General features: G+C 36.8%; 7 protein-coding genes across 13 annotated transcripts in view; 5 read left to right on the forward strand and 2 right to left on the reverse strand.

Annotated features, from left to right (window-relative positions):
• Window positions 1-4,751, forward strand: part of elp5 (elongator acetyltransferase complex subunit 5) — a 5,849-nt gene extending 1,098 nt beyond the window's left edge. The window contains exons 3-8 of one of the 3 annotated variants that reach the window (XM_053498855.1): window positions 2,488-2,533; window positions 2,705-2,916; window positions 3,156-3,334; window positions 3,454-3,552; window positions 4,286-4,386; window positions 4,591-4,751. In XM_053498855.1, coding sequence (XP_053354830.1) covers window positions 2,502-2,533; window positions 2,705-2,916; window positions 3,156-3,334; window positions 3,454-3,552; window positions 4,286-4,386; window positions 4,591-4,699 — 732 coding nt within the window. In that variant the 5' untranslated portion in view covers window positions 2,488-2,501 and the 3' untranslated portion in view covers window positions 4,700-4,751. Of the gene's footprint in view, window positions 1-2,487; window positions 2,569-2,704; window positions 2,917-3,155; window positions 3,335-3,453; window positions 3,553-4,285; window positions 4,387-4,590 lie in introns of all 3 variants that reach the window. The other 2 variants (XM_053498843.1, XM_053498849.1) reach the window with 2 other exon arrangements.
• Window positions 4,752-11,326: 6,575 nt separating this feature from the next.
• Window positions 11,327-21,432, forward strand: ctdnep1b (CTD nuclear envelope phosphatase 1b). The gene is made up of 7 exons (XM_053487308.1): window positions 11,327-11,837; window positions 15,693-15,759; window positions 16,870-16,988; window positions 17,680-17,868; window positions 18,332-18,443; window positions 20,109-20,193; window positions 20,275-21,432. The coding sequence occupies exons 1-7, from the start codon at window positions 11,667-11,669 to the stop codon at window positions 20,333-20,335; spliced, it is 804 nt and encodes a 267-aa protein (XP_053343283.1). The 5' UTR covers window positions 11,327-11,666; the 3' UTR covers window positions 20,336-21,432.
• Window positions 21,433-23,852: 2,420 nt separating this feature from the next.
• On the forward strand, window positions 23,853-28,633 carry gabarapb (GABA(A) receptor-associated protein b). The gene is made up of 4 exons (XM_053498979.1): window positions 23,853-24,080; window positions 27,126-27,204; window positions 27,589-27,707; window positions 27,857-28,633. The coding sequence occupies exons 1-4, from the start codon at window positions 23,991-23,993 to the stop codon at window positions 27,920-27,922; spliced, it is 354 nt and encodes a 117-aa protein (XP_053354954.1). The 5' UTR covers window positions 23,853-23,990; the 3' UTR covers window positions 27,923-28,633.
• A 2,259-nt stretch (window positions 28,634-30,892) lies between these two features.
• Window positions 30,893-37,362, forward strand: spata6l (spermatogenesis associated 6-like). Of its 2 annotated transcripts, none has more exons than XM_053503902.1 (11): window positions 30,893-30,982; window positions 31,470-31,607; window positions 31,696-31,744; window positions 32,240-32,281; window positions 32,431-32,555; window positions 32,905-32,988; window positions 33,089-33,247; window positions 34,195-34,340; window positions 35,872-35,968; window positions 36,048-36,124; window positions 37,144-37,362. In XM_053503902.1, the coding sequence occupies exons 1-10, from the start codon at window positions 30,935-30,937 to the stop codon at window positions 36,114-36,116; spliced, it is 957 nt and encodes a 318-aa protein (XP_053359877.1). In that variant the 5' UTR covers window positions 30,893-30,934; the 3' UTR covers window positions 36,117-36,124; window positions 37,144-37,362. The 2 variants fall into 2 exon arrangements, with proteins under 2 accessions (XP_053359877.1, XP_053359886.1); XM_053503911.1 differs by having other exon boundaries at window positions 35,875-35,968.
• A 697-nt stretch (window positions 37,363-38,059) lies between these two features.
• Window positions 38,060-51,442, reverse strand: slc1a1 (solute carrier family 1 member 1). The gene is made up of 12 exons (XM_053502444.1): window positions 51,121-51,442; window positions 46,857-46,997; window positions 44,216-44,308; window positions 44,000-44,114; window positions 43,413-43,455; window positions 43,229-43,333; window positions 42,893-43,077; window positions 42,646-42,753; window positions 41,384-41,506; window positions 40,784-40,978; window positions 40,473-40,607; window positions 38,060-39,603 (listed from the first exon to the last, which is right to left on the reverse strand). The coding sequence occupies exons 1-12, from the start codon at window positions 51,224-51,226 to the stop codon at window positions 39,363-39,365; spliced, it is 1,590 nt and encodes a 529-aa protein (XP_053358419.1). The 5' UTR covers window positions 51,227-51,442; the 3' UTR covers window positions 38,060-39,362.
• A 13,789-nt stretch (window positions 51,443-65,231) lies between these two features.
• Window positions 65,232-106,006, forward strand: rap1gds1 (RAP1, GTP-GDP dissociation stimulator 1). Of its 4 annotated transcripts, none has more exons than XM_053498502.1 (15): window positions 65,232-65,613; window positions 72,229-72,339; window positions 74,696-74,818; window positions 78,895-79,020; window positions 86,162-86,308; window positions 93,123-93,251; window positions 94,600-94,725; window positions 96,391-96,534; window positions 97,933-98,064; window positions 99,283-99,417; window positions 99,528-99,653; window positions 100,493-100,632; window positions 100,722-100,848; window positions 102,584-102,712; window positions 104,300-106,006. In XM_053498502.1, the coding sequence occupies exons 1-15, from the start codon at window positions 65,610-65,612 to the stop codon at window positions 104,425-104,427; spliced, it is 1,827 nt and encodes a 608-aa protein (XP_053354477.1). In that variant the 5' UTR covers window positions 65,232-65,609; the 3' UTR covers window positions 104,428-106,006. The 4 variants fall into 4 exon arrangements, with proteins under 4 accessions (XP_053354477.1, XP_053354487.1, XP_053354496.1 ...); XM_053498512.1 differs by having other exon boundaries at window positions 100,496-100,632; XM_053498521.1 differs by having other exon boundaries at window positions 72,232-72,339.
• Window positions 106,007-107,772: 1,766 nt separating this feature from the next.
• On the reverse strand, window positions 107,773-129,154 carry tspan5a (tetraspanin 5a). The gene is made up of 10 exons (XM_053504689.1): window positions 128,772-129,154; window positions 120,436-120,486; window positions 117,772-117,918; window positions 116,309-116,479; window positions 113,647-113,772; window positions 113,160-113,207; window positions 112,278-112,394; window positions 111,486-111,547; window positions 107,946-107,973; window positions 107,773-107,857 (listed from the first exon to the last, which is right to left on the reverse strand). Exons 1-9 carry the CDS (start codon window positions 128,853-128,855, stop codon window positions 107,961-107,963), a joined length of 819 nt encoding a protein of 272 aa, XP_053360664.1. The 5' UTR covers window positions 128,856-129,154; the 3' UTR covers window positions 107,773-107,857; window positions 107,946-107,960.
• Between the last annotated feature and the right edge of the window lie 595 nt (window positions 129,155-129,749).

Genomic DNA, 129,749 nt, shown 5'->3' on the forward strand with positions numbered 1-129,749 from the left:
CCCCAACTGCTGTTATACCTCTATCTCACCTATGCGGCTTGACTCGCGGTGAGAAGTGGTGTTAGGCACCGTGAGCCGCCGCCAGTGACCGCCCAAAGTTCTGCAAGGTTCGCAAGCTTTCGCGAGGACAGACGCATGGAGAGATGAAAACGTAAACACAGCACCAAAACTCGTGTTAACAGATTATGGGCCAAGATGATAGTAGAATAATTATAATGGTCTTGACTAAAACAACATGCATGAGGAATCACAAAGGAGTTTTCGTTTTATGAAATGGAAAAGTACTCGAACTAGTTACTTTTATCAAAAAGTAATACTGATTACTTTTTAATGACAGGAATGTAATTAGTTATTTTAAAAAGTAACATCCTCCAAGACTGCACATTAATGGTACGAAGGAAAACAACTGGGCTTGACTTCTTTTTATTTCAGATTGTAATTGCATGCATGCAATATGACTGCACTGAGTAAACACACCCCTTCTTTTAGATATGATCACTATTTGATCTGATTCTTTTCAGTCTTTATCGACGAAACATATCCATGTAATGTTAAAAGTAACGTGAAGAGACATGGTATACAGTAAAAGGTGTAATGAACGAGATTGGAGAAAATAACACAGGTTTATAAAACTTTTTTGTGTCTCTGTTAACCTTTTCTTAAATAGTTTTTCTGCTATTTATTTCACTATAGTGTATCTCTAAAATATTGTGTAGCAAATTAACAACATACTGCACTTTTGCAGCATATAAACGCTGTTCGGCCAAAAAAAACAATAAAAGTACACTCCAAGATTCATCACCTTTAGCTTTGTTTACAGTACACACTGTACTCTGGCTACCAGTTCATGTGTGAAAATTATTCCTTATGCTCCCTGAATTACTCTTATACCTTAAATCCTGGAATATGCCTGTGCCATCAGTAAGGAAAGACTCCATTAATGTGATGACTTGTTCATCTAATACAGTCAGGTCATCAGCTGACTTCATTTTATTTTAACATAATGTTGCTGAGACTAGACCTGACCAATTGAAGCAACCCCAGATCATAACACTGCCTCCAGAGGATAGTACAGTGGGCCCTCTGCATCATGTGTTCATCATTTCATGCACATACAGTAACTGTGGTTTCTGTTGTCAGTTTTCACCATGCACCTTCACTGTGTTTAAGTGATCTGTATTCATGATTGTTTTTGACCACAAAGTTGACGGTTCACATTCAAGATTCAAAGAACTTTATTAATCCCAGGGGGAAATTGCTTATAGTTGGTTACAGTTGCTTACAGTGATTTATGGGAGAAAATAAAAAGAGTAATAAATAAATAAAAAAGAATGCACACTAAACATAATTCTATATACAGATATTGCACATGTGAGGGATAAAAGGTAAGATATTGCACCAGTTATATGTGCAATAGCAATATGTGCAGTTATATGAGTAATTCAGGGTTTGCTATGGTAATTGCAGAGTGGTGTGCGCAAGAGCATTGTTAAGTAAATCAGCACTATCCTTCCAGGTTTTGATAATGTGTTGAAGGGTTCTTAACCCAGCTTTAGTAATTCATATCTCCCTAGTTGTTTATTTTTTTGTTCAATGCCGGCCAATAATATGACCCTTTTAAAGGCTATGTTTGGCCAGGTAGTGTACGTATTGAGTAAGAAATGTAATAGGAGCACTTCTTGCTTTCACTTTGGCTGGAATGTCAGCATATAGCATCCAGAAGTGAGCTACCAACTATACTTTTACTCCAAAATCCCTAATAACGGCTTTCCATGAGCTGAATATCATAGTTAAACAATAGCTGACTCTGCCTTTAGTTTGTGGATTGTTTCGAAATACGAGGGGCATTCATGTCAAACTGGGACTTGTGATGATATTTCTTGTGAATGAAAACATAAAACTGATTTTTACAGAGAATTTAAACCGCAGTAAAACATTTCAGTGGTGCAAACATTTTAGGCCTTATATCAATCCTTGCCAAGGTGGCTCAGAGCCCACTGCAGTGAAGATTTGGCAAGTGGAACGCCTGATCTTTGAAACTTGACAGATAACTTGTCACCAGCTTGCAGAAGAGACACATTCTGTCAGTGAGTAGTGTACACACTATTATTCACGACGCCACTTGCACATGGAGTTATTGGTACATCCCCCATACATTCTTTACCACACTCCAAGCCATTTCCACATGTTTGGGCCATTGAAGGTGTTCATGCGAGGCCAGCGTTTCAGATGTGAAACAGGCAGTCTGCTCGTGCCTCCGGGTGTACTGAGAAAAGTTTATACCTTGATGATGTCCAAGCACTAGTGAAATGCTGGGATAAGTGCATTAGTGTAACGAGATTATATAGAAGTATGAAGGCATTTTTTACTCTCATAAATGTGCAATCAAAAGTTCCGTCTACAAAGTTTGTCACATATAGTTCAGTCTGTTAATGTTTAAATGCAATTGTAACTGTAATTAACTTCATGTTCCTTTTTATTTTTAAGGGGTGACGCTATCCATGTGTTGGGGTTTGAAGTTCCCGAAAACAAGGTGTGTGCCAAACTGGACAGCAATTACCTGCATTTGTGAGTCTATTATTTTGACGATCTTAAGGTTTACATTGCTTTTGCAGTTATTGTGAAATTTGTTTAGTATACAGGAATTTTTTAGCACCAAAGAATGAGAAGTCATGAGTCATAAGATAACTTTTTCTGTCGATAGGTTTCGCTTCCACAATGCATACACAGACCCTCTGGGCTGGACCGAGCAGTCCTTGTTCACAGTAAAAAATTTCACAGCAACAGAAATCACACAGCTTCTTCAGGAGACACAACACACTGAAGCCCCACTACTTTTTATTGACTCTTTGTCTTGGGTTGTAAGACATCATGACACTGTTGCCGTCTGTCAAGAACTTCAGAAGCTTAAGAAAGGTTTGTCATCTCAGCAGAACACAAAAACTTGTATCCTAATTCCTCTTCTTTAACTGCTTTACACTTTCTGTAATGCAACATGTAAATGAAAAAAAGATTACTTCATAAATTGTAAGGTCTTCTGGACACAGGTGAAATGTAGTAAGTGATGTTTGTACATTATCCCTGACAATCCATGATAATGTACTAATTAGCAGTTGAATAGGTTGGCTGACACAATTGTTTCTGTCCTTGACAAGCAGGAGGCTCTGTAAAGATGATTTTCGGACTCTTACATGCAGATCTCCATCAGCAAGCTGTTGTGTCAACAATAAGCCATTTAGCAAGCACTGTTATTTCTGTTAAACCTGTACACAATGCATGTCATGCTGTGGCCGAGACATCACAGCGTAGGAAATCTGGAAAGGTTGTGCAAAAGGTAATTGAGTAGCTTTTTTATGAAATGGACTTTACTGTACTTATACAAAGTTAAATTCTTCCATATTCTTCTATGTTTCATAGTTTTTGTAGTTTTTTTTCATAGTTTGTCTTTTTTAGGAGGAGATTTTCAGTTTAACAGAGGACCTGACGCTGTCAATAGAGACTAAACCCAGCCAATCTGGAAATGTTCAAACAGACCTACACACTAAGCCTGAGGTGAATTCACCTGTGTTTATTTCTTAAGCATATTTTTGAATAGACGCTATATAGCTAGATGTTTGAGGATACCTGACCATGACACCAATATACGCTTGGTGCACATTTCAGATTTAGCCTGCATTCCATTCCACAGTGTACTTTAACGTGTGGTCCGTACTCCCGGATCCCTGTGCAGGAAATGTTAGTAAGGGACCTTCCCTCGACAAAATTTCAACATTGGGAACACCCTGCAATGTCACCCACATGTATGTTACTTTCTCTGGGTAACTAAAAAAAACCCCAAAACCTTATATGATTATAAAACGTATATCATTCAAATACATATAAATTACAGAGTACAATTGTGTATTTTTTTTTTTTTTTTACAGATTATTGTAAATCATATTACTGTTCACTTGTTCCCTACACTGTTCATGATTTCCTTTAAACTAAGCAGTTTTGCTCCCTGTGGTTTTGAATCGTACCTAACATGGCTAAATACCCTGTGCAGTCCACTTCGAAGGGAACTACTAACCCTGCTTTGAGCACAGTGTTAGTGTCATGCTGGAACAGCTTTATAGTTCCAGTTAGTGATATACAATTGTTTTGTTTCAACTTTCTGGCACCAGTTTGGGGAAGACCGATATATGGGTACGATGGTCAGGTCATTTGGCCATATAGATTATGTCCACCACAGCCCAGGATATGAACGTTTAACGATGTGTGTCATTTATTCTCATTTATTTTTCAGGTGGATCCAACATCAAATTTGACCTTTAATCTACGTTTGTCTGAGGTTGAAAGAGAAGCGAAGGAAAAAGTTGCTCTACCCTTTGTCTTCAGCGATGAAAAGTAAGATTAATTAGTTATAGAGATTCAAACTCTTTTGCTATTCTAAGATTTTTACTTCTAAATTTGTGCCTGTTACTGCAATACCTTTTTTATGGTGTAGAAATGCCATATTGTGCCATATTGTCAAAAATTATTCAGGTAATATACAGTATGTGTATAAAATGTAACTTGGTGAAACCTTGTGTTTTTTTCATCTGTAAACAGAAAGTCTGCTCTCCTAAGGCCAGGCCGGGGTTCTGGGCGCATTATGTATGAACCTGATGCTAATGATGACTTTGATGAAGAAGACCCAGATGATGACCTTAATGTCTAAATGGTCCCTTTAATTCCAGTATTTTGAATAAAAATCTGTATTTATGCAAATTCAGACACATGGTCTAACCTCATGATATGATAAGGATGCTTGTGGAAGTACATGTAGGCACCTGTGCATCAGGAGAAAAAAAAAATTTAGCTCATGTACCTCTGTAAGGGAGGCACTAAAACACTTAACCACATGAGTGGTTAGCGTTATTTTGGATTAAGCAGAGGTAATTTGGCAGGCAGCCCTCATCCAGTGTGGTGGGAGCAAATTACTTGCTAAGTTTGTTTAGAATTGTGTAAAAAATAAATCTCAATACAAATCGAATCACGACCTAGTTATCGTGATATCATAGTGGGTGATACCTGCTGATTTATAAACAAAAAAATTAACATATAAATAAAATTCTTAAATGTATTATTTAAATCATAACTGTTAAACTAAAACTGCAAACATGAAATTTTGTAAATGAAAAAGCTATCTGAAGCCACACAGCCTATTTTGCTTTTGATTGCTGATTTACAATTATGTTTCTTATTCTGCTTTGTTTTTATTTTATGAATTTTGCGTTTACAGTCCAGTCTTTTTAAGGTAGCTAAGCTTGTTTTTACTGTATGTGGGGGCGAGGCTTAGTGCTCATTGACCAATAAGCATCACTTCTAACCAAAAACAGACTTGTAACAAAAAATTAGCTTTTCTCTGGATTTGGTGAACAAGCAAGCCAGATCTATAGAGGTGAACACATTATGTAAACATATAGCATTACTTCCTGAAATAAAACCTTAACAGAAATCATGCTTGAATATAATGAGATGATGTTTTTAATTTCCTTGAGGTTAAGGACAGAAGTTACATTTACTAACTATAGTCTCTGCTACTGTCCCCGTCAGCCCTTTCTTCCCTCTTCTGTCCTTTTACTACATAAAGAATGAGATTAGAGGAAAAGATACATAAGTTGAGGTAGGAGGGTGTTAGCCTATTTTTGGAGTTGTAGATAAGCATCACTGTTTAAAATCTGATGCAGCTACAGGAAGCCAGTGAAGGGAGCATGACAACGAAGTGATGTGGGAGAATTTAGGAAAGTTGAAAACAAGTTGTGCAGCTGCATGCTGGATCAGTTGCTGGTTGAACGGTGCTTAGAGGTCAGAGCCTGTGGAAATAGAAATGGGTGAATCCTTCACCCTAAAAAATGCTGGGTTAAGAACAACCCAATCTGGGTTGTTTTTAACCCAGCTGCTGGGTAACTATTGGACTAACTAAATGCTGGGTTAATTTAACCCAGCAAAATGGGTTAAATATTCAACCCAAATGCTGGGTTATATTTAACTATAATGCTGGGTTAATTCTACCACATAAATTGGTTAAATGTTCTACCCAGATGTTGGTTCATTTTAACTGGAATGTTGAGTTAATTGTACCAAATAGGTTATTATTATTTTCATGTTTTACAGTGAATCTGTTAAAAAAAAAAAAAAAAACTACCCACGTCTATTAAACAGTTAAATTACTTTGATATACTGGTTTATTACAAAAAAAAATTAAAAGTTTTGCAAACCATACATATATGCAATAAACAACATCCTATTAAATGTTCATAGAAAAAACGTTTATTTTTCAAAAGCACAAGAACAGATAATCAACAGCGACATCATTACTACATTACAACATTACAAAAAGTTCTATACAGGAGCACACTACTTTAAATAGTTAATGTCAAAAATATTAAATGCCTTGAAGCACACATCAACCGCCCCAAGTAGTGTGCATTGCTCCAGAGCCTGTCCCAACAGAATGACGAATGCCTGAGAGCAGCGCTGGTCATTATCTCCCAATGTCAGGATGTACAGTAGAGGTACGGCCTTGACACTTCAACCTGCTAGAGGTATTCCACCATGTTGGTGCCAACCTTAGAAAGAAATGAAAAAGTTAAAAATTGGTTGAATAACAAAGATTAAACTGAATAAGACTATCAATTTAATGTGTAATAGGATTTATACTAAATAAAAAAATGACAAAGCTAGGGTATAGGTAACATGAAACAAAAACATGGAGACAGCTACTACCAAAAATAAGCATGGCTTTTGGGATAAAGCTCATATATATATATATATATATATATATATATATATAAAGTTGCATTGTCATAGCTGGTGTCATACTGGCACATTACAATCACCCAAATGTTAATACTTCCATCTAGTAGTTATCTGTACAGCTGACTGATAGTTAATTTAGTCTGAGTCACAAGCAACTTTGGTTAAAGAGGGCTACCTCGTTAGCTTACATGCAGCAGTCATATTTGCATACTACTTGTCAAAGGGGGAAAGGTGTAAAATATTGTTATAACTCGGGAGAAACGCGGGCGACTTTTGACCGCGGAGTAAATTACTAACTAGTGAAAAACAGGAGGGTTAGCAGGTGTGTATATTTGTGAGAGGGTCAGTGTTTTGTAACACCCCAGCATTTTATTGTCTTGAACAGTGAGATTAATAAAGTTCTAATGTTAATGTGGTTGCTAACGCTAGCAACCTAACTAAATGCTAGCGTCATGCTAATACTACAGTTACAGTTTCGTCACCCTGCAAACATTCTACAGAGAAAGATAAAAAGCTCTGACATCTTATCCGTTTCCTTTACACACAGGTGGGGTTCTTTGGCTAACTGTAGCAGCTATTGTCAGCTAAATTATCTTACCTCAGACCAGCCTGAAAGTTTAAGTGTAACCTTAACACGGTAACAGTAATAAATCTCACATATAGCAATATTTTTTTAGTCATATGTGACTTAGGTGAGTGAACATGTGTATACAGACCTTGTATTTAACGTCATTTTCCCTTAAATGAACCGTCATCAGCGGTGTGGGAGCTGAAGAGAGACACGAAGCTCTGACTGACAGCCGCTGAATCCACCGGTGAACTTTGGGGAAGAGGCCAATCAAACTTCAACCCAGCAGCTGGGTTACACAAAAACTACCCAACTTTCTGTAAATAACCCAGAAAAATGACCCAACAGAGGCAACCCAGCGCTTGGGTAGAAAAAACAACCCAGCGTTTTTTAGAGTGTTCTTATGTGGTAAAGGAGAAATCAACATGTACATTTTAGATTAGCAATATGACAGGAACAGGACAACTTATTGTTAATGGTTACCCCAAGGCTGCTTTTAGTGACTGAAGATGAAATGTGAGGTTTTTTTCTACGGAGGACAAGATCCTGACCAGAGGATAAATCTCTGGCGATGAACAGCAATTTAATTTTGCTGCGAATAAATTTCAGGGTCTGTCCATAAGCTGTCTCCAAGACACGCATAGATCTAAGTGAAATTAGTTGAATGTCATCCGCATAGCAGTGGTACGGGAACCGCTGTGGTGATATGTTGCAATCAACATTGGGTCCTACAGTAAAAATTTACCCAGTGACATCCAGGGTTGTCCTGTTTCCCAGCTAATGAAAAAGCTTGCCTATAACATTGTCACCACCACCATGCTTTACAGAGGGATGTTATTCTAATAACATATTTAGTGTAGCTTTATTTGAAATGCTTTATATATTTTAATCTTTTTTTTTTCATCTTCATGATGCTGTTTGTTCCCAAACTCAGTTATTTTAGGAATGTTTATTTAACCTACTAGTCAAAACTTTTAATTTCATGATCTTTCCTGATTTAAATTTATTTCTACATTGTAAAACAGGGCTGAAGTAATCCAAAATATGCAAAATTGCATCTATTTATGCTTTGTAAAGCCTTCATATTGCCGCTAAACTGAGGTCCTGTTTGTTAATTGGTGATTTTTGAGGCTGATAACTCTAAATTAACTTCTTATCTGCAGCAGAGGTAAGTTTCAGTCTTGCTTTCCTGGGATGGTCTTCATAAGAGCCAGTTTCATCATGGTGCTTGATGGGTTTTGCAAATGCACTTGACAATATTGTTCTTACAAGAACTATAAAATAACAACTGACTGTTGTTGTTTTTTATAACAGGAAACCGATGGATTGTCTCCTTCAGGTAGGGAGCGAGTCGTTACCCCAAGTGAAGGAGTTTAAGTATGTCGGGGTCTTGAGTGATGGAACATTGGAACATGAGGTTGGTCGGAGAATCAGAGCAGCGGGGGCGGTATTACAGGCGCTTTACCGCTCTGTTGTGAAGAAAAGAGAGTTGAGCCAAAAGGCAAAGATTTTTGTTCCAACCCATAGCTATGGTCGTGAGCGTTGGGTCATAACCGAAAGGACAAGATCGCGAATACAAGCGGTCGAAATGGGTTTTCTCAGATGGTTAGGTGGCTTTTCGCTTAGAGATAAGATGAGAAGCTCACTCATCCATGAGAAACTCAGAGTAGAGCTGCTACTCTTTTGCATGGAAAGGAGTCAGTTGAGGTGGTTCAGGCATCTAGTAAGGATGTCACCAGGATGCCTCCCTTGGGAAGTGTACTTGGCACGTCCAGCTGGAAGTAGACCAGGGGGCAGACCAAGGACTAGATGGAGGGATTATATCTCCACACTGGCCTGGGAACGCCTTGTGATTCCCCAGTCGGAGTTAAGTAAGGTGGCTGGGGAAAGGGAAGTTTGGGGTTACATGCTGGAACTGCTATCCCCGTGACCCGCCCTTATATAAGCGGTTGAAGATGGATAGATTGATGTTGTTGTTCCTTAATTAACTAATTTGATGTTTTATTTTATTGCTTTGAAATCCTCAAACAAAAGATATTGGTATTGACTGGTACTGTGTAAAGATTATTGGACATTTTAATCATATACAGTATAGCTCAATTCCATTTAACTATTTATCAATCAGTTTCCCTATCTGAAAATAGATTTTAAAGTCAGACACTTGTTTCATTTAATATAAAGGTTTCTTCTGATTCAGTTCATGATACCATGGACACACTAAAATACCTACTTCAGAACGCTTTGAAGTTTATCTTATTATAGTGGTAAATATAGTGTAACTAATTATACTATATATTATAGTGATGTGAGTTGACTGTAAGTGATATTATTATTATGGTAAAGTTTAGATGAAATATTGAGTAACAGACTTTAAAAAAAATATTTTAATCAGTTATAGAAAATAAAAAACAATCCTTTAATCACCTACAGATCCTCACACTGTTTGATATAGTGTCAAAGAACATTTACGCATTTGGCCGACACTCTTATCCAGAACGACTTACAAAAAATGATTTGAAGTTTCTGTCATTGGATAGATACTAGGTTACCAGGTTACTAACTAAGCATTAGTCAAACTCAGTTAGGAAGAGTTTTTTTTCTTTAGTTTAAGTATTTAAGAAATAGATATGTCTTGAGTCATTGTTTAAAGTTTAAAGATGCCAAAGACTCTGTACAGACATCTAGAGGAAGTTGCCAGAACAGAAAAGAGTCTGGATCTATGTCTTCCTTGCTCCCTCAGAGACGGTGGGACCAGGCAAGCAATGCTGGAGGATCGGAGGGAACAGGGTGCGGTGAGTGGTGTGATTAGAGCTGAGAGATAAGTGGACAAGGATCAGGGTTTTGAATTTTTTGCAGGTAGCTACAGGAAGTCAGTCCAGAGAGCGGGAAAGTGGGGTGGTGTGGGAGAACTTGAGAGGGTTGAAAATGAGATGTGCAGCTGCATTCTGGACCAGCTGCAGACAGAGTCAGACCTGCCAGGAGTAAGTTGCAATAGTCCAGTCTTGAAATAACAAGGGACGGAACAAGTCCTTGAGTAGCCTGTGAAGAAAGAAATGGGCAGATGTTGTAAAGAAAAAATCATCAAGAGCGAGTAAGTTTAGCAATGTGTGGGGAAAATGACAGATGATTGTCCAGAATTAACTCAAGATTGCGATCAATCAAGACAAAGACATTTTTATGTTCTTTTATTACCTTACAGTGGCTATTAATAATGTGTAACATTGTTAATACTGTATAAAATTATTGTGGTGTAGTGGTTAGTACTGTCGCCTTGCACATCCAGGATCCAGGTTAAATTCCAGCCTCAGGTCTTTGTGCATGGAGGTTGCATGTTCCAAATTGGCTGTAGTGTGTAAATGAACATGTGACTGTGTATGTTGGCACCTCGTTCAGGGTGTATCCCACATCCTGCTTTAAGTTCACACACTCATTCACACACAACAGGCAATTTGGGAACGCCAATTAGCCTAATCTGTATGTCTTTGGACTGTGGGAGGAAACTCAACCAAGCACAGGGAGAACATGCAACTCCATGGACACAGACCCAGAGGTGGAAAGGAAATCGAACCCGGACCCTGGAGGTGTGAGACCACCATGCCATCTTTCTTATTTATATTGTCCTCCAATCTCTTGTATCCTTGGATTTGACACACTGACATGTGATATATTTTCTTTTTTCGTCTTTCTTCCTTTATCCCTCCCTCCAGCAAGACCCTTCACACTAAACTGTACTTTAGTGATAATACAATCTCATATGTGGGCTAAAACTGATACCACATCCGTATTTTGGACGTTAGACTAGACTACACGTGAGGGGAAAAAATCCAACTCTGGCACTTTGTCATTTTAACTGTCTAATTTTTGCCTTTTTTAAATCGTTTGTTTTCTTCGTAACCTACAAGGTGGAAAAAAACGAACAGATGTGAACGATTTGATTCTTGACGGAAGTGACGTTGGTCTTGTACGTGCGCTGTTCCGGGTTTGGATTGAACCGTCTCTCAGCACCGAGTGCTTATTAACCGAGCTGCACCCTTCAGCGGTGAGGAGGGAGAAACACGGGGTTTACTGCCACGGTGTTTGGCTCGTTTGTGCTTCTGCTTGCGAGCTGGACCTTCAGCGAGTCTCACTCAGCCGGGTCAGGCAGACACACCGCTAGCGGGTTATGTGTGTGTGTGTTTGGAACAGGGCTGGATACAATTTAAACCTGCTTCGTTCACTAAAGAGAAACCTAACTGGTGCACTTTTAGTTCCTGCCTTTTTACCCAGAGCATTATGAAAGAAGACTGATGTTAACAGACTCGTCTGCAGGCTGTAAATGATATCGCGGATCTCGGAACGGTTTCAGCTCCTGGTTTATTTTGGACTTTTCGGTGTTATGGTGGACATGCTGAAGACTCAGAGTCTGCTGTGTGTCCGCACTTTCTTCGGCGTGACGTCCAAGTTATGGAGTTTATTTTTGTACATCCTCAGGAAACCGCTAAGAACAGTGAGTATCCTATATATTTTTAAAAACAGTGCATATAGCCACGCTGTTCAGGTTTCAGACTACTGGCAGTCGTACTCCGGTTTAAGACTTAAAGTTTAAACACTGATACAGGTGCAAAAAGCGCCTCAACACTTACACCTGAGAAACGAGGGGGGTGATTCTACGGAAACTTCGCCAATACGCGGGGCAGGTTTTGTAATTCTAACTTTCAGTTTGCCATTAAATGTGTTAAAGTGCATCTCTCTCTTCTGATTGGCTGAAACCACATGTCCCGCCCACTTAAAAGCAGTCCTGCGCAATTACCAACTCTGTTCCTTAGAGCTGACACACAATTCACAAAGTTTGATTTAAGTCTTGAGTTATTTACAGCTAAAAAACAAACCCTGAATAAATCTTTGTTATATAAAAGTACAATTTAGACCAGGGCTCAACTTGTTTTAAAATAGGGATCACTTTAAATTTTAAACTAAAGTCCATGACCCCCTTAATTGTTGCTTGAGTTTCTTGTGTTGTATTATTATGATATTGTTAAGCCTTTTATTATCTGGTCGTTATTGAGTTTATGAAGTAAACCCAATTGATTCAAGAGATCAGATTAATAATAAGAAAAATATGAGAAACATTATGACTTTCATGGCCTTACACCTGCATGGTTCGGGTTTGATTCCCGCCTCAGGTCTGTGTGAGTGGAGTTTGCATGTTCTCCCAGTGCTTGATGTGTTTCCTCCTGGTATTTGAGTTTCCTCCCACATGCATATTAATTAATTGACAGTCCCAAATTGCTTATAGTTTGTAAATGAATGTGTGGATGTGTGTGCTCTGTGATGGATTGGCACCCTGTCCAGGGTGTACCTCACCTTGTGCGCAAAGTTTCCTGGGACCAAAAGCCTGTACAGGATAAGCGGTATATAAGATGAATGAATGAAAAATGAATGAATAATAATTTTTTTATAGTCAAGGCTTATAATTTATATAATTAACAGTGTAGCCATTAAAAAAACAAACAAAGAAACAGGACTGCTTGGTATGCTACTGTACATGGACTCAATTTTAAAAACATGAGAAGTGCATGAAGCGCTGCACTCCTCATGCAGAATGGCCACTCGAAAGCTTCTTTAGGCCATATTTTGCTATGCTGTTACTACAATTTGGTCAGGTCCAGGCTTAGCAATGTTGTGTGGCAATAAAATGCAGTCAACTGATATCAGTGGAGTTTTTCTTCCCTGATGGCACAAGAATATTCCAGGACTCAAACAGTGAAAGAGTGGTTCTGGAAGCAAGAGGAATCATTTTCACATGTGATCTGGCCACCACATTTTTGCTGTAATCAAAGCTAAATGTGACTAAATGAAATCTAAGTAAATGCAATGTTTCTCTGGCCGGGCAGTGTACATTATACACCATTATCATTTAATATTTTACTTCTGTTTATAAATAATGAAAAAAGACAAATTATGAAATAACAATCATTCATGGTTCTCGAATGGCATGTAGTGTTATCACAAATAAAAAAAAAACTTAGTGTTAGATAGTTCTGCATCTCCTTTAGGATCCTAGACAGTAGGTTCATACAGGTTTTATCTGCCTGAATATATTGGCTTCTGTAGCAACAGGAAACACGTAAAACACAGCAATAGTGTTTTTTCATATACATACATTTTTAGAGTGAATTAATTTCTCCTATTTTAAGACTGGTTAACAGGTTTGTTGAAATGTCACAGCATTATCACAGCAGCGGTTACCCATATAAAGGTGAGCTTAAACCCTCGGTGTATCTTGGTCTGTGGTAAAGAACACATTATGTTTGTCAGAAGCTGCAGAAAAGATGTGATGAAATATGTATGAGTGAAGGGACATGTTATTTAAACATACCAACTACACCAGATTAATCCTGTATTAAACAGAAATTATGAATTAAAGGTGGAATTATATGCCGTTTTACAAAAGTATTGTAATCTGTAATAATTTGTCTAAATGTTTTAGTCTTTCCATAAAGTTCTCATTACTGTTAGATATTCAGAGTTATAACCCTCTGTCTGAATTAATACAAAGAAGTCAGTAGTACAAGTTTTTAAGATGACCACTATGAAGCACAAGTGTCTCTCATGTATATAAAATCTAGTTTTCTGCTTATAGCTACAGAAAGGTTTTAAAATTTGGCCCTCTTTACTATATTGTTCGATTTAAAAGCAAAAATGCACACTCTGTATAAGACATCAGCTGAGACATTCTTTACAGTAATCTGAATAATTATAAAACGGCCCAATTAAAAAGAACTGGATGACCATTCAATAGCTTCCCACCAAATCACATATAAAATAACTGTCTTACCTGTTCAACAAGACAACAACGGAAAATTCAATCAGTCTTAATCCTTTCCTTCTTTAGGTATATTACACACCTTCATTCTTTTACTCCCCTTTTTTTTTCACTTTGTCATGCTGGTTCACTCCCTCTTTGTTCCGATTGGTTGAGACTCCTGTCGGTCACTCTATACCTGGACTTCTTTCAAGAGAACTGTGATGACATTTAACATATCTGCATCATATGAAGAAACAAATTTCCTGCCAATTCTGACCCTGCACAGTTTACACTACAACAGTTTAGATACAAAGTATTCTTTCATCCGATTTATCAGTATATATATCTTTATATATTCAATTTTAAGGAATTATCAGTGGACGTTTAATATATACAAAAATGTTGGCCACTATCAAAGAGGTTGCAGTCAGGTTACGGTCAACATCTGAAGGGGGTCATCTAGGGCTCGCAGACTCTGTAAGTGCATTCATTATGTGTCCAGCCACCAAAGACTAGAACAAAACCTCCCTTTTAAAATGCCATTCACCCTGGCTACCCTTTCTGTTTGCCTTTGCATTCCCACCAACTCCTGCCCTTTAAGCTAAATTTAGCTTGAGAGTGAAGCGTTAAGGGGGAAGGAACGGGAGACAGAAGTATATGTGATTCAGAAATGAAGGATGAACATATGACAAGTAAGAAATGTCTTTTTTTTTTATTTTTTTTTTATTATTATTATTTATTTTTTTACGTTGAAATCCGAGCTCATGGCCCTTACTTTTGAGTATTTCATCATTTTTGTTATGGTCAGAGTACTATATGGCTGTTTAAATTTTTATAACGTGTCCAGAAGTGAAAACATAGGTAAATTCATAAGCAAATTTTTTTTGTGTGTGTAAATTTTAGCAGCACAGTTTAGGATAAATTTTTTTTTTCTTAATTTTGAATCTTTTTAAATTGTTACATTTTTAGATTTAAGGACTGAGAATTTAATTGTTTATGTTCTCTGAATTCTCTAGCTTTTAAGGTCTTTAAAATAAACGAGCAATTCGTCAATAGCCTTGATTTAATGCCTTTAAAATGGTTGTTGAATCTATGTAGTTTTACTTTTGACCAGTATTCTATTATTAATGCACTTTTAGAAAAAAAAAGGGTTAAACCTAGAGGTCTTAAGGATTTCTAGATGCAGAAAAATGATTTGCTTTGTTTGACAGTATCACAACTGTCGCATCTTAGGAGACTTTTAGCTAGGAATTTGTATGCGTGCACACACACACACACACAGTCAAAACATTGGTCTAATTCTTGTAATTTTATGGTCTTTTCTGATATTTCTTTCCACATTGCAAAACAATGCTCATCCAAAGTCATCCAAAATGCAGGATTTTTCTAAAATATAGAAGATTTATTTTAAACTTGGATCAAAACTTTTGCCTGGTACTGTAAAAACATATATATATATATATATATATACATGCATACATGTGCAGTATATAAAGTCTGTCATAACATAATTTTTTAATTTTTTTATATTGTAATTTCCTCTTTTTATTCTAGGTAATCCAATATCAGACGGTTCGATATGACATTTTACCCTTGTCACCCTTGTCTAGAACCAGGCTCAGTAAGTATCTTTTTTTTATTTATTTATTTTTTCCATAATAAAAATTGCTAAAAGTCACCTCTAAACCAAGGATGATCTCTGTTCAGGTCAGTTTTATTTGTATAGCAGTGGTAAAAATAGACATTGTCACAAAGCAGTTTAACAGATATTCAGGTCTAGCTCTAGATGCCGAATGGTGAATGAAAACCTTTTTCAATTCGTTTTTATTTATATAGCGCTTTTAACAATGGCCATTGTCTCAAAGCAGCTTCACAAAAATTAAAAAGAAAATTTGAAAAGAAAATTTATGGAAATGAAAACTGTGTATAGATAATGATGAGATGAATGAATGAATGAATAAATGAATGATGAATAAAATGTCTCTGATGAGCAAGCCAAGGGGGAAGGCGACAGAAGAACTCCCTTGGATGGCAATAGGAAGAAAGGAACCAACCCGAGAGGGAAACCCAGCCACAGTATCACTGTTGAATTGTGTGGCGTTCTTGCTGAAGAAGGCAGGGCATTTAGTGTTAGTGGCTGGTTTGTTTGTTTGTTTAAGTGATTATGGGTTGAAAAGTTTACATCACAACAAAGTTTGCAACAAGTTTGCAATAATAACAATAATTATTTATAAATTGTAAATTAATAATTTCTAATTTGACACAAATTAGAATAAAAAAGATTATTGGACACACAGAAGATGTAATGTAACCCAGATATGAATGTTAGTTTTTGGTTAATGCTGCTATTACCTGGAAATCTTTTATTCCAGGTTTCAGCAAATTATTGTTTTCAATCACTTATTGTCTGTAATGTTCTCCGGCTATAAAGCAACAAGGCCATTTTAAGCTATTTAAAAAAAAAAAAATCAGTAAAGATACTAGAAGATGATGAAATACATAACCATCAGACGAGTAAGTTGACAGTAGCAGATGTACTCTGTCTCACAGTAAATACAGCCGTCTGTAGAGAACTAAATGGGCAGTGGTTGATTAGGACATAAAGTGAGGTTTTGTTTTGCTGTTCTGCTTTCAGCAGACTTAAAGGGGTTGCATGCGGTGATGGAGGATTTTATACTAATGCTTTAGGTTTTGGTTAAAGTTTTTTTTTTTTTTTTGCATGTTTTGCCAGATGCAGTGAAACGGAAGATTCTAGTTTTAGACCTCGATGAGACGTTGATTCACTCTCATCATGATGGGGTTCTGAGACCAACAGTACGGCCTGGCACTCCACCAGACTTTATCCTTAAAGTAAGAAATGCATTATTTAAAGGTTACATGCTGTTTAATGTTGAGACATAAACGACTAAGGCACAACTACAGTGCAAAGACCCCTGTTCAAGAAGCAATGATTGAGTTCTGTGATGGGTCTTGGTGAATAAAAACAGTTGAACTAGAGTTGATATCTGTCTGATTGAGTAAAATCATATATAATTTCTGTGGGATTTTTTGGGTGCCTTTGATCCCATCACCAGTGTATAGTTAGTAATAAAGTTTATTTAATTCACCCATCAGTGGTCATATTATGGCCGATTACTGTATTTGGCTGTACTTACTGGGCCATCCTTAAGCAAAAGTTCAGCAATAAAAATAAATAAGTAAGAAAAATAAATAAATAAAATCTCTAATTTGCATGAGGGAATGATGATTACGTGTCCACATACTTTTGGCTGTGTACATGCTTAAGCCACCCCCTTTTTTTTGTTTTTTACATTGTCTAGTTTTTGTTGTTGTCATAAAAATAAGGCTTTATAATGGCTCTTTAAAAAAAAAAAAAGAGTTTTTGATTAAATTATGCTTTGTACAGATTTTAATAATTTTGCCATGTAGCCAATTTTTAATACCTACTATCATCAGTCAGGAATCTCAAAACAGCCTGATCTACTTAACACCAATAAAGTTCTCATATTGCCTTTCTCTCTTCCTCTTGTTTTGTCTTAAGGTTGTTATAGACAAGCACCCAGTTAGGTTTTTTGTGCATAAAAGGCCCCATGTGGACTTTTTCTTGGAGGTGGTCAGTCAGTGGTTCGAGCTCGTGGTGTTCACCGCCAGCATGGAAATCTACGGCTCTGCAGTAGCGGACAAACTGGACAACAACAAGGGCATACTAAATCGCAGATACTACAGACAGGTGACTGTCTGAAATGGCTACCTCACTCACATGCTCACGGTGCATTATACAGAGCTCTATATAAAGCACTATAAGGGACAGTCACGAAGACACTGGGCCAAAGGCCAAATTTAGACCACAGCAAACTCATCTTTGCATATATGATGGAAGATCTGAATGACACAGCAAATTCCAACAGATATTCTGTACTACTTTTTTAAAAACAACCCTCATACTCTAATGCTGTCCTACTTTGTGTTTATTCTAGTAGTTACATTTCAAACTGAAAGAGATCTCTATTGATTGTTGAACTATTGCTCTAAAATTGGTAAAACCCCAAATAATGCACTGTAACAGTGATGTTAGGAAATGAATTTGGAACCGGAGTATCACTCGTGCTATGCTGCTCATATCGCTTAATTTGCATTTATATAAAGATTAAATTACTGCATCTATTCATGTCATTATTCTGTGTCTTTTTCAGCATTGCACGCTGGATCTGGGTAGTTATGTAAAAGACTTGTCCATCATACATAGTGATCTTTCCAGTATAGCAATACTTGACAACTCGCCTGCGGCGTATCGCAGTCATCCAGGTAAAATACCAACCTTTTAGCTTATATTGTGTGTCATGAATATCTGACTTGGTTCTATTTATTTTTTAAATATAAAGAGATGCATTGAGAGGGGGGGGGGGGGGCGTGTAAAAGCAGAGACTGCATGGGTCTGTACATAGTTCTGTTGGTTACAGCATATAGGTTACATAGTTACAGCAACAACATACTTTTTCCTTTTGTACCATTTGTCTATCCATGTGTACACAGCATTTTGGTCAGCATGTGATCATGTTAACCTCACATGTGTTTTGAAAACAGTTAATGATTTTGTTGTGCTCAACAGTACTGAAGTCTAAAGTGTGACATTGGTGGTATAAAAGAAGTAGGAAGACGAATACCATGTCAAAGTTAGACCATAATACAACTTATAGATGGTTATAAAATGATTTATTTGGTTTCAACAAAACAAGTTCTATCTTGCTCTATCTTGCACTCCCTGCTGCCTTAAAATATTCCACAGAACTGTCACTTATTTACTGGCTGAGAAGTCATATAAGGACACGGCTACAAAAAAAAATAGCTGGCTTTTCCATTAGTGATGAAGTCTGATCAATCCCTTTTTTAAAATTGATTTCCTTTTAACGACTGGTACTAATGCTAGATAAAAAAATTAAGAGTTTATAGAACTCTCTAAAATGTTATAGCTAAAAAAAAAAAGCTGATCAGCTCTAATGTAGTCCGTGATCTCACTATTTTAGGTTTAAGCCTACGTACACAGACTGCTAAAAAGAAGATTGGATAAAAATTAAGTTTGTCTTAAAGCGGCTCCAGCACATTAAAGTTCACTTGTACCAATTTAGCGTTGTTATTTTAGCTGTAAAAATATTAGGTAAAAATAGTATGTTTAAATTCTTTTTTCTTAAATAATATCGATTGGTGCAGGTGTTGTTTATATTGAGCAAGTAGCTTATTAGAAGCGCTTTTTTTTTTTTTTTTTTTTTTTTTCAACAATAGATTTAACATTTGGATTTCATTTATGGTGCAGGTTAAACTTCAGGCAGATACAGTGACAAGAAAAAGTATGTGAACCTCCTGAAATTTCAACTGCATTCATTTGTCAAAAAATGTGATCTGATCTTAATTTAAGTTAATATATTGTGACTAAAAGAATACCAAATATTCTGATCTATTATGTCTTTATAAAGAACAACAAAAAAATCTGTGCTAAAGGGGGAAAAAAATAAAACTTGCTGGAGTCAGGTGTTGCCTGTCTTTAATTTTCAATAAAGTCTGTCCAGTGGTCAATTTTGTGCCCAGTTTGACACGCGCAATATGCTGTTAACTTTCTAATCTGGAAAAGCGGTTTCTAATCTCTCACATAACTGATCATAACTGCTTCTTTTATTTTCAGTAAAAGTTTTTTTTTCTGTAATTTTATATAGAGGCTGGAATTATGCCTAAAGAGTATGATTGCAGCCAAACAGCAAACTAAAACAAACACGCACCCTTTATTACTCTACAGGCTGTTCAGTCCATTATTTATTTTAAGATTAACTTGAATAGATTAAACACTGGTTAGAATTCCCATTTACTGCAGCTTTCGTAGTAACACAGCGTTTTTTTTGTTTTTTTTTTCTTAATTCGTTTTTTTGAGCAGCACCAAAATTGATTTCTTTCTTTCTTTCTTTATTTTTATTCTTACAGATAACGCAATACCTATAAAATCATGGTTCAGTGATCCCAGCGACACAGCTCTTCTTAACCTTCTGCCAATGTTGGATGCACTAAGGTAAGGATTTGACCTGAAATAGCAAACTATCATTTTTCTGACCAATCATCATTCTTTGTTTAAAGTTAATTCTTTTTATAGATTCACAGCTGATGTTCGGTCCGTCCTTAGCCGCAACCTGCACCAGCATCAACTCTGGTGATCATCCCACCGAGAGTTGCATTTTTAACTTTGCATCCAGACTCTGTCCCTCAGTTTCGATGGCTCTTTTGTACAACACCAGCATAAGCATGATGAGGTGAAGGTCCAAAGTGAACTTGACTGAAGGAAGTTAAGAAGTCTGGGATCATGTTTTCCATTTGTGTCCTTTCCATTTTTAAACTGGAGTTTCTGCCCTTAATTTCTTCTGGAATATTGTGTGAGGACTGCACACAAAGCCATGAGCATCAAGGCAGAACCCAGAAGGAACACTTTTATTCATACAGTGCCATAGTTTTAATACGACAGACTTTAATGAATCTGTATTTCTCAGGTTATTGATGATGGACAATGTTCTTTCGTCACTGTGATTATGTGGCAAAACAATGAGCAATAATTTGGAATAATTTTATTATTTTTTTTTTTTCTCCTCGGCTTTCCTTCTCTAAGTAAAGTTGTTGTAGCCATCAGTTTGGGAGAAGTTTGTGGGAAAGTCAGTGTCCCTGAGTTTATTTAATTTAAATGTAATTTTTTTAAATATATAAACTCTTTGGCAATACTTGATGGATGAGCATTGAGACAAGAGTATAACGATTTTAATGTGATGTATAATTTAGACTTGGAGTCTCAAGTACATATCTGGGTGTCCTTTGTACACAGTCTTTGTAACAACACTTTATATTTTGTGATGTGTAATGTAAGGATTGTTACAGTGTCATCTTTAAAGACGGGAGTATGTAATGGTTTATGTATTCACGGGCAGTTGGCAATTTTATATGACGGATATGTTGAATGTTTTCCCCAACCTATTTTTAATCAAGGTCTCTGAATACATCCTGAATTGTTTCTATTCTTTTGAAAGGCATAATAATAATTTGTGGGAAGTTTTCATAGAACTAAGTGTTTTGTTGCAGACTTCAAAAGGGGGAAAAAAAAGTTTTATTTTCTTCACACATTTGTACTGAACAGTCTGCAAAACAGTCGCTGTTTCAATGTTGTTTTATGTTTACCCTGGTTGATTCCAAATCTAATATTCTGCTCAAGTCTCAGGGCAGCTCGTTGAACTCCAGTCCTGAGAGTAATAAAACACAAAAGTGTGAAGTTTGGCTGTGTTTTTTGTAATTTATTTTTTTTTATTGGCTGCAAGTTAACAATTATTTGAGCTGACGTTTGTTAAAATGCAATATTTAACTTTTATCAATGTAGATGTAGCATGTATAACACTCTGCAATAACCAAAAAAATATATATTTTTAGATGTTTATTTTAATGACCATTCCCAAAAAATGTTTTAAGATGAAGAGTTAATAAAGACCAGTTCTGACAAAAAAAAAACTATTAATTGCTGTAAGGCATTGCCTAAAATAAAACGAAAGCAAATGTCTTACTTCAGAAGAATTGCAGCAGGTTCTACAAGATACTCAGAAAAACGTACCAGACAGTTTCTTCATAAAACTGCACTGTGGGATTAGACAGGACGAGTTGGCCTTTGGTCCCCACAGGCATGGGTGAGCCTTGGGTGCTCATGATCCTGTTACCAGTTTACTGGTGTATTGTTGATCAATGTTAGCAATTGATCAACCATACAGTTTAGTTTACATGGTGGTGGTGGTGGTGTTCATGTCGGAGTATGTTTAAAATTAGTGCGAATTGCATATTTTGATCACTGCTGGTACTGATGGGTATGGCCATGAAAGGGAACACACAGGTGTGACCCATATGAATTATGTGGCACACTACAGAATGTATTTAGATATTTTGGGCTGACAGTTGGCAAACCACATAGACGGAAGCTGATTGTGGTAATCATATAGGAAGCTATACCCCAGTCCATAGTTATTTTATGAGTAATATTTATAATAAATCACTAATTTAATTACTAAAATCTGTAATTACTAAAAGTTTGTCAGGGTTAACAAACTGGGCTAAGAATTAGCTGTTATTTAATATCTTTTTAAATATAATATTTGTGTTTTCTGTACATTCTCTGTAAATGTCTAAATTTGTACTGTCATTAACAGTCAGGTGTTTGCTACCAGTGTTGTGATTTTAGTTTTCTTTTTTTTTGGATTTTTTCCCGATTTTCTCCCTAATTAAGTTGTGTCCAATTAACAATTTTTTTTAGACAACAGAAAAAGTTAGAGAATCCAGATGAACCTGATCTGGTTGTGCAGATTTAAACCATACACCGTTTGGCTATTACAGCACAGTTTAACCGTTTAGGTATTGGGTGGATTTGACCTGTCATTCACTCCGATAGGTATGAATACATCTAATTCAAAGGGAAGCATTGACCGAATTGGTACTTGCTTTCTTGTTTTGCTTACCCAGTTGCCAATTGTGCATGATGAACGCAGTCACAGCCCGATGCCATTCCAAAGTTATAGATATTAAGGTACCATGGCAATAAGATAAATTTGAATAGTAATTTGATTACTACCCTGATTCTACTGTACAATTATATTTAGGCCTTTATTTGTTACATATATGTATGTTAGTGCACAGTGAAATTCTTTTCTTCACATATCCCAACTTGAGTTGTGGTCGGAGTGGAGGATCAGCCAACAGACAGTGTGCCAGGAGCAGCCATGTTTCCATGGTACAAATAAAGTCTTGGAGATGTTGCGGCTGACAAAAAGACAGGAGGCAGAGCTGAAGGTGGCAGAGCTGAAGATGTTGTGATTTGCTTTGGGATTGACGAAAAATTATTATTATATTAAGTGGAGAGTGCAGGTAGGATGGTTAGAGGTTAAGATGGTTTGGACATGTTTAGAGGACGGACGAGGGGTCTAAAGAGGAAGGCCCAAGAGGAGGTTTATGGATGTGGTGAAGGAGGACATGCAGGAGGTTGGAGTGACAAAGGAAGATGTGGTAGACAGAGTTAGATGGAAACAAATGGTCCATTGTGGCGACCCCTAAAGGAAAGAAGAGGAAAAAGAAAAATCATGGAAATGGTAAAAATACTGAAGTGGTACTGGAAATGGTAAAAAGATATATATAATATGGTACAGTCTGTGGTAGAAATAATGTACCACCAGAGTACCTGGAGTTTTCATGTTATTTATATATCATAAATACATTGTGCTGGAAATGAAACTGAAAGGCACCATTTTACAGTGGTATTTAAATTTTTTTAAAGATGCTGCCTAAAACCCTGCTTGTGTGATTGTCCTTAGTGTTCTCCAGTTTGCTGAAATATGAAATGTTCCACAAAGGGGGAAAAAATAGAAACTGGCAACCCTGCGTTGCCACCCCACCCACTGATCATGAGGGCAGCATAAACACCGACCGAATAACTGCTCCGTAACCCTCCGCGCCCTGGGGGTGTACACTGTGGGCCATGTGAAATAGTGCCTAAAACACCAACATAATGTATACCATAAATATATATTATAATTTCTAGCCGTTTTTGCGTAATTTAGCCGTTTTGTTTTTCAAATCTTAGATTTAAAAAAAAAAAACGCTAAGTCACAGAAAGCTTCGTTAAAACTGAAGAGAAAAACATTGCTTGTCGCATGCGCTGTTATGTATTCATGCGCCGTAGAGGACCGTCACATAAACATCGCAACAGCTAGTAAAACTGTCCAGCTTCGTCTTTATTAAGGATCTCCTTTTCTAAGTGACGTCTCCGTACACTACAGTGTTTGACACCGAGCCGCGATGAAGTTCCAGTATAAAGAAGAGCATCCGTTTGAGAAGAGGCGATCAGAGGGAGAGAAAATCAGGAAGAAATACCCAGACAGGGTTCCTGTGAGTATAGCTCCAACAACAAACAGCTGCTCTGTCCTAGCCGAGGGAAAGTATGAGTGTGTAACCTTTGTCTTAAAAAGACGTTAAACCCCCTCTGTGTTTCAGTTGCGTAAGGGTAAATTGATACGTGTGAAATATGTGTATGTTTATCAAACCTGGGATTACGTCAGTCTTTGCTGAAGGACACGAGCAGTTAGCATCCAGTTAGCATCGTAATATTAGAGTGTAATGTCCGAAATCAGACAGGAGTTGTTGTGGCAGTCAGTGCTAACACTGTGTGGGAGAAAATCCAGTCTGATTGTTGGCCAAATATATTATAAAATAGGTGGGATATATAAAAAAAATTAAGTGTGTTCTCTGAGGGTAGATACGTATGTGTTATCAGTAGGTATAGGCTAGCTAAGTGGTGACTAAGTGAAGTGCTAATGCTTTTGTCTTTGTTGTTGACATACAAAGCTAAGCACACTTGTGTACTTTTTGCTATTTTTACACCATAAATAAATAAATAAATAAATAGGTTTATGTGTGTGTTTATGTGTGTGTATGAGTGGCCCAAAAATGTAAGCATGAAAAATGAAAACAATTTTCAATATAAAAAATTATAAACAATCTTGGTCACATGATAGCATCATAGCATGATGTGACTACTGACGTATAATAGAGAAAACATGATACTACATATTTCTGCCTACATATTCGAGTTTTAAAGTGGAGCATGGGTAACTGTTAAAGTGTTTACATTTTTTTTGGCCTCTCTGTAAATAAGGTAACTGCCAGCACCTGTGTGTGGGTTTGTATATGAAAAAATAATCACAATTCTTTTGTGTAGCAATTCATGTATCGCCACACTGACTTAATTTTTTAAAAATCATAATTTATCTTTAATGTATATATGTTTGCATTTGAGTTCCTCTATAATTCTACAGATGATGCTCTCTAAAGTGTTCACACATTGGCAGGCAGCGCAGTATCCTGTGTGGTAAGAGCAAATTATTTGCAGAGTCTGTTTAGAAATGGTATAGAATCCGAAAAGAAAAACCAAACACACGCTCACGTTATCTCTCCCACTGATTTTTCTTCTTCCTCCCCCACCAGAGTGAGAGTATTGTCCTTTTTCTAGTTCCCACAGCACAGGAAAGCTTTAAATGCTAGGTTTATTTACACATGGAAAGCACACACAAATTCAGTCTCTGTCCAGCGTCAAGGATATAAAGATGTTACTAAAGGATGTGTTGAAAAGGAAAAAGAAAAAAATTCCAGTAAAGAAATAGTCGGTGTTGTCAGGCGAATTAAAAAGTATTAAGAATTGCAGTTTTCAGTTTATGTAATAAGTTACTCCAGATGGAAATGAGCAATTCATGTTTGTTTGTTTATGTAATATAAAAACAAAAATAACCATCTCTGAATCTTTGTGCTTCCTAAAACCATTTTTGATAACAATGTCCTGTAAATCCCGTTACATCGCAGGATTGCCACCTGTGTCATTATAAGCTAAAAGAAAAGAGGTTGTGCAGCACTATAAGAAAGAGAGGACTGTTTTGTTCCAGTATGGTCAGCAGTGCTGTTCTCCTCAGTGATTGACCATGTTTATGATATTATTGCAAATTTAGCAAATCAATAATAAGAGGACATTTTGTTTCCATTGACGTTTTGTTTAAACAATTCTAGCGGTACAGCCAAAACAAATTAATTATGTGAGACACATTACCGAAGCCCAAACAATTTAACCATTTAAACAAATACATAAATAGGCTTTTGCGATTCTATAAGTATGACCGGTTTATAGATTTTTTTGATTAAAGATTATTTTTAAAGATTATGTGCATAGTTTGGAGTGTAGCACCTGTAAGATTATAGAGGTAATGCAAGAATTTACCACCCCAGATGCAAACATTAACCTCTTAACAGTCACCCTATTTTCCCTGAAATGACATACCCAGATTCAAATGGTCACTGTTCCCACATACTTTGGTCCTTATGAACATGGCTTATCTAAAGCTACAATTTTGAAGTTTTGTATAAAAATTATCGTGAATTACTGAGTTATAGAGGCTAAAATGAATTTTTTTTATACACCTCTAAATGTGACCTTAGAAAGTCTACTAGACCACAGCCAAAAAATTGGGGTTTATTAAGGGCCTATATATTATCATATTTCTGTTATTATATAGATTACATGTCGGCATTAGGTCATTCAGTCACAATAACATAAAATGGATCAAATCCTGAGATTCTAAGCTTTCAAATAGTAGATGGTGTTACCATATTGATCAACAATTTAATGCTTAAAAATTTCGTAAAATATATTGAAAATTATGTGACAAAAAGGGGCCCATATAAAAGCCAGTGACGGTTATTAAAAATAATAGTAATTAAAAAAAGGTTGAAGTATTCAGTGTAGCGATATATGTATTTCCACACTATTTGATTGCGATACGTAAAGAAACGGTAGATAGTAATAAGGAATGACTGGATAGAGTCATTAGTGACTAGTGAAGTGATCATTCAATCATATAAATTTACTAATTGTAAAATTGTGGCATTCTTACAACCCTAGATGTAATGCAGGTTAATCTCTCAGATTTAATCAGTGCCATTCTTTATTAAAATAACATTATAACATTATTTAGTCCTCGTTCCTGCTACAGTTTGGGAGAACAACATTGTTAAACTATGTTTTGTTACCTAAAATATTGTTTACTGCTGAAAATTCGGTGTATATTACTTAATTAAAAGAAGTTTGTGATATTAAGGAATGTATGTTTTAGAACAACAAACAGAAAGGTTCAGGTTCAAAGGGGAAAAGTCAGCTGCTGTTTCCCTTTCTTTTTGTCATGCCTATGATTGCTGCACGTATTCCCAGGAATGAATAAGGACCTGAAAAAAAATATGCAAGGGTGTAGGCTAAAATCAGGCACATTGAAATATATATATATAATTTGTAGTAAAAAAATGAACATCTTTAACTAAAGTACTGTGACTTGTACTATGTCTATATGTGACTGTGTAATCTTTGAGTAAGGGGTGCTTTTGTTTTTGCTCTAGGTAATTGTTGAAAAAGCTCCCAAAGCCAGAATAGGAGACCTGGATAAGAAGAAATATCTGGTCCCCTCAGATCTCACAGGTGAGTGATGCAATGTAGCAATACAGTGAATGAGGAAAATGCAATTCTGAATATAGCCTATAACATATTTCCTGTTAAATAGATCATAATTGTCTAGTTAGTAGACGTCTTTAACATGCATGTAAAATATACACCAGGAGAATTCTTTTAGTGTTGGATAAATGGAAATCCGGCACCTTCTTGGCTGTTATTCTTGCAGAATGATGCAATAAGTAAAAACATTATTCACTTTCTGACATTGCTCCAAAATAATGACTCCCTCGTTAGCCAGGATGAATCGATAGTACAATTAGGCTCTGTAGGGAAACAAGTGAATATATTTGTATTTTGTTTACATCCTTTGTGTGGTGTCACATTATCTATCATTTCTGTGTTTCACTGCAGTTGGCCAGTTCTATTTTCTCATCCGAAAACGAATTCACCTAAGGGCTGAAGATGCTCTATTCTTCTTTGTAAACAATGTCATTCCTCCTACCTCTGCAACTATGGGCCTGTTATACCAGGTACACAACAGCTCAGTTGTTGCTTTTCATTCTTGCATGTCTTTTGATTTTAAATGCAGTTTCTCAATCTCTCCGTTCCTGCCCACAGTCTCTTCATATGTTGCTGTAGTGAAGTATTAATAATATATATATATTTTTTATTTTTTTAGGAGCATCATGAAGAGGATTTTTTCCTCTACATTGCCTACAGTGATGAAAGTGTTTATGGAGAATAGAACCAAATGGAAAAATCACTTCCCACCTCCTTTTCCTTCCTTTTACAAGAGTATATAAACCCATATCAGCAGCCTAGAGTTCAGAGCTTCTGACATCAAATGCACTTTTACTCTTATGTTTCTTTTTATTTCCACTAATGTTTTTCCTTCATTCTAGGGTTTGCAGTAGTTTTGGTGTTTGGCAAATGAAGTTTTTTTCTTTCTTTCTTTATACAATCTTTATTTTTTAATATTTGTTTTATAACTGGCCCCAAGCTGATGCTGATGTTTTGTTTCACCACTTAGCAGCAGTAGACTATCGAATGGAGCTTACGTGAAAAAGAAAAGAGTTTGTTTAGATTCTGAAATTGATCTTCGTTTCACCAAAACTAGTGAATCGTTCTCCCATAGCTTTACATATATGTTTTGGGGCATTGCGCATTTAAGTGCTGCTGACGAGCCGGTTGTTAAAACCAAATTAAGAGTGAACACTTTCTTTCTCCAATTATGTTGGTCAATCAATTCTTTCCATACAATATGAATATTTAATGAGAGTTATTGTACCTGGTTCATTCTATGTCATTTGATTTAAGATTGTATATCTTAGTTGATTTATTTAGGAAGGTTTCTTCTTTATTTTTTTCCTTTTTGTTTTTGAACTCGGTATTCAGCTGCATTTCTGATACCCTTAAATTGAGGTGACAAAATAAAATAAACATAGATGAACTATTACTGTATGTTTGTCCTGTTTTTTTTTTTTTTTCTAGTAGTCTTGAATAGTCTTAGTTAATTCTCAGATAATAAAAATAAAAGCAGGAGATCTGCTTCACATTAGTCACACTATTCCATATGTCATGACTGTGTCAAGAGCGTTATATAATGTATGTTTATTTATTTAGTAATTACTTAAACTTGCTCAGGGTTGTGGTGGGTCTGGAGCCTATACTGGGAGGATTGGGAGACAGGAATACATGCCATTTCCTCATTAAGTTAAATTGATCTATACACTGCCTGGCCCAAAAAAGCCATATTTTACTGCATCAAGCAAAGAAAACAACTAAGGTGGTTTGAAATTACTACAAGTTGGATAGAACCATTCAACACATTATTAAAACTGGAACGATAGTGCTGAACCATGAACAACCGAAACATCGTGAATGAATGGAGATCACTTAAACACTTGTTTGTTTAAAAAACAAACAAACAATAAAATATGTTTAATAATGAAAGTAAGAGCGTTTCTGTATGCTTCAGTTTCAGTTTGTTGGTTTCAAAGGACCATAAAGATTGGACTTTGGAGCAAAAGGTGTGTACATGTGGTTTGATTTCAGGTTCCAAAATGATTGGGTCGTCAGGGTAAGAAGGGGAACACTTGAAGCAGTGAACCCATCATGCATAGTGCCCACTGTACAAGCTTATGTTATGATCTGTGGTGGCTTCAGTTGTTTAGGTCTACCCTCAACAACATTAAGTTGCAATAAAAGGAAGTCAGCTAATGACCTGAATATGGAACGATCAGGTTCAATGGAGTTTTTCCTCTCTGAAATTATTTTCACACATGAACTGCCAACCACTTTGTGTGCTGTAATCAAAGCTAAAGGTGATTAAATGGAGGTTTAATGTGTCTGACTTTTTTTTTGTCAGGCAGTGTATTTGCCCACTTTGGGATGAAGGTAGGTGGATGTGTTTGGGAGGTAGGAGGAAACTCACATGGACAATGTAAAGAAAATGTTAAGCTTCACACAAATAGGATTAAATCGTGGGACTCGTACTTGTTTCACCACCATGCCAGTTTATACTAAATACTCAATGCTAAAAGAAGTGCTTATGGTTGTGTAAAAGAGTGATAGAAAGATTACAATTCCAGGACTGCCAGGTAGCCACTGATAGGGTTTTAAACAAAGCTAGCAACCCTCAACATGAATAAAGATTTGGAGGAATGTATCTGTGAATGAGCAGGATCGATGGTATGTGGCAATATTGAAGAACATATTTACCACTTTTATGGAGAAACCACAAATATTAAACTTGGACGCAGTTACTTTTAATAGTTTGCCTATGGAAATACAGTATAAAGGCTCCAGACTGCTTTTTGAAATCTTTCCTTTACAGCACTTGACTAAACAGTTCTGATTCTCTAATTCTCTAAAATGTTCTAAGAAATGGTCAACCATGACTTCATACCAGTAGCTATTGCTTTAGAGAGGTGTTATATTGCTGAGAGCCTCAAACTCTGGTAAACTACAGACACGCACCCACTTACTAATTGTACAGTCCAGGCAATTTGTAAATGCAGTCGACAATGCATGTCTTTAGACTAAACTGGAGGACACACATTTACATTTAGGCCTTTGGCAGACGCCCTTATCCAGAGTGATTAAATTTTTTCTCATTATACATTCGAGCATTTTTTTTAGACTCAAGGGCCCAAAAGGGACAACTTTTAAACCTGGGATCTTCCAAACCATAGTCCAATGCCTCTGAGCTACCCCATACCCCATGAAAACCATGCACACTGCGGCGACGGTCAATAACTCAAAACTTTATAAAATCCTTTAACATGTAATTATTTAACATAATAATTTTTTTATTTTGATAATGAAATAAAGTCATTTAGTCACAATATTGCACTGTATTTCTTAATATCATTTATTAACAATAAAATAAATTTAAACTGTATTATGTTCATTTGTGTTCATGTATGTGTTTATGCCTGAGCATTTCAGCTTTAATATTTCAGGTAGTTTATGATGCCTTTGAACTGTTTTTGGTTAGTTTGCGATCATTAAAATCCAACATAAGAATTGTGGACATTTTGTATGAAGGCTATTAACCCGGGCCACACAATAAGGACTACAAATCCCGACAGCGAAATTCTAACTTCCGGGTTGTAGTTCCTTGTTAAAGGCACAATAAAAGTCCCCGACATAAACACTATGAAATACCATGGAAACGCGACGCTTTCTCGTGTTACATTGCGTTGTGGTAGTTTTGTCACAGCTATTGGATATAAATAGTGGATGTATTTGAGCGATGTATCAGAAAGGAGTAAAAGTGGTGGTTGAAATTTATGTTAGAGCGGTAAGTGAGATTTAAACTTATGTGGTTGTTTGTATTACTATATATTTATGTCATATTTATTTATATGGTGAATCAATGAAGGGGTTCATGTGTAAATGTGTGCGGCTTTTTCTTTAAGAAACAACCAAACAAGAATACTAATAATGCTGTTACATAGTAAAATTCTGTAGGTATGGCTTCATATTCATATTACTTCCTGCGCCCTAAGTTAGTGCACTAGCCCCCATGAAGCATGAGACCATGGCCCACGCGCCCCTGCTAGTGTGCTACATTTCCACAGTTCACTATTTGGATCTCAGCCTGTATATAAATTCCTAACCATGGTTCCCTATATTCCCATTTGTCCACATGTTTATGATTTCCCTGATCTAACAGGTGTGTTTTAGTGGTCTTAAAGCAGAGACAGCATTGAAATGTACAGTACTCCAGGAGCAGGGTTGTGTAAAGGTGTTTTAGACCTCTACATACTCTTTACTTGTGATTGTAGGTGACCTGTCCTGGAGTGCACCTACCAGCGAAGGATGACATGTACCTCAGCATGTGCCTGATGAACCAGTACCGAATGTCACAATGTCTCCCAGCTGTATTCCCCTTAATGTTCAGGACAAAGATGACATTTGAGAAGGTTTTTATTAAAGCTTGCAGTCACTAAGGCTTCCTTTAATTTTTATTTATTGTGCCTATACCTTTGATCTGATTCAATTTCTTTGCAGATATTCAAGTACGCCAGAGATCCTGCGGATGTTGCTGAAATGTTGCAATGTACACAAGGAGCGCATTTATTTTTACTTAGTTTTCCCCCTATTGATTCACACAATGATATATGTTCTGTCTATTTTTTATATGTTGTGGCACGGTGGCTTAGTGGTTAGCAATGTCACCTTGCACCTCCAGGGTCTGGGTCGATTTCTGCATCTGGTCTTGGTGCATGGAGTTTGCATGTTCTTCCCATGCTTGGTGCGTTTCCTCCAAGTTTCCTCCCACAGTCAAAAGACATGCAGATTTGTTAAATGTTGATTGGAGATCCTACCATGTTCGTAAAATGGGAATAAATACAATGGTAATCACCATCGGCCTCCAATGGTCACCATTGGCCTTCACAGTCCCTAGATGGACTACAGACGCTCCTTGACTGATGGATGGATGGATGGATGAATGGATTGTTCATATGTATTACACAAACAAGCAGCAGCAATGCTTAAGTAAAAATAAGTACATGTACCCCTAATGCATCAGGTGATGTTTTCTTTACTGCAGGTGAAACTGTTAAGGTTGAGCTCATACAACTGATCCCGCCAGGTAAATGTTTTTTTCTTTATGCCACTTGATACTGAATGTTACTTTTAGGAACAAAAAATTTACTTTCATAGCTCTCAAAAATGGTAATTGCGATCAGTGAATGTATACTGTAGCCAGTTACAATGTGGGTCATTTCTCCTTGCCTGCAGTTGGGGAAGTGTTGGCCACATATGAGGACGATGCTAGAAGTTTTCTTTTTCCAGAGCCTAAGCTGGTGCCTTCTTTTTCTGGAGAAGATCGTGAAGTGCTAATGACAAGAGACCCCAGTTTTCCTGTAGGCTACACAATAGCTAGAATTTTTCTCTTAAAATTTAAAAACTAAAACAAAACCATAAAGTTCATGAAATAACACTTAGGATTAGTTGGTTTGCTTTAATTACTAGTTAATTACTAGTGACATGCTCTGATGTTCATCCAAGTAAGACACCATCACACATGCTTATCTTACTAACTTATCTTATATTCCATTGACTTAATTATTAATGCTGCTAAATAATGTTATAAATCAAACCATAAGCTTGATATTAGTTTACATAGAATTCATTTGTTATTTTAAGTAAGATGAAAATGAAAATTAAAATGTATTTTGTATAATAACAGCATTTCTGGCTCTTTCCTCATAGGGTATTTCCCCAAGGTTAGAGTTCTCCACCAGGACGAAAATCAGCGAGTGCACTGAGAGGGATCTTTTCCAGAGTGTCCCTGTGGTATAGTTATGCCCTTGTCCAATGTGCATTGTCTCTAATAACATCAACTTTGATGTTACATTTTTTTCCTTTATGTCACTGTCTCCTTATTAATTTCTAGAGAGTCCTAACAAGAAAAAGACCAAAGTCTACCAGACGTCAGATTCACTTCTCTGAACCAAGAGGCCTTAGGAATTCAGCGATCTTGAGGTCCCGGTCCCTCTCCCCATTCAGGAGCTTTGGTTCTAGCAGGGACAACTCTGAAACTGTAAATAGACATGTAAGTCTTGCAAGCTTTTACCACATGAACATTTTCCTATTACTACTTAAGTATTAAAATAATTTAATTTTATTGTTATGCATATCCTTTTTTTTTTACTTGTTGTATAGAGTAGCATCCAGCAGGGGGCACAACGTTCTTTACAGCTGATGTTAGGGAACTAATGACCATTTCGAAGATAAACAGGGTAATAGATGAATTTACGTGGGTGGGTGGTGATTATTATATATTGTTATATTCAATAGTACAGAGTGAAATAGCACTTGCTTTTGCACAATATGTTATAGAACAGTGACAGTGTGACATTGAGATAATCACCGGCCAGATTAGGAAACGTTACAGTACATTTTGACAACAAGATACAAGACAGGAAATACACGATAGTGGACCCAGTACAACACAATACATACAAAAGACATAAATAATATCTACAGGTTTGACAGTATGAAACATTCTGTTAAACAGTAAAATCAAGTAACCGTGACTGGAATAGTGTGTAAGGAGTGATCTTACCATCACAACTGGTGACTAGGCATAATTGTCCACATTTAACATTTCCTAAGTGTTAGGAGTAAAGTGTCTTTTGTGCTGATCTAATCGCAAAAGTTCTTAACCAGCAAAGAAAAATTTTGAGTTCAAAGTAAGGGCTATGAGTCTGTGCTTGTGAAATACAGTAGGAAGTGAAGCGACATTCCTCTCTGCTTTTTTGTAAAACGTTTATAGAAAATCGAAAGACTAAATGTTTAGACTTAACATGGAGTTTTATCAGTTTGCTTCAAGGGACACATGACAGAACAGTATGTTTTCTGTGGTTAAAATGAAACAATTAAGTAATGGCTTGTCGTCATTGTCGGTTTTACAATTAAATTTAACACTCTGCAAAATAGAATCTCTTTGTGCGCAAGTCCTGACACATCAATGAACCTTCTGTTTGTTCATTAATTTAGCTCCCTGATGATAACCCCTCAGACACACATGATCTCCATGGCAACACAGAGGATCCATCCCAGGATAATCATCCTTCGGGATATAAGGGATTTCCCGGCTCAGTTGCACTAAGCCACTCCAGAATGACATACCCAAAGCTGAACAGGTTTGCATGTTTGTGTGTTTTTAATGTGCTTACATATCATCATACCTTAGTACCTAGTATAGCTACTTCTCGTTTAGCAATATTTTTTACAATATCAGGCTGTACTCCTTTTGTCCGTTTAGATTTTCCACTCCTGGAGTTAAACATTTGGGTTTGAGATCAGAATTTCAGCTTTAATATCCTGATTTTTATATCCAGATATGTTAAACAACTTGAACGTGACACATTTTATGTTCTAAGGAAGGTTGAGCTCACGTAATCAAAAACAGTAGATCATGCAGTTGGCATTCTGTTTATTATAGCCCAGGTGTATCTGTTATTTAAACAATAAATAATTCTGAAGTTCTATAGAAATTGGACTAGCATTGGATTTAGGCAGTGCAACAATTTGAAATTTCCTGGAAGGGAAAAAATGAAGCAATAGTGTACTAAGAAACAGACATCAAATAAGTTGGCTAAGGAAAACAACATGATCTCATGACACAAACATTGTGAGAACTGTAAAGGAGAACCTAAAAATGGCATTCAGTGACAATTAATAATTTCCAAAGGGCATGTGTAAAGTATGTTATGTGATATTATCATAATCCACCATTCAAAACAAGACTTATTGAGGGCATATCACAAGATGCAAACCACAAATAAGCATTAAGAATCAGAAGGGCAGACTTGGAAATAGAAATGATAATAATGAGCCACAAGCATTCTTAAACCAAGAACAGTCTGAGCCAAAGAGATGGGAAGGCCCAAGTGTGGAGAAATAAAGGATTTGCTCATGTGCCATGACAGGTAAGCTCATTGGTCAAGCATGGAAGAGGTAGTGTCATGGCTATAACTTTGTGGCTGATTCTAGACTCAATAATCTTCAGCAGAATGAATTCATACATCTATTTAAACAGTCTGTTTGCCAATTTACAGAGAATTGCATCTAATCTATTGCATGGCTTGGGCTTTCATGGCTACGTCTGGAACAGCATCGCTAATTTTTATTGGAATATAACTCAGTCGTTTACAGAAACATTATGGTTGCAGATTTACAGAGAAGTATGACCAATCTAACTGAGAGAAAGTTCATCATGCTGAAAGACATTGGCATAACCCACAACAAAGTCATAAGACAGAAAAAGTGGAACGTTTTAGATTTGCTAAATCAATCATCAGGTCTTAGTCCAAATGAGCATTCACTTCATGAAAAGGATACATAAGAGAGAAATCAAGCAACAAGCTGTAAAAAGAAGATTGTCAATGGCCACCGGCTTGATGCAGGCATTAATTATTATTAATTAATTAAAAGTTATCAATTAATGGCTATTTCAGGCAAAGAATACGTGACCAAATATGAAGTTGAATATGTTGTTTAATTTACTTAAGACTGACACTTTTTATCTGTTTAATATTAGGCTTAGAATATGTGGAGCCTCTGCCATGAAGTCCTATGAAAATAATATGAAAATAATATCGTATTAGAACAAGTATGTAAAAAAGTTGCCTTGCAGTCATGAATTTGTTAAATATTGCATGTTTATTTTAGCAGTTCTTTCCTGCACACCCCGAATTCATGGGAAGTGGTTCAGGAGCGAGTGCGCCATCTCCTCACCTCTCCCCAAGCTGTTCGCAGACTTGCCTATGTGAGTAACACACATTAACACGTTCAGATGCCACATCTGTGCTATGTTACAGTACATGTTCTTTTCCCTCTGATGGCAGGGTGCTACAAAGTCTGAAAGAGATGAAGTGTTAGAACGCAGGTCCATATCACAACCCCAAACTTTCTAAAAACGAAGGTACTGTAAATGGTTGTCTAATACTTAAATATGTACACTGATCAGCGATAACATTAAAACCACTTACATCTGAAAGATATTGATTATATATACTGGGGCAAGTAAGCGTTTAGTAGCATGATGTTAATGTGTTAGAAGGGGGACAAATGGGCAAGTATAAAAATCTGAGTGAGTGACAGTGTTTAGTGTTTCAGTGTTGTGTTAGTTATTTATAAAAGTAATAATTTACAATTACTTGTTACTTTTCACTAAAAGTAATATATTACTATTACTCAGTAATGTGTTACTTTTGAATTTGCTATCTCTTTTGAGTATACACTTGGTGTAGTGGTTAGCACTGTTGCCTTGCACCTCCAGGGTCCGGGCTCGATTCCCGTCTCTGCATGTTCTCTCCGTGCTTGGTGGGTTTCCTTCGGGTACTCTGGTTTTCTTCCACAGTCCAAAGACATGCAGGTTAGGTTGATTGGCGTTCCACAATTGCCCGTAGTGTGTAAATAAGTGTGTAAGTGTGTGTATGTGTGTGCCCTGCGATGGATTGGCACCCTGTCCAGGGTGTACCCCGCCTCATGCCCTAAGCCTCCTGGGATAGGCTCCAGGTCCCAGCGACCCTGAATACAGGATAAAGCGGTATAGAAGATGAGTGAGTGAGTGAGAGTCAGGATATCGGCAATACAGTAGCACATGAGGGTGGATGTAGTGGTGATGCAGGAGCAGCTATAGAGTTCTACAGTACCAAAACATTTAACGAGAGCATGGTCATAGCCATGCTAATAATTTGGTCAGAGCTGGTTTAGTGGTACGAGGGGGACGGACTGAATATTTAAGCAGATGGTTTTAATGTATATTTATAAAGACCTTCACAAGAATGCATCAATATTACAACATTTTCCATTATAAAATATTATACAATTATATTAAATATACTTTATGTGATCATAATCAGTTTTGAAAGCTGTTTGATCATTATTAAATCAGTTCAGGAAGCTCTCTGTGAATGAAATGTTCTGCTGCTTTTTAAGGTGGATACCTGAAGACTGGTTTTTCTTTTCTTCTTCTTGAAGCAACCAAAGCGCTAAGGTTCAACGCTGATTAAGTGTGAATTCTTTAACAAATCTTCAGGGGATGTGCACTTGTGTGTAAATGTGTGTATATTCAACTATTCTTAGATGACATTTGAGAATAAATCATTATAACATGTTGTGTTCAACTTGTCTGTGATGGTCAATTGATTTATCAGTGTACACAGTGCTCAATTGCAAAAACTAAAAAAAAAATGTAAAGAAAAGAAATTGCAAGAAAAAACTTGACATAACGTGCTTAAAGTAATAATATTTTGTTATTTGTTATTGTGTTACACACGCAGTTGTTCATTAATTGAATTTAGTATAGAGAGAGAAAGTGAGAGGTGCCTGAATCAGAGCTTAACTCAGGTGTGTCACTCACAAAGCCATTAATAAGCAATGATGTGGACATCTCTATCTAATGTTGCTGCATAGAGTAATAACTCTATGTTTTGTATGTTATACACAGATTGTCTTATTGTCTTATTTTCTTAGCAAATATTCAACTATGTAAATGTTATTTTATAAATCAAAATAAAAACTGATTTTTCTCAGTTCATAATAAGTTATGCATTTTAAAGATGATTTTTTATAAAATCATAGGCCGGGGGGGGGGGGGGGGGGGGGTCAGTGGATAGCACTGTCACCTCTCACATCCAGAGTTAGGGGTTCAATTTATTATTATTTTTACCTCTGGTCTATGTGTCTGTGTGTGTGGTTTCTCCAGGTATTTTGTTTTCTCCTACAGTCCAAAGAGATGTTGTAGGTTGACTAGCATTTCCAAATTTTTTTTATATGTGTATATGTTTGTGTGTGTTTCTTAAATAATTAAATAATCATTAAATCAAGGAAGTAAAAAAAATAAATACACACACAGATTTAATGTATTTTATTCATTTATAGTTACATAACATGTTGAGATATACAAGTAAGCTAACGGACTGTAATTGATTGAGACGTTGACAAAAATGTGCTTTGAACAGCCTATACAGTGTAAATTCTGGATCACCATAGTTGACTATAAATCAGCCATTTCTCTGCTTGGCTCACAAATCCAAAGTTGTATGTGAAAATCATGTAATAAAATAATTTGATTGGCACTAATATAGTAAACCTATCAAATGTAGTCACATTGATGGGAATATTTAATAACACTTTGTATTCTCTCTGCACCTGTGTCTCACTTTACACACTTACTGTTTCTACCAATTAGGAAAATAAACTATTCGGAAAAAGGATAAGAATGGCTCCTCTCATTGAGATTCTTAGAAAGTCAGCGGTGCTCCTTGGTTATAGCATGCTTTGTATGCATGGGAGAAGGAGTCCATTTGCCTTCATCCTCCCAGATCGATGGCATTATCATGCGATAATGGCACTGTAAAATAGCTACTGAGAGGAAAATGAAATGATCCAGGATTCATTCATTCTTCGAAGGCCACATCTGAGGTGTTTATCATATTGCTTCATGCAATACTTCATTAAATATTTATAGCTTCCTTCATACGAAAACATTAAATTTGGCACAAGTTAGAGATCTAAGATGCTCGTAGCTTATGTTTCAATGACAGGTGTTCAGGTAAGATTAATGATTTGAGGGAGAGATGCTAAAAATTAACCCACTAAAAGCCAATTACAAGGCTGAGCAGTACCATATTGCTTTTTAACACTACAGGTCATATATAGAATAGTTTTGTTAAGGTCATGCTCTTTGTTGCAGTACATACACTATACACAAATCTGCTTTGTTGGCACAGTAAAAATCACGCATATTAACATACTTCTAAAGCAGAACAGGTTTCTGAGCATTTACATGAACAATTGTTAGTATTAAACCATTAAAAACCACAACGCAGGTAAGAAATTTTTTTTAAAAAGTGCCTTTGCATATCTCTTAGCAACTGGACAACACATTTTGGAAGCACTCACATCATTTCCCCCCCCTCCATTCCATGAATAACTTGGCACAAAGAAAGTAGTAGTAGATTCAGCACAGTAATAGGGCAAATTTGGGGAGAGAACAGTAATGACAGCTACTGACAATGTCTGCATTTGAACATGTTCTCTGGAATGAGTCTCCCCCCTTGTAATGGCACTGATTTATTCTTTTTTTTTTACCTCTGAACTCTTCCAGAGAATTCAAAAGTAATTCCATTCCATCAGCCATAACTGACCTGGGACTAAAACTGTGAGGTCTCTGTAAAGGAAATCGCATCACTTTTGTCCACAGTAAAGCCGCCATTGACGTAGGATTTCTTCTCGCACTCTTCATCATCCAGAGTTGTTTCGAGGGCAAACGGATTGGCTACATCTACATCAGAGGTAAGGTCCATCCTTTCCAACTCGTGCTTTGAGAGCTTCTGAACTATTCCAGCACCAAAGGCATCCCCCAGCACGTTGACCATAGTGCGGAACCGATCACTAAACAAAAAAGTTGAAGGGAACAATACAAGTTTTTTAATGACTACTATATTGTTGACAACAGACAAACTGAAAAACAATAAGGCAAATAACGTTTAATACACATAGATCTATCTGATTTGTGATAGTTTTAAACAGACTCTCCTTAATATTTATAGGCTTCGGTGGTGTCCTGTTTCCTTGCTGTTTCTTAAAAATGCTAACTTTTCAGTCCAAGCCACATGAGTATACCCTTCCTCTCAGAGCCTAGCGTATTAAGCTCTAATTTCCCCCTCAGATGGCAACATCGTCTGAGGATTAGGAAAGGTCGGCATTCATGTGGTCCATTAAACCACCTAATGCCAGCCTCTAAGCCCTAACCTGAATTAACACTCTACACACACTTCCTCTATACTAAAGGGCACGAGATGCAAAAATTCTATGAGAGACAAGAACGATAAAAAAAATCCACCAAGCCTGACTAGTTTTTCCTGACATCAAGTCTCCTTAAGTACTGATTTGTAGTCATCTGTGTTTGAGTAAAATAAAACTAAATTATTAGCATTGAATTACAAAATCCACATTTTCCACACTGACTGTGTGGCTGATTGGATAGTAGCAGGAATGTACAGGTGTGTGACAATGAGTGGACGCTGCCTAATAAATGCGAAATGTGACATTAAATATTATATAACACAAATCAATCTATTTTAATTTTTAATCACTTCAGTGACCTGGAAGACTGAACACATAATGTACCTAATGTGTTTTGTACAACTCCCTGCACATCATGTGTATCCACCCACTGTACTGATTTAATGCTGTTGTCTTTTGTGATGGCTGTTCAAATTAATCGCAATCTAATTCTGATTAGTAATTCAGATACGCACATGAGCCAATCAACAGCCACAATGAGGGTGACATCACTGGCAGGAAGGCCCACTGCTGTCAGCACGATCACCATGGTTACCAGTCCAGCATTAGGAACTCCAGCTGCTCCGATGCTGGCTACTGTCGCCGTAATACTGCAGAGGTAGCATTAATTAAATACTGCTGAGTCTACTGGTTTAGAAGAACATACATAAATGTTTAAAATAAATAGCGATTGCACTAAAATGCCCATTAACCAAGTTTAGTTAAGAGTGCAAAGCTACATGATGAAATTCTTTTCAGATGTGAATGGAATTTGCTCTATACTTACCTAATTGTCACTATTTGTCCCACATCAAGGTCAAGACCATTTAACTGGGCAATAAATATGGCCGCCACTGCCTCATAAAGTGCTGTACCGTCCATGTTAATGGTGGCCCCCACTGGAAGGACAAACCGTGTGATCCGCTTGTCAATCCTATTATTTTCCTCGGCACATCGGAAGGTGACTGGTAAGGTTGCAGAGCTAAAGGAAATCAAGTTTGATATTTAATTCAATAATTCTATGTCTTACTTACTACAGTTTAGAATATTTCTACTTATAGTAAATCTCTAACTTTAATATATCACAAATATAACTATAGTGATCAAAATAACTCTTTTTGTTCCCACAAAGTATTAAAAACAGACACATCCCTGCCATATTTAGGTTCATCTATATTATTACTTTAAACACTACACACTGTCCATATCCACCCACTTATTCTCGTCTGCAAATGTATACACTTAAATCCTAGTCACAGGAATATAATAACTTGGTAGCTGATTGTGTTAAACACCAGCCTTACCTTCTTGATAGTCTAACCTTTGATTAGCACTTACATTTCACACCGTTGAGACACAGTGGAACAAATTAGAAGCTGAGACTCACCTTGAGGAGATCATTAAAGCTGTTACCAAAGCTTGTGCCATTCCCAAAGCAAACGTGAAGGGATTCTTTCTTACAAAGACGAAGTAGATCAGGGGTAGAAAAATAATGGCATGGATGGCAAGTCTGTAAAATCAGAAATGGTATATATAATTATTGAGCATTTTTGTGTCAGTGTAGGAGAAATTATCTTTTGCATTAGATTTGAACGATGCATGGTAAGGAAGGTAACACATTTAAAAGTGTTTCACAAGTTCATCTCACCACTGGCAATTAATATTATACTGTACCAAGCACTGATATCTCGTGAGGAGTTCTGGGGCATGGTTGGCTTTCCAATTATTTTCAGAAGTACTCCAGTTCTTTCACAGCATACTTGGCAAACCATGTCTTCATGGAATATGCACAGAGGCTTTATCAAACTGAAAGTGGTTTAGGCTCCTTTGCTCCAATAAAGTAAAATCATAACGCTACAGGAATAAGAGACATTCTAGATGCAACTTTGTGGCAAAAGTATTTATATTATGTATACAAATAAAAAAAATAAAAAAATTCAGCTTGTGGTCTTGGTATTAAACATTGTAAGGTTTTTTGAAGTTCTGTGTAATTCTACCTCATGGTAAATATAAAAACCAAAAACTTGGTGTCAAATACATCAGTTTAAACATAGGCACTGATTATAATTCACATCTTGTCAAGGTTTTGGTATCTTTTGTGTGCCCAATCTCAGTTAGCATCTTCCCAACCACTTCCAAGTAGTCAAACAAAGACTATTTTGAATACAGTATATATATTCGTATATTATATATAAATATACGTATACGTCTATATATGTCTGTGTAGCTAGCTAACTAATAAGTCATGCTTCCAAAAAGTAACATCTCGGAAGCCCTACAATTTTAACAAGGTCATGATAACACCTTATTTATCTACCCAACCATGTGAGAGTCGAGATGTTCTTGGTATGACTCAGCTGCAGCAGTTCTCTAGCCTCTTCTTTTCCACTTGAGTTAGCTGCAGCTACAGAATCTCCTCACGGCTGTTGGGTCAGCAGCATTATTCATGTCATTGAAAATTTAGGGGAGCGTACACCCATCGAAAGGTCTTATTACTGTATCTGCAGGTTGAGCAATTTTAGAAGTCCTTGGTTCTTATCTGGTCAGGGACAGGGCCAGCCAATATAACACAATATTGTGGATGAAAAGGCTACCGTGACTGCAGTAGTAAATCCACTTCACTGACAATCAATAAAGGCAGATACTCACCCACTAAGCACAGTCACCATGTACAGGCCCATTTTCCTGAAGATATCCCAGTCCTCTACCTCAATTATCTTAGCAGCAATTAGAAATAAAATACCCACTGGCATGTAGCTACAAGGACGAAAAAACAATTTCATTAAAATGTTTGATAAAATTTATTTATATAAGATTTATTATTATTATTATTATCATTATTACTATTATTATTATATAACATAGAATAACGCATTAAAGAAAAAAGTGCACTAACCACATAATGATGTGTACCAATCTCATAGTGGCCTCATTTAGGGCATCGAAGAACTCCAGCAGGATACGCCCCCGTTCTCCCATTTTGCCAATTACCAGCCCAAATGCAACACAAAACACAATAAGGCCGAGAACATTGATGCCATCTGTGTACATGCCCACAATAGTGTAGTCTTTGGTCAGGTTCTGTTAAACATATGCAAAAAGACAGCTATATTATAAATGCTAATGCGAGAAACAATATTTCCCTGTTACTGACGTCTTCCAACTATGTTACTTTATTACAAAGATTTGTTAATAAAACTATGTTTGGGGGAAATGCTATTTTCTCCTTTACCTGTGCAACAGTTGCCAATATGTTGGTTAAAGGTGGGAATGTTGTTGTAACCAAATTGCTGTCGTTTGAAACAGGCAATTCTATCTCCTTGCGCTGGGTCTTGTACTGAAAGAGACATATACATGCTTACATAGTTCCATCCATCCATCCATCCATCCATCTAATCATTCATAAGACCATTTACCTGCTGAAAACATGCCTGCACAAGATTCTCTGGAAACATGTTCCTAGTAAAATAAAAAAGACCAGAGTTGAGTTTTCATATAACACTTTATTTCAGATTACTATTAAATAGAGATGGCAGCAATAAAAATACCCAGGATCCATATCCTGGCCAGCAACAGCAACATACATACATAATGTACATACATACATACATACATACATACCTACATCAATACATAGAAACAATTAAATAAAATACATATAAAATTGTGGATCTGATAGCAGAAAAAAGAAGGAGAAGATAATTTCTGGTTCTGTAATTAATATGAACTTATCAAATGATGAGAATATGAGAATGTAAGGCTGGCTTAATGTAATTATGTAACCTTATGTAATAACAACAGAAGCCACAGTGCTTATTTAGGCTTAGTAATTTTTAAATGAAAATTTGATATCAGGTGACACCCAAGGTTTCAGGATCAGTACCAGAAAAGAAAAAGAGATTCCATCTCAAATCAGACGAACAATTAAATAATGCAGTTTTCATTACATAAGAAACTTTCTGTCATAACATAAGAAATTCTCAAATAATGGGAAACTAGTTACCTGATAAGATCCAACAGAGTGTCAGCGGTGGTGACATTTGGAGTGGATCCAGCTCGGTCAATGTTGTCTGCTGTCTGAGAGACTCCAGGTTTAATAGTTGTTACCAAGATTATACCTGTCGCGAATATTAGAGTTTAAAGTGATGTGTTTTAATGTAGAAGAAATAATTATTTTCTACAGCATTATTATCGAGCGGGCTGTGTTCTTGTTTCTTACCAAGAATGACAGCTATGATGGTTGTGGAGAAATAGTAGACGACTGCACGGAGTCCGATGCGGCCTGACACTTCTGAATCAAGAGCTGCTACACCTGCAGAAAGGAAAGGGTTTATTGTCAGTTTTTTTTTTTTTAGTGGTATTACCATTAATTTGAATAATAACTCCTGATAATAAATAAATGAAAAAATGTGCAACACAGATTTATTTGCAAACTAAGAAGAAATATATTATGTTGCAATTGGTTTTTTGCATATTTTAACTATGATTATTTAAAGCAAGCCAACTGATGAACATTTTTGTAATTGGGCTGTATTCTTTTTGAACAATGCTGGACCAAATTATTAACAAGATTCATTAACACCTAATTTGCATTAGCATTTATGGAATTTATCAAACGTCTCTATCGTCCCGTTTAAATACATCCCGGTACTTGTTCCCTTGTTACTAAGAGTATCATCAAACAGAACCTGACCACAGTTGTTTTGGGGAGGTTAAAGGCCAAACGAATCCTATGAGATTGATTAAGATGCTCCAAGCACTATTTGTTTCAAAGATCCACACATCACATATTGGAAAATGGAAAACTAGGTTAATGATCAACAAACACTATATTACTAGCTTAACTTGTTCGTAATACACAGTTGAACTAGAATATGTAAATTTGCAGACACAACATGCTGATTGGGGTTTTTTTTTATTCAAAACTAATATGCTAAATATGGAACTACCATATGAAATACTACAGTATACTAATCCTTACTACATTAGAGAACACTACTGCAGAGACTAGTAACTTACTTAGCGGTGTATTTTAAAACGTACACCACCTCCATAAAAAGAGTAACTCCATCTAAACTGGAAGCTGTAATGACAATTTCACTGTGGTTAAAGCTACACAACAACCACAAATACCACTTGAACTGAAACAATTAATTAATATTAAAAGACTGAATTTCCATTTAGGTTTTAAATTCCAGATATTTACACAGGTTCCACAGTTTTTCGTTTTGAGATGAGATTTTAAAATGCATTTCTAGACCTATAATACTTATGTGATTTAAAGATTACTTAAGATATTTTCATGAAACAAACCTGCGTACTTAAGCAATATCACAAGAGAAGGTTTGCTTTTGTACTGAATTAGTGATGGGTCGTTCATGAACAATTTGTTCTTTTTGAACGAGTCTTTCATATAAAGACGTGACCTTGAAGAACAAGTAGTCTTAAAGAGTGATTCGTTCATTTTCTACTGGGCGCGCATGCGCAAAGCATCGCAAAACCTCCGTAGGTTATGTACAGGAAACAGAAATAAGTTGAGTCTTTTTGTCTGAATCGTAGGGTCTATTGTCACGTGACTCCCATAGACGCTTTGCAGTGCCGTACACAGAAAAACAGAATAGAACGGTTTTCAACGAATCTTCTAGTCCTACCCGGTCGTTCTTTTGTCACGTGACTCCCATAAGCAATATGCAGTGCAGTTGATTAAAAACAAAACAAAAAAAACAAAAACGAACGACTTGGACCAGAAGATATGATGGTGTGCGGCTCATTCTGTTTATCATAACATGTCTTTAGCTACATTGTAATATTTCCATTACTGAAACTTTACCAAAATTAGTGTAAATAGACGTGTTGGGGGTCTGTTTATTGAAAATGCAACATTTTTTTATTTCTGATCAAAAGAACGAAATGAACTAAACGACTCAAAAAAAGTTTTGTTCATTTTGAACACATTGACAATTGAAAGAACCGAGTCACTAAAATGATTCAAACTCCCTACCACTACTGAACATCAGTACAGTATTTATGTTATGAGGTTGTAGGCATGTTGGCGCAGGTTCTGGGGTTATATCCCAAATAACGTTAAATGGAAAGCTAGTGCATTAGGGTGTACAATCCCATGTTCCTCAGAACAAGTAGGGCTCTCGATCAAGAGTTTAAGATTTATTTGGGATTCAGCCTCGTGTTAGCAGCTAGTTAGCCTTGTAGCTCGTGTTTGCCAGAAATAAAACAACATGGACGGTTTAGAGGCAACTCGGAACAGCTTAGACACAATTACTAAGAAGACAAAATGTCGTTTAAGATTTACTCAACATTATTAGATGTTTTTTGTGCTTCCATGACTGATTTTGAATGTGGCTTTTGACAGGTAGCTGCTCTCCCCTCTTTCCTTCAGTATACTGCGGACCATATCAGCCATTTTTTCACACAGTTAGTGTAATTAATCATTGATTGAACACCTGTGACGTGGTATGATACATATAGTTAAACACCCAGTGTTGTTGTGCTCTATTATAACCACTCATAGAATACCTCTCCTCCAATTAGATCACTCAGTCAGAACTAACTGTTTTCTAACCCTAACCCTAACCTGGAAATAAGCTTCACACCAGCTGAAACATTTTGGACTTTTTTATTTTTATTTATTTTTTTATAAAAAGAAGATGTAGTTTACATAGTAGAGGAGATGGAATTGTTTTAGAAGACCTGTCCGATTTTTGCATTACAGTTGCAGATCACTTTGCAGACAGCCCAATTTTATGTGATACTTAATACATATATTTTCTTTTCAGTTTTTTCACTGCAAAAATGGTCTGATGCATTACCTGTAATAATTATAATAAACACTACATTGTTACCTGTTATCATGCTGGAGATGATGAGGGGTAAGATAACAAGCTTTAACATTCTCATCAGGAGCTCTCCAGGGAAGCCAAAGTATTTCTTATCAAGGTGTGAGAGTGCAGCATACTCCCTTACTAACACACCTAGACCTATTCCTGTAAGCAGAATGTAAGACACACACACACACACACACACAGAATTTCTTAATATATACGAGTAAAATTCCAAGCAAGCATTAACACATTCCAAGAACTTTATCTGGTCGATAAGTCAGAGAATGATCACTTCAGGAGACAACTGTTTTGCTTTTTTGTAAAGGCAGTTCAAATCCCAAACATACCGTTAATGAGAACATTTTTTACAATGTTCGTACAATTTATTGAGAGCAAAGTCATCAGATGTGCACACAACTCTTTATGCAGACAACACTGTTGCTACTTTATCAGTAAAATGAGCACAGAAATAATTACAAGTTCTGTTTAATGATTCATGCTGAAGCTTGGGATGATAAATGTTTATGTGAATGAGTTTCCTACCCTGAATTAAGGTCACACTGATGAAATACTGGGAAATTTCTGTCCTTGCATAAAAAATTTTGACAACACAAATAAGTAACTTTGGTAATGAAACACCACCAGGACTCCTCCAAATCTTAATGTAAATAGCATTATCGTGGTGGAGCTAGGCTAACTGCATAATCCCAGCATATTAAATTATGACACTTGATTTGCCTGCCATATATTGCTGATAATATTATGTGGTACATTATAGTTTTTCATTTTAGAACCATACATGACATTTGTACTTCTTGTAAACGGCACTTAATTGTTTTTGGTTATAAAGATCAATTGTAATCATGAGAAACACCCAAAGAAATAATAGAGTCATTATTATTAATGAAGTGCTAGAAATGTTAAAATGTTGCTTGATCTCAAGCTATGACACTAAACTCTTCAATCCAGTGATTTTTATTTTTATTACTGCACAGATGAACTATAAATCCTTTGCCGCCCATAAACAAGACTGAGTTGCTGCATGGTTTTACAACCTGAACTCAGCATACTGTACATTCTCATTTACAGTACAAGAAGTTTGCTTAATATGTTATGATATTTAAGGAAAACTATGACTTAGCAGGAAGCATCGATGCCTCACAGGGTTCCTAAATTGTTTCTGAACTCATTTGGAGAATGTGTCTGATTCCTTTAGGTTCACAAATTCAATTCCAAAAATATGCAAGTAGACTGGAAACCTACTCTATGTCCTGTCAATGATTGGCATCCCATTTATGGTGTATTCTAGCCCCCCAGGTGTTTCTGGGATTAGGCTTTAGAGCTACCATAACCCTGATCAGAATAAGGTGAAGGAGGTTAATGAGGTAGCAGAGCAAAGCATAACAATTTAAACAGTCTTTAATATAGCCTATACACACTTGTGTCTGAGACTGTATGACACAATGATGAATATGGAAAAAAAACACACAACACTAAAAATATTCGTGGCAGCCATATTGAAGCTAGACCTCACTTTGGGCACTTTGATCTCATTTTGTTTAGTGATGCAGAAAAGGTTGAAGTTGGAATTGTAATTTAGAAGTGGTTTGAATCTAAAAATTTTGCAAATTGATTTGTACGATTCGATTTTTTTAGATACGTTCAGCTATTTTATGAAGCAGTTTCTATTAAACAAAAGACTGTTGGCCAAATTTGAGGCAAATATTTGATTAATTGGATAAAGAATTTCTTGAACCTAATGAAACTTCATACTTGTTACCAATATTAGGCTCTATTGCAAAACAAAAGCAGATGTTTTAGGGCACCAAACATGTGTAGCTATATTCTGAAAAGCGGAAAGCTGTTTTTAATTCATTTGTTTTATAAACCAATTTGTATTGTTTAATGCATCCTTTATGACTGTTGAATTACCAGCATTTTGCTCTGTACAGTTTTTTATTCTTATACTAAGATTTTGGACATTGGGCATAGACTTTATTGCTTTAAAGCACTCAATAAGTGAATAGCTGCAATAAAGAAACGACTTAATTGTCAGCTGGGCAATCCGAAAAATGCAGAACTGTGCAATAGTATGTCTTTATAGAGCAATCAGCAATTTAGTGGATCTTGCAGTTCACACAGCATGAAATCAGTGTAGTATGAGTCCTGCATAAAAAAATTATAAAAAAACTTATCTAATTATGCTGTTTACATACAAAAACGTTTTTTCAAAATGTACAAGATGTATTTTCAGAAAGTATTTTTAATTTAATTAGACCATATTTAGAAATAACCGGAGAGTTATTGTCACTCAAGGAAACTGATGTGTTATGTGATATGTTTTTTTTTAAATAGTATTTTTGAATAGATGTGATCACATTTTAAAAACACATTAAGTGTCCTAAAACTGCACCTCATTCAAGTAAATCTAACTGAACATATTAATAACATGTGATCATATATTAAAAGCTATTTAATTTCTATGGCACTTTTAACAATGAACATTGTCCCACTAAAAAGCTTTATAGTAATATATCAATTCCAACTATAAAGCTCAGGCAAACACTCCCTGAGATGACATAAGAAGGAAAGCTTGAGAGGAACCCGACTCAAAAGTGAACCCACTCTGACACTGGATGGCACGATTATAAATAATACTTTTTTATATCCATGTGCTGTATAATCATAAAATGTAACTGTGTAACCAGGAAATCAACAGTTTTTAACTGTTAATGAATGGAAAAAAAAAACACATCATTACATGTGAAAACCTAATGTAAAAAATATTAATAACATGAAAGAAATATGAGCAAACTTTCTACCTTGATGTATCCAAGTAGAAATGAAACGCTGGGACAGGTGCATTAGCGTAACAGAGGATTATATAGAGAAATAAAGGTACCATAGTTTTCACTCTTGGAACTGTGTTCTGTTATTTTTTCCCAATTAGACTTGAACTCCAATTAACAATTAACTTTTATTTATATAGAAATTTTACTGAGAGACAAAATCAGATTCACAAATGTCTGGATATAATAGTAAATTCTGATAAACAAGCCAGATGCAACAGTAACAACAACAAAAAAATTCCTGAAACAACATGAGGAAGAAACTTAAGAGGACTCCAAATGGAATCCATCTATATTCTAGGTGGCAACTGATAGTCAGATTATTAATTATTATTCTTCCAAATATATACTAAAATCTATAGTGTCTTATCATTATATAATATAACTTATATGCTGAATAATAGTCTTTGTGATTAGAGCAGAAATTTTTAGGTATAACTCTAAAGTATCCAAGTGAAGTTTTCTGCTGAATCAAGGGTTAGTCTTGGGGGTGAACTCCATTGGAAGTGCAATCTTTAGATCATTCATATGGGACCTCTCCCATCAAGAGATAATGAGTCACAAGTGCAAATAATTGAATCATATGGGTGAAAAATTCAATTGTGAAGTGTCAACCATATGTGAAAAATTTATTTATGAATCATGTGTTGAATTTACCACAAGTGTTTTTATACAATAGCTGATATTCTAGTTCATAGTTCATAAGAATTTTTAAAGGCTGACCATTAACAGAATAATCAAGACCAGCGCTCTATGTTAATGTGTGATGAAAAAGACTGTTTACATTCTCACACCTTGAGTATAGTCACGCTTCTCTGTGGTGGCCGATAAATGTTTGAACAGCCAAGTGAGACTAGGACGTCCAGATCTCTCTCTCTCTCTCTCTCTCTCTCTCACTGTCTCTCTCTCTCTCTCTTTCTCTCTCTCTCACTGTCTCTCTTTCTCTCTCACACACGCCCACATACTGAGACCATGCAAAAGCTGACCAGTGATCAATCACCGATGAACACAACATTCCTGAAATATCTAAAACATCAGTGCTGTAAATAGCTCACTGATTATTGCAAAGACTGTGATATAAAGCTACAACAGAAAGACAAAGAAATCATGGTGGCGAATGCCTATAAATGTCCATTTTCTCAGCATTTTTCAATGACTGTCATCTGTTGAATGATTTCCACATTACAGATAATTAGTACTCTTTTGTAGAGAAATAAAAAAGGAGAGAGAAAAAGAGAAGGAAAGGGCTGCAGCTGCAGAAGAATGGAGGTGCTCTCTATCACTGCATGCTTGCATGCAGCAGACATAAAAAAACCCAAGGGAGACAAAGCAGCTGGAAGACATTGTCATTTCCCCGAAAACATGCATCTTATCTGTACAGAGGCACCTGTCCTGCCTTATATTCAGACAGATCTATCATGGTGTAGGAGCCTTACCCAGTAGCACAGAGATGATGGTTGCTATGAGAACCCAGTTCCTCTTCAGCATGCCTTTCACATCCCTGCCTCTCCGCTCCTTCTTGGCCAACATATCCATGCTCATAGTCCAAAAACAAGGCACAAAGGCAAATAATCAACTGCAACGTTACTTGCCACCTCTCTGTAGCTCCAACGTCTCTGTCAAAATAATGCACGGTGATGAGGAACGAGGGAGGTTTATACAAACGCAGCCGGAGCAGCTTTATAAAGGATGCTGCTGTCACTTCCAACAGGGTGGGGGTGGGAGGCAGGAGCAGCGAGCGTAAGTGAAGTGTGTGCAAAATGTGTGTGCGTGTGTGGAGCTGCTCGGGAGGATTTGGTGCTCATGATAACCTTTGACCAGAAATCCTGACTGTTTTGCTTGTTTTGTTGCAGGGTGGTTGCAGATTATGCCACCTTTTATGCTGTTACAAAAGGGTGTTCATTACTGCCTTGTCTACATACTGTATGTTTTTATTCTGTAGTTGTGAATGTAGTTTATAATAAAATGGTTTTGGGGTTTTCTTTCAGTACTAATTTCTAAAGGTTGAGTAATCTTTGTGACCTGCATCCAACATCATATGTATAATTTATGAATCATTTGAAATACTATGAATCTTATTGTGTAATTCTTGTTTATAAGAATATCTAAATTTATAACATGATATCATCAACGATAAAGATCTTCTTATGAACAAGAATTACACAATAACAATCATATGATTTCAAATGATTCAAATGATTCATAAATTCCACATGATAGATAGATAGATAGATAGATAGATAGATAGATAGATAGATAGATAGATAGATAGATTCAGGATATGTAAATTACATATGAAATAAAATTCAGCACTCTTATGAATTAAAGTTAGATGTAATCAGTAATTCAGTTTTTTAAATTAATTAAAAGTGTCATTTATAGTTTATCCAACCCAATATGGGCCAATTCTGAAGTAATAATTAATAAGGATTTAATTTTGGGATTTATTTATTTAATTTTTCTCACCTGACAACTCTTTTCCTGAAAACATTAAAACCAAACAAAGGCTACAAATTGACTGAAATTTTGTAATAATTGACACTGCGTTTTCCATAATGACACCACAGTACAAAATCTTTATGGCATGTCTGTTAAACATTAAATAATTTTGCAGTGATGGCTTTGTTTTGCTGGAGTAAGGTGTGTCAAGGGCTTTAGCAAAACTCCCTTCGTATTACTACAGCTCTGTGTGATAACTGATAACTGCCTGTAAGTGTCATTGTTTAGGTACATACTAATAAACATATAATAATTATAATGAATTTAATCACCTGATTTTTTAATTTTTTATAAATAAAATAAATCCAAAGCATGTGCTATGTTTGAATTTTGTGGGGCTCCATTTTATAATACAGTTTTCTAAGACTTTATTGTTTAAAACCAGTGGTGGTGATATACTGTATACTGTGCTGTATACTGCCCCCATGTGTCTTAAATGCTTTCTCACTCACTCATTCTCTATACTGCTTAGCCTCTACAGGGTTGTGGGAGGCCTGGGGCCCATCCCACGGACTCGGGACATGAGGCAGGGTACGCCTTGGACGTTAAACCAGTCTGTTGCAAGTCACACATACACACTCACCCATTGACTTACACACTGTGGGAAATTTGGAAACACGTTTAATCTGCAAACCCAATCTTTGGAGCAAACACACCAAACCCAGAAAGAAAATGCAAACTACAGACGCAGCACTCTGTGACAAGATACAAGTCCAAGTGTCTACAGCAAATAATTTGTAATTTCCTATACAATATATATCAAATAATCTTGCTATAATTTACCATGTAATACATAAGATATTTTATGCTGTAAGTAACATCAAATATATAAAAGTACCCAGACAGATATAGTTAAGATACACTGTATTCTTAATGCCTAAGTAAATACTTTATATCTTCTGATAATGAAGCTAAGTTTTCAATACTTCCTCATGCCCCAGTTTTCTTCTCTGCCGTTTCTTTTAATATTAACCAGTGGTTAGTCTCTTAACTTATGTACCGGTTGGCACAGGAATATGCACTTACTGGTCATTTTATCATGCACACCTATGACGTTGGTGAATTTTATATGTACGTAATTACTAGGCTGAGCCCATCTGTTGCTAAGTACAGTTTATTAGCCCCTTTATTCTCCTTTAGTAGAAATGGTACCTCATATAATGTGTTTACATATGGGCAATGGTTGCCTCTTGGAAAACCACATCTAGCCTGTAGGTGAGTGTAGGCCTTACTGCAGTTATATGGCAGGATTTCTTAGTCTGTTACTTTTCTGATCCAACCCCCAAACAAATAAACAGACAGGCATACAAAATAAATGAGAGAAAGGTTGGCCTTGAGGCAAGAAAAGGTGGAGAAGCAAACATATGAAAATTGAAGGGTTCATTTGCAAAAACAGACTTTTCTCCATTTTTATAGTCATAAATCATACGTTTTTTATTATGCACCCCAGGAAATATTAATCAAATTGATGTGGGGTTGTTTTCATTAAGTAAAATATAACTCAACTGATTTAGGATTCAGAATGTGGCATGTATGAAACATGGCAGTCAGTCCTTTTTAGTATTCAATTTGACATCCAGAGTGCTGCAGGTACAGTGGGGCAAAAAAGTATTTAGTCAGGCACCAATAGTGCAGGTTCTACTACTTAATAAGATGAGAGAGGCCCATAATTTTCATCATAGGTAACTCTTCACTATGAGAGACAAAATTAAAGAAATCCAGAAAATTACATTGTAGGATTCTTTAAGAATTTATTTGCAAATTATGGTGGAAAATAAGTATTTGGTTAATAACAAAATTTCATCTCAGTACTTTGTTATATACCCTTTGTTGGCAATGACAGAGGTCAAACAGTATTAAAGGTTTTCACACACACAGGTTTTTAGTGGTATTTTGGCCCATTCCTGTTGATCTTTTGGCGCTGTCTCTGGGCAACACGGACTTTCACTGCCCTCCAAAGATTTTCTATGAGGTTGAGATCTGGAGACTGGCTGGGCCACTCCAGGACCTTCAAATGCTTCTTACGAAGCCACTCCTTCGTTGCCCGGGCGGTGTGTTTGGGATCATTGTCATGCTGAAAGACCCAGGCACGTTTCATCTTCAGTGCCCTTGTTGATGGAAGGAGGTTTTCACTCAAAATCCCATGATACATGGCCCCATTCATTCTTTTCTTTACACAGATCAGTCGTCCTGGTCCCTTTGCAGAAAAACAGCCCCAAAGCATGATGTTTCCACCCTCATGCTTCACAGTAGGTATGGTGTTCTTTTGATGCAACTCAACATTCTTTCTCCTACAAACACGACAATTTGAGTTTTTACCAAAAAGTTCTATTTTAGTTTCATCTGACCATATGACATTCTCCCAATCCTCTTCTGAAACATCCAAATGCTCTCTAGCAAACTTCAGACGGGCCTGGACATGTACTGGCTTAAGCAGGGGGACACGTCTGGCTGCAGGATTTGAGTCCCTGGCACCGCAGTGAGTTACTGATGGTAGCCTTTGTTACGTTGGTCCCAGTTTTCTGCAGGTCATTCACTAGGTCCCCTCGTGTGGTTCTGGGATTTTTGCTGACAGTTCTTGTAATCATTTTGACTCCACAGGGTGAGATTTTGCGTGGAGTCCCAGATTGATTGAGATTATCAGTGGTCTTGTATGTCTTCCATTTTCTAATAATTGCTCTCACAGTTGATTTCTTTACACAATGCTGCTTACCTATTGCAGATTCAGTCTTCCCAGCCTGGTGCAGGTCTACAATTTTGTTTCTGGTGTCCTTTGAAAGCTCTTTGGTCTTGGCCATAGTGGAGTTTGGAGTGTGACTGTTTGAGGTTGTGGACAGGTGTCTTTTATACTCATAACAAGTTCAAACCGATGCCATTAATACAGGTAATCAGTGGAGGACAGAGGAGCCTCTTAAAGAAGTTGTTACAGGTCTGTGAGCGCCAGAAATCTTGCTTGTTTGTAGGTGACCAAATACTTATTTTACTGAGGAATTTATCAATTAATTCACTAAAAATATAATTTTCTCTCAAAGTTGAGGTATACCTATGATGAAAATCGCAGGCCTCTCTCATTGTTTTAAGTGGGAGAACCTGCACGATTGGTGGCTGACTAAATACTTTTTTGCCCCACTGCATTTTGTTACAGAACTTCGAATTCTTTGAAGTCCTCTTCTGAAGAGAGAGTGAGAAGAATACCTCCTTATAATTCTGATAAGCCTTCCAGTATAATATTCATGTGGCCAAAAATGAGATATTTCTAGGGAATGCAAGCTTTCTCACAACAAAAACAAGTCTAAAAATGGACTTACTGTAAACCAGTTTCCAGCCACAGTCAAGACTGAGTAAGGAGAATAAGGAACTGTGTCCTCACATGGAGAAACAAAACTTACAAGTTAAATCTTTTTCAACAGCTCAGGCCTCCGTAACACATTTAGCACCCAAGCATGGTAGACCAATTATAAATATTGCTGTTGGAGACCGATGCAATGATTGGTTAGTATCTGGTGCTTTTCAACAATTCTCCACTCAGAAAACCCCATTCAACACAAGAAAAATACAGCAACGAAAAGTTTGGATGGAACAATTTCTGTTGTGTCACAGACCTATGTCCTTTCAAATTGGCAAAGACAGATTCAAAGACAAGGCATGGCTCAGCAGAACTGGTGATGGTTGTAGTATTTTAGGTTCAGACATCATAACATTAAGACATGGAGATAATTGATAGACTACAGGGAGCATAACAAATGTACACAGATGTGGGCACCTGTAGTAGCCTCCACCCCCGATGTTATAGCATCTTTCTTACTAGAGGCCACTTAATAAGATGAAAGAGGCCCGTGTACTCGGCTCTTGATCTGTCTAATGGCTTTTGCTCCATTCAGAATATTAGTATAAGTTTGAAGTTAGGTTTAAAAACATCCAGTATACCTGGAATGTTCTTTTTTGCAAGGTTTTGTGAACTCACCTACTTTGTTTCATCAATGTTTAACAAAATATATAAGATGCAAATGAGAAAGGGGGAACACAGCAGCATTTTCTGAGTAATTGTTGGAGACATTCAAAACGTTCAGTAGCAATCTATATATTAATTACATTGATTGTTGGTTTAAGTGAGGTCAGAAAAAAGGTCCCTTTCTGCTGTGACAATGCTTGTGACACCTCGGTCTGAATATAGTGACATTATTGCCAAAATGACACAATTTTATAACAATAATTTTACCACAATAAAGAAACCCCATCCGGTGTCAGTAATCAATGTTAAAAACACATACCAGAACAGTGGTCGAAAGGTCTCTTGGAAAAAAGAAGACCATGTTTCTGAAGAGAAAGTGGAAAGACATCCTCATACTCTTATAGATCTTATACACCTTGCACTCCTAATAAGCCTGACAACCCTTTCAGTATGAAAAAGGACATATTTCTTTTCTGCACTCAGAAAACCACATACAACACAATCAAAAAAGGTTTTGATAAAAACTATTTCTGTTGCGTCAAACTTTTCTGCTTTAATGTGTTTTCCAGAATTACCTGACCAGAGAAAAAGATGTGGCGATGGCCCTGGCAGTGATTCTTCCAATAATGGTGATGATGCAAGAAAAGGACAGGACTGCTAATGGTGCCCTCTTCTGGTGTGATGACAAAGCCATATCAAGTGGTCATCCCAAAGATATCCCAAAGATCACCAGGAAAAAAATTCTTGACAGCTTGCTTGGGGCCACTGGGACAGGTCTAGGCATATCCAACTGGATAAGTGCATAGGACATAAAAATAATCATCTTAAACTCGAATAACAGCGCCTCTATTTTCACCTTGGTCCTGGAGGAATGTTGTTTCGTTTCACTTCGTACTGAACTGCATATGGTTGGAATGACAAAAGCCGACTTGACTTGACTTGACTCATTTTGTATTATCCCTGAATCAAGTTGGTCTATAGGAGATTATCATTTTCCATATATAAATGATACAGGTCAAAGAATATCAGTAAATCCAGAGGAGCAGTTAGGCTTACAAGAAGACCAGAATTTGATGCAAAAATGCAAAAAAAAAAAGAATAACCATGTTGTTAAAGCTCAACAAAGTATTAAAACGAATTCCCATTTATATGAGGAGCGGGAAGGTTTGTTTAAAATGGTATAAAGGTTCAGTCAGAAATAACTCAGTATTTAATTTGTCTTCGTTGAATCCAGAGTACTGCATGTATTTTGTTACCTTCAACCTGTTCTTTACAATACAAAGCATATTTAAAAAAAAAAGAAATATTATTGTGTTTGTGTTCATTTTTAATCACCCAGCTTATTGTCTTACATGTGTAACTTTTAGGTATGCATGGGTGATATTGGGCAGCATGGTACTGTAGCTTAATGGTTACCACTGTTGCCTTGCACCTCCAGGGTCCATGTCTGATTCGGGGCCACGTGTGATTCCTGTCTCTATATGCATGGAGTTTGCATGTTCTCCTTGTGCTTTGGTGGGTTTCCTCCCACAGTCCAAGGACATGCAGATTAGGCTAACTGGCATTCCCGTAGTGTGGAAATAAGTGTGTGAATGTGTTTATGTGCTTGTGCCCTCCAGTGAATTGGCACCCTGTCCAGTGTGTACTCCTCCTAATGTCCTAAGTCTCCTGGGATAGGCTACAGGCCTCCCGCAACCCTGTGTACAGGATAAAGGGGTATAGAAGATGAGTGAGATAGTTGTTATTGGTGCATTACAAATGAAATATGTCATTTTATCCTACATATGAAATATATAACTTTTAATAATTTTGAAACAATGAATGTTCCTTATAATTATTTTTTCCCCTTTGCTAAATAACTCTGCAAAAGTTATTTTTAAAAGTTAAAGTACCTAAATGTTCTTGCTGAAGTACAAGTGCACTATTAATAGAACAAATCGCAATTTAGGTTATTAAAGTCCTTTAGTGTACCATATTTGCTAGTTGCAAGGCTTGAAGTAAATGATGGTTTCACTGCTCAGTTTTTAAATTATATTACTAACAGAACTTTGTCCTGCACCTCAAAATTGATTTTTCCCAATGCTTAGTAACAGCATCAAATGATGTCATTTTGTTCTAGCACATACATTTTAATCACATTATGATCATCTACTCCCTGCTTCTCCAAATGTTTCTCCCTCCTTATGGGATCAGCACCCCGGTGAGCAGGGCCACCTTACACTCCTGTAAGTTTGGAATAACATAAAAAAAAATTCTTATCACAAAGCTTTTTTTTCCCTCTTAACAGGAAGTACCATTTCCTGAGAGAGGAAGTACCACTTTCAAACTTCTTCTTCTCTGACATTTGACTAAGCTAGCCAAAAATTCAGTTGTCAATCACATTTCACTATGTCACATGCCAAAACTATTCCTCTTGATTCTGATAGACTGCTGTGTGCCATGGTGCTTGAAAATTAATCAATCAGTGATCACAAACATGAATATCAAGGGTTGGACAAAACAATATATTTTTATTTTTATAATGATAAAGCCCTTGATCATTGTAGGCCCTGGGGCCTTGCCAAAAAGCCCTTTATATCCTCTTTTTATCTATGTAAAACTGATAACAATAATGATGTAGGGATGATAACTGATTATGTACAATCCTGTGTAACAGTTTCCAAGTTCCTTATTTTCTCATTTTTATGCACAGTTCAAAGTCATAATTGGAGAAATAGTTTAGAATTCATAAAGAATCTGTAAACCATAGTGCATGCAACATAGACCAGGACTGCTAATGGTGCCCTCTTCTGGTGTGATGACAAAACCATATTAGGGGATCATCCCAAAGATATCCCAAAGATCACCAGAAAAAAAGTTCTTGACAGCATGCTTGGGGCCACTGGAACAGGTCTAGGCATATCCAACTGATTTATTTAAAAAGGTATAAAGGTTCAGTCAGAAAAAACGAAGTATTCAATTTGTCTCCGTTGAATCCAGACTACTGCATGTATTTTGTTACCTTCAACCTGCTCTTCATTTTTTCTTACAACACGAAGCATATTTTAAACAAAAAGAAATATTATTGTGTTTGTATTCATTTTTAATCACCCAGCTAGTGTGTGAATAAGTGTGTGAATGTGTGTATGTGTAGGGATGATAACTGATAATGTACAATCCTGTGTAACATAGTTTCCAAGTTCCTTATTTTGAATACTTTTCATTTTTATGAACAGTTCAATGTCATAATTGGAGAAATATTTCAGACTTCATAAAGAATCTGTAAACCATAACAGTGCATGCAATGACATCAATGACAATGATATGTTATAGACAATATATATATATATATATATATATATATATATATATATATATATATATATATATATATATATATATCACTTTTATGGTACCGGACAGTGTTCTGTTAGTAACATGGTTGACAATAATAAATTTACATGTTTAAATTATATAAATGAGAAAATCAATTTTAAAATATAGTTCAAGCTATAATAAGCGGGCCCAAACACTCGAGCCATTGCCACCCGGGTGCACCGCACAACCTGTTTGCCTTTTGAGCACATCTAGACCTCTTTTAAGCATGCTAAGACTTGGACGTGATTGCTAAATATGGTTCTGGTGTGTTCGGACGGGAGTGGTGCAGGTGCTTGGGCCGATCATCGTGCAGCATTGTTTGTGTGGGATGTGCAGTGTGTGTAGGATGTGCAGTGTGTGTAGTGTGTGTGTGTGTGTGTGTGTGTGTGTGTGTTGAGTGTGACATGTTTATGTGCAAGTGTTTATGAGCTATGCAGCAAAATCTCCTGTGACGGCTCAGGCTCCACGCTCGGGGTCCAGACTCGCAGGTGTCCTAATGGCAGCAGATTGTGCTGATTTTTGTGAGTTTTTGAGCATGTTAAAATCCTCACTAGGGCCTGGATAATTGAAAAAAAAATCCTTAGAAGAACAAGAGGGCCCTCTCACATTTATGACATCAGCACTTTTAAAACATCATTATTAAAGCGATGGTAATGATGTCACAGTTATGTTGCCATCGTGCTGATGTCATATTGCTTGGGCCCTAAATATTTATTATTTTTCAGAATGTAGACAATGCCCAAATCCCAGCCACTGAATGCAATGCTGGTCCCAAGCCCTGCTAAAATGGGAGGGTTGTGTCAGGGAGGGCATCCGGCGTAAACATGTGCCAAGCTTGTATGTTCAGACCGGATGGTCCGCTGTGGTAACCCCTTGCTGGAAGCAGCCGAAAGACCAACAAAAACAGACTTTTGAACTAAGTTGAAAAGAATTGTTGTTGTTTTAATGTATTATTTAGAGCTCTAGAAACCCTCAACTTGAACATAGTAAAAATGGTCAATTGGCTAACTGAAGCATAGGATGGACATCATTTTTGTGTGATATTATGACATAAACTCCATTAATAGGTTAAATACTACATTTCTGAAGAAATTATTTAAAATAAATATACTTACCATTATTGGACATGGAATATACCCCAAATTATAGAATGACTTATATATACAGCACATGAAACATTTTGCTACTAGTCATTGCAGCAATTTCATGTATCTCATATTGTAACTGGGACAATTTTAATTTAAACTTTGTATTTTGTGTCTAGGATTCCAGTGGGCTTTGGTGTGTCTGCATAAGTGCCAAAACTCACCTAATCATTCACATAAAACCTGAATATAGGCCATACAAACATTTCTACCATGGCTCACTTCTTGTACAGATGTGGGAGTATTGAAACATCACTCTTGCTGTACTCATAATGTGAGCAACATTTCTGATTGGCTCACTCCTAGTAGATTTATGACCGTGAAATGGCATTCCTCATGTCAGTATAGAGACGAAATGCAACTTATTAATTAAAACATTAACATGTAAATCAACCACATCTCTACACTTAGGTTGTAGTAGTTCTTCAGTAATGGCAGAGCAAAGCAGATCTATTATGGGAAATATTCTGGTATAAATGATTGTGATAATTTATGGACTGAGAAGGGTCATATAACTGAGAAAAGTGCTACACTGTGTTTAAGGTATGAGGTAGATTTGTATTTATATTACTGGTCTAATGCACAAAATGGCCTTTGGGGGGAACTATTTCATACTGTAATCTCACAGGCTGCATCTTGTCAGGCCGGCAGTCCATGCTTTACTATTATGGCCTATGCAAAGTGGATTCCAGTTAGTTTACCTTTTACAGAGAAGCTATTTCATATGGATTGTTCCATACTAATATGAGTATAATTATCAATTACACATCAGTTAAAATGATAATTGATGTCTCAGCAATGGTTTGAAATATCAACAAACTTACTATGACTTAACAGATGTTTTGAGACTTTCAGTCCTCTCTCTCATCCTACTAAAATATATTATATTGACTAATTATAGAGGAAAAACAATAACACCTTCATTATATAGAAATTCATAGACCAGGCCATTTTCGTTGTTTGTGGAGACAGTTGCCATGCATGCCTCCTTTATTAGCCAGGGGCAATGTGCTGCCACAGAAGGAAGATCTCCAGAGTGAGAGTAGAATAGTCAGCTAAAAGTAATGCTAGTCTATGGAACCCTGAAAATCTTCATACAGGTTCTGAGACACTAATGGATGATGTTCAGTTGTATGGTAATGTACATCAATTAACAGGACAACAGGACGTCAGATTTCTCACTTTGCTTTTTCACAAAGCCTAAGTTGGGTTAGGCTCAGTGTGACCAACATGGTGTGACTACTGAGAAATGTATACACCTAGAAGACAGATGTCTCCATCAAGAATCCAAGATCTGTTTAAATAGTGTAGCAAGACACATGTGGGCCTTTTCTCCAATGCTAAATTAACTCACTTGTCAACTGTGGAGCTAGACCGTACACTAGCTCTGAATACACTAGCTCATGACTGGGCTCACTGTGTACTGTTCCAATTCTATGCACATTAAACAGGCTATAGCTGTCAATCCTGATTCCTGTTTGTTGCCCTAAAGTGACCCATGATCCCTTAGTTTCCAATGCTACTCTGAATAGTCAATTTACACCAGTTATTTATATGCTCTTCTTGTTTTATATTGGGATTGGACATGTTCTGTGGAAAAGTCTTGAGCCAGTACTCATTTTTGTATATTTTGCTTTTAAAGAGCTAGGAACTTTCCTATATTGTAATGTAATCTAGAGGAATAGTTCAACTTTCCTGAAGGACTTTTTGGTTCTCAATTTTTGCCAAATTTTTAGCTCTCATTTTCAGTCCAGACCCTGTACCCTACCAATTTCAAGGATTTATTATTTTTTTGTTAATCCACACAGTGACCTGTGAATCAGCATGGGCCAGTGAGAACAAGGTACAGATGATTACAGACGATCAGGCCAGTGATTAGCATACCGGTAATGCTGAATGCTGAGTGGTTGGAACGGACGAGAGGGGAAATGAGGCTGCTGCTAAGGGTTGTAACAGTAACAATTTTTTTTATTGTATATTTAGGCACTTTGCAGCCTGTCACATTTATTCCCATTTCTTGAAGTTAATTGACATACTTTAATTTAACTTAGTTTAACATAAAGAAATGAGGGGTGGCTAAAGACTTTTGCACATTACTGTATGCAGCACCACTTTATGTGCCAAGTTCCATCATCCTGTTCATCATAAATACGTCAACCAGTCTCTCGGAAGCCTAACGATTTTGCATTTGCCGATGCAGCCTATATGCCTGCTCTTTTAATCAAATCCTATCTTTAACACTCTTACAGGCTTATAAATAAAAAGGTTACTTTGTAAACTATCCACTCACATGGATGGATGCACCATAAAACTGATTAGACACTTATCCAGCTGTACTGCGCAGTGGATTCAACTTTCATTTTGCAGAGGCAGCCTGTAGTAAATCCAGTGCTGTTATGTTCCTGGTTCACACACCAATCTACAGTCAGTTTAATGTTGAACTAACAGAACTCTCTGCCAACCTGGGCGTCAGGTTTAGAGAATGAGACATAGCCACTGACGGAACATTATCAATTGGAGAGGTACTGGGGTCCCTCGAACTCTGTACTTAAATTAGCTGTTGGTTTTCTGCGCTTGCATTTAGTGCTAGTGCTAACAGATATAAGCTGTGTTGCAAAACAGTAAACCCCCTTTTTACTTACTATATTCATCCTAGCAGCTTGTTCAACAGTTAATGCTGTTTACTTTAGTCCTGCGCTGAAATACATAAAAATATTTTTTTTATTTTTTTTTAGATTTTAAAAATACAAACTGCACAAGAAAATGAAACAGATTAAAAGATTATGTTCATCATCTTGAATCAACTTATTGCTCTCTTATTCCTCTCTAATGCTAGAATAGGAAAGAGGATGGGAAGGACCTGTGAGGTTATAGTCACAAGATGATAACTTTGCTATTAGTACTAAGCAAAAGAACAAAGCGATGGAAAAATTCCACTGATATCGATGGAAACCACTTTGGATGTCAGGGGTGAAAGAAAGTAGAATTACATAAACCGATCAGCCATACCATTAAAATGCTCAGTATTGGGTACGTTTATAATTTTTTTTGGTCATAAGAGGTTAAGAGATTTTAATAAGTAATTAATTTCTACTAGCCAAATGGCACATTTAACAGGGGATTTATAAACTCTGATGTCAACCAATCAGAATGAACAAATAACACAGCAAACAGAATGTCACAGAGAGAAGGTGCCTTTTTCATTAAACAGGATTAAGAAGAGATAAATAACAATGAAAGTCTCAACAAACTCACTCATTCACGCATCGTCTATGCTGCTTAATCCTGTATACAGGGTCACGGGGGCCTGGAGCCTATCCCAGGAAACTTAGGGCACGAGGCGCAGTACACCTTGGAGAGTGTGCCAAGCCGCCGCAGGGCTAAAAATCATTCCAAAGGAACAAATCTGTCTTAATAGTTTTACAGAATGCACGCATGTCAGATACATTTATAAAGCTGAATAATAATAAGGTGGCATGGTGGCTTATTGGTTGGCCCTGTGGTCTCACATCTCCAGGGTCGAGGATTTGGTTCCTGCCTCCGATCTGTGTGCATAGAGTTTGCATATTCACCCTGTGCTTGGTGGGTTTCCTCCGGCTGCTTCGGTTTCCTCCCACAGTCCACAGAGATGGCTAATTTAGCTGTCACAAATTGCCTGCAGTGTGTGCGTATGTGATTGGTGTAATTGGCACCCTGTCCAGGGTGTACCCCGCCTCGTGCCCAGGGTGTACCCCGCCTCGTGTCCAGGGTGTTCCCCGCCTCGTGTCCAGGGTGTACCCCGCCTCGTGCCCAGGGTGTACCCCGCCTCGTGCCCAGGGTGTACCCCGCCTCGTGTCCAGGGTGTACCCCGCCTCGTGCCCAGGGTGTACCCCGCCTCGTGCCCAGGGTGTACCCCGCCTCGTGTCCAGGGTGTTCCCCGCCTCGTGTCCAGGGTGTACCCCGCCTCGTGCCCAGGGTGTACCTCGCCTCGTGTCCAGGGTGTACCCCGCCTCATGCAGTAAGTCTCCTGAGGTAGGCTCAAGGCTTCCTGCAACCCTGTACAGGATAAAGTAGTATAGAAGATGAATTAATGACTTAATAAATAAATAATAATAATTATTATTATTATAATAAGCTTACGCCCTAGATGTTCAATTACTCAGTCGGATCTTTCACAATACAATATCTATAATTCCAAATAAAATATGACTTTGGAGTATTTATCCATCTGCTGTATGTTAAAAAATAATCATCTTACTGCTATTTAATATGAATTAACACTGGAAACACACCTATTCTTTAATATTTTTTATCATTTCAGCATGGGCTATTTGAAAGAATTTTGTAAAGGGCGAAAAGGAAATCAAAGAAAGGGTTAAATCTTTGACAGATCTATCATATTTTCTGCTCAGGACCGCAGAACCGATGATTCCTGCTTGCACAGGGTTGCCGTCAAACTGAGGGCGGGATCCCGTTCGTTAAAAGGCGTGGCCTGAACGCGAGACTCCCATTTGTATCCAATCAGCGCCGAGCTTTGGACCTCGGCGGGGGCCAATTGGCCAATTAGCGGAGAGGAAGGCGGGGTCTCGTGTCTCTCTTGGTGTCGGTGCTTTGAAAGCGGACTGCTCCGGCAGGAGGAAGTGCTCAGTACGTACCGTTTGTTATTTTCATGTCCGCGTTGGTTAAATCTGTACGAATTACAACCGTCAGGGTTGCCGAGTGCTGGGTATTTTTTTCTCTCTTCTTAATTCCGCACTGTCCATAGAGGTTTGTAGGTTTAACTAAAGTGGAGTGGACAGCGAGTGTAGCTGGAGCAGCGTGGGTTAAGGTGGGCCTTGCCCGGATATCTGTCTGCCAAGCAAACTGAAAATTAATCAATAAAATACCAAAAAAATAAAAATAAATAAGAGCATTATCGAAGTTTGATTAATATTGACACGCGTTTGAATTGGAGCTTCATACCAGACAAGAGGACGGAACCACGCTGGTGCAAATGGGTAAGTGCTGCTTTATTACACTTCTGAGAATGGAGATGTGAAGGTGTGATTCAGGTTTAGATAACGATCTGTCCTTGCTTATGTTTAAGTCAGAAAGCTGTGTGAAATACCTGACTATTCCCATTTAGACATATTCGCTTGTTTGTTGCCGTTACTGTGGCTGTCAGAGCATCAAGGGAGGAGGAGGAGGAGGAGGAAGAGAAAACATGAAGCAGCAGTTTAACTGTACATGCTCAGTCAGACAGAGCAGATCACTGCAAAATAAGTCCTTACACGCATGTCTGCTGGGCTAATGATGATGTAACGTCTTGGATTAGATGAAAATTAACAAGGCTTAAATACAGGCTATTCTGGATTTTGTCAAAGCTTTACTGTAAATGTTGCTGCTGATGAGAGAGAGATCAGACATCAGTGATCAGCAGAATCTCCGCTGAATCACATACACCGAGTCACTCATTACTGTTAATCAGCCCTCACATCAATCTAGGTGGATCCCTCGGGTTATTTTAGACTGCGGATCCACCTAGATCAATCCATCAGAGATCGGACCCTTTCAGTGTCGCCCCCAGCTGATTCCCTTCCCTCAGCCTCGACTGCTAGTTCACACTGGTGAACTGTTACGCATCATGGGATGTCGTTGTGTACGTGGTGTCGAGCTCCGCCACGCAATCATAACAAGCCTGGAAAATGGAAAAAGCAAAAGCTCTTGGTGTGCCTGTTTAAAAGAGGTCACACTCATTAATGCCCTATACACATTCGTCTCTATTCTGACTGATTTGGAGAGGAGACGGGTGTAGGAAGAGTCAGGCCTCAGGATAATCACTTCGGTGTGTGTAGTACAATCATGGGGGGGGGGGAGACCATCCCTTGGATTTTAATTAGAGGCAACATATTGTGTATTTACCCTGAAGTAATAATAATAATTAATAACTTTTTGTAATGTTATATTGTAGAACCTATGTGTGCCAGTCAGGCTGGTTTAAGTATTTCTATAACTGGTGAGCTCCTGGGATGTTCACACACAACAGTCTTTGAGGTTTGCTCAGAATGGTGCAATAAAACAAACAAACAAACAAACAAACGAAAAGCTCAAGTGAATACCAGGTCTACTGATGGAACACCTCTCTTTGATGAGAGAGATCAGTAAGGAATAGCCAGACTGGTTAAAACGGATTGAAAGGGTAGGGTAACTCACTCATATTACCACTCTGTACAATTATGTTGAACATTGTGTTTATGCATTGAACCTTAAGGCAAAAGACCACATCAGAATCCACTTTTGTGAACAGAGGACAGAAACCTATGGCTGCAGTGGGCACAGGCTTAAACTAGACCTCCAAAGACTGATGTGATGATGGTAGGACAGATGGTAGGGTCAGAATTTAGCACCAACATCATGAATCCACAGGTTCCTCTTTCAGCATGATAATGCAGCATGTCACAAAGTAAAAGTCATCTCAAGCTGGTTTCATGAACACAGTAATGAGTTCAATTGTTCTTCAGTGGAGTTCCCAGTCAACAGATCTGAATCTATTAGAAAATCTTTTGGGTGTGGTAGAACAGAAGATTCGCTGCTTGAAGGTGCACCTGAAAAATCTTCAGGAATTGCGCCATGCAATCATGTCAACATGGAACATGATGTTAGAGAAATGTTACATATATCTTGGGGATTCATAGCATGAAGAATGGAGGCCGTTTATTAGAACAAATTTGAGGATCAGTATAGTGTTCCTAATAAATTGCCCAGTAAATGTATACTCCACTGTGTTCATTCATTCATTATCTACACTGCCTATTGCGGGGTGTCCTGGGAATTTGGGGCATAAAGAGAGTTTCACCCTGAATGGGGTGCCAAGCTATCGCAAGGCACAAGCACACACATGCTCACACATTCAGTCAAATGCAAATTCCACAAATGCACAGGCCTGGAGGTGAGATACAAACTCCCAACTCTGTAGGAGCAAAGTGACAGTGTGAGCTGCTTAGCCAAGTTGCCATTCATACCAGCTAATTAATACTGTGTCTATGCCTACATCTAACTCTACCCTTAATCACCATAACCAAAAGGATGCCTCTTTAGCGTTAATAAAAAAAAAGAAGAAAAAAATAGCCACCTGGTGTTACAGTGAGTAGTAGAGGTGAGGGAAATCGATTCAGTGATTTGATTGTTTTGTGTGACAAGTCATATATGACTCCAAAATTTGTAAAAAAATAATAATATTATATCCTTTATGTTTGGATTAGAGGTGGTAAACTTTTGCCATTCCTGTATAACCTTACAGATGGTGCTTTCTAAACTATTCATGCATCGTGTGTGGTAAGAGCAAATTATTTGCAAAATTTGCTTAGAATTGTAACAAAAGTAAAAAAAATAAATACCTTGAATCAGGATGTTTACAAAATTGTGTTACATATAGAATTGCAATACAGATCCAATTTTCACATAGATATAATGATAATATTGTATTGGGTGTATCTTATCCCTAGTGAGTAGAGTTGCTGCCTTGGTGCTCCAGGGTCTTAGGCTTAGTTTTGCATGTCGTTTGTTGTTGCTTGTAGTTAGACTAACTATGCTAAAGGTGTGAATAAGTGTATAATTATCAAATGTCTTTATGGCTAGTGTAAAAGTCTTATGGCTAGTGTCCTGTGATGGGTTGGCATCCCATTTTCAGTAAATTCTCCCTCCTCATGCCAAGCGTTACTAGGATAGGCACCAAATCAAATGTGACCCTGACCAGAATATACCATTTTAAAGAATCAATGAATTTTATTCATGGAGATCAGCCAAATGTCCTTACACTGTCAAACTGATGAGATATTTATATGCTTGTGTGGACATTTGGTCCCTACCAAGTTATAAAAACATACCCCGCATGACCATACACTCCGTTGCATCCACATGTATGCAGATCAGTCTTTTTATCCACGGCAGATCCTTTTAAGTTGATTTCTTTTAAGCTTGATGTTTTGTTGGCCTGAAATCACTATGATTATTATCTTTGGCAGTGGATTTCAGGTGTCCTGTCGCTGCCTGACAGTGTGCCACTTGCAGTTTGGGATCAAGCAAATAAGTCTGATGGTCTAGCAGTTCTCTTGTTTAATGGATCAGATAAAGCCAAATACTGTATGCACTTGACCCATGTGTGTGCCATGTCCTACACACTGCTCCTGTTGTTTTGATGCTTTAAATCAAAATAGGCCACAATGAAAAATTTGTCATGATGCAAAGCAAAGCTCGATGCTCAATACAAACCTCAAAACCTCAATTGCAACGTCTGCAAACCTGTCTCTAGTACCTCCGTCTGACAGACATTTAATTCAGCATGTTTTATATAGCTAAATTTGGTTTCTCCAGTCAGATATGTAGGGTATGGTGTCCTCCAAAATAATTGGTACCTTACATGTAAGTGAGTGAAAATGATTGTTGATAAAGTAGTGTTTATAAAACCCTTGCTGGCTTTATGGGAATGATGTTTGCATTGGAAATGTGAGTGTTGAAAATAAAAACCAACTTAAATTTGGTAATTATAACCACAGTGACCTTGATATAGAGTTTATAAATGTAATGCACCTTGGAAACTTTTTGAAGTTGTTGCTTTTTTATGTCTCAGACCAGTCACTCTGGAATTCTACCATTATTATTATTAGACAGTAGAAATAAATTTTTACCTGCATCATGCTGTGTGTGATATGGTTACGAAGCATTCTTACAAAATCTTGGCTAAAAATATGTTTTCCTTATAAAAGCTTACTTATTCATTACTTTACTCAGAAATGGATAAAACTGGCACAGCTGCTCACTGACATCCATTTTTCTTTATTAGACAATACTAGAAGCAATTGCTATACGTTTTTTGTCATCTCTTATCCATGAAGAGTCGCCTCCCCACCATATGGCAATCCTCAAATCCTTTATTTGCTCATCTATTTATTATTTACTAAAGATTGAGCTCTGTGTCTGCAATCTAGCAGGATTGTGGGTGTAAAATTGCTTCAGTATTAGTTATCCATTGTTTCAGAAATCTTTTTTTCATTGTAATAAAGAAGCCCAACAAGCAATTTGAAATATAACTCATTCTCTTCCCCTGCTGAGTGTTTCTGCTGACCTTAGCTCTGAGGTTACTGAAGTAGGTGCCTTAATAGCCTCCCTATTTATCTATCACTTTTAATACTGCCACTGTGACAAGTGGTCCCCAGCATTGCTTTTCACTTGATTTTAATTGGCCTCTCCTGTGTCCAAGTGACATTTTTAGAGCCATCATGCCTATGGACAATAACTCAGATTTATTACCTGCATGGAGTCTCTTAGATATAGTTATTTGTCCTGGGTTGTTAGACAGTGAATGGTATTACATGAGTTTTAATTTAATATTGAGTCTTGAACATATCTGAGAGGTCCTTATTTGTGAATTTTCTTAAAATAGAATTTTGCAATGTTCTCGAAATATCTTTATGGAATATTTATTTTCATGCATCATTGTGTTTTATGCCTGTAACTGTTTGCTAAATATATTTTCATCTCTGTGTGAAATCAGAGGACTTTCTTCTGTGAAAATGTGATGGTTTTTTTTCAGTCCTAGTTTCAGACCACTTTTTTTTCTTTACAATTTTTTTTTTATTGATTATGCAGTTTAATTAATCTTTTGAGGGGTAATTCAATTAATTGAGATTCAGTTTTTAATTGATTTACATTTAAATTATTTACATGACCAGTCTAAAAATGGTCGAAAATTGAATCCCTTAAAAATGTAGGACTGTAAGAATTTTACTACTTCTTTTGCCATTATGGCTGGTTGGTGCGTTACCGCCCCCTACTGGAATGGAGTGTGGAGCAGAAGATTGGTGGAAAAGAACCTTATTGCTTTGTATGCGATATAGCGTTTAAAGACCCAACAACACAAGTTGCAAAGCATTTCAATGTTTGTTAGGTTGTAGATTCAGTATTTTCAATACTTCAAAACCTAAAAGAAATATAGCTGCTTGAGACAAATTGGAAAAATAAACATTAGTACTACAGAATCTAATGGAATCGAAAAAGAAATGTGTTTTTTTTTTTTTTTACAGAAAAATATTTTAGCTGCAGCATGCTGTGTGTACTATGGTTACTATGCATTCCTAAAAAATCTTGGCTAATAATGTGTTTTCCGACAGTTTACCTCTAATTCACATCTCCAGACATCATCAGTCGGAAATTAATGGCAGGCCTACCCCTGATCAAAAAGTGATTAGAGGCTACTAAATCAAATTTGTATAACATTGTATTATGTCAATGGTATGGTTGTTATATATTGAATTGTTGCCTTAAGTATCAAAATTCTACCATGTAGCCCTCCTAAAGCTTCAGAATCCTGAACAGTGCATTCAGATCAACCCCGCTTTTGTACACTGGTTTCCAACAGGAAATCTTCTCCACCTTTTTCCTGACGTCTAAAACTGCCCACGCCTTCATTCCAGAAGCCAGTTTAATGTTTTTAGCAATGCCATTGTTTACATTTTTTTGTGATAATGGGCTTGTTGTAGTAATTTTTATTTAATTTTTACCTGCAACAAATGACATTAAACATTTAAGACATTTATTTTTTTTTAATAAAAATTTGTGATCAGTTGTACGCATACTTTTCAAGTAGATGTATAAAGCTGGAGGCTAGCTAATGCTTCAGCGCGGAACTCTGTAACTGGTAACAACATTTTTGACTTTGGTCGTAGAAACACCTGAATTCATCTAATATTTATCCCTATTAACCAAAATGCTTTTTAACTAGTAGAATTAGAAATTTGTAGAAGTTTAAAGAAAATGGAAAATGGATCATAAATATTCGGAGCACATATTTTTTGCCTTGAAGCATCAGTTCGCCGAGTAGCATTTGTCTGATAAACAGTAGGCTATACTATAACCTATAACATTGCATTTTCACTGTAAAATTATTCTATGTATTATAGCTTGAATATGTTCAATGCATCCATTATTATGTACACTTAACCTTTTGCACAATTTAAAATAGTAATGTAAATTGCACTTACTTGTTATTTATTAAATGCTACCTAATGTTATTGGTATTTCTTTCTCTATTAAACGTTTTTGAACTACACATTTATAGGTTTTTCTTAACCTTTCAGTAGGTACAAACAGAACCCCTACATGATAAGGGAATCAGGGATGTGTTACAGATGTTAATAACATGATGATTGAAGCAAAATGTTTACCCTTTAATTAGAGATAATTAGATTTTGCTTTTAATTAGATACTTACTTCAGCACGCATGTACTTCAAGTCCACATTTGCTTGTTAACTTCATGTCCTCATTGGAATTTTCATTGTATTTGGAGTGGAAGTGTAACAAAAAAGAAGGCGATATGGTACCACCCATTGATTTTAAGGGAAGAAAATGGGCTTTTTGGATACCAGAGGTTTGAGGAAAAGGATCAAGTCCTCACCATAAAGCATTAGAGAGTTTGTTTAAAACAGCAGGAAATAACTGCAATGTCAGTCAAGTGGCCTCTTCCTTTGTTTTTTTTTCTTGGCTGTTTTTAATTACAAGAGTGACTCATTAGGCTGGTATTTGGTACGTTTTGCATTTTGGTTCTTTTCAACTGATCTGTGTTGTGTTTTATCAGCAGACAACCTGAGTGAAGCCCTGAAGACGCTGAAGCTGTCATCAGCGGACAGTGCATCAGACAATGTGGAGAGCTGCCTGGACTGCCTTCTTAAAGCTTTGGCCCATAACAGTAAGCGTGCCAGCCCCTAATATTACAACAGCCTTTTATTACACATTCATTCATCTTCATTCAGGTGTTTAGCATGTTAGGATAGAAACTGACATAAAGAATGTACTGCTTGTACATTAAAAAAAAACTTGAGAGTTAGGATTATTGATCCATCCATCCATCCATCCATCCATCCATCCACAGTTGTGCTATAAAGTTTGCATACCTTGGGAAAATTTGCAAGATGTTCTTTTTTTTCTTTCCTTTTTTTTTTTTTTTTTAAAGAAAACATGAGTGAAATGCCAAAACAAATTAATTTTATTTCTTATAGGAACCATGTTTGTATGTAAGGCATAACAGAATGGCATACTCAACAAACAAAACATGACGATGTATAGGGCTGTAGCTATCAAATATTTTAGTACTTTAAGGACGAGTATTCTACAAAAAATTAATTGAGTAATCGGATAAAATGTACTTTTGCTTAATTAAACAGCAATGTAAAATATATAAAAGAAACATTATTATAAAGAGAGAATTTTTAAATGCATACAGCATTTTATCAAAAATAAATATTGTCATCATTCACAATACAAGGAATAGCAGTTCCTGTAAAGTTTTTTGGTTGTCTTGCATCTTCCCCCTAAATGGCTCAATGATGTTGAAGTCAGGAGACTGTAATGGCCACTCCAGAACCTTCACCATTTTCTGCTGTAGCCATTGGAGAGTCAACTTGGCCTTGTGCTTTGGATCATTGTCATATTGTGACATCTAAGAGCGTCCCATGCGCAGCTTTCATGCTGTAGAATGCAAATTGTCTGCTAGTAATTTCTGATAACATGCTGCATTCATCTTGCCATTAATTCACTGTCACTTGAGCTCACACAGCCCCAAAACACAAGAGATCCACCACCACGTTTTACATTGGGGGATATTTTTGTTGTACTTTTGGGTAAAAATGGTGTACTTTTGTTGATTCCTCAGAACATTTCTTCTGGCAGGTCTTTCTTGTTCTACCTGACCGTGGCTTTGTATCAACAGAACATCTTATTGTCCACCTCTTTATCAAAGCTTAAACAGTACTGAGTGGCATATTTAAGTGCTAAAAGATCTTTTTATATTCTTTTCCTACTTTATAAAATTCAACTACCTTGTTATACAGTTCCATTATCAGCTTTTTGTCTTCCCCATTGTGCAGTATTCAGCCAAGTCAGTGCATCACGTCATGAGCTGAGAAGACTATTTATGCAAGGACACTAATTACAATTACAATAAGTCACAGGTGTGGAAACCTTTATTTAATAGACATTTATATCTGTGTGTTTAGGGTTATTTGGGTGATTTTAGTTATCATTAGGTTTTTATCAAGGAGTCAGAATAATTTGTGATGACTTCACGTGACCACTCTCCACTCTCACATTATCAGTCATATTATATAATTTTCCAAATAAATGGCAATGTTCAACAATTTCTTTCAGGGTATGCAAACTTTAAGCATCCACCCATCCATCCATCCATCCATCTATTTTTCCTTCCATGCTGTTGAGTTGTGCTTTTACAGTGCCATGTGCCTTCTCCTTTCTCATCTGGGCTTTGCAACTGGCAGTGGCACAGTAAGTGTGTATGAGCATAGGGTTAGGAGCCCATTTTAAGAACCCAACAGTGGCAACCCAGCGGTGGCAGGGCTCCAAACCCAGTTCCTTATGATCAGCAACCCAGAGCCTCAAAAAAACATGAGATGGATATCCTTTGGTCTGGTGCTTTGATTTGTCAGAATTTTATTTTTTAAATGTTTCCTGGAAATGAGACAGATTTTTCTCTCGAATATCCTGTTCCTTATGCTATTCAGATGGGAACAGTGTTTTTGTCACAACATGTTCGGATGAAGGTAATGGCTGAATGCTGCAGGCTTCCTGTAGACTGAGAGGTGCTGCTGTACTCATCCTAAGGCCACTTGTACATAATGATGGTGCATGCCAAGAAAAAAAGAGTGAAAGAATGACTGCTCTCCATGTTAATCACTAATTAGTCACCGCATATGCACAGTATTATGGTCTGATTTTTAGATTTCTTGACTTTACAGTTGAAGTGAAGGAGGTCCTCATGAGATTTTTGTACTTTACATTTAGGCATTTGGCAGACTCCCTTATCCAGAGCCGTTATCCATCACATTTTTTTTCTGGTAGTAACTTAGTGGGATTTTAGCCTGGGACCATCCAAACCGTAGTCCAATGCCTTAACCACTTAACCAACGTTGTAATGTATTATTAGGGTAGTATAAATAGGATTTCAGATGTGATCAGGATGTAATTAAAAATATATATTTCATTGTCCTGAAATACATACTTACTAGTTCCTAATTAATATTCATTTCCAGATGTGGAAGCCAGTGGAAAAATCCAGGAGATGGGTGTTCTTCCCATAATGCCTTCTTTATTGGTCACACAGAACTCCTGCACACCCAAAGTAGCCAACATCATAGCAGAGGTGGCCAAAAACGGTAAGGACCTCTAATCATAAAGTGATGCTTTTTGGTTTGAAACATTTAACCCGTAACAGAGAAATATCTACTTCTGGTTAACTTTGATTTGTAATCTCTTTTCTACGCTTTTTTTTTTTTTTAACAATATCTCTGAATAAATGGTAAAAATGGTGTTGGTCTGGCTGGCAAAAAATCTTTTTCATTTTATGCTTATTTATTTGCTTTGTCATTGTGTAAAGATTTAAATCATGATATAAACCTGTGCACATATCTAATTGCAGAAACAATCATACTTAATATCTGACTAGATTTGTAGAGAATAAAACCCAACAGGCCATGCTGTTGTATAAAAATATGAGGTGGTAGGATGCAGAAGCGCTTTTCGTTTTATTTAGAGACTGAACTTGAGATGGTGGCAGTAAAGAGGCGACCTAAATTAAACATGGACAAATTTTGGTTATAAAGTAAGCAAAAAAGACAATCTCCTAAGCACAGCAGCACTACTGTGCGCATGAGGTAGAATTGGTTTTAAAATGGGATACATCATTTGAGATTCTCTTTTATTTCAGGAATAAATGCAAAAAAGGACAAAATGTATATATTTTTTGTACAACCGAATGTATTTTTACATTTTCTCCTGTTAAAACTCCCTGAATATAATCTCTCAGGAAGTATTGTCATCTGCATTTTATAGTAAAGTCAGTTAGGCATTGTATAAAAAAGTCCATGAGGGTATCTAACGTCTCACAGTGTTAAATATTGAGTGGTTATAGGATTATAGGGTTTAATATTTATAGCATAAGTATTTTATTAATGATTATTGATGATTTTTAAATAAGGAAATCCACACAAACACTTTGTGCCTCAGAAATTCCCAGGAGGAGTCCTGACAACTACAGCAAGCTACTGTAAAAAAAAAAGAAAAGAAAAGGTGTTTTAATTGCTATTTTTATTTCTGCAAACAAACAAAAATAAAACACTACTAGTTCTATTATTCTCACTATATTTGACTCTATTCAAATATAGACATTTGTATGTTGATTTTGAAAATAATCTGACAACATGACATAGAGATGATTATGATGTGTCTAATTAGTCTGGTCAAAATGTCAAAACTACAGTGTCTGACGAACTAAATATGCTTCTGCTATAGCATAATTTTGTTCAATCACAGACGTTTGGTGCTTCTGGCTTAGAAAGAAGAAAAGTGTCAGAGAATATCGAAATTTCTGACTGTATTAAAACAAGAACTTTGGTATAATGACACCACTACTTCAGACAGTAAACTTCACTATATGAATAATTGGGCATAAAGTCCTTGTGTAAAAAAATTATAACATGTTAGAAAGAGCATATTAATATAATTATTGCAATGGGTATTTTTGACGAATCAGAATTTTCACCCTTGTAAATTATAAATTCACAGAGCAGTGTTACAGTAATATACAATTGTAACATACAGTAGGAGGGATGTTGGTTATGATAATTAATTCCACACAGAATAACAGCTGATGTCATACTGCTCTACGAGAATAATCCGAAGGCTTGGAGGACTTGCACAGACTCTAAGTCCCCAAAGTGCAGGCACAGCCGTGCTGTTCCTGACAGCTTGGCAGCCTATCTCGACTGTGAGACTGTTCTTTTAGTGAACATCTACTGCAAGGTCTTGTTGTTAAATAAATTTGGATTGAAGCATGTTAAATGTACAGCTAAACTCAAATGCCTAGCTCTGCATAGCAAGTTTTAATCCAATTTAAAGCTCAAATCTCAGTTTTATTCAATGTTACCAGGAAAGGAATATGCTTATTTAAAAAAAAATTTCTATGTAAGAATCTACGACACTGATTTTCAGTTTAATACAATAATCATGCACAGTGAACAAACTTAATATTCACTGCAGCTTCTGCACAAGTATATACGTCCTGTTCTGCCAGTCTGCAAAAGCTATAAAACCTAAATTCTGCCGAGTCAGTGCTTAGCCTACTTCCTTGCTTTTAGGCTAATTATACAAGCGATTCTTGCTTCAGGAAGTATACAAGAAGACAGGCTGGCAATAAATTGAGTTTGTAAAAGATTAAAAAAAAAAAAGGTTTGATAATAATGAATGGGCTTTTAGTGGAATGTGTGGTGTCTAATGAGGCTAGCTAGGTAGGTTTAGCATTATTTTGGTAGCCTCCCTCTGGTAGGTTACTAGCAGCATTCTACCAGGAACATCTGTGCTCTGTTCATTTCAGGGAATGAGAAATTTTAAAGTTAATATAATTGATGAACATTTTTTTTTTCTTTCTTTCTTTTTTACTTTTCAGAACATATACACTTCAAATATGTAAGAGCAGTTAATTGGATAATTACTGCCGTAATTAAGATGTTTCAGCTGGCAACAATTCTCTTAACCAAACAGCTTTTCTTTTCTTATTCAACTATGTCTGAAGCTAAATCCCATGGTTGTGGATAGATTTTATCTTGTTTCACCGAATTCAAATGATTGGCCTGCATCAAACAAAGAAAAACAACTAAGGAGATTGTTAAAATTCCTGAAATTGGGAACTCTCCAACACATTATACAGAAGAAATATGGCCTGAAAACAACATGAATGACCCTGATTGGGGATCATGTAAACACTTGAATTTGCATTAAAAATACAGCACCATTTGTACGTGGAGTGGGACTAAACAGCTGTGTGGCCTTATCCAGAAAAAAGGCTTTAGTTTGCTAGGGAGCATAAAGATTGAACTTTGGAGAAATGGAAAACGGTCTTGTGGTCTGATGAGTCCTGATTGACTCTATTCCAGAGTGATTGGCATGTCAGGGTAAGACGAGAAGCGCATAAAGGTGATGCACCCATCATGCATAGTGCTTACTGTACAAACCTCTGTAGCCAGTGTTATGATCTAGGGTTGCTTCAGTTGGTCAGCACTATTATGTGGTAATAAAATGAAACCAGCTAATCACCTAAATGTACTAAATGACCAGGTTGTCACTTTCCTGATAGCACAGGCATAGTCCATGCCTCAAATTATAAAGTTTTCTTGGAGCGTAAGGTATCAGTTTCACACATAAATTCGGCATTATGTAACCATGACCTTAAGCCCATTGAAAGTCTTTGCGATTTGCTGGAGAAGAATTTACTTACTCTCCTGTTGTCAGCACAATATCTGTAAAAAAAAAAAAACAAAAAAAAAAACTCTGGATGGAAATAAATGTTATGACGCATAAACTTGTTTAAACAACGTCATGAAAAATGCATGCCGTAATGAAAGCTAAAAGTGGTCTAATAAATTGTTACAGTATGACATCTTTGGCCAGTGTACTTATACATTACAGTACTAATCAAATGTCATATTCTTGTGTAAAGAAATTCTATAAAGCAAAGATACCTTCAATAATAAATACACATTGTCTTGAAAAAAACAACAACTGTGTATCAAAACAGTTTCTTGTAACTTCAGATAAAATAGAATCAGACCACTCAACATTTGTTGACATGTATCGTATTCGGCCTAGAACAGTTATCCTACTAAAGGAGGTAATCATCTCTTCATGTATCATTAAATCTAATGCATTAACAAATATTCAACGTTCTTGTATTCAATGTATACACAAGTGCTGTAGAGTGAGAGAGGCAGAGATTATCAATTGGAGCGTTTGCTGTAATTTGTAGTTTAAATACATTTTTGCCCATGAATCCAGACTATTTGGGCCAGTCTGCATATTGTATATAACATGCCTATAAACACTTAAACACTGTCTGCACCGATTACGAAATGTGACAATGTTTTTGGTGGTCCTAAAAAAGTGGAGTTGCCTCTGTTTTGTTTGGTTTCGCTACATAGGCAAGACACTTTAATCACTTCAGATTATTCTGCATGAAAGCATGTTAGTTTACTGCATCATATTGACAGGACAGGCAGTTGCTTCATTGGATTAAACAGCAGCTGTGAATTTGACAGGAGTACCATAGGCAACTAACTGTAGTTAATTTAAAGAAAGTTTTTCCTCATCCTTTTTATGAAGGCCTGTTTTACCCAATTGAAATCAGGGACGGTTTTACAGTGAATAAAGATTGCTTGGTAATGTATTTTTCTCACGGCAGAGTTCATGAGGAGTCCCTGTGTGGAGGCTGGCCTCATCCCCCCACTGGTTCAGCTGCTTAACTGCAAGGACCAGGAGGTGCTGCTTCAGACGGGTCGAGCCCTGGGCAACATCTGCTATGACAGCCGTAAGTCTCCCTCCCCTGCTGCTATCATGTGTATGAGAAACCATTTTATGGTCTGCAGGAAGGTTTAGAAAATTATTCGAGAAATGAATATCTGTCAAGGTTGTGTTTATTTAATAATGTAGAGAATAAAGCTGGAACCATGATCTTTTTGTGCTTCATTCAGGTCTGACTGTTAGAGACACAGCAAACAGCTTACACCCACTCACCCACCTTCTCATAATTGCTTTGTTACTATGGAGTATCTAATGGATCTGATTTAATCTGTGAATTAAAAATGCAGAAATAATAACTGCCTGCTGTTTATTGCTTCATTAGATGTTTTGCTTACTTCCTCCTCTAATTATCGGAATTGTGCATGTTCTAATTAGACTGGCGCCTTGTTATCATTTTTTCCCATTTATACTAGGAAGAAAATCCAAGACTTTGCAAAGGATGAATGTAAAAGTATCTTTAAAACCACTTTACCTGGGATCAGAGAGTCTTTTGCAGGGTAGACCTGTGTGGGTGTGTGTATCTTTAGAGTAGGACTGCAGAAAGAAAACCTACACATCTGCGCAGCCGAACACACTGCTCTAGTTAAGTGTCTGACTGAGGAAAAAAAACAATGCTGCTAGGTCAAGTGTCTGGAAAAAACAGCAAGGCGTGAGGCATGTTTTTATTAGGACTTCAGTTCTAAATCAGGATGTTTGTGTGAGACATGTTGAACAGTGGGAGTTTTTAAAAATATCTTGTATTTGAAAGCATATTGTAAAAGTTTACTGTATAATTTTTTCCTCACCACTTTACATCTAACTCTAACTGTTTTTTTCCCCCACTATTTCTATGTAGTGTACAATGTAGCCTATACAAGGTTATTCTCTATGTAGCGTGCATAATTTGCTTAAAAAGGAAGCCATTTGGGATTCTGTCGTACACTTGGGCATAAATAATAATCGTGCAAGCTTAGTGTAAACAAGTGCTAAAATGCAATGTGGCTTTCATCAGAGTGGAGCCAAGACGGTTTTTGGCTACAAATAGGGAATGTTTACTCCTCCTAGAGTGTCTGTAAAGCAGTAGTGTAGCCCATCCAGGGAAGAAGAATTGAAATGTCGATTAGTGGCTGCCAAGTAAATAATATATAAAAAAATAATTATTTTGGTAACAAAAAGCATATAGGCTGTTAATAAATCTTCAGAATCCCAAATATATGTATAATCCCAGAGAAAGATAAAGCTGAAAATACTGCTCACGGTTTTATATGCACAGTCCAGATTCACAAGGGGCTGTTTAAACAGTAAAATAAAGCTGTAGATATCACTCTCCTTATGTGTTCTTCATATTTTCGGTCCACTGCACATGGGGAGAGCTTATGTCTCTTCACTGTTTTTTTTTCCTAGTAGCACTGTCATAAATTACTGCCTGCATCAGTCAGCCATGGTGCAAAAGGAAAAACTGGATAAAAGATGTGTATATAGAGCATTAGTCTGGTGAACCCCCAGCAGTGAAATTCATGAATCATAAATAATTTTTTTTTTTCTAAATCACTGGCAGTTGAATTGCTCATAATTGTCTAAATCATTAGGAAGTTCATGTGACTATGAGCAATAAAAAGTGTTTGTCAGTCACTCATGACCTGTTGCTCTTTGGGGAGATTGCTGATGGAGCAGCTGAACTGGTGTTCAGTTGCGAATGACCCTAAGTCTAAGCCAGCACATGTCATCACAGTGACAGCCACTCCACTGCAGACCTTTGTTCATTCTACAACCCAAGTATAAAGAATCCTGTTCAGTGTCTAAGCTTGGTGAACATCCTGATCCAGTAAATCGGCATGAATGTCCTTGGCTATTGGGTACAGGGTACTGTATTTAAAACATACAGTTTTGAAGTGTCAGTTAGGATAAACTGTAAAACAGACTCCTCCAAAGCCAAACACTAGCAGGACTGATGCTTGGAAACAAAAAGAGAGCCTGATGGTGAGTCTCTTTATCTTTCTTCATGATTCATGAGCTTTGTTTGTGTGGGGGTTGTGGGTAGTGGGCAGCTGTCCTAGACCCTGCGTGGGCATTGGTGAGTGAGACCTGGAGCATTTTTATGCCAAATGGAGTGACTCACAGCTCACACACATAGCTATAGCTATAAACCAGAGAGATTTGCTGAGTTATAAAACATACTGTGCATAAACACACATGCGTATAGATGGTACTGCTCTTTCTTTCTTTCTCTCTTTCGCTCTTCCTCCTTTTTCTGTTTTCTACAAATTAAGAATAAAAAATGTTAACATTAAGAAATTATACATATGGACACATCCAGTGATCAAGAAAAGTGCTTCACTTTAAACTATTAGCAACTATAGTAGTTTTCCTCATGAAGCTTTGTGTACTCTTGGCGAAATATTTTTGGATATTGGTGTTTTGGAAGCAGTAAAAAACATGATGTCCCTTCGACAGGTCCTGTCATGGTTGAAAAATAGTTCTAACCTGGAAGTTGAACAGATGTTTTTGACGTTATTTGACTCACAACAGCTGTCATCAATGGCCATCAAACGTCCAATTGTTTGCTGGGAGGGTATATATTGAACAACACTTAGCTCAAAGTCAAAGTAACAGCTATATATGCAACCCCAGACAACTGTAGACAGTATTTGTAGCCATCAGTCTAATGTTTGCTGCATCACAGCTTGCTGGCAAAGAGTTTAAGTTTGGTGATCTGGCCTCCGAATTCCCCAGATCTCCAAAATCCATTTAAGCATCCATGGAATGTGCCGGTCAAACAAGTCTAATCCATGGATGCCCCACTTCACAGTTTACAGCAATTAAATGATCAATGGCCAATGGCCTGGTGTCAATAACCTCTTTTATTTGAATCTTGCATTTGAACCATAAACCTTCATAAAGCCTTTAAAATAAAAAAAAGGACTTATTGTTGATTAGATTAGGAAGACTTGTACACCTGCATGTTCATGGAATTAACAGCCTGTCATATGACAGCAGTGCAATAAATAAAACCTCATAGCTATTTGTCACAAGCTTTAGTTATGCTTCCTATCAAACATCAGAAGGGGGAAATTTGTTTTTGTGATCATTTTTAAAAAGTAGCCCCAGATTGCCATTTTTGTCTGACAGGAGTGAATCCCAATGTGATCATCTCTTGAAGTTCAACCTTTTGTGTATTCTGAGATGCTTTTCTGCTCATGCTGCCTGTAGAAGGTGGTTATTTAAGTTGCAGACTACCTATAAGCTCTTACCAGATTGGCCATTCTCCGCTATCCTTTTCTATAGTGTTTCCTATTCAATTGGAATTTGGGTAGGTCCAATCTACTCATAGGCTCCTTACCCAATATTGTGCAATATTTACCAGCTGGAGACAAAAAGGCTAAAATGTGCTTCCTCTGTTTCGTCAGAAACAAGAGACCAACACATATTACCCAGGCTGTTGCTTGTGCAACATCATGGGGTTCAGTAACTGCCCTCTTCTGTATACAGGAGCTCAGAAGGAATGATGTGGATCAATAAAGCTCTTTTGCTAGATTGAGTGTTATTTCTGATTTTACTTGTAAACAGACGGTTATATGGAGGCTCTTGGTCTCTGTAATGGTAGTTTGCTTGGTGATTGTAAGGAAACTAAGGTTTATTTGATTAATATTGATAGTATATCAGCTTTCTACTTCCAATGTCTTTGATATTTTACAGTAACTTAATACACTACAATAACTGCACAAAAGTAAATCATGGTAAAATATCAGTTATATACAGTAAGTAATCTAGTTTTTGCTATTAGAAAATTACAAAAGGCCAAATATGATTTTTAATTTAGAATTTATAAGATGATTTCATGCTTGAAATAGTCTTTTTTTATGACAGAACATTTTGCTAATTTTAACTATTTATTTTTAGAAACAAGTTAAATTATCCGCCAATACTATAAGAAAATTTAAATATCACTATAAATAAGTCATATAATCTTACTTTCGGTTTACCTTATTAAAGGAAATGGATACATTCGGAAAAAAAATCCCACTGTTGCAGACACACTTCCTTGACTTTCGCTCTGTCTGCTTTTATAGTGGTTATTGTCTAAGAGTCAAATTGTTTAAGAGCAAAAGAACATCCACTGATAAGTTAGATATACTTTCATATACACTGTCCAGCAACTTTATTAGGTACATCTTGTTAGTACTGGGTTCGCCTTTAGAACCGCCTTAATTCTTCAAGATTTTGGTCCGTGTTGACATGATGGCATCATGCAGTTTCTAAAGATTTGGCATCTACACATCCATTATTTGAATCTCCCATTCCTCCACATCCCTGAGGTTGTTCTTAGCCATTCTCTGTTAATCTACAAGATTGTTGTGAGTGAAAATCCCAAGAGACCAGTTTGTCTGCCACCAACAACCATGCCATGTTCAAAGTCTCTTAAATCACGTTTCTTTCCGATTCTGTTGCTTGGTTTGGACTTCAGCAGATCGTCTTGACCATGTCTATATATCTAAATGTGTTGAGTTGCTGCCATGTGATTGGCTGATTGGACATTTGCGTTAACAAGTAGTTAAACAGGTGTACCTAATGAAGTGACCAGTGTGTGTGTGTTTAATGTTTAAGTATACTCTGGAACCAAAAATGTTTCAATTTCTAACCTAAACAGCTTAAAAAAATGCCTGTTCATGTTACTTTTAATGTCAATGGTGATTGGATAAATTAGGAAACTAAAACCCAAAGTCATGTGAATGTTATTCAGTGAATCTGGATATCAGAAATCCTCAGTTCTTTTAATGCCTTACTTTAGAATCATTCCCAATCTTTGTGACTTGCATTGCTGTCAGCTGTGCAGCTGCGGCTTTGAATGATTGCCTGTAATTTGCTCATGAGAAAAAAGATTTTTTTCTTCCTCTAGCGGAGTGGAGGAGATATGTAAAGGGAGGAGGGGAGATATTGAGTTGAATAGAAGGGTATGAATGAAGAGAGAAGTGAACAAAGTGTGGGTTGGAATAGTGACATTGTATCTAATATGATTTTTACTGGAAATATACAGTGCATCTTGACAAATTAGAATATCGTGAAAAAGTTAATTTCCTTTTGTAATTTAATTTTTTTAACTCATATTCTTCATTGCATGTAATGTAAAATAATTTCTGTTTAAATTACAATGATTATGGCTTATAGCTCATAAAAATACAGTGTCTCAAATATGATTTATTGTAAATAAATATGGATTTCCATCTATTCATCTAGCAAACTCTAGTCCAACCAGGGACTGTGGAGACGAAAGGTTATTACAATAGTATTTATTCCTACTTTATACGACCGTGGTAGGACGTCAGCATTTACGTGCGCATTCACACACTGTGGGGAATTTGGAAACGCCAGCTAGCCGAATCTGCACGTCTTTGGACTGTGGGAGGAAACCAGAGTACCTCGAAGGAAACCCACCAAGCACGGGGGAAACACACAAACTCCACGCACACAGATCAGACGCAGAAATTGAACTCAGGACCTGGAGGTGCAAGGCATTAGCGCTAACCACTAAGCCACCGTGCTGCCATAAAAATTGATTTACAATACAGGAGTTCTAAAACATTTTCTTAATTTATACATTAAGTACTTGGTTGGGGCTCCTCGAGCCTAAATTACTGCAGCATGGCATGGAGGTGATCAGTCTGTGGCACTGCTGAGGCATTGTTGAAGACCAGGTTGCTTTGATAGCTGCCTAAAGCTCATCTGTATTTTTAAGCCAGGTGTTTCACATCTTTCTCTTGACACTACCCCATATATTCTTTATGGGGTTCAGGTCAGGTAAATTGGCTGGCCAGTCAAGCACAGTAATATCATGGCCAGTGCCCATGAAGTGCTTTAAAATTTCCTGGTAGACAGCTGTAATGACTTTGAACTTTGACCAACTCCAGCAGAAGACATGGCATCCCAAAACATTACCAACTATAGAAATTTTACATCGAACCTCAAGCATTGTTTTTTTTTTTTTTTGCCTCTCCACTAGAGTCCTCTAGATCCTGGACCTTGATTTCCAATTGAAATGCAAAATATACTTTGATATAAAAAGATGACTTTAGACCACTGAGCAACTGGTCCAGCCCAGGTAAGGTGCATGTTGTCTCTGGTTCTGGATTGGCTTGATACTAGAAAGCAACAGTTGTAGCCCATTTTCTAAAGATGACTCTAGGTGCACTGACACCAGTCTTCTTAAGGCTGTGGTCATCCCTCCTGCTTTTTTACCTTTCTCCCCACAATTTTTCCTATCGAAGCAACATGGTCTTCAGGTCTTCATGGTTTTCAGTGATGACCTTCTGTGTCTTACCCTCCTTGTGGAGGGTGTTGGTGATCGTCTATTTATCAAAGAGTCAGCAGTGTTTTTTCAAGTCCTTCCCAGGATTCTGGCTGCATGTACTGAGATGCATGTGTATGTACACTGTATGAGTAGTAATTTACTCAAACTGGAAATTAAATTTTGTAATATAATGAGTAAGCCAATTTGTTTATTTTTATGAGCGGTAAGTGATATTCATCAAAATTAAAACAAAAAATGGCTCGAATCTTTTTATTTATTTATTTTTACATGTAATGAATTTAGGTTAAATCAGAGTTTCACTTGTTTTTAAATAAAAGAAAATTACCCTTTTCACATTATTCTAATAATTTAAGATGCACAGTGTACTCGAGGAGAGGAGATGGTCTGCTACTAGTCCATTATTATTTGTTGCGCGTTTTGTCTTGTTATAGAATTCATGTGGCAGATACGTGTTAGTCCAAAGCTGTTCTCTTGTCGAAAACAAGTTCTTGCTGCTTTCTCTCTTCATTAGGTCATAGCAACCTTAGCCTGAACATATCTAGAAACTGTGAGACGCCTCAAAGAAACACTATAAATGGAAAAAGAACTGGATGCTTGATGGCTAGTATTGCAATTTTGTGTTTGACTTTCTTTTGTATCTGTTTTAATCAAACCTTATCAACAACAATTCTCTTGTTCTAATCATTACATGCTATTTGTTTTAAATTTATATATATATATATTTTTTATTTCCCAGTTGCGTCATATGTAATTTGAGTTGAGTTAATGCCTCGTTTTGCTGTTATTTATGATTTGCAGGCTGTTGTCTTTTTGTATTATTTTGTTGTCCTATTTATTTTTACGTGACCTCTTTGTTTTGCAGATGAGGGCAGAAGTGCAGTTCATGAAGCGGGGGCTGCTCAGATAGTAGCAGAGCACATTAAGGCTTTGGCCCATAACACTGACCCGGCCACCGGGAAGCTCTTGACTGTCTTTTGTGGCATGCTGATGAACTATAGCAATGATAATGGTAATGCCTAAACCCCATCTAGGGGAAACTACATTTGGATGGTTCCCTATAGATGAATTCTGCGATGCTTGAGAAACTGTCAATGATGTATTAGGCTGGTTGGAACTATTTTCAATGAATTTTACTCATTCTGCATTGGTTTAGTACCTGATAACTATTTGGCTGTTGGTTTCAGTATGCTTTACATGCCGTAGTAAGTCGTTGACAGGTTGTTGAGTGTCAATGCTAAAATCTTTAGGGGACTATTCAAATAAGGATACATGTTAATCCGTTTGTTCTCAATAATGGCTCACTAATAAGAATGTATAGACTTGTCGGAAACATAAATTATTTGACTAATAATCCATAATTAAATATTTCCCAACTGTCCTGTGAAATGCCTTTAAAGGTGCATGTAGAATTTCAAAGCTGTGATTACGCCTTTGCACATAAATATTGTAAACTTAGGTATTTAGGCATAGGTACTGTGCAAAAAAAAATACTGTGACAAGTAAACTGTTCGACCAACTGCAAAAGGGTGTCCCAAATATCTCCATGGATAAGGTCAATGAACAATTTTTAGCAAACTTTAGCACAATTTACAAAATCTCCTCTGAATAAATGCAGTGTAAATATTCTCCAGCACATTCCAAAGATTCTCAGTGGGATTAAGGTCCGGATGCTCTGGTGGCCATTTCACATGTGAAAATTATGTCTCATGCATCTTTTACAACTTGAGCCCAATTAATCCCAGCATCATCATCTTGAAATATGTCCGTGCCATCAGGAAGGAAAAATCCATTAATGGAAGTACTTGGTCATTCAGTATATTCAAGTACAGTGGAACCTTGGATTACGAGCATAATTTGTATTCCAAAACACTCGAAACCAAATGAATTTTCCCATAAAAAATAATGGAAACTCAAATTATTCGTTTCAAGGCCCATAAAAATAAAAATAAGCTCTAACAATAAATGCATAAAAATAATTAACACAAAATATTAAGTAAAAATAAAACAAATTAACCTGCACTTTACCTTAAAAATAAATCCCTTTGTGCAGTGTTTCCTGCGTGCGTATGTGTGCAGCACGGTGTACAATAAGCCCTGAGCAGAGAGAGAAGTGTTGTAGTAAACAGTTCACACGTGCACGGATGTTGATTATACCAGTAGGAGAAGTGCAAGACCCAGCGGGGTAGACGATTACCCACAATTCCACAGCACGAGAGAGAGAAAACAAGAAGCGCATGCGTGATAGATGATATTCGGTAGTCATAAACTAAGTCTTGTTAGTTTTCTAAGTCAAATTTTTTTAAAAATCGGTGCTCGTCTTGCGGAACACTCTCAAACCGCGTTACTCGCAATCCGAGGTTTCACTGTAGTCTTTTTTTTGGGCACATAACGTTGATGAACCTGGACATGACCAGCAGAAGCATCCCTAGATAATAAGACTGCCTTTACAGGCTTTTATGGTAGGCATTAGGCATGATGGGGCATTACTTCTTCTGCCTTCTACCTCTTTTACCCCAATTACCCTGATGCTTCCATCACTCTGTAACAGGGTAAATTCGAACTCATCAGACAACATGCCCTTTTTCCAGTGCTCCACAGGTTTTTTTTTTTTGCTCTCTAGCAAATCGAAGACGTTTTTTAGTTAGCCTCACTTTTCTTAGGCTACACACAAGTTTAGTTCCAATCCCTTAAATTATCTTCGTGTGGTGTGGAAATACTCTCACTTTCATTATTTAAAATAGTTGTGAGTTCTATTGTTTTTTTTTTTAAAGATTTGAGTGTTTAAGTGATCTCCCATCACTCTCAAACAATAAATTTTTCCAAAACATTTCTTCCCCAAAGATGATGGTTCAATACTGTCCTTTCAGGTTTTAATAATTTTAATGTTCTTAATCGAATTTTTGGAGTTTTAAAAATCTCCTTAATTGTTTTTTTTTTTTTCGTGCAGCCCAATAATTTGAACTTCTGAAACACAATAACATCTTTGCTTAGTCCACAGGATATGTTTTCTAAAGTGGTTTAAGAAATGAGAAGCTATTCACTACATCAGTTAATAATAATAGGTTAAATAACTTTTTACTAGTAATCCAATGAACCATTATCCAATGAAAAGAATGTACCTTTTTGCTTAGTTAAGTCCAGGTGTTGCCTTTTTTTTTTTTTTTTTTTTTGGTTAAGTATAAACTAAAGTATGAAAATGTTTGAAAGATATTTTGCTAAAAGATGGTTTATCCCCTATGTATGGAGACTTCTGGGACTCCTTGCATTACGTATAAATATTATTATATTTAAATTTGTGCAAATAAATATGTGCTCAGGGAGTTTCACCTTTAAATCATTTACTTATGCAAAACATAACAACCCTTGTAGCAAGTGACAATATGGCAGTAATATCACTGGTCAGAAAACTCGGCTATTATTTAAAATACCAAAGGTTTGCTCTTAAATGATCACTATAACCACGGTGGCTTTGAGAAAAGTCATTAAATATGCATGCATATTCAATTTAAAATCTAAAATTTATTAAGGTAGTGTGTTATACACCAATCAGCCAAAACATTACGACTACTGACAGTTAATATGAATAACTTTGATCGCCAACTAAACACCAGCAAACTGGTAACAGTTTTATGGGCATCCAAGGCTCAACCATGCACTTTGGGACAAAAGACCAGCCCTTCTGGTCCGATCCCACAGAAAAGCTAATGCAGGAAAAAGTCAGATACACTGAGGGCCCACCCCATGGCCCACAGCATGAAAAGAATCTGCTGCCAACATTCTGGTGCCAGACACCACAGCACACCCCCTGAGGGGCCAGGGCTGCCCTGGTGACACAAGGGAATCCCAAAACCTAGGTGGTTTTAATATTAACAGATTTAATGTTATGGCTGATCAGTGTATCTTTTAAATACCAAGAGAAAGGCTTATTTTCTAATGAGTATGATTATGTGATAACACATGGTATGAACGATGAAAGGTAGTCTAGCTGGAATCTTACTTTGGCTAAGAATACATGCAGAGTATTTAACTCTGTTCTTGCGCTGAATAATGAGCAGACAGGCCAAGCTCCATTTTGTTCTCCGTCTTGCTGGCATCATGGCTGGGGATAAAATGGTAATTACTTTCCAGTGCCTTACCGTTCAGAGCTAACAAGCTAAATTGGTGTCAGAGTTTCTCATTTTGTCCTGCTGCTTGAAAAACGTGCATAGACATACTTGAGAAGCGTGATTCGATTTTAAAAGTACACAAACCACTTGATGCCTGCTGCCATCAACTCAGATGACCCGTGGATAGCTCAAGACTTGCACGTCTCACTCACACAATGAATAAGTCACAGCAGAATTTGGATCATATGTCATATCTGTTGAATAGCAGTTTACTAAACTGTGGTACCTAATGGTTTCTAATGGGTTTATATGCACGCATTCCTCCAAATTTCTGAATGTTTGTGTGCTTCTGTCTCCCTTTCCCTTTCTGCACTGTTCTCAGTCTTTAGTTTTGTCAGATGCGTTTGTGTGATAAGGATACAATAAGAAAATCCTAATTCAATGTAACTTATTCCCTACTAAGTGGACTTGGATAAAATCTTTCCATGAACAAGCATTTCTCATTGCCAGTGACTTAACATTCTACTTACTCAGAGCTAATTATTTATAGTCATTCTGTGCTGCAGTGATAGATTAGCTGTAATACTAAAGCAAACACCTTTTCTACAGTGCTTCGTACATTAAACGGAAAGCTCTTGCAATTTTAACATTGATGGATGTCAAACCTTTAATAACTATGCAAACAACAGGAACATCATTTTTATCTGCCGTTACAAGTGTTACAGTGTAAGCGCTATATTAGCATTCTGTTATTATTTGGTGTTGGGTGGCAAATAATTTAAGAAGTAGGTCAAGTAAGAACATCAGAATGACTGACATTTTTTTTTATCAGCGATAAGAGCAAATCGCATGTTTCCCAGCCACTCCATTAGAGCTCATGGTCAAGCCCATTACAGGGTGAAGTCTCTCTCCTGTTCTATATGAATCAAAATAAATAGAACATACAGTAGATTGTTATTGCTGATTTGTGCCTTTAAAAATGCAGATTTAGTTTTCGCAAGATGATAGCATTAATCATGGAAGTTTTCCTCCATCTGCGAAGCTTTAAGTAGTAAATGGGAGAAGAAACAAAACTGACCTTGGACTAAGTTAAAGTGGGACGGTTTGTTCAAGTGGTTTGTTCAATTATGTGGTCATGTTCAAAAAAGGTAGTGTTTAGTGTATAATATTAAGTACTGTATCTAAGTATCCCAGTAGGTAAATACAATATCAGACGAACAACAACAGTGCACCATTATTTATTTAACAAAAATGGATACAAAAATTTTTTTTGCTTCACATCAGTCCGGATGAAACGTTCTACAGTGAGAGATTATTCACAAGTGGAAAGCATTCACTTGTGCACAACATCTCAACATCTCAGCACATTCATCCAAGGTTCAGACTGTGCAATGCTCAGAGAGATAAAAAAAAAAAACAAGAGCTTAATGGATCTCAGACTCTACATACCTACATACCAGTGAGCATGTTTAATATTAAAGTTTATAACAGCACAATTATAAGAAAACGTATACAGTTCAGTTTGTTTGGAAGAATGCCAGGAGAAAGCCTCTTTTGACTTAAAGGAACATGGAAGCACAAATGAGGGTCGTACAACTGCATCTTAACAAACCACAAGACTTCTGGAACAATGTGCCATTTACAGATGAGACCAAAGTGAAGTAGTTTGCCCTTAATGCCCAGTGCCATTTTTGTCAAAAACCAGAAACGCCTCATACCCACTGTCAAAAACAACAGTTTTGGGAGTGATGATTTGGGCTTATTTTGTAGCCACAGGACCTGCACTTCTTGCAGGCAATAAGTCGACCATGAACTCCTCTGTATACCACAGTATTCTAGAGGCAAATCTGAGGCCATCTGTCCGACAGCTGAAACTTGGTCAAAATTGGGTCATGCAATTAGACAATGATCTAAAGCACACTAGTAAATCTACAGCAGAATGGATGAAAAAAGAAAGAATCAAGCTTTTGGAATGGCCTCGTCAAAGTCCAGACTTTAAAAACCCAACTGAAATGCTGTGGTATGCCACAACTTCAATGAACTGAAGCAATGAAGTAAAGAAGAATGGACATGAAATGATGCAGGAAATGATTCCTTCGAGTTGTTGCTATTAAAGGTGGATCTATAGGCTTTTAAATCACTTTGAATTGAACCCTTTTTTTTTCTTTTCTGATTGACCTTATTTTTGTTAAATAAATAATGGCACTGAAGAAAATATGTTGTTTGTCTAAGGTTGTATGCGATCAGATGATTGTTTTTAACACAGAAAAACATGGACACAGTGGTGTCTTAATAGAGTGGGTACTAACTTTTGAAAATGACTGTATTGTGTAAATATGTTTGTGCCCAAGCCAATGGCTGTGTGTTTGTACACTGTCACTGCGGCTAATGCAGCTCTCATTAATGTCTATGGAGGGTATTGTGCTGCAGAGTTTTTCCAGGAGCATCGAGACAAATGGAATGCAAAATGAGGCAAAACCTCTGATTCTTGTCAAAAACATCTGGAAAACTCCTACTCAGATGAGTGCTAGGGGTGCTTACTGAGGTGTGAGGCAGATGTAGTCATGGGATGAAATTCCTAAACATCTATGCATATCCTAGTATTTCATGTCTTTATGTCTGCATTTTATTATTGAGAAGAGCGAGGATAAATCTGTTGCCTCCTTTTGGTTCCTCGATCGAATACTGTCAACCATTATTGCTGTAATTTGTGCACTTTTACAGTAATAACCAGAAATAATGCAGGAGTATCTTATTGAATCACTGCACAGTGTAAATCGGTGATTCTGCATAACCAGTGTGTGTTGCTGGAAAAAATAGAGAAAATTTAATGAAGAGACATTAACTGCCAAAGCTAACACATTTTTGTTTCAAGCATTACTCGGAATGAAACCATTAAAATGAGAGAGTGCTTCTAATCTAACCCCGAAATTCATTTTCTTTTCATGGTATATTCAACATCTGGCCTTTATACTCTGTTCTCTCTCTCCTTGCTACCTTTTTCATTTAGTCTGCTAAATTCTTTAGTCTCTTCCTCTCATTCGTCTTGTTTTATTGCTGCCTCTTGACTTGCCGCCTTTTTTCTACTCCTGTACTTTCTCGCCTTTTCTGTCTGTCTCTATCAGGGTTGTTGACTACAGTTTTGCAGTCTTGACTGCAAGAGAAGGTTTTTTTACAGGATGTATCACTTCTTTGCTGCATCGAGAAGGGGGATGTGCTTGCCGATAATGTGATGATATCGAATGTGACAGGGCTACCAAGATTGCAATATTACAGGACAAAAACAATGCCATCTGATTCGTTTTATTACACAGTATCAAGATGCATGTGATACCATGCAGCTGGTGTAAGACATAGAGAGTATAATATCATTGTAGGCAAACATGTTTGTCCCTGTAAGATATTATTTTGCATAAGTTAGATTATTGGCTCAGGGCTTTGAGCACTGGTCTGTGCGTTAGCACTGTTTAAACATTATTCCTAAATGAGTGTGTTGATGAATTTTATTATTACCATTTGTGACTAGGCTTTTTTTAAATTTACGTTTAAGTATCTACAATATTGACTGATTTTAATTATTGTTTTGCAGAAATGTCTACAATTTTACAAAAGTGATTACAAAAACATTTATTTTCCAGCTAATCTCTCCATTTTGGTGCACTGATGCATGTAAGTGTTGGAGTTAATATGGTGTGTTTAATCTCTTTGCATTCTCAGACACATTGCAGGCCCAGCTGATTAGCATGGGAGTCATCCCCACCTTGGTGAAGCTTCTGGGAGTCCATGCGCACAACACAGCTCTTACAGAAATGTGCCTCATTGCCTTTGGAAATCTGGCAGAACTGGGTAAATAGCAGACAGATCTATTTATTCAAGCCTTCACCTACTTATGTGATCCCTGATATTTTATGTTTTCTCGGGAATGTTCCTCCTGCTTTCATTTACGGAGATAGTTTTAAATCCCTCGTCATGTTGCCTTTAACTCATAAGTAGCATACTCAGATCGTAACACCAGATTTAGTCCATGCAGGCCTAAATATTAGCTGATGAGGTGCCTTGTGTTGAAGATTGAATGCTAAACTCTGCAGTGCTGGGGATTTTCCAAGACCAGACTCTTACACTCCCTCCTTGATGCCACGATCTTACATTGATTCTAAACCTTTGCTTGGGGGGAAAAATACAAATGGGGTTACATTTTTGATTGAGAGCTCTGAGAAATGGATTAGTGTTAATGGACTTCTATAGAACATGAATCATCGGCATCTGTTGCTGGGTGAGGCTTTAAATTTCTGGAAATTAAAAAAGAACTACTTATGAGAAATCAGGGCTTGTTTCTCACTTTTTCCTGCTGTCCCTTTTGCACTAAAGTTCACTCTTTATGATTCCTAGAAAGTATAAGCCTTTTTTCCTAGTTAGTCTTATAAACTAGTTGTTTTCTTATGAGCACACAGCTGTTTAGTCCAAATACCGTGAGTTTTCATTCCATGTTTTAATAATGCATTAAATTGTTTTGAATTAAATCTAATTTTCATTTATTTATTTTTTTCCGTAATTTTAATGTTATCTTTGCTTGATGCAGAACACATATGACTTTTTTCACCTGGCAGTGTTTCTTCTCACAGAAAACATACCAACAATTAAAAAACATTTTAAAAATCCATTTATTTGGAGCATCTACCATAAAAATGTACAAGTGTAAAAACTGTAGAAACAATAATGCAGCTCATTAGTATAATAGTGTGATTTGTTTTAAAAGTCATGTATTTTAAAGAACATTAATTACTTTTGAGTCATTTTTTAAAATAAAAAGTCATTTCTGATAATATTCATGCAAGTAGTTGTAATTGTACAAATAGTTTGTGTCGTGATGAATATCATTCTACATCATTCTGCACTTTTCTGCTATCTGTGTCATTTAATCTGTGGTTTATGTCTCTTTTTCTCCTTTTTTTTAAGTGAAAAGGATTTCCTTTTGATTGATACATATTTTCTCACACATTTTATACTAATTTCCCCTTTTTAAAAAAAAAAAAAATTCCAGTCTGTAAAGCTGCTTTGCAACAATGATTATAAAAGCACTATACAAATAAAAATTTAATTGAATTGAATATCTAGGTGTCACATGTGGATTAGGTTTTAAATTATTTTAAAAATAATTCTGATGGGTATGTTTGTGGTCATTGTGTCTCTGTAGAATCAAGCAAGGAGCAATTTGCAGCTACAAATATCGCTGAGGAGCTAGTCAGACTTTTCCGGAAGCAAGCGGAACATGAAAAGAAGGAGATGATCTTTGAGGTGCTGGCTCCTCTGGCTGAGAATGGTAAGAGTCAGACACGGAATATTTCATGGTAAAGTATGATTGTAATAGTTCTAGGTGATCACTTGATATAAAAGTCGTTCATTTTGAGCTGAAGTGTACACAGAAGATCTGAATGTGCCTGACACACAGTCTAGGACTTGAATGATGTCTCGTCACAGCTAGACCTGTCAGTCACAAAAACATATGGACACAGTGTTCACCTGTTGCACGTGTATGTGAGGAATGTGGTGAGCAAGCAGTCATTTACTTGAGGGTTTCAATTAACTAAAAGCCTTCAGTAGCTATAAAGGGAAAAATATATATTGCACTACATTTTTTTTTTTCATCGTCTGGAATAACTTTAATCTGTTTGCTGGTTTAAACAAGAAGAAGCACCAGAATTATAGACCTATTGTGCTTTGGGTATTCTCCAGACATAGAACTATTGCAGACTGGTCTACAATTAGCCAGCTGCTGGAGTTGTTTGAGTGTAGTCTGTGTTTGGATAATGGGTGCTGTCACTTGCTTTCCCTTGCTTTCTGCCATCGCGCCCACAATAGGAATCAGGGAATTGTGAACAGCTGCAATCTGCACCACTTCTGTGACATGAAATCTGCCCTCAGCTGCTGCTCTCTGCGTTTTCCCCAGGAGACGGTCTGAATTCCTAAGAGAGGATATGCATGTAGAAGTAATGTGTGCTGGAGAGCGTGATCCATTGTCAGATATGAGTATCTTTTAAAGAGTGATCAAAAAAGGTATAGCAAATCAATTGGCATAAAAATAAAGAAGAAGCATGGATGTGGGTATGTGTGTGAGAAACATAGAAGTGTAAATAAGCCACAGGGGGAGAGCTTGTGATAAAGGATGCATGTGAGACGCTGACAAAGTGAGAAAGAGCTTTTGAGTGAGAGAGCAAGAGAGAAGCCGTAGAGACAGAGGAACGGTGTGGACTTGAACATATGAGGTCTAAAAAGAAAAGGAAAAAATTAGTATGATGGAGACTAAAAGTGTGTGAAAAGAACTGTAGGTTGACCGTCTGGCTGTTTCTTATCATTAGAGTAGTGCTCTTGGCCTGCCAGTCTCCAAGACAACGTCCTACTTAAAAGCTACTACATTGTACTGAGAGAGAGAGAAAGAGAGAGAGAGTGAGGGAGATGCTCAGATATTTCAGGGATTTCATAACCAAGCACCAAGGAGCAGTCACACACTTACAGTCAGGCTTGGATCCTGCATATTCAGATACAATTTTTTGTTTCATCTTTTTCTTAGATGGACATCTTAGTGATGTATGATGTCATACAGACTAATTTGTTTCTTAAAGGGTTTTTATGACCGTTCCATAAAATCGAATGTTAATTATTAATATTAATATTATTCATATTGTGCATTAATTGTAAGTCTGGAAAATCATAAAGCCATGCAAATACATAAAGCCTTAGTAGATATAACTGTTCAACAGGACTGTTTTTCATTTTGTGAATTTATAAAGTTTCTTTACAAAAAGTAAATACCTCTTACTTTTTGCTTCTCTCTCTCTCTCTCTCTCTCTCTGAATGACTGTCACTTTCTCTCTGTCTGTCTCTGTCTTTTTTATTCTGTCTGAATACATCTTTTTCTGGTGGTCTCTCTCTCTCTCTGTCTGTTCCTTCTCCTCTTTGTCTGTTTTTCTTTCTCTCTCTCTGTCAGATGCAATAAAGCTGCAGTTGGTCGAGGCTGGTCTGGTCGAGTGTCTGTTGGACGTTGTGGCACAGACGGTGGACAGTGACCGAGAGGAAGATCTGGCACAACTCAAAACAGCGTCTGATCTCATGGTGCTGCTGCTGCTTGGAGGTGCTGCTTAAGGCTTCAGCCATTAATGCTTAAAATTGTTTTTAACTAATGTAGATTTAAACAGGAAAACCTTCTAATGCAAAATGTCCGTTTTTTGAAATTCTGTTTATATCATATTAATGGAGGCTACACGTTAGGGTTGGGCAAATATCCAAGCTTGTCTTTGTTTTAAGTACTGACACCATTTTTTTCATGTATATGGTACTGATACTGAAATACTCACTGTAACTAACCTGATATCAACACTGATAATCCCTAGTCTGTTTAATCAGGTAATTTGAATATTGATTAATTGTAGTGGCTGAGTACGTGTTGTAGAGCCAGATAGAGTCAGGACACAAACAGCTATAGCAGACCTCACTATATTTAGCTGTAGCAGCTTCTTCTGTCCCTGTGGATAAGTCTTTCTGCATTAAACAAACCTCACACCTGAGCATATGGGGCCTGTTTATGTCATTAAACAAGTCAGCGCTAGAATAACAGGGCCCCATAGTGGAGTTTAGTGGTATGATGTATTATAGATACAAGACAGTTTGGGATTTAATCTACTTGTCGTGTGCATGGGATGTAGAAATATTCTGAAGTACTAGAGACAGCTTCGACATCCAGGTCATTTTGAATCCATGTTCAATAAATTAGTTGTGAAAATTATTATTATTATTATTATTTTTTTGGTAGTGTTCAAATAGTCAAGAGGTCTAAACATAGACATGACCAAAAGAGAATTAAATGATGTGTGGAAATGGATGGGTCCTCTCTTTCTTTCTCGCTACTTAGTAGGCAGCAGATTGTACAGGCAGCAGAGCGGGGTGTGTTTTTCATCTCACTCTGAATAATTGATGCAGGCTGAATGGGTCGTGGGGTGCTAACACAATTCCTCTTCCACTGTGTGGCATTTCATGGATGAAGCGAGCGCTTTTCTCTCTCTCCTTTTTTTTTTTTTTTTTTTTTTGGAGAACAGAGAGGGGCTTCTTTTATGCCTCCATGAATTTAGATGCTGTGTTTAACCAGGAGAAATGTACTTCAACCCTAATGGAGCACTGCTTGGTTTATGCAACAGTTTAGTTTGTGCTGATGTGACTGTCTGAGTCCCTGCTATCCTCTAAAGTTCAGTCATGGCTTTATGGATCCTGATAATTTGCTTAATTTCTTTCAATAAGGGGGGAAATCTGTGAGGAATCGTTGTGCTTTCTTTAAGTTCTTCAACTGTCTAATAAATTTAAAGTTACAGTACGTTAATTTTTGCAGTCATTGGAAAGCCATTGACTGTCCAGTGTAGTACTTTGCTATATACTACAGTTACTGGGCTACTGTATATACAGTACATAGTCAAGTAGTGGAAATTAGATTTTGACTATAATATTTTGTAAGGATGATGGGCATTTCTTTCTTTTCCAGATGAATCCATGCAAAAGTTGTTCGAGGGAGGTAAAGGTAGCGTGTTCCAGAGGGTTCTCTCTTGGGTTCCATCTAACAACCACCAGCTCCAGCTAGCTGGGGCACTGGCTATTGCTAACTTTGCCCGCAATGGTAAGAGCTCTGGTCTAATTTTTTAAGTAATTGTAGTTTATAATACACAATGTATAGTACACTGCCTGGCCCTAAAACACCCACATATATTTAGTTTTATCAGCTTTGGCTCTCATTATGAAGCGTAGCATGCTGGCAGATTCATGTGTGTAAGTGATTCCCTAAGCTTCTAGATCCACTTTTTCACAGTTTTAGTCCTAGAATATGCCCGTGCCACCAGGAAAGGAAAATCCATAGATGGAATTGTGTTGTCAAGAGGTCAGCTGACTTAGTTTTATTGCTTCATAATGTTGCTAAGCCTACTGTAGACCTGACCAACCCAAGATCATCACACTGCCTCCAGAGGCTTGTACAGCTAGTGTTCACCATGCATAATGGATGCACCGCTTCATGTACCTCCATTCTTAAAGTCCACTCTTTATATTCCCGAGCAAATTGAAGTCTTTTTTTCTGATTAGCTTCGCTAACCAGTGATATATTCTTATGGCCATACAACTGTTTAGTTCTCCACCATTCTCCACTGGTTTTAATAGTGCATTTAAAGGTTCTTAATCCAATTTCAGTGAGCTTACTGTTTTCTTTGTTGATGGTGTCCTTTTTATGTCCTGGGAGTGTTTGGACTGTACATGCAAAACATGGTTTCATAAAAGATCATTAATAGAAACATATTTCAGATATTCTTCCACTTTTGAATGTTAATGCTTATTTTCAGTCCTGTCTGCATTTGCTACCACCAGCTTTACAGAGATTAAGTCTTACATACCCCAGACACACGCAGTCATATCATGTAATGCATTGCTGTGCTGCTCTTTGACCAAATTAAGGCTTGGACACAGCAGAGAGGATTGCTGTGATATTTCTCAGTGTTTATAGAGAGCCGTTCTTCAGTGAGGTGTATCCTCATGTGACTGGATAATGCTCTGATGGATTCATTTATGTTATTTGAATATACTGCTAAGATAATACTATTACAGAACACTATTGTCCTGTAGTGGTGTGAACACGCACTGGTGAGACACACGGTATGAAACACACGGTATGAAACACACATGCTTTTACAACTATTTAGCAAAAGCTATTAGCATTCCTGCAAGGGAGGAATCCTATAGAATGCCTACGCTGCATGAGGAGAACATATAAAGCTCTGTTTGGCAGTAACACTAGACACTGTGCCACTGTGGGGTTATGTAAACGTTGTATAATGTTTCTTCACTTTAGATGGGAACTGCATCCACATGGTAGACACAGGAATTGTGCAGAAGCTTTTGGACCTGCTGGTCAGACATGTAGAGGAGGGGAACGTTACAGTGCAGCACGCAGCTCTCAGTGCCCTGAGGAACCTGGCCATCCCAGGTCAGTGTTAGGAGTCTTCTCTGCACATTGTCTGTATCTCAGCAGCCCTAATGAGGTGTCTGTTAATGCAAGCTTTTACTCACCATCACTTCTACCTCTTTATTTATCAGTGGTGAACAAGTCCAAGATGCTTTCAGCTGGAGTGTCTAACGTGGTGCTGAAGTTCCTCCAGTCCGAAATGCCACCAGTTCAGTTCAAGCTGCTGGGAACATTAAGGATGCTTATCGACACACAAGGTAGCTATATAACTTTGTAAAATTTAAAGCCTTTAATGCGCTTTATCCCTGCTTTTGGTTATTCCTTCCTTTCCTTTGACGACTCACATAATTGGATTTACTCTAATTGATTTTAAACACTTGTGAGTTTTGTTTCTCGACTATAATAGAAATTGTAAACAATTTAGCCCTAGCTGTAGATACTGTATGTGGAAGCATCAGAATTTTCTGCATAAGTTTTTTCTATTTATCCTGTTACAGAAGCTTTGTCAGGTATCAGCCAGTTCCTTCTCTGTCCTTTGAGTTCGAAAGCCGTTATCCTATAAGTGGAAGGCTCTGAGACAAGGATACATGCCACGGTGCTGAGATTTAATTGCTATAGATTGTGAGTCACGCTGCAGCTGGCAGCACGGACAGCGGCTCTTTGCATTCTCAACACTAGGCGTGGAGCTAAAAGCTTTAGTTTTCACTGACACCGAGTACTGTCCACATTGGTACTACTTTAAATACAGCACTAGTACACTTAAAGCAAGCAGTTTATAAATGTAATTGATTGGGATTTTACATGTATTTAATTAAGGGCAGAACATCAGATTAATTTTAGAATACTGTTTATCCTGTAAGTTAATTATCTCCTCCCTATATAAAGCTTTAAGCTGTTTTTAAGTTTTAACTAATTTATTCATTAAAATATCTCAATACAATGTTATAGACTCGAATGTATTTATAAGCCAGCTTTTGTCAAGTTTGAGATTTGACTTGGGAAAATGATTCATAATAACTTAATGGAAATGGAGTTTCTAGGTTTAGAACTGATTTGCTTATAGATTGATTGATTGGTGTCTTTGTATGTGATATAGCAGATGCTGCTGAACAGTTGGGAACAAACCGTAAGCTGGTGGAGAGGCTGGTAGAATGGTGCGAGGCCAAAGACCACGCAGGGGTGATGGGAGAGTCCAACCGCCTTCTCTCGGCGCTGATCCGACACAGCAAGTCAAAGGTCAAGACCTCACACACATTACTGTTTCTTAACACATTCCAAAATTCTGTAAATCTAATTGTGATTGGATATTTCTCGGCTTTGAACAGGAAGTGGTACGGACAGTCATTCATTGTGGAGGTGTAAAGCACTTGGTGACCATGGCAACGAGCGAGCACATGATCATGCAGAATGAAGCGCTGGTGGCCTTGGGTCTCATAGCAGCACTGGATTTGGGTAAAACAGACATTCAAGTGTCCAAATCTCAAGCTCACCTGATTTGAAGTTTTTACTGAGACTAACATCAACTATTCAGCATTTTAATTAAACATTTCCTGGGGTAGGTTTTATAGTCCACTGATTCTGATCTCTGAATTATTAGAAAACTGCCTTCTGCGTCCTCAGCTTCTTTACTCAGCAGAAATAAGGGTGGAGTAAATTTATATTTTCTATTTACTTAGAAGTAAGACTATATTTAGTTATATTGGTGAATTACTCCAGCTGTCAATAAATTTATAGCCACAGTTTCTGCAAAAAATGCAGTTCATTTTTGCCCACACAAATTTGTCCCCCTCTGTCTGCTAGAGAAAATCCTAATTTGCTGTACTTGGTACAACATTATATTCATAAGAGCTAATGTAACCACTTAAAAACACAAATGACCTAAAATTAGAACATGACATTTTCTACTACAGTGGCTATATATCTTATTACAAATCTTAATGATTCAATCCAGGACAAGTGGTAACATTTTCTTGTAAAATATAAAAGATACAAGTATAAAAGTAATTGACTACAAGCACAGTGATGATCCCCTGTGTGATGACTCGGAGCTCAGTCATTCTACAGTGGGTAAAAGTCATTCCTGTGAACATTCAACGAGTGAAATGGCTGATCCTTGAAAATGGATAACTTGTCACCAACTTGTGAAAGAGTCGAATCTGTCTGTGGGAATCTTACACACAATCAATCATTAATACCACATGCAAATTACAGTAACTCAGCTGGGAGTTATTACCATAGTCTCGACCTTACTTCCAGTCATTTCCACAGGCCATTAAAGGAGTTCCTGGGAGGCCAGCATTACAGATGTGAAGCAGGCAGTTTGGTCATGGTTCCGTATACTGAGACAACTTTTTGGGATTATATAGAGAATATTTTTATTCTATAGGGAGTTTGTGCTCTCATAATGGTATTCTGTTATTCTGCACAATCAAAAGTCCTGCTTTTACTTGAACGCTCATTCATACAATATGGTATTATTCTTCGCCAAAACTTCCTTCTGTTTAAAGACATTGATTAGGTTTAAAGGTACTGTATCACAATATGATAACAAGTCAGGAGAAGATTTTCGAATTCCCACCCACTTGCTAGCTTTTCACTGTTATACAGCAGCTACTGTACAAACTAAAAAAAAAAAGTTGACATGGTCTTGCTTAAAAAAACATTTGGAGCCAAGCACCACAGGTGGCTAAGTAACTCTGAAAAGTTCCAAAGTCTTCCGTATAAACGAGCTTGCAGATGCCCATGACGAGCTAAATGCTGACCATTTAACTTCATTTTTACTGTTCTGTGCAGCCATGTCTAATGCAAATTTAATACCATTGATTATGTAGATGCATAAATCGGTTCTTTATTCAATATGAATTAGGTGGGAAATAATGTATTTAGCTTATTTGTTTTAGCATTATTTCCATTTATATGCTGAAGCAGATTTTTAGAAAGAAATCAAGCTGACAAGCTTCATAAATTGAAGAAGAAGAAAAGAAATGGTACAGAGCAACAAAACCTGACTAATTGGCAGAGGGCTGTTAGAACTTTCTACATACTGGTCAGCAGGAGGGCATTGATACTAGGAGCTGTATTTGTTGGAATTTGAAGTGCATGTTCAAAATATATGAAGAATTAATGTTAGTCTCAGGAAAATGGCCCATGAATTTAATTTTAAACTTGTTGCTCTAATTCCTGACAGATTCAGCAGAGAAGGACTTTGTGGGAGCCACTTTGGTGCAGGTCCTACACAAGTTGCTGACCGAGGAGAAGAGTGCTCCTGAGATCAAATACAACTCCATGATCCTCATCTGCTCTGTCATGGGCTCAGGTGAGAAACTTTTCCACCCTGGATATGAACCTGCATTTTAGCTGATTATATAGTTATTCACCCCATGAGTATTATTTATTAACTTTAATAGGAATACCTGTACACCCGCACATCCAGGCAGCTATCCAATCAGCCAAACATTGGCAGCAGTGCAGTGTATACACTTGTGCAGATACTGATCCAGTGCTTTAGTTAATGTTTAGATCAAGCATAGATGGGCTGGTTTGAGTATTTCAGAAATTGCTGATCTCCTGGGATTTTCATACATAACAAAAACATCCTGGAAGTGAAGGGTCTACAAGGGAAAACACCTTGTTAATGAGAGAGATTAGAGGAGAATCACCAGACTTGTCTAAGCTGACAGAAAGTCTCTAGTAACTCAGATAAGCACTCTTGATGACCGAATGGAATGGAAAACATCTCAGCATGCACGACACATTCACAGGTTCCACTTCTGTCAGCCAAGAACAAAAATCCAAGGCCAACATGGGCACAGATTGATGGTGTCCATGATCGCCTCATCGTGCACAGTGAGTGCACAGTAATGAGTAATTTTGATTACTACAAATTGTAACTGATGGTTTTTCTTGTTTCCATTCCATATGTGCTGTTTACTCTCAGGCTTGTAGTGATGAATCCATGTCTCCTCACCAGCAATGATTCTCTTTTGTTCGCCAGAGATATTCAAACGCTTCTGTTTATGCTCTTCACTGGGTTGTTTCGGTACCCATCTTGCACAAATCATGAATCACTGCACTCTGCTCTTCATTCTTGCAAATGAACTGATGTAACATTCACACCTGCACAGCAGTGACTGGGGAGACAGTAGGCTTGAACCGAAAGCGCTGTTAAGACAGAAGTTTTACAACCAGAGTGAAGATAATTTTTGACTCACCCTCGTATATTTTTCCTGGCAACTTATTCTCTGACCTCTCTTATCAACAAGGCGTTTCCACACGCAGAACTTCTTCAATTTTTTTTGTGTGTGTGTTGTTTTTTCACAATTTTCTGTAAACTCTAGAGAAATCCCAGGAGAACAGCAGCTTCCGAAATATGCAGGAAAAACAAACACTGACTGCACCCCAGGCCTGCTTGCCTAACTTTATTTATTCTCTTGTGGCTGATACAGAAAAGGGCATCTAAATCTTGAGTGAGATGCAAATGTGGGTGTAATGACGAGGTGTCCACAAAAATTTGGCTGTATAGGGTGCAGGTTAGAAACTCTTAAAAGGTTTATAAAATCTATTCATGTTTTTTCTCTATGCCATGCATATATCATTTTGATCTAGGCATAAGGTTCGGTACATAAAGGGTAGCAGTTACGTTCATTCATTCGTTCATTTATTCATTCATTTATTTATTTATAGCAGACTGGTTTTACAGATGTATCAGTTAAACAAGCTCATTAGTTACCCAACATGTCTAGACATGGGTAACTATAGCAAAATGAATAATAATAATAACAGCAACAATAATAATTAGATATTCGTCAAAAAGATTGTATTTTCCTGTGTTTTTATATTTATATTGCTAGAAAATTGCAAGCAATCATGAAGTTTGATCGGAACATTTTTTTTTCCTCTTCAGAACCTCTACATAAAGAAGTGCAGAGCCTGGCTTTCATTGATGTGGTGTCCAAACTACGTTCCCATGAGAACAAAACGGTGGCCCATCAGGCCTCGCTCACAGAACAGAGGCTAACAGCGCAGAGCTAAAAGACTCTTTATACACAAGACACACACTCCATCCATTCTCTGCCTGCCTGCAAACCCTTCCCATACACACTCTTAACCTCCTACGATTTCCACCGTCTCGCTCTGTCATGTGCCAAGGTACCACTCTGTCCCACTCTGTCCCACTCAGCCTTCCTGCTAAATAAAGTCGCCTTTTCGCATCAAGTTCATTTCACGCATGCGTTCAGCGCTTCGTAGGACATCGTAGACCGCCTTCTGCAATAGGTTGTGCGAGCGAGATAGGGAGCGTGCAACACTTAGACCATAGCTGTGATAAGCGAAGCGTTCACATCTCATCAAAGAAGACGAAACCTGCAAAAAAAAAAAAAGTTAAATATACTAGAAAATAACTACATGAGGGCTAGGGGAGAAACTAGCGCAGCCATACGTTCATGCCGTGTAAAACCCCACGTGTTCTGTGTAGCTTGAATACCTGCTGATTTTGATACCTGCATGTTTTTTTTAAGTAGTCTAATTAAATGGTGTATGTGTTCAGCTAGCCAGACCTCGCTCTTTAGGATACATACTCCCCCTTTAATGCATAAAAACACACACACGCGCACACACACACACACACACACACACACACACGCAACTGCTTTTGATATGTTCAGATAGAGATCAAATGTGTTTGTACTGTACTTGGGATGACCGGACCAGAAAGAACTCTTTACAGTTTTTTCCCCCATGGTCCTAGTGTCACTCATGTTCATATCTATGAAGTCACTTTACTGGAACGAGCGAATTCCATATCACTAGTCTGTTTCATTTGAAAACAGATTGCTGTGGATATTATGGATGTTACGAACAAATAATAGCTGTTATTAATAATATTAATAATATTAATAATAATAATAGCTTGTTAAGAATTGATAATGTTTCTATCTGCTGCCCTTTGTCAAAGGGCTGCATAGACCTTTTCAGGATAGTAAAAAAAAAAGCTGCTTGTTAAATGACAGTATAATGTTAATGTCGTTAACGCTATTTAATCTGTCGGGTTATAGCACACTGTTTAACATGGCTGCCATTACAACCGGTCTAGTAACAACTCCAATGGGCATGGATCATTACAGGTCCGTAAATAAATAATGCAATCATGTCAACTGTCAGGAATGGGTTTAGCCAAGTCAGTGTGTTTGAGTGTTTTATGTTCTAAGGTGGTTGAAAACGATTCATGACCCTGGCATAGAATAACAGCAAATTTTGAGTGTCCTAAATAACATGCCCTCTTGAGTGCTCTCTATTAAAGGTGTACATTTCATACTGTAGTACATTATTTTCCTGAGCTGGTTTTGCATGTGTACAGGTTTGTCTTTTTTCCAACCCACTGAGTATCACGAAACATGCACTTCCAATGCATGTTGGCTCTGACGTGGCCACTTTATGTTCGGTAAATGTTATTTATCAGGTTTGTAACCTTAAGGAACAACTCAGCAAGCCAATATATCTATATTAACTGCATTACAGATATTTAAACGTGACTAGTTGTTGTAAATGTCACTGATTAACTGTACATTTGGGAGATAGAAAATGATTATTAAAGACAATTGCTGGCGATGGATTCTTGGTTTTGTGACCCTTCATTTTTTCTTATAAGTTGTTCTCTATATTTATTTCAACTAATTAATTTTAATTCAATGCGATCCTTAAAGCTGCTTTAAGAACACATTCAATAACCTGCCTTTCTGTTATGATCACTATCGTTAACGCTGAGGGAAATGTTTCTGTAAGTATTCTGGGCTCTGTGATAAGCGATGAGAATATTAACACCATCTGACTGAAACGTCTTTGCAGGTTGGCACCATTACTGCCTGTTAGTTACTTTACACTGGAAAATGCTTAACTCAGCATGTCGGAGGATACTTATAGTTTTGACAAAGATGATTTCAAGCATTTGAACAGCAGCACACTTCGGAAACATTTGGAAAATACCAGTTGAAAACTATTGTGCTTTTGTGAGCATAATGTATTCACAGCATATAAAATAATACAACACAAACAAAGAAAAAATCCACAGGATGTCATTATTACATTTAGACCTCCCCTGACTGAAAAACTCAGAGTTTCAGTGTCACTATCCCTCCAGGTTTTAATATTGTGTTGAACTGCAGTCATTTCAATTCCCCTTAGTTGGGGGGGTCCAGACCGTGTGCACTGTATGTGACACTGCTACATTTGTAGTAAACTTAACAGCATGCCTGTGTAGTTAATGATACTAAGAGGTTGAAATAACTTTTAGAGAACCATTTAAAACATTATGTATTTTTAAATACATTAATCACACCAGCACCCATAACCTATGCTTTTTTTAATATGGTTATGTGAACACATGAACGGAGGTCATCCTTAACCCAATCCAAATTTGGGTTGATTTTACACAACAGTAAACAGATAATAATAGCATACCGGTGGCACTTTCGCGTTTAGGGTACGGGCTCGATTCCTGGCCAGTTCGATTCCCGTCTCTTTGTGCATGAAGTTTGCATTGTTCTCCCTGTGCTTGATGGGTTTCCTCCTGGTACTCTGGTTCCCTCCCACAATCTAAAGACCTGCAGATTAGGCTAATTTTGTGTTCCCAGATTGCCCAGTGTGTAAATAAGTGTGTATGTGTGTGTGCCCTGCGATGGGTTTACTCCGCTTCATACCCTAAGTCTCCACAGCTTCAGGCCCCCCGTGGCCCTAAATACAGGATAAAGCGGTAAAGACGATGAGTGCGTGAATAATAATAATGTACCAGAGTTACTTCATGTGCACATGTAACACTTTCTTATTTACTGTGAGACACAAAGTTAGCAGGTGAAAAAGGCTTTGTTTATTTAATAAAAGGTTTAGGTACAGCACAGAGTTTCCACATATTCTTTCCTCAAACATGAATTCATTTGATTACAATAAGCTTGTATTAGAGAAACATTGCTTTACACATTATACATCATTAAAGTTAACAGTACAGATTTTCTTCATTAATTGTATTCGGCTGCCTAAATAAACTGTAAACTGTAAACCACTTATGAAAACACTAAAAACACTTGACTTTTATAGAAAGTGTGTTCTGAATACTTTTTGAAGTATGTTAAGTGATTATAAATCAGTTGATAATACTTGTGGTACATACTTCATGGTACATTCTGCTGGTGTCAGAAGTTATTCACTAAAAACGATGGACTTTCACTTGATGGACAAACGGGTACATTCCGATCGAGATTATTAGGACCCAACCAAGTGGTTATTCAAAATATAAAGATGTTAAATGGTATTACAAAGGATTAAGAAGTCCACAAACTGCACCATTTCATCTGTATAATATCTGTATGTGTGTCTTAATGAAACAGTGCATTATAGTCAAATCTGTACACACGCACGGCCTGATGAACTTGGCATGCAGAGTTCTGCTGCTGACGGCATCACTCAAATCCTGTAGGGGAAAAATTTAGTTTTAAAAAAAAAAAATAGTGAGTTAGATACTTTTACACTAAAGAGCTAAAATTATGTTTAAAAACTACCTGTGAATGTCTTCATCAGGTGAACAAACTGCATAAAAGGAAAGAGAACAAATGAAGAGTGACGGTAAATCATAAGAGTTTATCATCTGCCACATCAGTCAGCTGATTAGTTAGTTGCACAAAAGACGTCATTATGATGGAATGGTTCTGATTCAATACAGATGGTTTATTCCAAGTGCTCAAGATATGAGGTCTGATGACATTCAAAGTCGCATCAACAGAAAATTTTAAAACAATGCTAAGACAGTGTAAACAGACATGTCAGTAAAAAAAATCCTGTTTTGGTGCCATTATTGCTCACTGCTTGAACTGATGTTGGCTTGCAATGCATCATGGGGGATTCCTAAGATCAATACATATAAAGAGCTGAATTACTGGAACTACAATATATTTTTTGTATCAATCGATCAAATCAATTCATCAATCAATTAACATTTATTATTGTTTTTTTAATGACTGGGGTTGGGACAGAAAAAACTGGCATTCAGAACTTTAACTAGTTACTGCAGGAATAAGTTAAGGGTCATGCACCTCATGCAATACCCTGATTATTTTAAAAAGTCAAAATTATGTACAGTGGTGTTTAAAATAATAGCAGTATGTTGAAAAAAGTGAGTAAAGCTCCATATCCATATAATAACTTTAAATTTTAATTACATAAATGCATTGGAAACCCTGCACATTCTATTCTGAATAACAACATGAAGAAAAATGTGCTAAATGTATTATTAGTTTAATGTAAGTGAATAAAAACAAATATTAGCCTGTTAAAAAAAAATAGCAGTGTCATCATTTATCTTTACAAAGTGATGCATTTACCGTTTAAACAGAAATGCTGAATGCTTGTGCATCTTTGAACTAATATTTAATTGTATAACCATGCTTTCTGAGAACTGCTGCACATCTATTGGATTTGGGTCTGGGGATTGGGCTGACCACTCCATAACGTCAATCTTGTTGGTCTGGAACCAAGAAGCTGCTCGCTTACTGGTGTGTTTGGGGTTGTTGTCTCATTGAAACACCCATTTCAAGAGCATTTCCTCTTCGGCATAACGCAACATGAACTTTTTAAGTATTCTGATGGGCCTATTTATCACATTTCAGGGATCATGGATCAATTTGAGTACAACACCATAGTACGAGAAGCGTCCCCATATCATGATGCTTGTCCCTCCATGCTTCAGTGTCTTCACAGTGTACTGTGGCTTGAATTCAGTGTTTGGGGGTCACCTGACAAACTGTCTGCGGCCTTTAGACTCAAAAAGAACAATCTTGCTTTCATCAATCCACAAAATATTGCACCATTTCTCTATAGGCCAGTCAATGTGTTCTTTGGCAAACTGTAACCTCTTCAGCACGTCTTTTTTTCAACAATGGGACTGATTGCTTGGCTTCACATAGCTGTCTTCTAATAGTAACAGTACTAACAGGTAACTTTAGATGTTCTTTGAGTCAATTTTGTTATTCTTTAATCCATTCGAATGGTAGTTTTCCATTTTCTTCCACGTCTTTCTGGTTTTGGTCTCCATTTTAAAGCTTAAAAATCATTTGGTATCATTTTAGCAGAGCAGCCTATCATTTTCTGCACTTCTTTGTATGTTTTCCCATCTCTAATCAACTTTTGAATCAAAGTATGCTGTTGTTCTGAACAATGTATGGACAACCCATTTAACTCTGATTTTCAGAGAGAAATGCACAGGACAACCTTTTCTGCATTTATCCTTAAATAAGGGGAACTTGTTTGACACCTGTTTTTTTTACAGAATAATTAACCTCGCTAATTGAACTCCACACTGCTATTGTTTTGAACAGACTAATATTTCTTTTTATTCACTTACATTAAACTAATAATACATTTAGCACATTTTCTTCATGTTGTAATTCAAAATAGAATGTGTAGGGTGTCCAATGCATTCATGTGTTTTAAATTAAAATTATTTTTTTAGTTTTAATTTAAATCACATAAGATAATTAGTTATTATATGGATATGGAGCTTTACTCACTTTTTTCAACACTATGCTATTATTTTGAACACCACTGTATGCAGTACATCATGCATTCAGAAAGGATTCAGACTCCTTTAGTTTTTTCCATTTTCTCCCAGAATTCTAAGGAGATGTTGAAAGGTTTGCTATATTGTCGCCTGGACTTTTCACCCTGATTGCTGGGTTCCACTTGGGTATGTGTTTCCCCCAACAGTCCAAACTGAATGGCATTACCAACTTTTTAATTTACAAACCATTAAGTCAGTTAAGTGAAACTTCAGTGATGGGTTTAGCAATACCAAAGGACCTGGAAGACCACAGGTCTAAACCACCGAGGCCTGCTTTTATAAATCTATTAATTGCAATCCAGCAAACATCTCCAGAATGTTTATTGGGTAAAAATAACTGCATAAATAAACAGCAAAAGCTAATGATGATCAGTCTCATGAGCTGATGATCAGCTCATTTTTCTTACTGATGACAAGAAGACATTAAAACAGGTTAAAGACGTTAGGTTGTGCAGCTTCCTGTGCACAGTGCCTTCATGCGATGCTACGGTCTACAGAAAGCTGTGAATACACAATGGTTTCTCCAATAAACTTAAATTTTTCACTTAAAAAGTTATATATATTATAGCATATATATATATATATATATATATATATATATATATATATATATATATACACAATTATATATATATATATATATATATATATATATATATATAGTAACGATAGTGATCTAAATACTTCCTTAGCCCAACAGTCACTGTAAATAGATTATAGTAACAGTGTGCTGAAGTACAAAACTAAAACATCAAAAAGTCACTGTCCAAGTTATTACACACTACAGCAAAATTATTATAAAAATGAGTGTTGATGTGAAAACACCCATGATCTTAAGGAGGCCAAGTCTGATCTGGACTTGGTAAAAGATGTAACAAAGCAAACTTTCAATAACAGTATCAAAAAAAGTAAGTGTGCTGACTCATGCAGCATGCAAAGGCAAGAGAGAATTAGAATCCCAAGGAAATAAGATGCCAAGAGAGAGAGAGCGACACCTTAGTTTATTAACTTATATTGATGCATCATTCTCATACAATAAGCTTACTGTACATTAATGCACAGACGATGATGAAGGTGAACACCTTCTTTTACAATGAGTTTTTTTTTACTGGATTATGCAGGGACAATGGACACTGATGGACATGTTGAACTGGCATAGCAATAATTATATTACATTCTCGCATGTTAACAGAGGAGTTGTGGAAATTTTCACGGGGATGCCTTGTTTGTCAGCCAAGTTACATATTTAACGCTGTTGTAAATTATAACTTTAATAAAAACCTGCTGATATCTGCAATACAGTATTAACAAAAGGTACTTCATCATTTATTTTTATCTATCATTTATTAGTAGTTGAATAAAATAAAAAAATTAAAATCATCAAGGATTACTCTTAGTCTCTTATATTGTCCACATACTCAAAAACCTCTAGGACTAGGATCTCTATGGCACACAAAACTTTATTAGTTTGATCAGGTTAACTTACCAGCTCGCCCGCACAGCTTCAATATCACTCACTAGATTTTGGGCCAGGCATATCCCGAAAATCTGTCAAACAGAAGGCAAAATTAGAAACCCTTATCATCTTACATAAACATCATACCAAAGAACAGAGTTTGTATATTATTCTATATAGGATTAAAAAAAAAAAAGCCTAAACCTAGAACAATTCTGCTTAAATCATACTGCTCAGGCCATGGCATCATGCCATGGTATTTCATTTGCACTAAGGTACCATGAAGTAGGCATGAAACTGATTGACATTTACAAAAGACTTCCAACACAGTGTGGTGATGAGACTCCTGGCTGCAATAAAACATGTGAATTGTGTAAGCATTTTAAAGTAGGCCCTATGTCTGTGAACATCTAGCACGTGAAACGTTTGATTCTTGTAAATCGATGGATCTGTCTGGGAACTGTATCCAGTGTACTAAGAAAACTTTCTAATTACCTTTTTCGTATCTAAGTACTAGTAAAATGCTGGGATAATTGCATTAGTGTAATGCATTAGTGTAGATTATATAGAGAAATAACTGTGGATTTTACTCTCACAACTGTGTTCTGTTATTATGCACAATCAAAAGTCCCAGTTTGTCTTGAATGTCCCTCGTATACACTGTGTATAGGTGTGACAATCAGATGCCCGCACACTTGGGATTGTAACATTGCACTGGATCTCCTTTCAATTACATATACCATGACAATTAAGAAGAACTGTATATGTGTAAAAAGGACATAAGGTAAAAAGTGTTAAAAATAAATAGAACATAAACTTTACCTGTAGCAATGCAATTCCTATAAAGATGCCTGCTACTATTGTCAGGTTGTCCTGTAACCACTTCTCGAACTGAGGAACACAGCCCTTCACATTTATATAGGTCTTTTGCTCATCTTCCTACAAAACCAAACAACAATTGTAAGAAAGATTACATTTATGACATAATACGAGAGGATTTATGAGAGGATTTCTTTAAAAATTGTTTACTCTCTCTTATGTTTATGGTAAGATTTAAAAAGGCCTTACAGTGTTCATCTATTTTGTTGAATATCTGTTATGGTTCATGGCCTGCAGAGGGCTCCTCATGCTTACTCTGTAATATCTGGTTATTTACCTCCACTACATCCGCATCACACTTTCAGTTTTGGCACTGTTTTTTTTTTTAGCTGATTAAAGAGGCAAAAAGTCACCTTTAACTAATGGTATTTTAAAATGTTTTCCATGTATGAGTAATTTTTGCATGGAGTGCCACTACACAGGATACAGTAAGAATAGAAATACAGCTTTTCAATCGGGACATTGTTCTAAGTTTTTCGACTGCTCCTTTCAGGGGGTCGCCACAGCAGACCATTTGGTCCACACAAAAATTTGGCACGGGTTTTACGCCGGATGCTCTTCCTGATGCAACCTGCCCATTTTATCCGGGCTTGAGACCGGCACTGCATCCAGTGGCTGGGGGTTTGGGCACTGGCTGGGAATTAAACTCAGGCCTTCCGCAGGGCAGACGAGAGACCTACCACTAAGCCAAGAATGCCCCAGCTTTTCAATCAGGAAACGTTACTACGTATATAATAAATGCTTTCTATTGTGCTGCATAATAGGACTCCAATTTCCAATTTTAAAATTTGATAACCAGACTAAAAAAGGAAAGAATCATTGTACCGATTTTGCTCGGACATCATATCCGCATTGTGTGTTGATGACATCCTCCTAAAAAACAGGAAGTACAGGGTAAATATTAGTTCCTCTAACAACACTGGCACACATTCTTAAGAGCAGTTGAAGAAAACAGTGCTGTGGTACACGTGGACGGGTTAATCTGGACGAAATGGCTTTTGCTAATACTGTAGCAAATGATATTCAGACAGTGCAGATTTTTAATCTTCCACAGTACTAAAATTAACTAGTAATAACCCTGTAAAATGCTACTCATACAGTATCTACTATTCCTGGCTGTGGTAGTGAATTAATTAATTACACACAGGAAGGAAATAATAAAATGTTGACAGCTCATGACATGAAGAGATGGCAAGATTGTAAAAGTATGTGTTGACATAAACATAAAACTATTAAATGAAATAAAAACAACTTCTTAATGAATGCTCTTACTAATAACTATTATAACCATAATTTGTTTCATTTCTCTTACCGCTGGGTCCTTGGTGCAACAGGAGAAAGGAACGCCGCACTTCTCTCGACTGGGGTTGGTGTCTGTGCAGTTGAAGTAGATGTTGAGATCCCAGTCACTAGGTTTAAATGCCCCACAACACTCCCACTACACGCATGAAAAAGATCAGAAGTTGGGTTCCAAGATATACAGTATAGGTGCTGAAATGAGCAAAGTGTACAAAATCCTAAAATCTTTAATTATTAATTATCAAGAATGGAAAAAGAAAAACTTCAGGCTCATACAAGCATTTTACTGTGAATTAAATGGATCGATTGTCTGATTACAGGGCTGATAGTGGAAAAAATTCCTGAGCCTGAACTTTTTTTTCTTGCCCCCGAAGTGAGTAGGGGTTGGGGTACTATGTACAGTATGCGACGCAGTTTTAACACATAAATTGTTGGCCCCTAGGCCCAAATATATAAACAGCCTATGTATAACACTGATTATCATTATTGTCAAGTAGCTCTTTTTTTTAAATTTTTTTTTTAGATATTTTCATATTTGCATTATGCCTCCAGTATTATTCAAGAAAACACAGCATTTTCTTCTCAAAATGTTCAGTGCCTGGATTGACATTATTAGCCCATCTTAGTACAATCACTGGAAGTAAATGCTACAGATGCTACAGCCATACCAAGACAGGTCAGTAAGTGGCAATAATAGTACTACAAAGTACACAGGAATTGATTAACTATTGATTATCCTCAGCGAATTTTTAAATCAGTCACACAATCGGTCATTGAGGGTGGAATATTATGGCGTTATATACCTGCTAGTGATGCGCGGGTCGGGTATTTTTCCAACCCGCGGGTCCCGCTTTTATGAAATTATCCGGCCCGCCCCGCAACACTATCTATTTTTACGCCCCGCCCCGCGACCATTAAATAGACATACTAGGATTGTAATTCAAATGAAAACAGCCTTTATTTCAGCCTGAAAGTGCTTGGAAACATCGCCCTGTAAACTGGCAACAACATATGATTATGAATATGATCGATAAATCAGGTCATTGATAATAATGATACACATTTTAATCATTTACAAAGCAGCGTTTGTAATCTGAGCTAAACAATTTTTTATTTTAGATTTGTATAGGGCAGGCCTACAGTTTACAGCCTACGCTAAATAACCACTGACATTTTTTTTTCATTTATCACACGGAAATGTTCATTTAGCGTTTTTATGTTCGCTGTGCAAAAAAAGAATGCTAAAACATTAGATTTAGCAGCCTGACCTTTTTTTTCTTTCAATGATGTAAATTCCCGACCTCAATTTTCCCGCACGTCGTCTTTCATCTTCACTTTTATTTATTTGTTTTTGATGTGACTAGCAGTGGTAGCTGCTTGGCGCTTTCGTGACTTGTCACGTGACGTAACCTTATCAAAGAACTTAATAAAATATGAAAATAGATATTCCCAAATATTTAATATAGGCTATAGGAAATTGCACGCAACATACATGGACTTTTTATTTAATTTAGTTTTTAATGACCCGCAAATTAAGTGACAATTTCTTTACACGCCCCAACCCGACCCGCGGGTTACCCACGGGTTACCAGACAACCCGCGCATCACTAATTTCTGCCACAATTCTGAGCGATTCTGCGCTCGATTCTCGAGTCTGTGCGCGCTCGACTCTGCCTACATGCGCATGCAACATTTATTTTCTGTGCGCGCTCGACTCTGTCTTTACAGTCGCTCAACTTTGTCCAGTGTTACAAAACAGCCACAAAACTAGCCAATCACAGACATCCACACACTGCTGATTGGCTGTTCCTTCTCTATCACCTGCGCATCTCAGATCTAGAGAAATGACAGATCAATAACAGCGAACCTGATTCCCCCCCCGCCGGAAATCCGGCGTGGTGCCGGAACGCTATCACCCCTGTGATTATCTCAAGTATTCTGCTCAACACTTCTTAGGGATGTCATTTAATACGCTACAGTATATTAGATCTTGTTAGCGCACAATACTTGTTCGTCCCTGTGACAGGGTCAGTCTCTGCCGCTGACACTCCAATATTGAATTGGTTTCCTGGCCGAGTTGCCTGCCAGGAGCTGACCTGGTATCTGCAGTTAAATTCAAAGGCCTTAAAATGAAGCTGAGGTGTCTTGTACACCTCGTTTACCCAATGTGAAACATGTGTTTGTTTTACACTTTACATTGTGTCCATTTTGTAGTACTTGCAAAACTTGTGACGAAGCCTTCAAAATTCAATGCAGAAGTCCAAAGATTTGACAAATTATTGTTGACAGATTCCATTTTCCTTTGCTTAGGGGGCATTTCTGCCAAGAAATATTCCTTAAAGTTTCCATTTTGTAAACACAGCAATCCTGTCAGCTAAATAAATGTAAGAGCAATAGAAAGCATATAAAAGAGTTGTGGGGACTCTGACTGTTAGAGGCAGCCAGATGTAGAGCAGATGATATGGTATCTGGCTTCATTCACCGCCTTCAAGAACAAAGATGCAGCAATCATAGGGTCTATAGTGCTAGTCTAATCTTCATCTCTTTTCCTCATCTCCTCTCTTATTAGGCAACTTTCACTCTATAGCTGCTTCTGTTTTATTTTTTCTCATCTCTCTCTCTTTTTTTTTTTTACTTTTACTATGTTATGCAGTGGATCCAGCTTTCTCACTTACATATTCCTGAGTAAAGTCGATAAGATTCTGCAGGTCAATATCATCTCTATAGGCTTTGATGTTGTTATTAATGAAGTTGTTGAGCTGGTCTTTGATCCAGTCCTTAAAGACAAAGGCAAGGACCCCAGCTGTCAGCTCCAGGAAGAATATAATCCCCAGGAACACAGAAAACTAGATTGGGCCAAGAAGCAAAAACGTGAGATATTAGAATTATTATGTGTTCAAGCAACGACTTTGTAAAACCAAAATAATAGCAGATGAAGACTTGCTCCATGAAATAGAAGACTGTTGCATAAGATAGTTTGGAAGTGGAAATTTTACAGAATTACTGGCACCTTCTATAAAAAATAACCTCTAAGGTCCAGACATAGATCCAATGAATCATATTTCAATATAGGAATTCAATATAGGAACGCCAGACACAGGAACAGTTTCTTTTCGCAAGCAATCAACCTCATAAACAGTTGAACTGGATCTTACAATCGTCTTTAAATCTGTTTTATGTACAGTATGTCTGTACTCTGAGAGCTCCAAACAGCCGGAACCAAAATCCTTGTGTGTCTCAACATTCTTGGGGAATAAAACCCGAATCTGATTCTGATATACATTTATTTAAATCAGGGGTCTCCAAATCCAGTCCTGGAGGGCCAGTGACCACACAGTTTGTAATTCACCAACACCTAAACACACCCACTAAACCTAGTAATTAACAGATTAGTTAAAACAGCTGTGTTTAAGAAGAAGAATCACCAAACTGTGTTGGACACTGGCCCTCCAGGACTGGATTTGGAGACTCCGATTTAAATAATCGTATCACTTTACAAACTTAAAGACCCTTAAAAAGAGGGATATTCGACACTCTTTCATAAACTACATTTAAACCATATACAGATAATGTTTGGTGGATGCATTTAATCGGTCCTCTTGATTACAAGACTCTGGACTGAATTGGTTTTCAAATCTGAAGACTGATATATTTGTTGCAAAAAACAGTTACTCTATACTTTTTCACGATCGTTTCTCCTAGTGCATGTTTGCACCAAGTTCATTAAAAAAAAAAAAGTTTTTTAAACAGCCCCACAAAACAAGCCAGAAATAATCAAAGATCCACCTCCAAGTATCAGCACAGTAAGTACTTTTGGCAAATTATGACAATGGTGTGCACAACCAAATATTTGGGGTTCATCTCCATGTTTCCAGGAGAATTTCTTGGGGTAATGTTTTTAAGTTTCAAGTTTTAATTAGTAAACCCACTGAAGTGAATTCGAGATTTGAGAACATAAAAAGGTCAAAAATAAAACAACAGAGATTCTAGAAACTGAAGACAATACAACATTACAATAAAGCATTATGGGTGCAGATAATTCAGCAGTGTACTCAATTTGAATATAAGGTGTGTTTCTCCCCATGGGGATGACAGTTTAAAAAGGATACTATCGAGGTTAAAACATAATAAGACTCACAAATTTGAGGAGGAGGGTGTTCTCTCTCAGAGCTCCGATGCAACCAGCAAAGCCCAGGATAAACATCACACCACCCACCACCAGAAACAGCCAGACTGGGTCAAATCCGCCCAGGTCAGTGATGGAGGATATATTTGAGAGCACACCCTGACAGATTGAGAGACACAGAGAGTTAGAGCCTATTCAGATGTTGTATTCAGACGTACACGACTCAGAAGGTTCATATCTGGTGTGAATCTAAATGCCTCCTCAACACATTTCTTGCCTATAGCTTTTATCAAAATTGCCAAAGCACAAAATCACGTAATCACTTTTTTTTTTGAAGGATTGGAAAATAAAACTACAGTGGAAGACTGCATAGCATTTTGTGGAACATTCGTTTTACTGTTAATGCTTTGTGTGCTTTTCAACATCACCACTAAGGAATAACCCAACAAAAAAAAAGAAAGTAAAACAGAAAGTAAACTTGCAGACACATATTAATTACTATATGCAATGGAATGCAAGAATGTAGGCCCACACTGCCAGTATTCAGGGAATTAAAAAATCTGCCTCTACAGGTTTATAGTCTATAAGTATAATGTTTTGTTTAACAGGAACATCTGGCATTTGAACATATGCTGCCCAAATATAAAAACACACATTCAAATACCAACATCATTTAAAGTCCAAGACCAACACTGCGACAGTTGTAGGATTCAAAAACAATGTTGCGCAATGTTGTATAGAATGTATAGCATAGGAATCATTGCTCTGGCTTTAGTTAAAGTAAAAAAACAAAGAATACATGTTTTGCATATACAGTGATTTCCAAAAACAATCATCACAGCTGAGAGCAGGCTAACCCAACCTAATCAATCTAAATACCTGGTTCTGTCACATAAATGATTCCTCAATGTCTTTACCCCATCACACTGCTCCACATTCCTATTATGCCTTCAAAAAATTGTGTGAACTAAGTTAGAACTTGTTAATCTTGGCAGGAGCATAGTAGAAACCTGTAAGGATACATTATTTTCTCCATTTATGTGGAGCTGTTTTTTTTTTTGGACATGTTTTCAAAAAGGCCAGAGGATGCAGTCAAGAAAGACACAGGAAGAATAAGGACGAAGTAATGATGGCTTTGACCGATTAACGACGTAACCAACATCTTTTAGGGACTTTATTGACATACTAAAATCATGGCACAGACGAGAAAGCCTGGATGGCGTTCTGAATAAATTGCTATTGGAATGCTACTGGGATGTTGCTCTGTCAATGGGGTCCTTAAAATGACCTCTCCAGGCTTGTCCTCTAACAGTGGTAGGTCCATATAATTAGTGACAACATGGTTTATGCATTGAGAACCTGATGGGGACATGGACAGAAAGTAGTATGAACTTAAGTAAATGAACACGTTTCCATTTTTCCACCATTTGACCCCTATTCCCTATTGAGTTCTTCAATATTTTTAGGGCGCAATGGGAACTTCATGGTCTTCTTCTGAGCTTGATGGGACCCTTAGGGTTTGCTGTGCATATTTTTATAGTAACTTCCTTTCCAGGCTTCAATGTGTACTTATCTATAAAAATATGAGCCAGTGCATTTAAAAAGAATACAGAAGGCAGACAAGATAATTAAGTACAATCAAGATACCCGAATACAATATTTCCACAAGTACTTTAGATGCATTGACTTGAAATAAGTGGTAGGACTATATATTTTGGCAGAAAGACTAAAATATGTAATACTTATAGTTTAAAATATGTAAATTTATATATTTAAAGTCTGTGTACAGAGATGTTACACATTCTGTTTCTGTCCTACTCTGCACACTTTGGGTAATATATGTTTTTTTTTTTTTTTTTCAGTTATACAGCATCTGAAATACTAAAGTACTGAATCATACAGACCCTGGGTTGGCAAACAAAACTTTCATTGCTTTGCATACTATTAAAAACGGTTCAAGTTGACCTTACTCAAGAGGTGCATCTGATTGAATACACTGGTGTAAAAGGATACTTCTGTAACTTTAAACTGAAATGTGTTTTACATCCCTGCTGGGTCAAATTAAGATTTACATTAAGAATGAGCTCTGAAACATTAGGGGGGAAAAAAGTAAAACAATAATATTACACTTTACTACTCTGTCATGTTGAACATAGTTTGTGTGTGTGTGTTTTTTTTTAAACCAATGTTCTTTCCATTTACAGTCACACAAGTCCATGCTAAGAGTTTTATGAAAGGGAAGCCCTTTGTTGCAGGGTTTCACCAAAAAAAAAAAATCCCCCAAAAATAAAAGTGTTCCCCTGGAGAGAAAAATAAGAAACAGAAAACTCTTCACCCAAGAACTGCTACATACATAATTTCACAGAGCTGCTGAACACACAATCTGACGGAACAGTGGAAAAGACTATTACTTCCATACTGAGAAGCAGGGCCATTTACAGCAAGCACCCTCAGCCTCTGGGGTAAAGGGGTCTGTGACATTATTGGGATTTAAAATTGTAATTCAATATTTGATGCTTAATCAGTTTCTTTGCAGAACCTGAATGCAATTGATGTGTTTAATGACTTGGAACCATTTTATTAGCTCTCAACACTACTTTCATCTTGGAAGGTGACTCATTTTTCAGTGTCAGATTTAACATAACTCCAGTGAATGTGTTCTTGAAAGTTTCTTACCTTTTCACTCCAGGCCCATAGTCCAATTCCCAGGAAAAACATCCCCACTAACTAAAAAAAAAAACAACAGAAGAAATGTTAAGTAATTAAACTCTTCATTCTAATATTTATTCACCATGCATTCATGATTCTGCGTGGATAAATTAAATGTAACAATGAACTTGATATATGAACATTAAGCTTCATACATATAAAAAAAATCTAATAGTCAAAGAACAAATTTTGACTCCCGCAAAAAAAGAGAATCTAAGGAATGCAGCTTTTTAAAGAAAGAAAATAAGAACTGACCCCAGGGGTTAGGGAGTGTACACTGAATTTATGAACATTTCCAGCAGATTACTGTGCTACCAGTCAGTCCTTCAAATGGAGGAAGTCAGTACAAGACCTCTGCAGACATTTACAGGATCAAAAGACCAACTGGCAAAATTCTAACTTAAAAAGATCCTTAGTTTGAGAAAAAGAAAATATTTTAACAACAACAAATTTTTTTGTCTGCACTCTCATGTGCAATATAAACCATCTTATTCTACTTTAGTTTTATTTGCAATATTTTTCTGCAATATAATATGACTATATGCTCTCCTTCTTTCTATTTGGTAAAGGTTTTTATTATTGTATTATCTATTTAATGCACTGTTCAGTGATTTATATTATTATACAGTGGCAACACCTTCTTTTTCTTATTCAATAGTAAAATAATGTGCTCTATGACTTGAACAAATGTAAAATATATATTAACTTGCCTGGTGAGAAATCAAGTAAAACATACTTACTGCAAATTAGCCACCCAAATGATCCAAGCATAGGCCGAAATGTTCGGTTGTCCATTTATACGAGGGGCATACAAATCAAACTGGGACTATTGATTGTGCAAAATAACAGTTGAGGGTAAAAACAACATTATGTTTCTGTATAATCTCCTGTTACACTAACGCACTTATCTAAGCATTTCACTAGTGCCTGGATACCATCGGGGCAGAAGGTTTTTTTAGTATGCCTAATCGGGCTGCCGTCTTCTGTAAATGTCAAATATATTTAATGACTTCATTCACAAGAAATTTAATCACAGGTCCAGGTTTGGCTTGAATGCCTCTCACAATAGTAATAATTGTGATGATCATTTAAAATAAATGTTACAAAAGTATAAACAGTTAAACATCTCAAGACATTACTGCTAAGCAATCAACAAAATGATGAGGGTGTACACTGCCAGTGTTATCAGGGATTCAAGTATGTAACTCCTATCAGTGTCTAGCACTGGGTGGACCGGGATTGCGAGCTTTCAAAACACATTTCCAAGAAGCAATGAACATTGTGTCAGAAAAATGTGGCCAAAAAATTGTGGCTCAATTTTTATGAGCTTAGAGATTATCAGATTAATTAAAAAATTAAGGTTTTGCAGAAATTTAGCAATCTAAGTTCGACAGCAGTCCCCATGATACAGTATGCACAGTATATACAAGTTTATACTAGTATATGGGCAAAAGTGTCACACCAATATGTGGGGATTAATATTTGGTTAATGCACATTTGGCTGCCAGAACAGTCTGCACACATCTGGAAAGGGTTTCCACTAGATGTTGGAGCATGGTTAGTGGGATCAGGTCATGATTTTGAGCAATAAATCCTGGTGTTAGTTGCAGTTCATCCCAAAAGTGTTCAGTGGGGTTAATGTCAGTCAGTGCTCCTTGAATTATTTTACTCCAACCATGTGCACAGTGGCTCTGGCATGCTGGAACCTGTTTAAGGCTTTTAGTTTCAGCACAGGAAAATACTGTACAATGACATTCTGTACAATTGTGTGCTTCCCACTTTGGAGCAACAGATTAGGGAATTCCCGTCTAATTTTAATTGATTCTTTAAAGCAAAGCTTGCTTGATTCTCCATCATATTTTCGACAGCTCCGTGGTCATACCCATGCTATTTAAAAAGTTGGAAACAGGACTCGATGTCAGCAATGATACAGCATCCCTGGAGCAGAGAGCATTAAAGGCCCTGCTGCCCTGCGACAGCTTGGCAAGGCTGAGCCTGAACCTGATCTGTAACCCAGAGCTTTAACTGTTGAATCACCAGTGCCTACAAAAATCAAACAAATACACATTTTCTGTTTCACACCATGAAGAAATCATTGTCCATATACATTATCGGGTCATGAGAACAGCGATGCTTCAAGACTGCACTCACTATGGTGCGATAGTTTGTTTAATGTTATTAGTAACTTGATACTGTTAGTGAGGCAAGGCCTGGAGTCGTCATGGGTTTTTCCAAGCATTAGCATTTCTGAAATTCATATACTGTAGAGAGCAGTTAACCACCCATAGCTTTGTACTGTACAGTACCTAGCAATATTACACACAAATTTTTTTTTTTTACTAAAAAAATTATTACAGTTGTCTTTCCAAATAGTATGTGCAGTGTGACTGTCAGCTCTCGCACTTAAATGAAGAATTTAATACATTTTTATAGTGTTACACTACTAGTCAAATGTTTGGACACACATTCTAATCCCATGGTCTCTCCTGATTATTTCCTTAACAATATCGCACAATGCAGAAGGCATCCAAAATATGCAATAATCTCCTTCGAACAGCTAATATTGAGATGCGTCACTGTTTGTTAGCTGGTTAGTTGACTTTCTGAAGCTGGCCACCCTAAATGAACTTCTCCTCTGCAGAGGTTATTTGTTGTCTTCCTTTTCTGGGATGGTCTTCATGAGAGCATGAAAATGTTTTTCATTAAATGTACTTGACACTACTGTTCTTCCAAGTACTATTCCAGAACAGATGACCTTTGTGTAACATAACTGACTGTGTTATGTTTGTTGTTATTTGCAGTAATAACCTAATGCTATATGTGTTATTTCATAGTTTCGGTAAAAAAAAGCTTAAAGGCAAACCAAAGAAGAAAAAAAAATAGTATTGTTCTAGAATATAGAAAACAAAACCAAACTTGTGTCCAAACTTTTAACTTGTACTGAAAATAAAAAGTTATCCCATATCTTATTTTTATGCATGCACACACACACACACACACACGCACATAGTAACTTTTACCATGAAATTTATTATGTTCGGTAGCATAATTTGTTGATTCAATACACAGTTGGACAAGGGGAGATTCAAGGGGAAAAACAGGAAACATTCAGCATTTCTCTGAAGGCCGGATGTTTGGCTCCTTAGCCCTCATTTTTTTTTTAAGGCCCAAGAGACCAAAAAGTCAAAGAGAGATGAGTGGGAGACAGACACAGACTGATTGAATATGAGATACTGTACAGTCTGTAATTCTGACACAAGTCCTTTTGCTTGCTGATGTGTTTTCTCCTTCTTTTTTAGCTCCTGGGGAATTAAAAAAACTGAAATACCCACTTCTACTTCCTCTGTGCTGATTTGTTGTATTGTCTTTTGAAAGCTGGTCCTTCAAAGTTCACAGAGTACTTTATTGTATGTAGCTTCAGTTTAGAATTGACCAACAGGGCAATAGGTTTAGCACTAACAATTATTGATTTTTAATTATTTAATTTAATTAAAAAAGAAGGAAAATTCTCATTTAGTATTTTTCCTGCAGTAGAAGATTTATTTATATGCTTAAAGACATACTGTACTATTTAGCTTACTGGGCCAGAGTGAAAAAATATGGTGCAAGCATGTGTATCTATACATGAGATCACAACTTTCAAACTAGTTATAATAAAGTGCACTTCTTAACAATATGTAAACCGCTTCAAAATGTTAACACTTTGAAAACAATCAAGCGTAGATAATGAATTAACAAAAGTCAACTAAAGATGCACACGCGCTCTATACTAATAAGTTTAATAAAAACTGCAGTAAACTGAAATATCATTAAGAGATGGGTGATTTAAATATGTTTAAATGCTGGATATGATATTTAGGTTGGTTTACATTTTCAGAAGCTGCTTTTGATATATATATATATATATATATATATATATATATATATATATATATATATATATATATATATATATGTATATATATATCACTGGTGAGGTAAAATGTCACAACATCCAGCATCACCTTCTTCCTTCCAGAACTAACTCACCTTCTCATACAGTAGCTTGTGTGTTTTTAAACGTCTTTACTGTTTTTGTTGTAATTGAGGTTTAACAATATTGAGTGTTTTCAGTGTTGTTACACTCAGTGTGTCCTGGGCTGCCAGGCTTTTGGCACACACTTTGGGGTGCTTTCTTTCAAAGTGGTCAAACAGGTTTCTTATGTTTCTTCCAGTTAAGCCAACATTGCTTTTGCATAATTTGTAAACAACCACTGCTCACACAGTATTTGTTGTGACCACACAAGCTCTAGTGTATGTAACTGATATTAAATCTTTTTAAGCCAATAACGCCACAATCTAATGTTGGCAAACAAAACAATCACCCTTTGTCCCTCACCATATAACAGCATGATGTGGTGTGGTGTGCTATAAAACCAAACACAATCAAGATGAATTAAGGATTTCTTAAATACTTTAAGACTTAAATTTATGTAGCTGTACCAGAGATTATTACTCTAATAATGCATAGTTCATACCCTGAATTTTTTTCCCATAATATTTAGGCAAACAATATGTCCTAATATAAAAAAGTCCTACAGAATGAGGTATATTGCATATTGCTATATTGCTGAAAATTATTGTTTGCCATGTCTGCTGGCTGTATTCCTAATGTTACAATAGCAATGGTTTTAAACAAGTGGGTTGGTTTTTACACAGATGAGCAGAGTAATGCATAAAGAGAAATTTGCCAGTATTAGCCAATTTAATCAACCTCAAATTACACACTAAGAGACAGCAAGAGAAGGTAGCAGCATACAGAGATTATAATTTGCAAGTCAAAACCTAACTGTCTCAAAACATGCTTATTTACTAGTCGAAAAGAAATAATAATTGAAGCTGGTCTGTAGCATACCAAGAACACCAAATACTTTGAGGTTATTGGTGTTAAATTGTAGTAGGGTTAGGTAGTATGTGAATTTGTTGTGTTTCGTATTTACTTTACATTTTTAATATATTGCTTATTTTTAATATTTTTAATATTTTTCTTTAATGTTAACCACCATTTTATTTGTTTATTTATTCATTTATTTAAGTATCGGTTTAGGCAATGGTACGATTTGGCACCAGTATTATAAAAAACCCAATTCATACCCAACCCTAACTTTAATACAATTTCTGCTAAAAATAAAACAATAATAAACTATTATGCATAAGTTTAACTCTTCAGGTATTATGTGTGAGCTCAGTAGGGATAGATTTGTTCTATTAGTTTAATCCACATAATTGCAGTCAATTATTGAGCTACTGAGTAGTCTTCTCAATAAACTGCATGAACTGTGTGCAAAGATATATAGTAACTAGATTATCTCTTGTCATTCATGTATTATAAGTTAAAATCATCTTTACAAATATATGGGGACATTATAATTATATCAGCCTCTTCAATATCTTTTTGACAATGATTACAAGACCATTCAAGTGCATTTAAATACTTAACCAAACACACGATTACCAATGAACATGAGGAAAAGTAACAGGAATAGTTCAATTTAATTCAATTTTATTTGTATAGCGCTTTTAGCAATTTTCATTGCCGCAAAGCAGCTTTACACAGTCAAAAGAATTATTTAAGTTTGTATGAAATGTGAATTTGTATGAATCAAAATGGTCAGTTTGTCCCTGGTGAGCAAGCCGAGGGCGACAGTGGCAAGGAAAAACTCCCTGAGATGATAATAGGAAGAAACCTTGAGAGGAACCAGGCTCAACAGGAAACCCATCCTCATTTGGGTGAAACAGAAAGCAGTAAATGATCTGCATTTATACAGTGTGTAGGGTGGGAGGCAGTTCAGCTATAATAGCTGATGTTAATTGAAATAAATGTTAATAGTGAATGCTGAAGTTGCACACAACATTCATCTACTGTAGAACATAGATTTACTGTACAACAGTGCACATAGTGTGCTGATGAGTGTAATAATTACACATCTATCACCTCAATTAGATTTGATGTTAAAACATTTTGCGCCTTTCCAGTCCTTCATTGAGTCCATCAACCACTCGCATGAAAGCATTTGTGCCCTTACGAAAATAAATGAAGGAATATGTATGTTTCAACCTTGCAAAATGGAAACAAAATGAAATTTGAGCCATGCCTCAGAAACCCTACATCATGCACTCAGTAAACCGTCATGCAGAAAAACAAAGGACTGCTTTCATTTAAAGCAAGAAGCTAGTGGAGCATGGCACTTAGTCTGGAGATGCACTCACTCTGAAGGCATACAGAAAATGAAAAGTTCATCAAAGTGGCCTCAAGTGTACAAGATTACAGATTTTAAGCAAGAGCAAATCTTATTCACCGATATTTGTTATTCTTTTAAAAATAACAAAGAATTTATAAAAATACTTTTACAAACAAAAGATTATTTTTCAAAATTCTGTATTATAATTATTATAAAGCCAGTGTTGACAAGCAAATACTTCTTGACAATATACTTTTATGCATGTTCAATGATAACATCTATTCAATCACTTATCTTCAGAAAAGATTTATCCTAATCAGGTTTAAACTGGGTCCATCCACAATTGTATAAATTTGCTGTTAGCCTAGATAAACACATTTGAATACAAAATGGTCTACTTACTTACATATCGTGTTTTTTTTTTTTTTCAAATTGTGCCATCCTAGTAGGCAGATAAGTATGTCCTACTAGTTATATATTAATATTACATTATTTTATTGTATCTTATTCAGTCTACCATAGGAAATGTGTTGATAAAAGACCAATAATGTCCTGGTCACATTTATAATCATGGCACAGCAGTGGTTCTGCTCTACCAACGGGGATTGCTACAAACCTACCATGAACAAAAGTGCTTGTTTTGAATCAAGAAAAAAAAAAAGGGACATATTGAAAGAATGATTTTTTGAGTGGCCTTTCCCTGCTGCAAAAGGCAACTTAATAATTTACATCCTAGCATTTTTAGCTCTAATTGAATATTTAAAAAGTTTTGTCAAAGCTAATCAGGATTTTTAGGACAAAGGGCAGACAGCAGCAGGATTGTTAGCATTCATAGGATGAACAAGGCCAATAAAGGTTACTTCATCAGCCTGGAGTCGAATCTTAATAAGGCGCTCAGTTATTTGACAACAAAATCATAGTCTATTATACAATTAAAATGTGTGATGCAGACATTTTTCAGGTACAAATGCCATCACTGCCTGCAAAGGAGATTAACTAGGTAATGAGTCAAGAAAAACATGGAACAACACAAAAGTCTGATTATAAGGCTGTGAAACTGTAGCACAATGACAGACAGACAAATAGACAGACAGACAAATAGACAGACAACTTTATTCATTGCAAAGGGGAAACTGAGAGAAGTTAAATCAAAATGAGAATTTTGTGTGGGAGGGAAAACAGAAACCCCCTTGATGTAATGGAAATGATGACTGATAGACAGTGTTTCAGATTAAAGGTTTCAAGAAAAGTGTGTTGATAGACAGTCAGCTGTTTTGGCACAGCACTTAATCTGACAACAGAGGACTGAGCACTGAATGACTGAATACTGTCACTGGCTTTATAATGCAGATCAGCTGGAGATAATAAACCATGGAGTAGACACTAATAACAGATAGTGATAGGTGAACGAAATATAAAAAATATGAATATTAAAAAATCTATATTACAGAACTATTGCTGCTGTTGTGACTTAGTATTATTATTATTATTTATATTATTACTAAATCAGACAGACATGCTTGACTCCTTTAGCACACCTGTTTTATACATTACTTGGCTTAGCCATGTTAGCAGCTGAAACAGATACAACATGGAGCAAATGAAAATATTGTTATATGAAATGAACAGCACACTGATTTACTATCAACTGCACATTTTTTTTGCTGTCATGCTCCATTATTATTATTATTATTATTATTATTATTGTAGTGCTAGGTTCTTACGCAATCTAAGCTCAGGAAGCTTAAAGCTGATTACCACCGAACAGAGAAACGCGCTCGACACAGTGAACGCTGCATGGACACTAGAAAATAAATGCAGCGTTCAAATCTTTCAAATCAAGGAGATTAAAAGATTGATTCATCTGAATCAGTAAGAGAAGGGTGATCTGCTCGGGGGTACTGGCAATGTGTTTTGAAAGATTCACCGGATCGTGTGCATTTCTAATAGCATGTCTAGTCGTTTTAAAGCACACAAAGACATCACCGTGTGGATAAACAAACCAATAGCCGTTGTTTTGGCTTTAAACACATAAACCAAAAGAAAACATAAAGGCAAAGTAACAATGAAACATGCGCTTACCCAAAATATTATGTTAAATCCAAATATAAAATATTTAATGCAGCAGCTGACTTCTTGTCCATTGTAATGCTTTCCTGACATCATTGATGCTCGTCCACATACAATAATTCCCTGTACATTAGAAATGAGAGAAGCAGTGAAAGGAGCAGGTTCAATTTGCTCACCGCCGCGGTTTATCTACAGAAAGCGTCACCGGGCTCCCTCCTCCCCACCGTCACTGTCCACACACACACATCATTCAGCACGGAGCTCTCGAGGAAGGGAAATTTCTGCGGATTTAATGTGAATACAAAGGTTCTGCAATTTGTCAGAACCCTCTGGCGGCTGATAAATGCAACGAATCTCGGCCTGCCTTTGCCGTGAATCAAAACCGTCGTCTAGCTTCTCCGTTAACACTTGACAAGGTTGATTTTGATGGACAGGTATCTCGACCAATCCAACGGCGCTCTCAACACAGTAGGGCGGAATTGCAGACTGCGTCACGCGATGTTTTATTTCGGGTAGTGTACAGCAGCAGGCATGGTTTTCACATTCGTTTTAGTTCGTATGAGATTATACAATCAAAATTACTTTTGGATGTTACCGATATAACAGATAGAAAATGTAATAATTAGCACATTTGCCGGATTTTTTAAACTCAAAGAAGAATTAGGAGAAGAGGGAATTTTTTTACTTGAGATCTTAATATTTAAGATATTGACTGGTATAATGCCTGGATAATGCCTAGTAAACACTGCATTTCCAACAAAACTAAAGAAGTCATTTTAAGACCCTCCCCAGGATTTACTCTGTAAACTTTTTATTTTATGTAGATATTTGGAGATCTTTATAAATAAAAGAAAGGTTTTGTCTGTACATCGCCCAGAACTCGCTCTTTCACTGATATCTTTATTTTCCATACATTGGAGGACCAGAAACCAGTCTCTGTGTATCTCTCTGTCCATCTTTCCAGCTAGATTTTGTCACAGTATCACTTCA

Source organism: Clarias gariepinus, chromosome 1 (assembly GCF_024256425.1).
Source record: "Clarias gariepinus isolate MV-2021 ecotype Netherlands chromosome 1, CGAR_prim_01v2, whole genome shotgun sequence".
NCBI classification, from domain to species: Eukaryota; Metazoa; Chordata; class Actinopteri; order Siluriformes; family Clariidae; genus Clarias; species Clarias gariepinus.

Excerpts from the sequence above, each read along its gene's own strand:
- ctdnep1b (XM_053487308.1), top strand. The coding sequence starts at position 11,667 with ATGATATCGCGGATCTCGGAACGGTTTCAGCTCCTGGTTTATTTTGGA. Across the intron at positions 11,838-15,692 it reads TCAGGAAACCGCTAAGAACA|GTAATCCAATATCAGACGGT; the intron begins GTGAGTATCCTA and ends TTTTTATTCTAG. Across the intron at positions 17,869-18,331 it reads ATCGCAGATACTACAGACAG|CATTGCACGCTGGATCTGGG; the intron begins GTGACTGTCTGA and ends TGTCTTTTTCAG.
- spata6l (XM_053503902.1), top strand. The coding sequence starts at position 30,935 with ATGTATCAGAAAGGAGTAAAAGTGGTGGTTGAAATTTATGTTAGAGCG. Across the intron at positions 30,983-31,469 it reads TTGAAATTTATGTTAGAGCG|GTGACCTGTCCTGGAGTGCA; the intron begins GTAAGTGAGATT and ends TTGTGATTGTAG. Across the intron at positions 35,969-36,047 it reads CTGTTCGCAGACTTGCCTAT|GGTGCTACAAAGTCTGAAAG; the intron begins GTGAGTAACACA and ends CTCTGATGGCAG.
- slc1a1 (XM_053502444.1), bottom strand. The coding sequence starts at position 51,226 with ATGAGCATGGATATGTTGGCCAAGAAGGAGCGGAGAGGCAGGGATGTG. Across the intron at positions 43,334-43,412 it reads TGCAGGCATGTTTTCAGCAG|TACAAGACCCAGCGCAAGGA; the intron begins GTAAATGGTCTT and ends TGTCTCTTTCAG. Across the intron at positions 43,078-43,228 it reads TATTGGCAACTGTTGCACAG|AACCTGACCAAAGACTACAC; the intron begins GTAAAGGAGAAA and ends TATGTTTAACAG.
- tspan5a (XM_053504689.1), bottom strand. The coding sequence starts at position 128,855 with ATGATGTCAGGAAAGCATTACAATGGACAAGAAGTCAGCTGCTGCATT. Across the intron at positions 117,919-120,435 it reads TATGGGCCTGGAGTGAAAAG|GGTGTGCTCTCAAATATATC; the intron begins GTAAGAAACTTT and ends TCAATCTGTCAG. Across the intron at positions 112,395-113,159 it reads ATGATGTCCGAGCAAAATCG|GAAGATGAGCAAAAGACCTA; the intron begins GTACAATGATTC and ends TTGGTTTTGTAG.
- rap1gds1 (XM_053498502.1), top strand. Across the intron at positions 93,252-94,599 it reads TGGAAATCTGGCAGAACTGG|AATCAAGCAAGGAGCAATTT; the intron begins GTAAATAGCAGA and ends GTGTCTCTGTAG. Across the intron at positions 94,726-96,390 it reads GGCTCCTCTGGCTGAGAATG|ATGCAATAAAGCTGCAGTTG; the intron begins GTAAGAGTCAGA and ends TCTCTCTGTCAG.
- gabarapb (XM_053498979.1), top strand. The coding sequence starts at position 23,991 with ATGAAGTTCCAGTATAAAGAAGAGCATCCGTTTGAGAAGAGGCGATCA. Across the intron at positions 24,081-27,125 it reads AATACCCAGACAGGGTTCCT|GTAATTGTTGAAAAAGCTCC; the intron begins GTGAGTATAGCT and ends TTTTTGCTCTAG. Across the intron at positions 27,708-27,856 it reads CTATGGGCCTGTTATACCAG|GAGCATCATGAAGAGGATTT; the intron begins GTACACAACAGC and ends TTATTTTTTTAG.